This window comes from Salmo salar, chromosome ssa19 (genome assembly GCF_905237065.1).
Source record: "Salmo salar chromosome ssa19, Ssal_v3.1, whole genome shotgun sequence".
NCBI lineage: Eukaryota > Metazoa > Chordata > Actinopteri > Salmoniformes > Salmonidae > Salmo > Salmo salar.
Genome location: NC_059460.1, coordinates 65,379,780 through 65,523,958, shown reverse-complemented (window position 1 = coordinate 65,523,958; position 144,179 = coordinate 65,379,780). Strand labels below are relative to the sequence as shown.

Below are 144,179 nucleotides of genomic sequence, written 5' to 3'. Positions count from 1 at the left end.
CCAGGACCAAGCTTGACAGCCCCCAGCCTGGACAACCTGAAGGCACTACAGACTCTGGGCTCCTTTAAAACAGGCCTAAAAACATTTATCTTTACGAAGGCTTTCTGTTGATAACTGTGCTCATTGGTGTCTTTGTCTGTTGTAGCATCACCTGTGTTATTTGTGTCAGATGCACTTTGATATTATTCTGTATAATGAAAAGCACTTTATTATTATTATTATTATTATATAGAAACCACTTCAATGGATACCAAATCTGATGCAAAGTGTAAGTAATGACACAGGTATGATGTGTGAGCGATAGAATGAGAGGAGAGAAGAAGCAGCGGATAAATATATTTTCACTGTGGAAGAGAGAGCGAGAGAGAGAGAGAGAGAGAGAATGAGGAGGTGTGTGAGTTTGGAGGGGTTGAGGGGGCTTGGGGATGGGGAGGGTGCCAGCTTATTTTAACTCCGGTTGACAAGACTTTGTGCTCCCTCTCTCTCTCATACTCACCTATTTTTTCTTTACCTCCCTCTTCCTTGCTCCTGTTCCCTCTCTCTCCATGTTTGTTACTTTTCTTCAAGACTGGCCTAAGAGAATGAAAATGTGACAAAGGACAGAGACCAAGTGGAAAAGGAGTGATGAGGAAGATGGTGAAGGGAGGAAAAGTAAAAAAAAGAGTGAAGGTGTAACGACTCCCACTGAAGGTGGCGCCCCCTCCTGCTCGGGTAGCGCTCGGCGGTCTTCGTCACCGGCCTACTAGCTGCCACTGATTCCTTTTGTTTTCCCCCCCTTTCCATTATTGTTTGCACCTGTCCTTAGTTGGGTTGATTAGCGGGGCTATATTAGCTAGTTGGCCCGCCTGCTCTTCGTGCGGGATTGTTTCTCTGTGTGTTGCTTGTTTACGCGCTGGATGTATTTGGCGCTTGTGCGTTGTTTTGCGATCTCTGTGTTTTGTCCCCTGTGTTTGGGGCACTTTGATTTTTGTGTGCGCTCAGTTCGCTATTTGGGGTGGCTGGTGTTTTACTGTGTCGAGCATTAAAGCTATCACCCTTATCGCTGTTTCCTGTGTCTGATTCCTCCTCAACTACGCACAAGCCTTACAGAAGGAAAAAAGAAACAGGAAGAAAACATTGTTTAAATGTTATAAGTTGAAATTCCATTAGCTTACATGTATTGCAGTGTTTCAAAATTTTAGCTGAGGTCAGCCTTGATCTAATCTTTTATTTGATGTTGTCGTTGATGTATATCATTGTGTTTTAACCTGTGTGATGCGTAAAATGTGTGTGTGTGTGCGCGCACGCATGTATTAGGGTTAAATATTTTCCAGGTATTTTACAAATGTTCCATCTCGATAATAAATCACTTTTGTCCCGGGTAGCCCGGTATTTCCTGCCAAAACCAGAGGTGCCATTCAAAAACATTATAAAGCACATAAATACCATATGTCTGGATTTGATTAGAGATTTGATCAGCATGAAAATTCAAACCTGATGCTACCTAAGCCTGATGAGCCATATATTAAATACATTTTATGAGCCCTACATTAAAGACATTTAATGAGCCCAAGCCCAAATGATTGTGGCGTTATCCAATACATATATGATATAGGCTACTGCACATTACACATGACAGAAAAGCATAAATGCCCATAGATGTAGCTAGCTATATGCTCTCTTTGGTAAATAAATTAAATTAGCTCAAGTAGGCTAGTCTTTTTGAGTGTGAACTGTATTACTGTACTGTATGGTATAATGTCGTATTATATGGACTGGAATTACAAAAATCGTTCAAACCATGATAAACTAGAAGAGAACATGCGATTCTGGTGCAGCATGTAGTCTGTAAAGTTACAAGTATAGGCTAGCGAATTTGATAAAAATGTTTGAAATATAATAGTGCCTATTTGTATAATTAGTAGGCTGACGCATATATAACTTTCATAAAATGTCCGCTAATGTTATGAGCCTACCTCCTCTTTCTCTCTCTATTGTTGATTAATTCCTACCTTGCTTTCAACAGCTATATGAAATAAGTTTCATTGCCCTTATCTTATGACATCCTCCCGGATACCCTAGACCCACTCCAATTCACATACCGCCCCAACAGATCCACAGATGACGCAATCTCAATCCCACTCCACACTGCCCTTTTCCACCTGTACAAAAGGAACACCTATGTGAGAACGCTGTTCATTGACTACAGGTCAGCATTCAACACCATAGTGCCCATGAAGCTAATCACTAAGCTAAGGACCCTGGGACTAAACACCTCCCTCTGCAACTGGATCCTGGACTTCCTGACCGACCCATCCCCTGGTGGTAAGGGTAGACAACAACACGTCTGCCACGCTGATCCTCAACACTGGGGCCTGTGTACTTAGTTCCCTCCTGTACTCCCTGTTCACCCACGACTGCATGGCCAAACACGACTCCAACACCATCATTACGTTTGCTGACAACACAACAGTGGTAGGCCTGATCACCGACAAAGATGAGACAGCCTATAGGGAGGAGGTCAGAGAACTGGCAGTGTGGTGCCAGGACAACAACCTCTCCATCAATGTGAGCAAGACAATGGAGCTGATCGTGGACTACAGGAAAAGGCGGGCCGAACAGGCTCCCATTAACATCGACAGGGCTGTAGTGGAGCGGGTCGAGAGTTTCAAGTTCCTTGGTGTCCACATCACCAACGAACTATCATGGTCCAAACACACCAAGACAGTCGTTAAGAGGGCATGACCAAACCTTTTCCACCTCATGGGGACTGAAAAGATTTGGCATGGGTTCCCAGATCCTCAAAAAGTTCTACAGCTGCACCATCGAGAGCATCCTGACCGGTTGCACCACCGCCTGGTATGGCAACTGCTCGGCATCTGACCGTAAGGCGCTACAGAGGGTAGTGTGTACTGCCCAGTACATCACTGGGGCCAAGCTTCCTGACATCCAAGACCTTGAACTGCACTGTGAAGGGCTTGTAAGTAAGCATTTCACGGTAAGGTCTACACTTGCTGTATTCAGCAAATGTGACAAATAAAGTCTGATTTGATTTGACATCCTTGAATAATATAGCACTAAAATTAGATGCAGAAGGCTTTCACTTCTCTTCACGAAGACTGAATGGTTATGGGTCTGAATAAATAACTGCTATAGCATAGCACCACTGCGCGTGTGCTCTTCTTTCAAACCAATTGTGAGTTATATTGGCTGCTGTATTTAACATTCAGCAAAATAGAGCTTCCGTCCCTGTTCAAATAGTCTATTGGTATTCTATTCTAGCTATTCCTGCATGGGAATCCAAGAGCTAAGGAGTATTTTTTAAGGTGAGGCCAGTGGAGCAGAGGTGCTTGCGTATTGCGCAAGAGATAGAGGATATAATTTAGAAGCTTATTATGCATAACCCATCACTAATTAACTAAATATAAGGCTAATACTGCATTTAATGCATTACCTGAAAGAGGTAGCCTAAGAAATCTATATATAGGGCTATATATCAATCTAGAACAGGATTGTCTATTTTGGATGCAATTTGAATGGAGTTGATAGGCTGTTTTAAAACAGCAGCTGCAATTTAAAAAATTATAATCTTTACAATTAAAAACAAGGTGAACCCGAAAGCCAGATGGAGATGGGTAAATTAGACACACATTCAGTCTTTATATTACTGTAGCATAGGCTATGCTGCAGCAAATGTATGCCTACCTGTCACAAGAAACTGAGATGGGCTGTCTGTCGCCACCCCGATCGTTGATTCGTTGATTCATCATGCAGAGGCCATAGAGAAGCCAGATTTAGAAACCACATATAATTTAACAGCTCCATTATACGCCATACTGTTCATATACATAATGTACACTGCTCAAAAAAATAAAGGGAACACTTAAACAACACAATGTAACTCCAAGTCAATCACACTTCTGTGAAATCAAACTGTCCACTTAGGAAGCAACACTGATTGACAATACATTTCACATGCTGTTGTGCAAATGGAATAGACAACAGGTGGAAATTATAGGCAATTAGCAAGACACCCCCAATAAAGGAGTGGTTCTGCAGGTGGAGACCACAGACCACTTCTCAGTTCCTATGCTTCCTGGCTGATGTTTTGGTCACTTTTGAATGCTGGCAGTGCTTTCACTCTAGTGGTAGCATGAGACGGAGTCTACAACCCACACAAGTGGCTCAGGTAGTGCAGCTCATCCAGGATGGCAGATCAATGCGAGCTGTGGCAAGAAGGTTTGCTGTGTCTGTCAGCGTAGTGTCCAGAGCATGGAGGCGCTACCAGGAGACAGGCCAGTACATCAGGAGACGTGGAGAAGGCCGTAGGAGGGCAACAACCCAGCAGCAGGACCGCTATCTCCGCCTTTGTGCAAGGAAGAACAGGAGGAGCACTGCCAGAGCCCTGCAAAATGACCTCCAGCAGGCCACAAATGTGCATGTGTCTGCTCAAACGGTCAGAAACAGACTCCATGAGGGTGGTATGAGGGCCCGACAGCCCAACACCGTGCAGGATGTTTGGCATTTGCCAGAGAACACCAAGATTGGCAAATTCGCCACTGGCGCCCTGTGCTCTTCACAGATGAAAGCAGGTTCACACTGAGCACATGTGACAGACGTGACAGAGACGCCGTGGAGAACGTTCTGCTGCCTGCAACATCCTCCAGCATGACCGGTTTGGCGGTGGGTCAGTCATGGTGTGGGGTGGCATTTCTTTGGGGGGCCGCACAGCCCTCCATGTGCTCGCCAGAGGTAGCCTGACTGCCATTAGGTACCGAGATGAGATCCTCAGAACACTTGTGAGACCATATGCTGGTGCGGTTGGCCCTGGGTTCCTCCTAATGCAAGACAATGCTAGACCTCATGTGGCTGGAGTGTGCAGGCAGCAGAACGTTCTCCACGTTCCACGTTCAGAACGTTCTCCAACGTTTTCTCCTTTATCTAACCACACTGTCCGATTTCAAAAAGGCTTTACAGCGAAAGCAAAACATTAGATTATGTCAGCAGAGTACCCAGCCAGAAATAATCAGACACCCATTTTTCAAGCTAGCATATAATGTCACAAAAAACAAAACCACAGCTAAATGCAGCACTAACCTTTGATGATATTCATCAGATGACACACCTAGGACATTATGTTATACAATACATGCATGTTTTGTTCAATCAAGTTCATATTTATATCAAAAACCAGCTTTTTACATTAGCATGTGACGTTCAGGACTAGCATACCCCCCGCAAATCTCCGGTGAATTTACTAAATTACTCACGATAAACGTTCACAAAAAACATAACAATTATTTTAAGAATTATAGATACAGAACTCCTTTGTGCAATCGAGGTGTCCGATTTTAAAATAGCTTTTCGGTGAAAGCACATTTTATAATATTCTGAGTAGATAGCCCAGCCATCACGGCTAGCTATTTAGACACCCACCAAGTTTAGCCCTGACCAAACTCCGATTTACTATTACAAAAGTTTGATTATCTTTGGTGTTCTTCGTCAGAATGCACTCCCAGGACTGCTACTTCAATAACAAATGTTGGTTTGGTTCAAAATAATCCATTGTTATATCCAAATAACGGCGTTTTGTTCGTGCGTTCAAGACACTATCCGAAGTGTAAATAAGGGTCACGAGCATGGCGCATTTCGTGACAAAAGATTTCTAAATATTCCATTACCTTACTGCGAAGCATGTCAACCGCTGTTTAAAATCAATTTTTATGCAATTTTTCTCGTAAAAAAGCGATAATATTCCGACTGGGAATCTGCGTTTAGGTAAACAGACGAAAGAAAATAAAACATGGGGTCGACTCGGGCACAAGCCTGAGTCTCACAGTACTGTAACCAGCCACTATCCAAACGCGCAACTTTTTTTCAGCCAGAGCCTGCAAAGCCACGATTCAGCTTTTTGCCGCCTTCTGAGAGCCCATGGGAGCCGTAGGAAGTGTCACGTAACAGCAGAGATCCCCTGTAATGGATAGAGATAATCAAGAAGGGCAAGAAATTGTCAGACAGGGCACTTCCTGCATGGAATCTTCTCAGGTTTTTGCCTGCCAAATGAGTTCTGTTATACTCACAGACACCATTCAAACAGTTTTAGAAACTTTGGAGTGTTTTCTATCCAAAGCTAATAATTATATGCATATTCTAGTTTCTGGGCAGGAGTAATAATCAGATTAAATCGGGTACGTTTTTTATCCGGCCGTGAAAATACTGCCCCCTAGCCATAACAGGTTAAAAGCAAAAAGAAGAGAATAAATCCATCACAAGAACAGACACAAGCCGACAGCAACCCCGGAGTGTTCTGTTATAGATGTGGAGAAGATGGCCATTTCAAGAGAAACTGTGAAGGTGAAGAGAACTTGAGGAAAGTCAACACACGCCTAATCAAACAAAAGCGGTCTATGGGAAACTACAGAGGGACCCAGTAAAGGAGCGGCCTGACGTCCCGGTGAAGATACGTTCCACCAAGTGCCAGAAGTATGAAGACATGAAAGACATGCTACCTACAGGTTTAGTTGGTCCAAGTTCTGTCGTTCCTGTACAGATTGAAGGTATCTATACTAAAGCTTTACTAGATAGTGGTTCTCAGATTACTCTATTTTACAGATCCTTTTATGACAAGTACTTGACGCATTTGCATTGATTCCTATAGGAAACTTAGAGATATGGGGCCTTAGCTCTGATCAGTATCCATATGATGGCTATTTGTCACTCAAGCTTGAGTTCTCAGGATCGGTTGTGGGTGTAGCAGAGACCATGGAAGCACTTGTGTTGGTATGTCCAGATCCGGCCATGAAAGGTGAGGTTTCTATTCTGGTCGGCACCAATACATCTGTAGTGAAGAGACTTATGACTGCTTGCAAAGAAAAGGAAGGTGAAGGTTTCCTTAGCACACTACAAGTTCATCCTGCTATCAAAGAGGCATATGAGAGGCTGATAGAAAGCTCAACTGATGATGAAGAGAAGAGAGGAACGGTCTGGTTCGCACAGACAAAACCTGTCACCCTGCCACCTGGTGGGCAGATGAGAGTTACTGGAATTCCAAAGTTTCCTGGGGTACCTTCTACTCAAGCCATTCTGGTAGAGAGGCCTGAAGAACCCCAGTTCCCCGACGAACTTCTAGTGAGGCCTGAAATCCAGACGGTTGCAGTTGTGTCATCTAGAAGAATCACTCTTACTGTCAGGAATGTCTCGACAAAGGAGATCACCCTGAAACGAGGTACGCCTATTGCTCATCTGTTTCCTGTAGATGTTGCTCCGGGTGTCCCATTGAAAAGTAAGCAGGATTCATCTGAGAGACTGACGTCTTCTTCATTCAACTTTGGAGATTCTTCAGTGCCTGAAGGATGGAAGAAGAGGTTATGTGAAAAGATGATGGAACGGAAAGAAGTGTTCTCAACACATGAGTTTGATGTGGGTTGTTCAAAGAGTACTCACCACACCATCAGAGTTACTGAAGACAAACCATTTAGGGAGAGATCTCGCCGCTTGGCCCCAGCTGATGTTGAAGATGTGAGGAAGCATCTTAATAACTTGAAAACTCGAGAAGCCCCTATGCGTCTCCTATTGTAGTGGTGAGGGAAAAAAAGACGCTCTGACATGTTTGAGTGGGAGCAAATGGTTCAGTGTGTTAGATCTCAGAAGTGGATAATATCAGATTCCGATGGGCGATACAGATAAAGAGAAGACTGCATTTATCTGTCCAGTTGGATTTTACCAATTTGAGAGGATGCCACAGGGTGTGTCCGGAGCACCTGCAACATTTCAACGTGTCATGGAAAAGACAGTTGGAGACATGAACCTACTCGAAGTCCTTGTTTACCTCGATGACTTAATCATGTTTGGAAGGACGCTGGGAGAACACAAGCAGTGGTTACTCAAGGTGTTAGACCGCTTGAAAAGTGAAGGTCTAAAACTGTCCCTTGACAAGTGTCAGTTTTGCCACACATTTGTCAACTATGTTGGACATATCATATCCCAGAATGGAGTGGCTACAGACCCCTCAAAGATTGGAGCTGTCACCACGTGGCCAAGGCCTGAAACTGTGACTGCTCTGTGTTCTTTCCTAGGATTCTGTGGATATTACAGAATATTTGTGAAAGTCTATTCTAAAGTCAGTTACCCCCTGAATCAGCTCTTATGCGGATATCTTCCCTCTGCCAAGAAAGGAAGAAAGTCCAAGGAAGAGAGAGCCTACCTTAACCCCTCAGAACCATTTGGATCAAGGTGGGATGCGAAGTGTGAATTAGCATTCGAGACACTGAAGGAAAGCCTCACAAGAGCTCCTGTGTTGGGTTTTGCTGATCCTCAGTTGCCATACGTTCTCCATGTAGATGCTAGCCGCGAAGGGTTAGGTGGAGTACTGTACCAAGATCAAGGTGAGGGTCTGCGTCCCGTGGCATTTGTGAGTCGAAGCCTGACCGCTTCTGAACGCATACCTTCTAAGACATAAAGGGAAATACATGTTTTATTTTATAAAAGAGTTGTTATAATTTAGTTAAAACTTAGTAAAGGAGGTATTTGCCAGCCTTGAGGTTAGCCTAGCATCGTGTGACACCGGGAGATAATTGCTTGGGAAGCTTAACGAGTTCGTGTTCCCATGGGATATCGGTTACGGCTAAGGAGTACTGTCTGCATGGGTAGCTGTGCTTGCCTTGGACTTTGTGAGGAAACCTGCATGGAACTGCCATACTTCGCTGAGGGAATATCTGCCAAGTAGTGAGTAACCACAACGTGAGGTGCTTCTGGATATTTTTGGGTGTCGTCATTTTTTTTTTTAGCTCCAACGTGCACCAACGGTTTATTTAAGCAAATTTGAAATAATTTGGACACAGGTTGTGCACGACTCATTGGGGTTTATTATTATTTTATTTCTTTTGATGTTGTGTCTGAAAATGTATTTGTGTTTGAAAATGTTTTAATACACATATGGAACGTTATGTATGTTGCCTTGGTGGAGTCATTGATTGTTTCAATTTAATTTAATGCATGGGATGGTTTATCCTGATTCAATAACAGAAACCTATAATCATTTAATCTGAAGTTAATACCCTATTGTCATAACCCTAGATAGTTTACAATAGGAATTATTATTGGAGATGTCCTTCTCACCTAACATCCCATGCTGTTGAGGCACTCTACATAAGTTAATATTGTGAGAGTCATATTCGAGCCTGGTGAGAGGGTTACAGTTGTATGGCATTGAAGCTTGTTTGGAGGTTAGTTAACATGCATATATTATAACTGAGAGAGCTGAAAGAGAGGGGACTCAGGCACAAGAGGACACATCAGGGTCAATGTGAATAAAAGTATTTTGTTGGCCAAGTTTTTATTGTACTATAATAATTGAAAATTGTCCCTCCATTTTCTCTCTCTTGTATCCTCGGGCGACACTTTGATGCGTTCGCCCTCCATTCCTCCTTTTCCTTCTCCCTGTCATCTTCTATTGCTATGTGAAACTAGACACACCGCCTGGGGCTGAGAGAGAGAGAGAGAGAGAGAGAAAATCAGACACACGGAAATAGTACAGTAAACTTTCATATTTATATTTTATTGTGCACGTACTGAAACAGAGGCAAATACTCTCTCTCTCACACTCACACACACACACACACTCTCTCACACACACACACACACACACACACACACACACACACACACACACACACACACACACACACACACACACACACACACACACACACACACACACACACACACACACACACACACAAACACACGCAATAGTGATTTTTTTATGAATACCTCATCTCTTTACCCCACAAATACAATTATCTCTAAGATCCGTCAGTCGAGAAGTGAATTTCAAACAAATTCAACCAGAAAGACCAGGGAGGTTTTCCAATGCCTCGCAAAAAAGGCACCTATTGGTAGATTGGTAAAAAAAAAAGACATTGAATATCCCTTGGAGCATGGTGAAATTATTATTTACACTTGGGATGGTGTTTCAATACACCCAGTCACTGAAAAGATACAGGCGTCCTTCCTAACTCGATTGCCGGAGAGGAAAGAAACTGCTCAGGGATTTCACCAATGGTGACTTAAGACAGTTACAGAGTTTAATGGCTGTGATAAGGGAGAACTGAGGATGGATCAACAATATTGTAGTTACTCCACAATACTAACCTAATTGACAACGTGAAAATATTGCAAAAATACATCCTGTTTGGGGCAAATCCAATTCAATACATTACTGAGATTTTCAAGCAAAATCCTAGAGAAAAACCTGGTTCAGTCTGATTTCCACCAGATGTTGGGAGATGAATTCACCTTTCACAGGACAACAACATAAAACACAAGGCCAAATCTACACTGGAGTTACTTACCAAGAAGACATTGAAAGTGGCCGAATTACAGTTTTGACTTTAATCAACCAGAAAATCTATGTCAAGGCCTGAAAATGGTTGTGTAGCAATGATCAACAACCAATTTCAAAGAGCTTGAAGAATTTTGAAAAGAATAACGGGCAAATGTTGCACAATCCAGGTCTAGAAAGCTTTTAGAGACTGACCAAGAAAGACTCACAGCTGTATTTGCTGTGACTCAGGCATATTAATACTTACAGTACGTACATGTGATATTTCTGTACTTAATTTTCAATAAATGTGCTAAAGTCTAAAAACATGTTTTCACTTTGTCATTATGGGGTATTGTGTGTCGATGGGTGAGAAGATATATATACAGGACCAGTCAAAAGATTGGCCACACCTACTAATTCAAGGGTTTTTCTTTATTTTTACTGTAGAATAATAGTGAACACATCAAAACTATGAAATAACACATATGAAATCATGTAGTAACCAAAAAAGTGTTAAACAAATCAAAATATATTTTGTATTTGAGATTCATCAAAGTAGCCATCTGTAACGACGATGCAGGGAGACAGGAAGCAAGTGCAGATAGCGTACGGACATGGAACAACATCAATACTGCCGGGAGTAGATGTGACACCACCCTTTACCTTGATGACAGCGTTGCACACTCTTGGCATTCTCTCAACCAACTTCATGAGGTCACTAGGAATGGAATTAATTTCAATGTACACGTGTACCCTGTTAAATGTTCATTTGTGGATATTTTTCCTTCTTAAGCGTTTGAGCCAATCAATTGTGTTGTGACAAGATAGGGGTGGTACAGAAGATAGCCCTATTTGGTAAAAAACCAAGTCCATATTATGGCAAGAACAGCACAAATAAGCAAAGAGAAACGACAGTCCATCAGGTCAGTCTATCCGGGAAAATGTCTAGAACTTTTAAAGTTTCTTCAAGTGCAGTCACAAAAACCATCAATCGCTTTGATGAAACTGGCTCTCATGAAGACCACCACAGGAAAGGAAGACACAGACTCACCTCTGCTGCAGAGGATGAGATCATTAGAGTTAACTGCACCTCAGATTGCGGCCCAAATACATGCTTCACAGAATTCAAGTAACAGACACATCTCAACATCAACTGTTCAGAGGAGACTGCATGACTCCGGCCTTCATGGTCAAATTGCTGCAAAGAAACCACTACAAAAAGGACACTAATATGAAAAAGAGACTTGCTTGGGCCAAGAAACATGAACAATGGACATTACACCGGTGGAAATCTGTCCTTTGGTCTGATGTGTCCAAATTTGAGATATTTGGTTCCAACTAGCGTGTCTTTGTGAGACGCAGAGTAGGTGAACGGATGATCTCTGCATGTGTGGTTCACACCGTGAAGCATGGAAGAGGAGGTGTGATGGTGTGGGGGTGCTTTGCTGGTGACACTGTCTGTGATTTATTTAAAATTCAAGGCTCACTTAACCAGCATGGCTACCACAGCATTCTGCAGCGATACACCATCCCATCTGTTTTCAGCTTAGTGGGACTATCGTTTGTTTTTCAACAAGACAATGACCCAACACACCTCCAGGCTGTGTAAGGGCTATTTGACCAAGAAGGAAAGTGACGGAGTGCTGCATCAGATGACCTGGCCTCCACATTTTGATTTACTTATTTATTTTACATAACTAGGCAAGTCAGTTAAGTGGGTTAACTGCCTTGTTCAGGGGCAGAACGACAGATTTTTACATTGTTGGCTCAGAGATTAAATCTTACAACCTTTCGGTTACTAGTCCAACTTTCTAACCACTAGGCTACCTGCTGTCACGCAATCACCCGAGCTCAACCTAATTGAGATGGTTTGGGATGAGTTGGACTGCAGAGTGAAGGAAAAGCGGCCAACATGTGCTCAGCATATGTGGGGACTCCTTCAAGACTGTTGGAAAAGCATTCTAGGTGAAGCTGGTTTAGAGAATGCCAAGAGTATGCAAAGCAGTCATCAAGGCAAATGGTGGCTGCTTTAAAAAATCTAAAATACACTTTTTTTGGTTACAACATGATTCCATGTGTTATTTTATAGTGATGATGTCTTCAATATTATTCTACAATGTATAAAATAGTCAAAATAAAGAAAAACCCTTAAAACCTCACTAGGGTATCCGGATGAAAAGTGTGCCCAAAGTAAACTGCCTGCTACTCAGGCCCAGAAGCTAGGATATGCATATATTATGCATATATATGCATATATTATATTAGAAGATTTGGATAGAAAACACTCCAAAGTTTCTAAAACTGTTAAAATAATGTCTGTGAGTATAACGGAACTGAAATGGCAGGCAAAAACCTGAGGAAAATCCATCCAGGAAGTTTTGTTTTTCTAATAAAAGCCTATCCACAATTTAAAGGGATAGGACACAGATTCCGTTCCCTATGGCTTCCATTAGTTGTGAACAGTCTTTCGACATTGTTTCAGGCTTTTATTCCTTTCTTTTTTCCTTTTATATTGACGAACCTTTTGTCCGGTTGAAAAATTATAGATTATTTAGGCTAAAAACAACCTGAGGATTGATTATAAACATCGTTTGACATGTTTCTACGAACTTTACAGATACTATTTGGAATTTTGTGCCTCTTGTGATCGCATTTACCGAACAAAACAAATTTTTTTGTGTAACATGGAGTCTTGTGAGTGCAGCCATACAAAGATCATCAAAGGTAAGTGATTAATTGTATTGCTATTTCTCACTTTTGTGACTAATCTACTTGGCTGGTAACTGTACGTAATGTTTTGTGTGCTGAGCGCTGTCCTCAGATAATCGCATGGTTTACTTTTGCCGTAAAGTCTTTTTGAAATCTGACATGGCAGCTGGATTAACAAGTTAAGCTTTATTTTGATGTATAACACATTTTCAAGAATGTTAAATATTTGAATTGAGTATTTTTGAATTTTGCGCTCTGCAATTTCACTGAATGTTGGCCAGGTGGGACAGTAGCGTCCCACACCCCCTAGAGAGGTTAAATGAGTAGGTGTGTCCAAACCTTTGACCGGTACTGTATACAGTTGAAGTCGGAAGTTTACATACACCTATGTTGGAGTCATTAAAACTTGTTTTTCAACCACTCCACACATTTCTTGTTAACAAACTACAGTTTTGGCAAGTCAGTTAGGACATCTACTTTGTGCATGACACAAGTAATTTTTCCAACAATTATTTACAGACAGATTATTTCACTTATAATCACTGTATCACAATTCCAGTGGGCCAGAAGTTTACATACACTAAGTTAACTGTGCCTTTAAAAAGCTTGGAAAATTACAGAAAATGATGTCATAGCTCTAGAAGCTTCTGATAGTCTAATTGACATCATTTGAGTCAATTGGAGGTGTACTTGTGGATGTATTTCAAGCCCTACCTTCAAACTCAGTGTCTCTTTGCTTGACATCATGGGAAATCAAAAGAAATCAGCCAGTACCTCAGAAAAACAATTGTAGACCACAAGTCTGGTTCATCCTTGGGAGCAATTTCCAAATGCCTGAAGGTACCACGTTCATCTGTACAAACAACAGTACACAAGTATATACACCATGGGACCACGCAGCCATCGTACCACTCAGGAAGGAGCCATGTTCTGTCTCCTAGAAATGAGCATACTTTGGTGCGAAAAGTGCAAATCAAAGCGTTTTCTGTAGTTGCGGATCAGATCTGCACAATGGTCAGGAGGAATTCTGGACCCATTCCTCTTTACAAAACTGTTTCAGTTCAGCAATATTCTTGGGATGTCTGGTGTGAACTTCTCTCTTAAGGTCATGCCACAGCATCTCAATCAGGTTAGGTCAGTACTCAAGGCATATTTTCAAGCCATTCTATTGTTGATTTCCTTCTGTGTTTTGGGTCATTGTCCTATTGCATCACCCTGTAACAGCTGTCGTCGGATTTAGACAAAAATGCAGCGGGGAAATGTGCACTCATCTTCTTTTTATTATGGGCAAGAAGGAGAACCAAAATAAACACGTACACAAAGAACCCACAACGACTATTCACATGCTGGTAAGCCACAAGGCTATACACAGAACAATCTCCCTCAAAGCACTCAACAAACACATTACCTATATATAGGACTCTCAATCAGAGGCAACTAGAAAACACCTGCCTCCAATTGAGATTCCAACCACAATTAACAAAACATAGAAATACACTAACATAGAACAGTGCCCAAAAACCCCCGGAATACATAAATCAAATACCCTAATAAACAAACCACCACCTCGAACCACATAAAACAAATACCCTCTGCCACATCCTGACCAAACCACAATAACAAATAACCCCTATACTGGTCAGGACATGACACACCCAACTTCTGTTGAGCTTCAATTGGCAGACAGATTTGTACTTTTTTAAACTTTATTTAACTAGGAAAGTCAGTTAAGAACTAATTCTAATTTTCAATGATGGCCTAGGAACAGTGGGCCTTGTTCAGAACAACAGATTTGTACCTTGTCAGCTCGGGGATTTGATCTTGCAACCTTTCGGTTACTAGTCCAACACTCTAACAACTAGGCTACACTGCCACCCCAGATAGTCAAACATTCTCCTGCAAAATGTCTTGATAAACTTGGGAATTCATTTTACGTCGTTGATAGAAAGCTTTCCAGGCCCTGAGGCAGCAAAGCAGCTCCTAACCATGATGCTTCCTTCTCCATACTTTACAGTTGGGATGAGGTTTTGATGTTGGTGTCCTGTGCATTTTTTTCTACACACATAATGTTGTGTGTTCCTTCCAAACAACTCAACTGTAGTTTCATCTGCTAACATCTGAGATGTTAGCATGTTCCAGAGATTTCTTTAAGTCTTTAGCTGACAAGATTCTTCTTAACCTCATTGAGAATTCTGTGCTGTGGTTTTGCAATCATCTTTGCAGGATGGCCACTCCTAGGGAGAGTAGCAACAGGGCTGAACTTTCTCCGTTTATAGACTATTTGGACTGATTCGACGGATGAACATTGTTTTTTTTTGTTTGGGGGGGGGATCAGCCTTCAATCCGGTGGAGGACAAGATGTGCCCATGAAAGCAGACCTCTGGCACTTTAAACTGAAGCTTTTTTAGGCTTAGCCTTAGCTTGACCTGTCTGCATCTGACCATCAGGGCCAGCAGCTTGGCGTCATGGTCACATTCTGCCTCCTCATCACTGTCCCCACAGCCCACTACGAGGATGTCATCTGCTATGGGTTCCACGCCACTGAGTCCCATCAACAGCTCGTGCTGTTTCCGCTGTTACACCTCTGGAGCCACGGAGACACCAAACGGGAGCTTCAACCACCTCTTCCTGCCCCAGGGTGTCCAAAAGGTGGTCATGTAGCTGCTGGGCTCGTCAAGCTTGCACTGTAGGAAGGCATCTCTGGCGTCCATGAGCGTGAAGACTCTGCCCTCCAGGAGCTTGTAAAGAACACCCTCCAACGTGGGCATAATGTAATGTGAACATCGCAGAGCCCGGTTGAGGTGTTTAGAATCAATGCATATCCGTAGCTTGTCTGTTTTCTTTATGATAACCATATTACTTATCTAGTCTGTAGGCTTGGTGACGGATATGATGTGGCCATCTGCTTCATATTTGTCAAGCTGAGCCTTCATAGCTGCTTTCATGGCCACTGGTACATTGCGGGGTGCACACTGGACTGGATTGCTGCGTCCAACTCAAAGTGGACTTCGCTGGGAACTGACTCGACCGGTGCGTTGACATCATGATACTTGCTTAGGAGTGTCTCCTTGCTCAGGGGCCCAGCCTGGACTTTGTCTATGATGTTAAGATCAGCTGGGATGGCGCTCGCATGAAGAACCTGACAGTAATGGCTGTTGACTAGCCTCAACTATTTCAAACTCAAGGGTGTGTTTCTGGCCAAGTAAAACACTCTGTCACAAACAGGCCTAAAGAGGTCATGAACTGGCCTGAATACAGTTTCAGCTTGGTGCTACTCTGTGTGAGTTTGTCTCTGGGCGCGAGACTCCTTTTGTCTTTAAGGCTCATAACATAACATGTGGCCCCTGAATCTAGCTGGCATTGCTGTGGTTTATTATTAAGTAGCAGAGTGACAAACCACTTTTTTCCTTTTGCTCTCACTGCCCCTATGCACTCGCTAGCATATACCTTCCTCTGTGCTGTTGTTCCCTTCATCTGTGTTTGTTTCAATGGAGTGCAGGAGGGGGAATATTCGCTGCCATGTCTAACCAGTGCTAACAACAGTGAAGCTAACTAGCAAAATCACTCTAGCTAAGGTCAATTCCGGCAAAGCTTTACTCAAATAAGCATTTTTTTTGCTAAGCCAGAACAGGTGACTCTAATTTTCGGAAAGCATGGTTAGTTATCCGACTATGACGCCATGTTTGAATGTTAAATGACGAGACGGAGGCATTGATGCGAGTCTTGTTCAGTACATTGCCATACATCCGGGTATCTCAAGCACACCGGTAAAAACACTGGAGTGGCAGTAATGAACATTTACCAACAGATGGCATCACTGTGCCATCTTACACCCATAACAAACATCAAGGCTTTAGAAATACTTTTGTAATCCTTTCCAGCTTCATGCAAGTCAACAATTCTTCATCTTGGGTCTTCTGAGATCTCTTTTGTTCGAGGCATGGTTCACATCAGGCAATGCTTCTTGTAAATAGCAAACTCGAATTTTGTGAGTTTTCTTCTTTTTTTTATAGGGCAGGACAGCTCTAACCAACATCTCCAATCTCGTCTCAATGATTGTACTCCAGGTTAGTTGACTTCTGTCTCCAATTAGTTTTTGGCGAAGTCATTAGCCTAGGAGTTCACATACTTTTTCCAGCCTACACTGTGAATGTTTAAATGATGTATTCAATATAGACAAAAATACAATAATTTGGGTGTTTTCTCTTGCTGTGAAGAGCAGATCAAATTGTATGACCAATTCATACAGAAATCCAGATAATTCCAAAGGGTTCACATACTTTTTCTTGCCACTGTAGTTGTCATCACTAGATAGACCATCATATTTTTCTCCCCAAATAATAACCTAAACCTTTCTAATCATTCCATCATCATTCAACTAAAATAAACCTTAAATCACATTTAACGTTTACATTATGCATCTATTTATCTGAACCCCAAAGCATGATTGATTCAGAACTGCTTTTCTTTCTTAAGTTTTGTCCACATGATCGTGCTTTTAATTTCCATCTTCTGACAGATCATTTTGTCCTATGTCTTGATTTTAGTTTTCTGACGCAACAACTGTAGTTTAAACATTTTTGTGATCTAACTGCACCACAATCCAAATAAATGTGGTTGATATAGTGTCTATCAAAGTAATCAGACAAATTTATTTTATTACATTTAACTTTGACTATATATAACTGCTTTGCTTTAACCTTTTCACAAGTACCATCACACGGGTGTGATCATTCTACAGTGGTCCCTGTAGCATATGATCAAACCGGTGTGATTAGAACGCTTATTTAGAACAGCCAGTTTCGAATGACGCAACAATCAGCATTTGAGGTGGCATTTTTCACAAACACAGTCCTTACAAAGTTATGTCCAGAATGTCAGCAGTTTATTTTTGGATTCAATGTTCAGACATTCACAGAAGTATCTACAGCATAACACAATCATCCAAACCGGAAAAATGTAGGTTACATTTGTCATAGCGCTAACTGAGGAAAGATTGACTCGGTCCCTCTCCTTGTTCGGGCGGCGTTCGGTGGTCGACATCACCGGCCTTCTAGCCATCACCAATCCACTTTTCATTTTCCATTTGTTTTGTCTTTGTTTTACACACCTGGTTTCAATTCCCCAATTTACATGTTCATTATTTAACCCTCTGTTTTCCCCATGGTTTTTGTGCGTGTTTGTTTTATGCATTTCGGTCCTTTTGTGTGGGCTTGGTATTACTGCATGTATTTGGTAATTTTGAGTAAAGTTACTTTATTTACTCATCTCTGCTATCCTGCGCCTGACTCCTCTGCACCAGTTACACCCAGATCATTACACACAAGCGGTCATATTTGTATAACTCTCAGGTGACTTAAACTTCAAAATGAATTAGCTAATAGAAATTACTATTTATAATTAATCACATCACGGGTGAGCTCACCATTGATCTAAATAATTGAGTAAAACACTTTCTAGAAATCCAAAGTAATCCGACGATGGGTCGTTTCTGTACGCTGTTATTCTTTTTTTCTCTCACAGAAACCAAAGATAATAAGAGAAGACAAGATGAGTTTGGTCAGTTTATAGTATGCATGTTGAAGGGGGTGTGTCGTCTACCATCGTTCACATCCCACCATTCAATTCCGTAAGTTCTCAAAAAATGAGTGAACCTTTACTCACCTTATTTTGTAATAACATCTTTGGTCCGAAAGACAATTACGTGAACCCCAGAATGCATTGTATGTCAACAAACATGGCTCCACATACAGCTGGAATTAGCTTAGCTCATCATAATCAGTACAACCTTCAAAAAAGTATTTTACACACATATGTGCCCATTACAATCTATGCAAAAATCAGAATGCATGTTTTGTCACCGGTAATTGAAAACATGTGAATCAAACAGTAAATATATAAATAATTACCACAAAAACATTTTCTGATAGTGATTTATTTATACAAGTGGCACGTGCTGGCTGTCTATCACGTAACCTCTCACTCCCACTCTGAGCCATTCAGTGTTGTTGTTTATGTATGTAGCTAGTGAGCTAAGCTGTAGCATTAGCAATGTCTTTCAAAAGGAGACAACTCACAAATGCGGAAATTCTGGAGATTTTTTTAAATTCTATGTATGAAAGTCAGGAATCAGATTCTGACAGTGAGGAGCTGCCTCCCAACCTTGTAGCCATTGAGAACCCTGAATCTGAGGGCCCCTTGTCCACTGACAAAGTCCTAGTTCCATTTGAAGATGCTGGTGGTGATGGAGGCAGACTGACAGTGGATGAAGTACAGGAGTTCTGTGGTAGCTGGAAGGCTGCCAGCCCTCCTGGCCCTGCTGTTTGCTTTGATGACTCCCAGTCTGGAGTGCAACGCCCCTTGCCATTTCCATCTGAGGCAGAGTGCTTCAAGTTGTTTCTGACAGAGGAGCTGGTGGGAGACATAGCAGAGACCAATCGCTATGCCTGGGAGCTACAGGAGAAGAGAGAGCCAGGAGTAGGGGGGACAACCACAATTAGTGAAATGTATACCTTCCTGGTGACAGTCCTTCTCATGGGGATAGTAAAGAAGAACTCCCTAAAAGACTAATGGAGCACAGATCCTAGGTTTGCTACTCCCTCCTTTGCCACCCTCTTTTCCCAAGACTGCTTCCTAGTTCTGCTGCGATGACTGCATTTCATCAACAATGCTACTGCCATTCTAAATGACCCGTTATACAAAGTAAGAAATGTCAACAGCTGCTAGTAAAGTGGCATGACAAACGAGACATCCATGTCCTCTCCACTGTCCATACAGCAACCATAACGGCCACAGGGAAGGAGGACCACCTGATGGGAGAGAAAAAAATCAAACCAGACTGCGTGCTTGACAATAACCTCAAAATGGGGGCAGTGGATAAGGCGGACATGATAAACAGCTTTGTGGAATGCACTCACGACCAAGTGGTACAAGAATATGTTTTCAGGGTAGCTTCAAATTACAAGTCAATACTTCTGACGCAATTAGCATTGTTTTACAGAGCTAATAGAAGAATGTAGCTAGCTACATAAGCACGATTGAATATAACACCCTAAAGGTTATGAAATGAGTAACGTTACCTCGCGTGTCCGCGATTATAAGGAATATACACAAATATATTATGCTCCATACACAGTGAGCTACAGTAGAAATGGTATAACACGACATACAGAAACTATAATAACGTAATAAGGCACTTACTTTGATAGAAACGCAGTCTGGATTTGAGCCTGGGTGTCTGTAGTGATGCCTCTAGCACTAAGACGCTGTGCCTTAGACAGCTGTGCCACTTGGGAGTCATAAGGCCAAGGTATCTTCAAAATACAACACATACTAATACTTCTCTGACGCAATTAGCATTGTTTTCCAGAGCTAATAGAATAATGTAGCTAGCTACCTAAGTATTGAGTATAACACCATAAAGGTTATGAAATGAGTAACGTTACCTCGCATGTCCACGGTTATAAGGAATATACACAAAAATATTATGCTACAGTAGAAACGACATAACATGACATGCAGAAACTATTATAATGTAATAAGGCACTTACTTTGATAGAAACGCACACATTTCCAAAGTTATTATTGATAACGAAAACAACTATGACTGCGATGCAGGCAACAGACAGAAAATGTGAACACGTGTGTGTGCAGGACGGGAGATGAGCAAAAGTCTGCAGACTTGAACTGTACAAACAATTGGGAAGTGTTTGGGGAATTTTGTCTGAGTCAGAAATACCCCCAAAAATGTATTGGTCCTCAAAAGTAAAAATTATTGCTTTTATGTGAATGAATGAGGTGGAACACACCTCAATTCAAACTGTTCTTAGAAAATAAAAAACTAATTTTAAATTGACAAATTGAAAATAGTCTATAAATAAAAACAGGCTGCGTGCCTTGGTTTGAGGGCAGCGCGGATTAAATGTACTGTTGCGTAACAATCACATTCTGGAATGGAGAGAACATTCTAATATCACCTGCATAAAAAAACCCACGCTGGGGGGACCGTTAGAGTTATTTGGAACTCACGCATAAAAGGGTTAAAAGCTTAAATTCTTGATAATCTAACTGCACTGTCCGATTTACAGTAGGCATTACAGCGAAAGCATGCCATGCGATTGTTTGAGGACAGTGCCCCATATCAAAATGTTTTTTCACCGGCACAGGTTTCATAAATTCACAAATAGCGATTAAATATTCACTTACTTTTTGAAAATCTTCCTCTGATTTGTCATCCAAAGGGTCCCAGCTATAACATGTAGTGTTGTTTTGTTAGATAAAATCCTTCTTTATATCCCAAAAAGTCTGTTTAGTTGGCGCCATCGATTTGAGTAATCCACTTGTTCAACATGGCAAGATAGGAATTCGAAAATGAACCCCAAAACTTTGTTTCAACAAGTCAAAATGTTTCTATTTAATCCTCAGATAGCCTAAATTGTAATTAAACTATAATATTTCATACGGAAAGAAGTATGTTCAATAGGAAAGCGATATTAACAGGTGCACGTCCTCTTCATCGTGCGCACATACACGAATTTCCAGGTCTGTGTCCCTGTAGTAAAAATCATATTTCTTACTCGTTTTGGAAGAAACAAGCCTGAAACCTTGAACAAAGACTACTGACACCCAGTGGAAGCCATAGGAATTGCATACTGGGAGCTAGATTTCATTATTTCCATATATGTTCCATTAGAAGAGCATGGGCTCTCAAAATAAAAAAAATTCCAGTTGGTTTTTCTTTGGATTCTCTCCTACCATATCAATTGTGTTATAGTTTCCTACATTATTTTAACATTTCTACAAACTTCAGAGTGTTTTCTTTCCAATGACACCAATTATATGCATACTAACAATCCACTGAGCAACCAATGCACATAATAATTTGTTTTGAACCATTTGATTTTTCCAAAACCACACCCATAACTTTCACAAATCAAAAGAGCAGTGCACAAAATAGTGCAGTTTCCACAATTAAAAACGTTTGTTGTTTTTCTGGAAATGTAGCAATTATGCAATGCTGGACTTCAGTGGTAACACACTAATGTGTGTAGCACTCCTAAAAATGCATATCAAAACAGATCAAAGTCATACTCCTTAGCCCAATGTTGCATATATGAAACATTCAGAAATCTTGTTTGTAGTGCAAAAACCCTTGGTTTTTTTCCCAACAGGTTTTAGTGCAAACATTCTGTAAATGTAACTGAAAACCATTAAAATGTGTTCAACTAGCTAGTAAAAACATGCCAAACAAGTAGACCCAAAGTCTTTTAGCAGAAGAACAGGGAGATCTCAACTGTACAAATGTTTTTCTTGAGTTTCAAATACCGCTCCTTTGATCACAAATCACCCGCTTAGTCACAGGAAGAACTTGGTTTGGAGGGACCTAACCCTTTCAGAGCCCTGAATGTCCAGGTCCATGAGAACCTTCTCAATTACCTCAAAAGTGTACTTAAGTTATTTTGGGTACTCTATCTCCAAGGCGAAGAGGAGGCCAAACAGGTAAACAAATGCAGTTGGCAGGTCTGGAAGATCTTTTTAAGACAACAGCCTCTTCCAGCGCAACAACATTTGCCCCAGCCCCTGCTAAGACACCTGACTTCAATGATCAACTAATCATGGTATTCAGTTTAATATGCAGTTGAATCATGTGTGTTATGCTGCGTTTAGACGAGGGACAAGAAAGCAAGAAAGAAGGCAAAAGCAAGATGTATTCGATGCTGTGGTGATTTTAGTAAACACTTCGTGCTCCATGTTGTCTGGATAAAAAAAAAATCTACATCAGGTTGATCTTCAACGCTACAACAAATGGCAAAAGTTTAAACTCTGGCAGCAAGTCCCGTCTACCATGGCGGCTGACAGAATTCACCGCCAGTCTCAATGGCATTTACCGTCATGCTTTCATTGAAAACAATGACACCCATTTTGCCATCTACTGTTTACCTCGTACTATCTTAACGCATCATTAGCTACAGGGCTGGGGGAAAAGTGTGACACCAATCAGGCCCTGGAGCACTGGAGTTGCCCATCCCTGGTTTAGGGGAAGCTTTGCCTTAGAAATGGGTGTCACTGTTGTTGCACTCTGTGAATGACAAAGACTACAAAAACAGTGTCATACAGTTTAACTTATGTTGGGCTTAAATAAATAACAATGCATATCTAAAGATTTCTACTTACTGCTAACAAAAATGACGTTGCCATTAACTTCCGGGTTTGGAGCGGGTAGTCGCACTTCGCTTCGCTCCACAGGTAATATTTCATTTCATTACATTACAAAGGTTTGATTTGTTTGATCTGAGCAATTTTTTCTTAGCTAGCTACATAGCCGTCTTTGTATCAAAGATAATTGTGTAGTTTAGAGTAATTATCGAGGTTAGCTAGCCAGCCAGCTGTTTTCGTCCTCCTAACTTAGTCAACACTGCTAGCTAGCCAACTAGCCAACTTCTACCGACTAGCAGCACTGTAGAAACTATTACATTACAATGGAACGACTTGATTAGTGTAGGGCTAGCTAGCTACATAGCTGTCTTTGCTGTCTTTGTATCGAAGATAATTGTGTAGTTTAGAGTAATTATCGAGGTTAGCTAGCCAGCCGCGACGCGACGCCGTTGTCCTGACTCCAGACTTAGTCAACACACCTAGTCATCATCAAAAGCACTGCTAGCTAGACAACCTTTACTGACTAGCAGCACTGTAGAAACTATTACATTACAACGGAACGACTTGATTAGTGTAGTGCTAGCTAGCTACATAGCTGTCTTTGTATCTAAGATAATTGTGTAGTTTAGAGTAATTATCGAGGTTAGCTAGCCAGCCGCGCCGCGACGCGACGCCGTTGTCCAGACTCCAGACTTAGTCAACACACCTAGTCATCATCAAACCCACTGCTAGCTAGCCAAACTTTACTGACTAGCAGCTCTGTAGAAACTAATACATTACAACGGAACGATTTGACTAGTGCAGTGTTAGTTGACTGTCATAGTTTGATAATTGTGTAGTTTGGAGTAATTATCGAGGTTAGCTAGCCAGCTATTTTCGTCCCCCGCGACGAAAATAGGTTACCTAGCCAGCTACACGTTCAAACAAAGTCAACAACGCAGCCACTGCTAGCTAGCCTACTTCACCAGCCAGCAGTACTGTATCATCTTCGTCATTTTATATTTGCAACGTAAGCTTAACTTTCTGAACATTCGAGAAGTGTAGCCCACTTGTCATTCCAATCTCCTTTGCATTAGCGTAGCCTCTTCTGTAGCCTGTCAACTATGTGTCTGTCTATCCCTGTTCTCTCCCCTCTGCACAGGCCACACAAACGCTTCACACCGCGTGGCCGCTGCCACTCTAACCTGGTGGTCCCAGCGCGCACGACCCACGTGGATTTCCAGGTCTCCGGCAGCCTCTGGAACTGCCGGTCTGCGGCCAACAAGGCAGAGTTCATCTCAGCCTATGCTACCCTCCAGCACCTCGACTTCTTGGCACTGACGGAAACATGGATTACCACAGATAACACTGCTACTCCTACTGCTCTCTCCTCGTCTGCCCACGTGTTCTCGCATACCCCAAGAGCATCTGGCCAGCGGGGTGGTTGCACTGGAATCCTCATCTCTCCCAAGTGGACATTCTCTCTTTCTCCCCTGACCCATCTGTCTATCTCCTCATTTGAATTCCATGCTGTCACAGTTACTAGCCCTTTCAAGCTTAACATCCTTATCATTTATCGCCCTCCAGGTTCCCTTGGAGAGTTCATCAATGAGCTTGACGTCTTGATATGTTCCTTTCCTGAGGATGGCTCACCTCTCACAGTTCTGGGTGACTTTAACCTCCCCATGTCTACCTTTGACTCATTCCTCTCTGCCTCCTTCTTTCCACTCCTCTCCTCTTTTGACCTCACCCTCTCACCTTCCCCCCTACTCACAAGGCAGGCAATACGCTTGACCTCATCTTTACTAGACGCTGTTCGTCCACTAATCTCATTGCAACTCCCCTCCAAGTCTCCGACCACTACCTTGTATCCTTTACCCTCTCGATCTCATCCAACACTTCTCAATCTGCCACTACTCGGATGGTATTGCGCCGTCCCAACCTTCGCTCTCTCTCTCCCGCTACTCTCTCCTCTTCCATCCTATCATCTCTTCCCTCTGCTCAAACCTTCTCCAACCTATCCCCTGATTCTGCCTCCTCAACCCTCCTCTCCTCCCTTTCTGCATCCTTTGATTCTCTATGTCCCCTATCCTCCAGGCCGGCTCGGTCCTCCCCTCCTGCTCCGTGGCTCGACGACTCATTGTGAGCTCACAGAACAGGGCTCCGGGCAGCCGAGCGGAAATGGAGGAAAACTTGCCTCCCTGCGGACCTGGCGTCCTTTCACTCCCTCCTCTCTACATTTTCCTCTTCTGTCTCTGCTGCTAAAGCCACTTTCTACCACTCTAAATTCCAAGCATCTGCCTCTAACCCTAGGAAGCTCTTTGCCACCTTCTCCTCCCTCCTGAATCCTCCTCCCCCTCCCCCCTCCTCCCTCTCTGCGGATGACTTCATCAACCATTTTGAAAAGAAGGTTGACGACATCCGATCCTCGTTTGCTAAGTCAAACGACACCGCTGGTCCTGCTCACACTGCCATACCCTGTGCTTTGACCTCTTTCTCCCCTCTCTCTCCAGGTGAAATCTCGCGTCTTGTGACGGCCGGCCGCCCAACAACCTGCCCGCTTGACCCTATCCCCTCCTCTCTTCTCCAGACCATTTCCGGAGACCTTCTCCCTTAACTCACCTCGCTCATCAACTCATCCTTGACCGCTGGCTACGTCCCTTCCGTCTTCAAGAGAGCGAGAGTTGCACCCCTTCTGAAAAAACCTACACTCGATCCCTCCGAAGTCAACAACTACAGACCAGTATCCCTTCTTTCTTTTCTCTCCAAAACTCTTGAACGTGCCGTCCTTGGCCAGCTCTCCTGCTATCTCTCTCAGAATGACCTTCTTGATCCAAATCAGTCAGGTTTCAAGACTGGTCATTCAACTGAGACTGCTCTTCTCTGTGTCACGGAGGCTCTTCGCACTGCTAAAGCTAACTCTCTCTCCTCTGCTCTCATCCTCCTAGACCTATCTGCTGCCTTTGATACGGTGAACCATCAGATCCTCCTCTCCACCCTCTCCGAGTTGGGCATCTCCGGCGCGGCCCACGCTTGGATTGCGTCCTACCTGACAGGTCGCTCCTACCAGGTGGCATGGCGAGAATCTGTCTCCGCACCACGTTTTCTCACCACTGGTGTCCCCCAGGGCTCTGTTCTAGGCCCTCTCCTATTCTCGCTATACACCAAGTCACTTGGCTCTGTCATATCCTCACATGGTCTCTCCTATCATTGCTATGCAGACGACACACAATTAATCTTCTCCTTTCCCCCTTCTGATAACCAGGTGGCGAATCGCATCTCTGCATGTCTGGCAGACATATCAGTGTGGATGACAGATCACCACCTCAAGCTGAACCCCGGCAAGACGGAGCTGCTCTTCCTCCCGGGGAAGGACTGTCCGTTCCATGATCTCGCCATCACGGTTGACAACTCCATTGTGTCCTCCTCCGAGAGTGCTAAGAACCTTGGCGTGACCCTGGACAACACCCTGTCGTTCTCTACTAACATCAAGGCGGTGACCAGATCCTGTAGGTTCATGCTCTACAACATTCGCAGAGTACGACCCTGCCTCACACAGGAAGCGGCGCAGGTCCTAATCCAGGCACTTGTCATCTCCCGTCTGGATTACTGCAACTCGCTGTTGGCTGGGCTCCCTGCCTGTGCCATTAAACCCCTACAACTCATCCAGAACGCCGCAGCCCGTCTGGTGTTCAACCTTCCCAAGTTCTCTCACGTCACCCCGCTCCTCCGCTCTCTCCACTGGCTTCCTGTTGAAGCTCGCATCCGCTACAAGATCATGGTGCTTGCCTACGGAGCTGTGAGGGGAACGGCACCTCCATACCTTCAGGCTCTGATCAGGCCCTACACCCAAACAAGGGCACTGTGCTCATCCACCTCTGGCCTGCTCGCCTCCCTACCTCTGAGGAAGCACAGTTCCCGCTCAGCCCAGTCAAAACTGTTCGCTGCTCTGGCACCCCAATGGTGGAACAAGCTCCCTCACGACGCCAGGACAGCGGAGTCAATCACCACCTTCCGGAGACACCTGAAACCCCACCTCTTTAGAATACCTCTCTAGGCTAGGCGGGACGAATTCGTCCCACCTACGTAACAGCCACTGCTATCCTGTGGCGCGATTTTCAAAACCTTAAAAATCCTATTACTTCAATTTCTCTAACATATGACTATTTTACAGCCATTTAAAGACAAGACTCTCGTTAATCTAACCACACTGTCCGATTTCAAAAAGGCTTTACAACGAAAGCAAAACATTAGATTATGTCAGCAGAGTACCAAGCCAGAAATAATCAGACACCCATTTTTCAAGCCAGCATATAATGTCACCAAAACCCAGAAGACAGCTAAATGCAGCACTCACCTTTGATGATCTTCATCAGATGACAACCCTAGGACATTATGTTATACAATACTGCATGTTTTGTTCAATCAAGTTCATATTTATATCAAAAACCAGCTTTTTACATTAGCATGTGACGTTCAGAACTAGCATACCCCCCGCAAACTTCCGGGGAATTCGCTAACATTTTACTAAATTACTCACGATAAACGTTCACAAAAAGCATAACAATTATTTTAAGAATTATAGATACAGACCTCCTCTATGCACTCGATATGTCCGATTTTAAAATAGCTTTTTGGTGAAAGCACATTTTGCAATATTCTAAGTACATAGCCCAGGCATCACGGGCTCGCTTATTTAGACACCCGGCAAGTTTAGCACTCACCATAATCATATTTACTATTATAAAAGTTTCATTACCTTTTGTTGTCTTCGTCAGAATACACACCCAGGACTGCTACTTCAATAACAAATGTTGGTTTGGTCCAAAATAATCCATCGTTATATCCGAATAGCGGCGTTTTGTTCGATGCGTTCCAGACACTATCCGAAATAGTAAAGAAGTGTCACGCGCATGGCGCAATTCGTGACAATAAAATTCTAAGTATTCCATTACCGTACTTCGAAGCATGTCAACCGCTGTTTAAAATCAATTTTTCCGACATTTTTCTCGTAGAAAAGCGATAATATTCCGACAGGGAATCTCCTTTTCGGCAAACAGAGGAAAAAATCCCAAAGGCGGGGGCGGTCGGGGTCACGCGCATAAGCCAGTGTCTCTTGATCGGCCACTTGAGAAAGGCGATAATGTGTTTCAGCCTGGGGCTGGAATGACGACATTCTGTTTTTTCCCGGGCTCTGAGAGCCTATGGAAGACGTGGGAAGTGTCACGTTAGAGCAGAGATCCTTAGTAAATGATAGAGATGGAAAAGAAGTTCAACAAATGGTCAGACAGGCCCCTTCCTGTAAAGGAATCTCTCAGGTTTTGACCTGCCATTTGAGTTCTGTTATACTCACAGACACCATTCAAACAGTTTTAGAAAATTTAGGGTGTTTTCTATCCATATGTAATAAGTATATGCATATTCTAGTTACTGGGTAGGAGTGGTAACCAGATTAAATCGGGTATGTTTTTTATCCAGCCGTGTCAATGCTGCCCCCTAGCCCTAACAGGTTAAGGAATACCTAGGATAGGATAAAGTAATCCTTCTAACCATAGACAGGGCTGTCATCACCTTTCCTGGTTACCACTACGTGTATTTGGTCCTCCCAGTATGATCTTAGCTTTTCCGTCCCCCCACGTTCTGACATGTTCCTCACCAGTATACGATCCCCAGAGACCAGAACCAATCTCATTTTCTTCCGATCGTAGTAGGCTTTTCCCTTTTCCATTAGAAACATGGAGAAATCAACAGCAATGTCATAGGCTTCCGCCATCTGTTGCGGCCACTTCTTAGCATAATCCTGGTATGATTTATCCTGGTCCTTTATCTGTAACCCAAAGACAAGGTCAACAGGTAGCAGTGGTGCCCTTCCAAATAGCAGGAAATACAGTGAGAACCCAGTAGCATTACTGGTGGTATAATTATATTCATGAATGACCTTGTTCAGATAATCACCCCAGTTGGCCTTTTTCTCTTCATCTAGTGTGCACAACTTTGACAACAGTGTATGGTTAAATCTCTCCACCGGATTCCCCTGTGGATGATATGGAGAGGTTCTGGAATTGGCTATTCCCGTACAGTTCTGCAAGGCTCTGAATAACTGATTTTCAAACTCTCTTCCCTGATCATGATGGATATTTGTACATAACCCCTATAGTACCCTAGAAACCCCAGTAGTTTCCTCAGCTCTCTCACGTTTGTTGGTGGCCTGTTTACCAGTTCTTGCACTGCCACAAAACCACTAAATGTCATAGAGACATTTAGCATGTTGTGAGAAGTTCTGTACATAACCCCTATAGTACCCTAGAAACCCCAGTAGTTTCCTCAGCTCTCTCACGTTTGTTGGTGGCCTGTTTACCAGTTCTTGCACTGCCACAATTTCTTTAACATCCATTCTGTAACCCTCAGCAGAAATTACTTTTCCTAAATAATGGACCTCATTCTTAAATAGGTCACACTTATCAGCCCTGAATTTAATACCCCATTTATTTTACTGCCTGAGTACCTGACGGACATCTTCCACATGTTGTTCAAATGACTGACTAAAAATAAGAACATCATCCAAATATGGTATACAGATTCTATCTCTTATACCCTCAACTTTCCTCCATGCTTCGTTGGAAGGCAGAGGAACTGTTTGATAAGCCAAAGGGAATTCTATTCCATTCATATAAGGCCCAAAGGGTGCTGAAGGCAGTGTATTTTCTGGATTCCTCTCCCACAATGCCTTGGTGGTATGCCTTTTCTTGATCTTAAACTATAAAGCATGAGTTTCCTCCCAAACCATCAAGTATTTCCTGTATACGGGATATGGGATGCATGTCCAGAACAGTCATCTTGCTCAATCCCCTGTAATCAACACAAAGTCTTAAACTCCCATCCCTTTTCTGTACACAGACCAGAGGTGAGGCGTATGATGATGTTGACTTCCTGATGAAGTTTTTGTTCAGAAGCCCCTGAAGGTGGCTTTTCACCTCAGCATAAAAGGGGCGTGGCACACCGTTGTATCTCTTTGCCACTGGTATGTTATCAGTCAATGTTATATCCATTCTGAGATTTTCAATACACCCTATGTCCATGTCGTCTTTGGCGAAAACAGCTGATTCCTCTCTGTTTGACTAATTCTTGTTGTTCTTGGCTGAAGTGCTGAACATCTACAGGTGGGTCCCACCACTCTATGTGACCGTTGTCAGGGCCAGGCTCCGGTGGGGATCTGTCTTGAACCTGTGCTACAGTAACCTTTTCTGAACTGGGCACAGGGACCAGGTGACACGCTACTACTCTCTTTAATGTCCCTATCACTGTTTGTCTTGGTAAGGTAATGTCATGTTTGGTAGTATTCACTACTGCAATGTCAACTTTTCGAGATAGCAGTTTTGATGTTTTCACGACCTGACTTTGTAGGTCCAGGCCACAGATCACTCTCACGTCCGATTCAAATAACACAATTTCATCATTGAAGGGTCTCTCTTGGGATAAATCCATTTTGTTTGTCTACCTGGAATGACAACATCACCTCTGCCTGCTGTAAGCAAGCATTCCTCCGTGTACTCTGAGTGCTGAAGCAGATTGAGTAGAGTATTTGCCTTCCCTTGTCCTAGCTTAAGTGCATTTCTAAGCATCTTTACAGCTCTGAGGGCTCCTTGTTACTTTTTGATTTAACTATTTCTTCAATTACATTAAACCGAATGATAAACCCAATGGTTTCTCCAGTCTTTCGTTTGTGACTAATATTGGAACCCTCAACTGTTTTCCTGCAATGACCTCAGGTTTGGGATCAAGCAAACTAAAACAAATGTCAATCTAACCCAGAAAGGGAATTTCAGTGCCATTGGCTGCCCTCAGATCCAGTTTCTCTGTATTGCCTATGATTTCTGCCAGTGGTCTAATTTCTGTGCGTGGCAAATTACGTTTTCTCTATTCCTCACTTATGATGGATACCTGTGCCCTTGTTTCCCAAAGTGCTAGGGTCTTTACCTCATCCATATAACACCGCACTTGACATTTTTTACCAATGAGCTGAGCTATATTACAAAGTCCTGGGGTAGTTGGCCCCCACTCTCTGTGTCATGGGACAAGGCGAGTTGTGGTCAGTCTTGCGGGCAGTCTTACATGTAGGTTGGTGGTGTTTCCAATGATCCTGTTGGCACACTTTGGAACAATGGGCAGCTTTATGACACAATGAACACAACTTAAACTCTGAGATTCTCTCTACCTTTGCATTGCAGCCACTGCAACACTGGATGGAACTAGATGTATCTGAGGTCACTCCCCGTTCCATGGTTGTGACCCCCAGGCGTTTCCTGATGGATGTGCGTTGCTCCTGATCCTACATCCTACTGCCACATTTGTAGCAATGATGGCAAGTCTGTTGACCAGTCTCATAACAACTTTTGCATTTTCTTTTCTCTCTGTTGGTTGGACTTGGTTTTCTGTTGGAGTGATTCCTAACTGAACTGTCACCTTGGCCCTGCACTGACTGTACTAATGAGGCTACCTGACAGGTCAGTTCGTTGATTGCTTCATTGCTCGCATCAATTTTACTCAGGAGGGGATTGTATTTCTTTTGTTTTTGGACTGTGGTCTGTGAGGGCTCTGCCTGTGCACATTCCTCTCCACTATCCCCGTTATCCTCACTCTGTACTGCGTTCACTCGTGTGGGTGTGAACTTACGTGAAATCCTGGCCTTTTGCATGCGTTCGCTTTCATTGCCCTGGGCAATTAGCACTTTCTCAAGCAACAGTTCATCACTGGTGTTAATATTCTGGAGATGCAGTCTCATCTCTGCCCTGACATTATCATTTGTTAATTATGTAACAATGGCCTGCAGGCATTGGCTCTTGACTAACACTCTGCCATATTTTAGTCCTGATTGGGCACGAGTTGAGGCTGATAACACTTTCTGTCTCAGGTCAAAGACTCGCACTAGGAAGTCCAAGGCAGACTCTCCCGGCTCTTGTGTTGCTTTAGTCAACATGTGATACAGTTCTGTAGCATCCTTCTATGCATAATGTGTCCTCAAGATTTAGCTTAGTGTGTAAAGTGTCATGTCTGTTTTTCCCTCCAGATAACTAATCTTAAGCCCTGGGCTCACAGCTCTGATTACTGTTTCTATGATTTCTAATTCATGGTACCCTTTTCTCCGTCTATTTTCAATCTGATGTTCTAGGCTGCTGAATCTGAGCTTATCATTCTGATTCTGATCTCCTATCTGTCCATGGATTTTAAAGTCTTTATAACTGGACATAGTCACTCCATTTGTTCTCTGTGGCGGGTGCCTTTCACCACTTCTTTGCTGGGCTGAGGAGCCCCTCCCTCTTCTTTTCGTTCTGCCGCAGTTCCCGTCTCTCCGCTGGGTTCGCTGTCCACTAGAGTCCGACATTCCTTCGATTTCGTCTTTCAGTTGAAGCAGCCAAGACATTCCCTCATCCTCTGATTCCATCGTCCTCACAGTAATCTTCAATTTGCGCCGCAAAGCACGATGGCTCTTTCCTTTTACTTCAGAGTCATCTACACCTCCTATACTACAATGTACACACAAGTGCCGTAAATTGTCCTCAGTTGAAGTCCATAAACTCTGTTCAATTTCATCCAACAACGTTTCCCTCTCTTGACTCATATTGTCCTACTCATGTGGCAACAATGACAATGGAGACAATGGCAAGATAGCAACAATCCGTTAGATGGTTAGCCCGCTAACGTTATCTAGCTAGCTACTCTCCCAATCAAATCAAATCAAAATCAAATCAAATGTATTTATATAGCCCTTCGTACATCAGCTGATATCTCAAAGTGCTGTACAGAAACCCAGCCTAAAACCCCAAACAGCAAGCAATGCATGTGAAAGAAGCACGGTGGCTAGGAAAAACTCCTAGGAAAAACTCCCTAGAAAGGCCAAAAACCTAGGAAGAAACCTAGAGAGGAACCAGGCTATGAGGGGTGGCCAGTCCTCTTCTGGCTGTGCAGGGTGGATATTATAACAGAACATGGTCAAGATGTTAAAATGTTCATAAATGACCAGCATGGTCAAATAATAATAATCATAGTAGTTGTCGAGGGTGCAACAAGCACATCCGGTGAACAGGTCAGGGTTCCATAGCCGCAGGCAGAACAGTTGAAACTGGAGCAGCAGCATGGCCAGGTGGACTGGGGACAGCAAGGAGTCATCATACCAGGTAGTCCTGAGGCATGGTCCTAGGGCTCAGGTCCTCCGAGAGAAAGACAGAAAGAGAGAAAGAGAGAATTAGAGAGAGCATATTTAAATTCACACAGGACACCGGATAAGACAAGAGAAATACTCCAGATGTAACAGACTGACCCTAGCCCCCCGACACATAAACTACTGCAGCATAAATACTGGAGGCTGAGACAGGAGGGATCAGAAGACACTGTGGCCCCATCCGATGATACCCCCGGAGAGGGCCAAACAGGCAGGATATAACCCCACCCACTTTGCCAAAGCACAGCCCCCACACCACTAGAGGGATGTCTCCAACCACCAACTTACCATCCTAAGACAAGGCCGAGTATAGCCCACAACGATCTCCGCCATGGCACAACCCAAGGGGGGCGCCAACCCAGACAGGAAGACCACGTCAGTGACTCAACCCACTCAAGTGACGCACCCCTCCCATGGACGGCATGGAAGAACACCAGTAAGCCAGTGACTCAGCCCCTGTAAAAGGGTTAGAGGCAGAGAATCCCAGTGGAAAGAGGGGAACCGGCAAGGCAGAGACAGCAAGGGCGGTTCGTTGCTCCAGCCTTTCCGTTCACCTTCACACTCCTGGGCCAGACTATACTTAATCATAGGACCTACTGAAGAGATAAGTCTTCAGTAAAGACTTAAAGGTTGAGACTGAGTCTGCGTCTCTCACATTGGTAGGCAGACCATTCCATTGACCCAGCACTCCGCTCCATATCCTGTTGTTCTGTCCCACCCTAGCGTTAGTCACCCAGTAGAAAGATCTTGTCATTCCTGGGGATGCGGTGAAGGGCCTCATCTAGCGACTGGTAGAAGCCTTTTCAGATGGTAACGTTGGTGTGTATGCACTGAGAAGAGTAACATAACGCATCTTGGCTAGGGGGGATATGGAGAGATATGAGTCTTTCATTTATGCCGACGTGTTTCGGTGAGGTTGGGTAGAAGGCTGTTCATAATTGCCAGTCCCACACTGTGCTGATGTTGTCCACCCAGAGGGTAACCTTTCCAGAAGAAGGTGTAACCTTTCTCTCCTCTTTCAGGGAAACTTCATCCAGGAACCTGGTCTCACTCAATGTTCTGCAGCAATCAAAGCTGTCCTCCGATGGGGTCTATCGCTATTATCATCGGTGTTCAAGAGAGTTCTGATGTTCCATGTCATCAGTTTCAGGGGAATTCTTTTCTTTAGCACTTTTCGATCGCTGAGTGGAACTCCCGATAGGTGCGGTTGCAATTATTAGGCCACCTTTTCTAGGCTTCTCTTCAGCTGAGGTGAGCAGTGTGGCTCCTAAATAGGGCTGCTCAGTCACATAGGGGTCTGCCGAGAGCAGCTGCCACTCAAGTCCCAGCTGCTGGTGACCATAATAGCTCTTTGCCGCTGGCATGCAGGGGTCTGATTAAGTGCTCCCGGTGCATTCACTCCTGCCCCATCACCAAACACCCCAACGCCACCAAACTTTAGTCCGGTTTCCGGTTGATGGCTTCACCAAGGTCAGAAGTGGATACCTGCGCAAAGGAAGTTATTTAAAATGCCGCTGAGAGTGCGTAATCCCCAAAAGCACTACCTCACCGTAGGAAGGTGAAATTCCAGTGGCAAGGGGGGAAACCCAGGACGACCAGTATCTTCCACAGCTGCAGGAGGCTGCCGGAAGCCATCTATCAGCGTCCGCCTACCATATGCCGCCAGTACACTGCTTTTCTCTCAGGGTGTGCTCCCCTAGCCATTGTTGTATCAGACTAAGGCGGCGGGACAGTGGTTGATGGCTGCCAGGACATGTCCAGACAGAGGAGGGCCTATACAGACGCATCTCTGGGGCCCACTGCTAATCTGAGATCCCATGCCAGTGAGCCTGGAGTTTCAAGACAACTACTTAACATGTGCCGTCGCGAGGAGACTTGACAGGAGTCATGGTCATGGAGAGGCTTTGTACCAGCAAGGGGAGACTTGTGCATGAAGCTGCTCCCCAATTCGCCACAAGGGCTAGCCAGCGGCAGCGAGCTGTAAGTGAGAGAATGCAAGCACGTGGTAAGTGGTCCTGCAACTAACCCTTACCTAGGCACTACTGCACTAGACGCATCACATGCACCCCTGCGGTTGCCCGCCGACACACTGAATCTCCATTAGGCAGCAGCTACTCTTCCAGGGGTCCGGCAAAATTAAGGCAGTTATACCATTTTTAAAACATTACAATACATTCATAACAGATTTCACAACATACTAAGTGTGTGCCCTCAGGCCCATACTCCTCTACCACATATCTACAACACAAAATCCATGTGTACGTGTGTGTGTATAGTGCGTATGTTATTGTGTGTGTATGCATGTATCTGTGCCTATGTTTGTTGCTTCACAGTCCCCGCTTTTCCATAAGGTGTTGTCATGACCTTGGCCTGTGGGTAAGGTTTATGACCCCCCCATAAATACCTTTCTCCCTTCTCTCTCTCTGACTCTACTGAAGGAATCTTGAATAGCCTTTGTTAAACATAGAGAGTCTGGGAACATCAAACAAGTGGGGGGAAAGGAACCATATTTCGGTAATAGAACCAGTTGAAAATATGCGTTGGTACTTAATGAATATGATGTCAGTTCGGTTGTCATCTGAGACATTATGACTGATGACAGGATGACATAAACTGTATCTGAGAAAGTCTACACATTCTAGTTATCAGATTCACATGGAATTGTTGTGCAATTTAAATGTTTGAATATGAAACTATTTGTGAAAAGATTCAATGTAATTTTAGCTTCCAAATTAGATAATTGGGTTTTCATAAGGTTAGAGCCCTGCTCAATCAGTGGCCCAACCCTGTGAAGAGACATGGGTTATAAAACTATGAAACCCACCCTTCTCTCCCTCCACTATATATGCCCTTGACGAAAATGTAACCTTCTGTTCCGAGGACAAAAGGACGACGGTCCATACGTTAAAAAGGACTAACATGTCAACTACAGAACTAAGCCAGCCTCAGCGTGAGCTTTGGTTGTGAATGGTATGAAGTTTGAACTCTTATTCACTAAAGAAGTGAGACATCCTAGCCATTGAGTTAGCAACAGCAGCTGTAAACGTGAGCTAGGAAAGGACGGACGACGTATCCAGTCTAACACACAACGAAGATACAACGTATCCAATTTACCACCAGAGACATTCTTCCGAGGACAGCATGATCTCTGTTGGGCAACACGACCAGCATCTACGACCAACCTACCGAAGCGCAGCTCAGAGTAAATATTTATTGTATTTCCCTTTTCCAAATGGCCGGTAATTTAGAATGCATAAGATACTGTATTTACGAAAGTTTAGCTTCTCCCTTTGTTCCTCAGTCTTCCCACTCTTTCATTCAAGCCCAATCCCCTCTCTTTGTGTAACAAGCCGTCATACAGGTTCCGTCCAACAGGGACGTTTTCTGTATGACATAATTTGCATTCTGTGTATATGTAATTCTGTGTGATTAGTTAGGTATTTAGTAAATAAATAATTAATCCCCATTTTGTATTGCTGATTCAACTTGTTAGCCAGGGTTCGTGAAGATAACCAAGAATTTACAACTTTCAGATGAGACTGAAATAAGGTGACGATTAATATTGACTGCTATTGATGTAAAATATTACTAGGTCTTTAAGAGTTTATTCGGAAGATAACAGCTAACATTCTTTCGTGGTGCACCTACTTTCTAGTTAATTACATTTACATGATTAGCTTAATCAGGTAATATTAATTACAGAGAAAGGATTTTATAGAATAGCATGTCATATCACTTAATCCGGCATAGCCAAGACACGACAGTGTATTAGTTATCTTTTTTTTATCGGATTCTACTGCTTGCATCAGTTACCTGATGTGGAATAGAGTTCCATGTAGTCATGGCTCTATGTAGTAGTATGCACCTCCCATAGTCTGTTCTGGACTTGGGGACTGTGAAGAGACCTCTGGTGGCATGTCTTGTGGGGTATGCATGGGGTGTCTGATCTGTGTGCTAGTTGTTTAAACAGACAGCTTGGTGCTTTCAACATGCCAATACCTCTCACAAATACAAGTAGTGATGAAGTCAATCTCTCCTCCACGTTGAGCCAGGAGAGATTGACATGCATATTATTAATGTTTGCTCTCTGTGTACATCCAAGGGCCAGCTGTACTGCCCTGTTCTGAGCAAATTGCAATATTCCTAAGTCCGTCTTTGTGGCACCTGACCACACGACTGAACTGTAGTCCAGGTGCGACAAAACTAGAACCTCTAGGACCTGACTTGTTGATAGTGCTGTTAAGAAGGTAGAGCAGCGCTTTATTAAGGACAGACTTCTTCCCATCTTAGCTACTGTTGTATCAACATGTTTTGACCATGACAGTTTACAATCCAGGGTTACTACAAGCTGTTTAGTCACCTCAACTTGCTCAATTTCCACATCATTTATTATAAGATTTAGTTGAGGCTTAGGGTTTAGTGAATGATTTGTCCCAAACACAATGCTTTTATTAAAAAAAATTATATTTATAATATTTATAATCTATAATATTTATAGATTTAGGACTAATTTATTCCTTGCAACCCATTCTGAAACTAACTGCAGTTCATTGATAATAAGTGTTGAAGTCATTTCAGTCGCTGTAGTAGCTGACATGTATAGTGTTGAGTAATTTGCGTATATAGACCTAATCCCCAAAAACTCTATAGATTGCATGGAACATCTTTACTGTAGATGGTAACTAGCTAGCTAGCCTAGTTGGTAGGCCAAACAAGAATCCCTGCTAGCTACAGTCAGCTAGATAGTCAACAGCAAATGCTAGCTAGCTAACTCCCTATGCTAAATCATCCAGCAGAATTCATGTATCCAAAAAAGCAAAACAAAATGCATGGAAAACTTACTTTCTCTCTTCTGTGTTGACGTTTTTTATATACATTAATGTTTCTTTCAGGACAATCTTTCATGTCTGGATTTTGCACACTGACCATCTTCTTAACCCTTTTCTTTGTGTACTGTCACATGACGTCAGTGTCAACACGTGGGCACGTTCGAGGTCATCCTTATTTTGAGCGTGTTGTGCAGATGAGCAGTCATGATGCCTTCATTCCTGGGATAAATAAATGATTGCACCATTCAAAAGTGAAAATGTTGCAATGTTACATGATGGAATAAGAGTTTGTCTTATGATAATTTGAAATCCATTTATAAACCATAATTCAACCAACCTTAATAGGCTTTTAAGATCTCTCACATCAGCAGCTACTCTTCCTTTGGTCCAAACACATTAAGGCACATTACAAATAAAACATTACATCATATAACAGTATTACACCACTACATACATATCTACAATACAAAATGTATAATACCACCATACAACAATATTACCATGTGCGTGTGTGTAGAGTGTGTGTGCTAGCGCTTGCCTTTGTGTCTCTTCACAGTCCCGCTGTTCCATAAGGTGTACTTTTACCTTTACCTTTTTTTAAAAATCTGATTCTACTGCTTGTGAGTCCGCCAGATCAGAGGCAGTAGGGATGTTCTCTTGATAAGTGTGTGAATTGGACCATTTTCCTGTTCTGTTAAACATTTAAAATGTAACGAGTACTTTTGGGTATCAGGTAAAATGTATGAAGTAAAAAGTACATTATTTTCTTTTCGAATGTAGTGGAGTAAAAGTTGTCAAAAATATAAATGGTAAAGTACAGATATCCCTAAAAACCACTTAAGTAAAAAGACTTAAGTAATATTTTAAGTACTTTACACCACTGTGGAATGGTATCGAATTTATTAGTAGCGATTTGGACACTTAGTAAGTATTAAACATAGAAAACTTTTATGACCATCCTCCATTAGATGCATTTAACTTGCCAACTGAAAATGCATTTTGGTTTCAAACCAGCTTTGTTGGTGTTTTCTGAAGCACAGACTTCATCTGCTAGACCAGCACAGACTGGTCTAGCAAGGACGAAGAGTCTGTCTCTCAGTTAAATTCCGGTGCCTAGCGCCATGGACATGAAAGGCAATTTGTATCAAAATGGGTTGTTTTTCCATGATCAGTGGGAGAATTATGAAATCGCTACGGGCTTAGATAAAAAAAGAGCTGCATGTGAGATTGGCAACACTGCTCAGTGTTATTGGAAGAGAGTGCCATATGCTTCTGCGGCACCTAGATCTGGGGGAAAAGGATAGAAAAAATCCTTGATGTTTTACAAAGACATTTTGAACCCACCCGTAATGTGATTTATGAAAGATTCATTTTTAACACGTGAACAAACTCAAGCAGAGACGTCTGGTCAATATGTTGTAAGGTTGCGTCAATTGCCAGATTCATGTGATTTCGGGTCAATGAGAGACAAAATGATCAGAGACAGACTTGTGATGGGTTGTAAAGAGTAAGAGCAAGTATGCTGCGCAAACCACAACTTACTCTGACTAAAGCGATAGATATATGCAGAGCAATCAAACAGACAATTCTAAGTAAATCCAATAAAAAAAGATGAACACTGTCCCTGAACAGGCAGAATGTGTCAATTATGCCAATCAGAACAAATACACAGACCATGTCTATAGAAAATGGAAACATAACATAAACATAAAGAAGGGTGCATGTCATGTGGATCAACACATGCAAGAGCCAAATGCTCAGCATATGGGGGTTATATACAAATTCTGTGGAAAAAAATGTTTGGGGCTGAAGTGTGCAGACAAAGACAAAGTAGCCTGTCAATCTGCTAGAACAGGATACATGCTGTGGTCAAAATTATGATGAAGAAGCGGACATGCTGTACATGACAGAAGTTAATTCTGTTCAAAGTGGCAAAGATAATTATTTACAAATTTAACGCTTACCCCACTGACATGATAACTGTGATTATGATTGAAATTTGGATAATAAATTGTTGAAATTATTACTATTAAGATTGGAATTTGGATAATAAGATTGAAATCTGTATAATAGGAGGTAGAGGATAACATGTCTCAGAAATCTAATTCGTAACATGCCTCAGAGGATAACATGTCTCGTTAGTAACGAGGACAACATGTCTCGCTAGTAACGAGGATAACGTCTCTGAGGTTAACATTACTTTAGATTACATGAGGTTAACATGTCTCATCAGTGGAGTTTGATGTATAACATTATGTATGGAGATATGAACGAAGAGAGAACTGTTTCTGAATATGCTGTTAAATAGAGGTAGTGTAAATATCTAAACCCCTGTATGAATAGAACACTAGTCTAGATGAGGAATTTGTGATGTAACACAAATGTATATTGGGTTACTAGAGATAAAGTAATATAATACTGAGTATAATTGGTTATTATGATGATCTGATGACTTAAGAATAGAAAAATAATAATATAAAACCTACACACCCACACGTAGACGTACGTATGTGGTGAAAAAAATATTCTGAGGAATGTTCAGAGTGGTCCTTTTATGGATCATTTGAGTTATAAGGTTAAAGCATTGTACGGGACTTGACACTTACAATTGTAATAAGGGTCGTCTAAAGGAGACCAAAATGTGCTCATAATTACTTTTAATGAAAACACTTAGCAAAATAACAAAAATGACCAACAACAGTCCCATCAGGTACAAACAACAAAATGGAAAACAACCACCCACCAAAACCCCATGAAAAACAGGCTGCCTAAGTATGACTTCCAATCAGAGACAACGAAAAACACCTGCCTCTGATTGGAAACCATACCCGGCACCAACATAGAAAATACAACATAGAACGACAATCTAGACAACCCAAATAGAAAACAGAAAACCCAAAATACATAGACAAAAACACACCCGTCACGCCCTGACCAATCTACTATGGAAAAATGACCTCATACTAAGGTCAGAACGTGACAAGAATATTTCCTCCACCCTGGTAATACATTTTTAAATAAGCCCATACCCTGTTAAATAGAACCAATGATTTTCTGTATTCACCTACTCAACTGTTTAAAGTGTTAGGTAGAGACTTAATTGTGGACAGAGCATGACATCTACTGGGGACTGAGACAGTGCCAACCCAGATAATACATATTGATCCCTACAAAGCATTACAGATGAATCTTAAAATAATATACATTTAATAAATATTGGAACTAAGTGAATATCCAACAGAGATTGGTAATACAAATATAGAGTAACGTTTTGAAGGTATACTAAAATGAAAACAATGCCTTCCAATATGGAGACAGTTATCATGTTGGTTTTGTTTGGTTTTAAACCTTGCAATAGGGGGAAAAGCTAAATGTTGTTTGAGAGTGATCTGTGAGTTTTAAGCAGTAGTGATTGAGGTATTCATTTTTGCTACGTGTTGGATTGTGGAGCTGTTCTCATAGTTTATCTTTTGTGCACCCTGCCTTGTATTTTGGATTTTTCCCCTTGGCAGTATTAAATACGTTTTTGTTCAACGGACCTCAGTCTCCTGTGCCTGACTCATCCCTCCTGTTATTTAACTGCCCGTGACAGAATCCCGCACCAATATGGAGTCAGCGGGAGCCGAAGCACCATCGATGGCGGAGCAAGTCTCCCAACATGCCAGCCTCCTCCACCGGCTGGACACGGCCATGGACCAGGTGCTGGCCCATTTGGAGAGCTGGGAGAGAGTCACTCCCTCACCCCCACCAGCGCCAAGTCATCACCCTGCGCCCCTACCGGCACCCACCGAACACAGTACGAGTGGGATCCGGATCATGGCTCCCAGGGAGTTCGATGGGGCGGCTGCCGGGTGCAAGGGGTTTTTGCTGCAGTTGGACCTGTACCTGGCGACCGTCTGGCCCTCTCCCTCCGATGAAGAGAGGTTGAGCGTCCTCGTCTCTTGCCTCACGGGTAAAGCCCTAGAATGGGCCAACGCCGTCTGGGAGGGCCCAGACTCGGCTTAGGACGACTACCCAGAGTTCCCCCGCCGCTTCTGGACGGTATTCGATCATCCCCCGGAGGGCAAGGCGGCGGGTGAGCGATTATTTCACCTGAGGCAGGAGACGAGGAGCGCTCAGGACTCTAGCCGCCGGATCGGGGTGGAATGAGCGGGCCCTGATTGACCACTACAGGTGTAGTCTTCGTGAGGACGTCCGCTGGGAGCTGGCTTGCCGGGATCATACAACTACCCTGGACCAGCTGATCGATTTGTCCATCAGGCTGGACAACCTGCTGGCTGCCCGGGGACGTTCCAGTCGGGGCCTGTTTGTTCCACCTCCCAGCCCGCCTGCTCCAACGCCCATGGAGATAGGAGGGGCTGCTGCTAGGAGGACTGGGGGGGGCCTCTCCTGCACCCACTGTGGTTGTAGAGGACACACTGTGGACCGGTGCTGGAGAGGTTCTCCCGGGAATTCAGATGGCAGGCAGAGCACCACATCGACCCCCCAGGATAGTCAGCACCAGCCACACCCAGAAACCCCCGGTCGACCACATGTACGCCTCTGTTTGTTTTCCTGAGTTTTCCCCTCACTTCCAGTATAAGGCACTAGTCGATTCAGGCGCAGCTGGGAGTTTTATGGACCGTAGGGTCGCTGATAAGTTAGGGATTCCCCTGGTTAAACTGGACCAACCCTTCCCCGTGCACGCTCTAGATAGTCGACCACAAGGGTCTGGCCAAGTGAGGGAGGTAACAGTGCCATTGGTCATGGTGACGCGGGGGGGGGTCATGAGGAACCTATCAGTCTGTTCCTTATTGATTCCCCGGCGTTTCCAGTGGTACTGGGAATTCCCTGGCTAGCCACTCACAACCCGAAGATTTCGTGGAGACAGAGGGCTCTTAAGGGGTGGTCGAGGGAGTGCTCAGGCAGGTGTCTAGGAGTTTCCATCGGTGGCGACCACGGTGGAAAGTCCAGATCCAGTCTCCACCGTGCTCATTCCCTCTGAATATGCCGATTTGGCTATCGCCTTCAGTAAAACGAAGGTGACTCAATTACCCCCTCATCGAAGAGGGGATTGTGTGATAAACCTCCAGGCTGGCGCGGCCTTTCCTAGGAGTCACGTGTATCCTCTGTCTCAGGAGGAGACAGCGGCTATGAAGACATATGTCGCTGAATCCTTGAGACAGGGATACATTCGGCCATCTAAGTCACCCGTCTCCTCGAGCTTCTTTTTTTGTGAAGAAGAAGGAGGGAGGTCTGCGCCCGTTCATTGATTATAGAGGTCTAAATTCCATCACGGTGGGTTTCAGTTACCCGCTACCTCTCATCGCTACGGCAGTGGAGTCTTTTCGCGGGCGCGCTTCTTCACAAAACTAGATCTCAGGAGTGCGTATAACCTGGTGCGTATCCGAGATGGAGACGAGTGGAAAACCGCATTTAGAACCACATCTGGCCATTATGATTACCTCGTCATGCCGTACGAGTTAAAGAATTGTCCCACCGTCTTCCAATCCTTTGTAGACGAGGTTCTCAGAGACCTGCTCGGTCAGGGTGTGGTGGTCTACATCGATGACATTCTGTTCTACTACGCCACACTCGCCGTGCATGTGTTTCTGGTGCGTAAAGTGCTTGGGCGGCTGCTGGAGCATGACCTGTACGTCAAGGCTGAGAAATGTGAGTTTTCCAAACGAGCCGTCTCTTTTCTGGGATATCGCATTTCCACCAACGGGGTGGTGATGGAATGTGATCGCGTTACAGCCGTGCGTAATTGGCCGACTTCAAGAACGGTGAAGGAGGTGCAGCGGTTCTTGGGGTTTGCTAATTACTACCGGAGGTTTATCCGGGGCTTTGGTCAGGTGGCGGCTCCCATTACCTCACTGATGAAGGGGGGGCCGGTGCGGCTGTGGTGGTCGGCCGAGTCCGGTGCTGGCGCATCCGGACCCCTCTTTGCCATTCATAGTGGAGGTGCACGCGTCCGAGGCTGGAATAGGAGCGGTGCTGTCGCAGCGCTCAGGCGCGCCGCCGAAGCTTCGCCTCTGTGCTTTTTTTCTAAGAAGCTGAGTCCGGCGGAGCGCAACTATGATGTGGGGGACCGGGAGCTGTTAGCCGTGGTCAAGGCCCTGAAAGTGTGGAGACATTGGCTTAAGTGGCACGACACCGTTTCCTCATCTGGACAGATCACCGTAACCTGGAGTACATCCGGGCAGCGAGGAGACTTAATCCTCGACAGGCCAGGTGGGCCATGTTCTATACAAGGTTTCAATTCACCTTATCATACATTCCAGGTTCCCGGAACCTGAAGGCCGACGCACTGTCGCGTCTCCACGACACCGAGGAGCGGACCATCGATCCTACTCCCATTCTCCCTGCTTCCTGTCTGGTGGCACCAGTGGTTTGGGAGGTGGATGCGGACATCGAGCGAGCGGGGCAGTCAGAACCCACTCCACCTCAGTGTCCCACGAGCCGGAAGTACGTCCCGCTCGAGGTTCGCAATCGTCTGATCCGGTGGTCGCAAACTCTACCCTCCTCGGGTCATCCTGGGGTGGAATGAACAGTGCGGGGCCTGAAGGGGAAGTACTGGTGGCCCACTCTGGTTAAGGATGTCAGGCGCTATGTCTCTTCCTGTTCGGTGTGCGCCCAGTGTAAGGCTCCTAGGCACCTGCCGCGAGGGAAACTACAGCCCCTCCCAGTTCCACAGCGACCGTGGTCCCACCTGTCGGTGGATTTCCTTACGGATCTCCTGCCTTCTCAGGGGAACACCACGATCCTAGTCGTTGTGAATCGGTTCTCTAAGTCCTGTCGTCTGATCCCTTTGCCCGGTCTTCCTACGGCCCTACAGACCACGGAGGCCCTGTTTACGCATGTCTTCCGGCACTATGGGGTACCCGAGGACATCGTCTCTGATCGGGGTCCCCAATTCACATCTAGGGTGTGGAAGGTGTTTATGGAGAGGCTGGGGGTCTCGGTCAGTTTGACTTCGTGTTTCCACCCCGAGAGTAATGGGCAGGTGGAACTCATCAATCAGGATGTGGGCAGGTTCCTGCGGTCCTATTGCCAGGACCGGCAGGGGGAGTGGGCGAGGTTTGTGCCATGGGCCGAGATGGAACTCTCTGCGCCACTCCTCTACTAACCTGTCGCCCTTCCAGGTGGTGTTAGGGTACCAGCCGGTCCTGTTGCCATGGCATCAGAGCCAGACGGAGGCTCCTGCGGTGGAGGAATGGGTCCAGTGCTCGAGGGAGACCTGGAGTGCCATCCAGGAGTGCCTGAAACGAGCTATAGGACGGCACAAGGAGAGCGCTGACCGCCGCCGCAGTGAGGCCCCCGTATTCAAACCTGGGGATAGAGTCTGGCTCTCGACCCGGAACCTGTCCCTCCGCCTGCCCTGCCGGAAGCTGGGTCCGCGATTTGTGGGGCCGTTCAAAGTCCTGAGGAGAATAAACGAGGTGTGTTATAGGTTACAACTTCCTTTATATTACCGTATTAACCCCTCGTTTCATGTGTCTCTCCTCAGGCCGGTGGTAGCTGGTCCACTGCAGGACGTTGAGGTACGGGAGGTCCCTCCTTCTCCCCTGGACATCGGGGGGGGGGGCCCGGCGTACACAGTCCAGTCCATCTTGGACTCCCGACGTCGGGTAGGGGGCCTTCAGTACCTCGTGGACTCGGAGGGGTACGGTCTGGAGGAGAGGTGCTGGGTCCCGGTGAGGGATATTCTGGATCCAGCCATGTTGCGGAGATTCCACAGCCTCCGCCCGGATCGCCCAGCACCTCGCCCTCCGGGTCGTTCCCGAGCCCGGCGTCGGCACACTGCGGGAGCCGCGCGTCGGGGGGGGTACTGTCACAACGTCCACAGAAGGTGGCGCCTCTCCCCGGTCGGGCGGTGCTCGGCGGTCGTCGTCGCCGGCCTACTAGCTGCCACCGATCTATGATTCAGTGTCTGTTAGTTATGTCTGTTTTAGGTTGCACCTGTTTCTTGTTTGTCATTAGTGGGGGGGTATTTTGTTTGTCTGTGTTTGGTTAGGATTCGTGCGGGATTGTTTTATGTTACGTGTGGTAGGGGTTAGAATTTATGTACGTAGTTGATTTTTGCTACATGTTCGATAGGCATTAGGATTGCCGGGCTGCGCAACGTTTGGCTTTGAGAGTGGAGCTGTTCTCATAGTTTATCTTTTGTGCACCCTGCCTTGTATTTTGGATTTTGACCCTTGGCAGTATTAAATACGTTTTTATTCAACGCACCCCAGTCTCCTGCGCCTGACTCATCCCTCCTGTTATTTAACCTGTTGGGGATAGGGGGCAGTATTGACACGGCTGGATAAAAAACGTACCCGATTTAATCTGGTTACTACTCCTGCCCAGTAACTAGAATATGCATATAATTATTGGCTTTGGATAGAAAACACCCTAAAGTTTCTAAAACTGTTTGAATGGTGTCTGTGAGTATAACAGAACTCATATGGCAGGCAAAAACCTAAGAGATTCCTTTACAGGAAGTGGCCTGTCTGACCATTTATTGGCTTTCTTTGACATCTCTTTCCAAAACAAAGGATCTCTGCGGTAACGTGACACTTCCCACGGCTCCCATAGGCTCTCAGAGCCCGGGAAAAAGCTGAATGTCGTCATTCCAGCCCCAGGCTGAAACACATTATCGCCTTTGTCAAGTGGCCGACCAGGGGACAGTGGGCTTAGGCGCGTGCACTGGTCGCCCCCGTCTTTCTTTTTTTCCCTCTATTTACCGAAACGCAGATTCCCGGTCGGAATATTATCGCTTTTTTATGGGATAAATTGCATAAAAATTGATTTTAAACAGCGGTTGACATGCTTCGAAGTACACGAATGGAATATTTAGAATTTTTTTGTCACGAAATGCGCCATGCTCGTAACCCTGATTTACCATTTCGGATAGTGTCTAGAACGCACGAACAAAACGCCGCTGTTTGGATATAACGATGGATTACTTGGGACCAAACCAACATTTGTTATTGAAGTAGAAGTCCTGGGAGTGCATTCTGACGAAGAACAGCAAAGGTAATAACATTTTTGTTATAGTAAATCTGATTTTGGTGAAGGCTAAACTGCTGGGTGTCTAAATAGCTAGCCCGTGATGGCTGGGCTATGTACTTAGAATATTGCAAAATGTGCTTTCACCAAAAAGCTATTTTAAAATCGGACATATCGAGTGCATAGAGGAGTTCTGTATCTATAATTCTTAAAATAATTGTTATGCTTTTTGTGAACGTTTATCGTGAGTCATTTAGTAAATTGTTAGTAAATTCCCCGGAAGTTTGCGGGGGGTATGCTAGTTCTGAACGTCACATGCTAATGTAAAAAGCTGTTTTTTTATATAAATATGAACTTGATTGAACAAAACATGCATGTATTGTATAACATAATGTCCTAGGGTTGTCATCTGATGAAGATCATCAAAGGTTAGTGCTGCATTTAGCTGTCTTCTGGGTTTTTGTGACATTATATGCTAGCTTGAAAAATGGGTGTCTGATTATTTCTGGCTGGGTACTCTGCTGACATAATCTAATGTTTTGCTTTCGTTGTAAAGCCTTTTTGAAATCGGACAGTGTGGTTAGATTAACGAGAGTCTTGTCTTTAAATAGCTGTAAAATAGTCATATGTTTGAGAAATTTAAGTAATAGGATTTCTAAGGTATTTGAAAATCGCGCCACAGGATTCAACTGGCTGTTACGTAGGTGGGACGATTTGGTGCCACCTAGCCCAGAGAGGTTAAAATGGTGTAAAATAGTCGTATGTTTGAGAAATTGAAGTTATAGCATTTTTTAGGTATTTGTATTTCGCGCCACGCGATTCCACTGGCTGTTGACTAGGTGGGACGCAAGCGTCCACCTAGCCCAGGGAAGTTAATTTAGACAAGTGTGTCTGGGTAAGCATCATCTAATATTTATCTAATATTTTTTTCTGTACACTTTCTGTTTCCCTGGAATTTTTCCTTATTGTATGCCAATACCTTTACCACTTATAGACTTAATCTTTACTACACTATTCACTGTTTAGCACATTACCTCACATGTGAATCCTTAAAGAGATGGGTGGAGCTGGCTTAAGAGTGTGTGAACAATGATGAATGGGTATAGACAAAGAAGATTTCTCCAGTAGGTGAACCAAAACATTCAAGGGACATTTTCATGTGGGGTTACAAGTATCAAATTTCAAAGCAGAATTACTTTCCCATTGTTCCTCAAATACAGTTTATGATATACCATTTTGTAGCTCTGTGTGTCTGCTTTTATCCAATGTAAAAAAAAACACAATTTCAAATGTTGCTATATAAGACCGAATTAAGGCGGTCGATCACAGAGTGTAAAAAAACACTGAAAAAAGTCTGTGCAAGATAATCAGACCATTTCTCCTTTTTCTTTCACTTCCCCTATACTGTAGATCCATTTCATTATTTTTCTGCCTAATAGTCCTTCTTTTTTTAAAGTATGTCTGAGAAAGCACAAGTATTAGTTTATAATGTCTTTGTTTTTATTAGTTGATCATGTATTTGTCACGTCCTGACCAGTAACAGGGGTTATTGGTTATTGTAGTTTGGTCAGGACATGGCAGGGGGTATTTGTTTTATATGGTTTGGGGGTCATGTGTATGTAGAGGGGTATTGTATTTATGTGTTCCGGGATTTTTGGTATATGTTCTGGTATTGGTGTTCTAGGTTTTTCTAGTTTGTGTATTTCTTTGTTGGCCTGGTGTGGCTCTCAATCAGGAACAGCTGTACATCGTTGTTCCTGATTGAGAGTCATATTTAAGGAGCTTGTTGTCACCTGTCTGATTGTGGGTAGTTGTTTTTGCATTGCTTATAGTCTAGCCTGCAAAACTGTTTACTGTCGTGTTTCTCTGTTTTCTTGTTTTTCCGTGTTCACGTTTATAATAAATAAAATGATGAGCACGCAACCCGCTGCGCCTTGGTCTAATCACTACGACAGCCGTGACAGTATTTTGATTAGTGCTTTCAGAAAGTATTCACTCCCCTTGACTTTTTAAACATTTTGTTGTGTTACAGCCAGAATTGAAAATGGATTAAATTTAGATTTTGTGTCACTCAGCTACACACAATACCCAATAATGTCAAAGTGGAACTTTGTCTTTAGAAATGTTTACAAATTAATTAACAATGAAAATCTAAAATTTCTTGAGACAATAAGTATTCAACTGTTTTGTTATTTTTTATTTAACTAGGCAAGTCAATTAAGAACAAATTCTTATTTACAAGGACGGCCTACATGGCAAGCCTAAATAAGTTCCGGAGTAAAAATGTGCTTACCCATACCTCATATCTGTACCCCACACAGTCTGTACCATTATCTGTAAGGTCCCTCAGTCGAGGAGTGAATTTCAAGCACAGATTCAACCACAAAGACCAGGGAGGTTTCCAATGGTTCGCAAAGAAGGGCACTTATTGGTAAATGGGTAAAAAAAGAGTAGACATTGAATATTCCCTTTAGCATGGTACAGTTATTAATTACACTTTGGATGGTGTATTCATACACCCAGGCACTACAAAGATGCAGGCACCCTTCCTAACTCAGTTGCCGATTTCAGGGATTTCACCATGAAGCCAATGGTGATTTGAAAACAGTTAGTTTAATTGCTTTTATAGAAGATAACTGAGGATGGATCAACAACATTATAGTTACTCCACAATACTAACATGAATGAAGAATGAAAAGAAGGAAGCCTGTATAGAATAATATTATTCCAAAACATGCGTCATGTTTGCAATAAGGCACAAAAGTAATACTGCAAAAAATGTGGCAAAGAAATTGACTTTTTTGTCCTGAGTATAACGCGTTATGTTTGGGGCAAATCCAACACATCATTAAGTACCACTCTTCATATTTTCAAGCATGGTGTTGGCTGCATCATGTTATGGGTATGCTTGTCATTTGTAAGGACTAGGAAAGATTGTAGGATATAAAGAAACGGAATAGAGCTAAGCACAGGCAAAATCCTAGAGGACAACTTGGTTCAGTGTGCTTTCCAACAGACACTGGGAGACAAATTGACATTTCAGCAGAACCATTTCCATAAATAAAAGGCCAACTATATACTGGAGTTGCTTAGCAAGGTGACATTGAATATTCCTGAGTGGCCTAGTTACAGTTTTGACTTAAATCAGCTTGAAAATCTATGGAAATACTTGAAAATGGCTGTCTAGCGATGATCAACAACCAACTTGACAGATCTTGAATAATTCTTTAAGAATAATGGGCAAATATTGTACAATCAAGGTGTGCAAAGTTCTAAGAGACTTACCCATAAAGACTCACAGCTGTAATTGCTGTCAAAGGTGATTCTAACATGTATTTACTCAGGGATTTGAAGATATATTATTGTTTTATTTTCCAATATAAATTTTTTTAATTTTAGAAGTTTTCTTCCACTTTGACATTACAGACTATTTGTGTTGATAGTTGACAAAAAAATTACAATTAAATCAAATTGAATCCCACTTTGCAAGACAACAAAATGGTATCTACATGGTCTATATGCGTAGATACATGGGCTTCGATACAGGAGCGATACATTTTAGTTTGAAACCATTTGGTGAGATTCAGGTCGATCAGGGGATCAAATCGATGCGATTTTGTTCAATGCAATACGATTCGATGCACTAACATTTGTTTCACTAACATTATTCATTTTCAATTCTAAATTAAACTCTATTAATTGAGATCATGAACTAGATCTGTCTAATCTGAAATATCACATTTACGTAAGTATCCAGACCCTTTACTCAGTACTTTGTTGAAGCACCGTTGGCAGCTATTACAGCATCAAATCTTCTTGGGTATGACGCTACAAGTTCGGCACATTCTTCTCTGCAGATACTCTCAAGCTCTGTGAGGTTGGATGGGGAGTGTTGCTGGACAGCTATTTTCAGGTCTCTCCAGAGATGTTCGATCGGGTTCTGGCTGGGCCACTCAAGGACTTATCCCGAAGCCATTCCTGCATTGTCTTAGCTGTGTGCTTAGGGTCATTGTCCTGTTGAAAGGTGAACCTTCGCCCCAGTCTGAGGTCCTGAGTGCTCTGGAGAAGGTTTTCATCAAGAATCTCTGTAATTTTCTTTGTTCATCTTTGCCACGATCCTGACTAGCGTCCCAGTCCCTGCCGCTGAAAAACATCCCCACAGCATGATGCTGTCACCACCATGCTTAACCATAGGGATGATGCCAGATTTCCTCCAGGCGTGACGCTTGGCATTCAGGCCAAAGAGTTCAATGTTGGTTTCATCAGACCAGAGAATCTTGTTTCTCATGGTCTGAGAGTCTTTAGGTGCCTTTTGGAAAACTCCAAGCGGGCTATCATGTGCCTTTTACTAAGGAGTGGCTTCCATCTGGCCACTCTACCATAAAGGCCTGATTGGTGGATTGCTGCAGAGATGGTTGTCCTTCTGAAAGGTTCTCTCATCTCCACAGAGGAACTCTAGAGCTCTGTCAGAGTGACCATTGGGTTCTTTGTCACCCCCTTCTCCCCCAATTGCTCAGTTTGGCTGGGTGGCCAGTTCTAGGAAGAGTCTTGAGGGTTATAAACATCTTCCGTTTAAGAATGATGGAGGCCACTTTGTTCTTGGGGACCTTTAATGCTGCAGAATTTTATATAGATGGGTGTGTGCCTTTCCAAATCATGTCCAATCAATTGAATTTACCACAGGTGGACTCCAGTGAAGTTGTAGAAACATCTCAAGTATGATGTGGCTCCCGAGTGGAGCAGCAGTCTAAGGCATTACATCTCAGTGTAAGAGGCGTCAATACATTCCCTGGTTCAAATCCAGGCTGTATCACATCCGGCCATCATGGGGAGTCCCATAGGGCGGGCACATTTGGTCTTGTGTCGTCCAGGTTTGGCTGTGGTAGGCTGTCATTGTAAATAAGAAATTGTTCTTAGCTGACTTGCCTAATTAAATTAAATAAAAAATCAATGGTAACAGGATGCACCTGAGCTCAATATCGAGTCTCATAGCAAAGGGGCTGAATACTCTATTTTACATTTTTTATAAATTAGCAAAAATGTCTAAAAACCTGTTTTCATTTTGTCATTATGGGGTATTGTTTGTAGATTGCTGAGGGAAAACAAATATTTAACCCAGTTTAGAATACGGCTGTAACGTAACAAATGTGGAAAAAGTCAAGGGGTCTGAATACCTTCCGAAGGCACTGTATATGTCTATGTATATGTCTATGGTGTATGTAGAACCCTGATCTGAGCCATAAGGGAAACTGGGTATCTGCCACCCCCCATTTTTGCAGATAAAAGTGTTAGAGCTAGTAAGGTATCAATATTTATTTTAAAAGAATTGCTAATGAGTATATAGCAAAACTTTGGATATCACCCCTTTCTCATAATCGAGTGGTTTAGACCATTTGGATATTTTCATAGACAGGAACTAGAAAAACCTTGAGGGGTCCATGATACAACATCACAAGAGCATCCTAAAAATATTCCCAAGATGTCTCTGGAACAAACCGGAACTAGACAAAACCTCCAGGGAACCAGACAAAACGTCCTGACTTCTTTAGCTGACCATTTTGTGACGTTCTGGGGATGTCCTAACGACACATTTCTGTTGGCAAGGATGTTCCCTTTGGACCGTCAAGCAACATCCTACTGACTATTAAAATGAAAGTCCTGAAAACGTCCCAAAAAAGTCCTGACATAGTCCTCAGTGACATCCTGATAACTTACACAGAATTAGATAAAGGTCTCATAGAGAATGTTCCTTTGGGACCATTACGCGACGACCCATAGACTAGTAAAATGAAAGTCCTGAGAACGTCTTAAAAAGGTCCTGACATGGTCCTTAGTGTTGTCCTAGTAATTTACAGGGAACTATACAAACATCCCCAAAGAACGTTCATTTGGGACCATCATGTTACGTTCTCTTGACCATCATGAGATGTCCCCCTGTGGTCATTGAATGTCCCATGGATACCGTCCTATCAGAACCAGATAAGAATATTTTCGTAACGTTCCCTAATGGACATCAAAATACCTTATAATGTTATGCTGCAACCAAACCAGGACCTGTACTTGAACATCCTGTTATGGTCCCAAGGTTAAAGTCATATTTTAATATTCCTTAGGACGTCCCCTGTTTGCTGGGTATAAACTTAATGCTCACCAACAAAAATATTCTTTTTTTTTTATTATTATTTTTTGGATCATTATATGTATTGTTGGCTAATATTGTGTATATTTGGATCACTTTGCTGAAACAGCTCTATATGTACCTTTAAATATGTCAAATACAATAAGCTAATTTATTCATTCATAATATAATATCCCATGTGAGTGCACATCATTTCCATGTTGAGTATGCAGTCATTGCCATTAATATGGTAGTGTCTGCAAGCTATAAGTAACTAATAAAACTGTCCAAGGCTATGCTCGTGATACATAAGCAAAGGGAAGTGGTAGCAGTAGAAATAGAATGGATGGCAATGACATCATGATACGTGCATGCAGAGTTGTTGTCCCATACCTTTTCAGAGAAATTAATGTGCTGTAAGGGAAATTGTGCCACATGTAATGTGAAGTATTATTAGGGCTTAACATAAATTAGAGAATATTCTGCCATTTTGGCCCACAGTGATTTGAGGGCCCTTCACTCTCGCTGGCTCTAGGGTTCTCTACTCCCGTTCATTCGGGCCACATGGTCCAATTTAAGCCAGACCCATAGGGGTGTTGTAACAGCTGTCGTAGAAAGGGGACCAAAGCGCAGCGTGTTGAGTGCTCATAATGAATTTATTATTTTTACCACAGAACACTACAGAAAATAACAAAAGCGAAAACGATCAGCTCACAGTACTGTCAGGTACATAGACTAAACAGAAACAACTACCCATAAAAACAGTTGGAAAAAAACCCTACTTAAATATGATCTCCAATTAGAGACAACGAGAACCAGCTGCCTCTAATTGGAGATCATCCCAAAAAACAACCACATAGAAATAGAAAAACTAGAACTAAACATAGAAATAGAAAACATAGAAAAACCCAAGCCACCCCCTGTCACGCCCTGACCTACTCTACCATAGAAAATAACATCTTACTATGGTCAGGATGTGACAGTACCCCCCCCCAACGGTGCAGACTCCGAATGCTCCTACTAAACAAAAACAAAAAAGGGAGGGTAGGGTGGGTAACTACTGTTTATGGCGGCTCTATTGCAGTCCACATAACCTTCTCCTCCAGCAGCGGAGGCGGCTCCGGGGCGTAACCCACGCTCCACCCGCTGATTCCTCTGCTTTAGTACCACCGGACTGTGGATGGTCGTCGAAGGAACCGGACTGTAGATCATCGCAGGAGACTCTAGGCTGCAGGCCGCCTGCTGGAGACTCTGGGCTGCAGGCCGCCGCTGGAGGTTCCGTACTGGGCTGCAGGCCGCTGCTGGAGGTTCCGTACTGGGCTGCAGGCCGCCGCTGGAGGTTTCGTACTGGGCTGCAGGCTGCCGCTGGAGGTTCGATACTGGGCTGCGGAGCGTTGCCGGAGGCTCCGGACTGGGCTGCGGAGCATCGCCGGAGGCTCCGGACTGGGGAGCGTCGCCGGAGGCTCCGGATTGGGGGCGTCGCCGGAGGCTCCGGACTGGGGGGCGTCGCCGGAGTCTCCGGACTGGGGGGCGTCGCCGGAGGTTCCGGACTGGGGGGCGTCGCCGGAGGCTCCAGACTGGGGGCGTCGCCGGAGGCTCCGGACAGGGGGGCGTCGCTGCAGGCTCCGTGCCATGGATCATCACTGGAGGCTTTGTGCCATGGATCATCCCTACAGGCTCCGGGCCATGGATCATCCCTACAGGCTCCGGGCCATGGATCATCCCTACAGGCTTCGGACCATAGATCATCACTGGAGGCTTCTTTCGTGGAGCTGGAATAGGTCTCACCGGACTAGGGAACATCGCTGGGAGTCCTGGACTAGGGAACGTCGCTGGAGGCCGGGTGCGCAGAGCAGGCACAGGGTATTCTGGGCCGTGGAGGCGCACTGGAGGTCTGGAGCTTATGGCTGGCACAACCCGTCCTGGCTGGATAACCCCTGTAGCCCGGCAAGTGCGAGGTGTTGTGACAGGTCGCACAGGTTTGTGTTGGCGAACTGGGGGTACCGTGCGTAGAGCTGGCGCAGGATAACCTGGGCCAAAGAGACACACCGGAGACTTGGAACGCTGAGCAGGCACACTCCTTCCTGGCTGAATGCCAACTCTAGCACGGCAACTGTGGGGAGCTTGCACCGAGCGCACCGGGCTGTAGCTGCATAACATGGTGCTTGTTCGATCACTCGCCCCCCACGGTAAGCACGGGGAGTTGGCTCAGGTCTCCAACCTGACTCTGCCAATCTCCCCGTGTGCCCCCCCAAAAAATGTTTTGGGGGCTGTCTCAGCTTGCCTCCAGGGTCCTTTTCCGTCCAGAATTTCTTCCCAGGTCCATTCCTCTCCACGCTGCTTGGTCCTTTCGTGGTAGGTAGTTCTGTCATGACTGTCGTAGAGAGGGGACCAAAGCGCAGCGTGTTGAGTGCTCATAATGAATTTATTATTTTTACCACAGAACACTACAGAAAATAACAAAAGTGAACACGATCAGCTCACAGTACTGTCAGGTACATAGACTAAACAGAAACAACTACCCACAAAAACAGTTGGAAAAAACCCCTACTTAAATATGATCTCCAATTAGAGACAACGAGAACCAGCTGCCTCTAATTGGAGATCATCCCAAAAAACAACAACATAGAAATAGAAAAACTAGAACTAAACATAGAAATAGAAAACCCAAACCACCCCCTGTCACGCCCTGACCTCCTCTACCATAGAAAATAACATCTTACTATGGTCAGGACGTGACAGGTGTATAGTGAAGTTTCCTCTAGACACTGATCTTACGTTAGTATTTTAATTTCCCTGCTATTGTTTAAGGTTCGGGGAGGGGAAGCTGATCCTAGATCTGTACCTAGAAGACACTACATCCCGGAGTGGCATGGATAAAGGGGAACTTTTCTTTCATAGGGTGTTTTCCCTCATTATGATAATTATTGTGACCACATCATGTATTCCATATGCACTTACTGTGAAAAGAAACAGAAAAAAGCCTGCCCAAGATAATCAGACCATTTCTCCTTTTTCTTTCACTTCCCTTATACTGTAGGTTCATCAGATAATTTCTGCCTACAGTATAGTCCTTCCTTTTTTTAAGTATGTCTGAGAAAACGCAAGTATTTGTTTATAATGTCTATTCTTTTCTATTAGTTGATCATGTATTTTGATTAGTGCTTTCTGAAAATATTCACTCCCCTTTTTCCACATTTTGTTGTGTTCCAGACAGAATTGAAAATTGATTAAATTGCGATTTTGTGTCACTGAGCTACACACAATACCCCATAATGTCAAAGTGGAAATATGTTTTTCGAAATGTTTTAATAATGAATTAACAATGAAAAGACAAAATACACAGTGTTATGGTCAGGACAAATCCAATACAACACATTACTGAGTACCACTCTCCATATTTTCAAGCGTGGTGGTGGTTACATTATGTCATGGGTATGCTTATAATCGGCAAGGACTAGAGAGGATTGTAGGATAAAAAGAAACAGAATAGGGCTAAGCTCAGGCAAAGTCCTAGAGGAAAACTTGGTTCAGCTATCTACTGTAGATACATGGGCTCCGATACAATACAGGAGTGATACGTTTTAGTTTGAAACGATTTGGTGAGATTCGGTTCGATCAGAGGATTGAATAGATGCGATTCTGCCCGATGCGATACGATTTGGTGCATTAACATTATTCCTTTTCCATTCCAAATTAAATTATGCTGCTGATCATGAGATCATGAGCTGGGCCTCTCTGAGCAGGATCTCTCTGAGCTGACTTCTCTGTGTGTGTGTGTGTGTGTGTGTGTGTGTGTGTGTGTGTGTGTGTGTGTGTGTGTGTGTGTGTGTGTGTGTGTGTGTGTGTGTGTGTGTGTTCAATGTTTGCTTTTTTTACCATCACCCAATAAATAATTTGTCGTTTTTGCAGATTGAAAGGGTTAGAGACAGTAATGTATAATATTTACCTTTAAAAAATTGCTAATGAATATATAGCACAACTTTGGATTTCACCCCTGTCTCATAATCAAGTGGTTTAGACCCCATTGGAAGTTTTGATGGACTCGGAGTGAGCTTCTCTTCTTCTCCTGCTTCTACCATGCAGTGCTGGTAGCAAAAGTTATTGCTGTCCTCGTTATGAAATGATCAACTTTACCCTGCATATCTAAAAATGACCTCATATACTGATTGTTTCAACCAAAACTACCAAAACTATTGTTGATGGTGAATCTGAACAATCAAAATAACATCTAATGTAAGCCCCAATCACCATGTAGCCTACCTATAGCCAGATGAGAGTTATGTCTCCGGTGGTAGCTTAGACTACTTTTATTTTCAACAGGCATTTGATAAAAATAACCAAGAAAATTACATTGGTTGTCACTCAACTACTAAAGCTTTATATTGTGCAAGCCATTTTACAAACATTTGAATGCTAAAGGTGACACGCAGATGTGACAGACCAGGAATATGCCTTCCTCTCATTGGTCAGCATGTGAAGCAGCGCACAGCGCGCAATTTGTCAATGCTACTGATTTTGCCTGGGGTTGTTCGGCATTCAAAATTACTTGTAGATCAATGACTGCCAACAAAGTTAAGATATCATTTATAAGTCCACGCAAGATAGACATTTGTCTTCTGCTTTTATCCAACCCACAAATTAGGTTAGAGCGGATGGAGCAGAGCGCAGCACCCAATGAGCAGTTTAGGGGGTTAACTTCCTTGCTCAAGGGAACATCGGCAGTAACTGGCACCTGATTTATTGACAGATGTTTTTCCCCTGCCAGCACTGGATTCGATCCGGCAAAGCTCTGATTATTGACCACTTTTCTAACCTCGACGGTACCGCTGTCCCCCTGCTTAGTTCGACTTAGTTTGCTTAGTTTGACACTGAACGAGAGGACACAGTCATCCGAAAAGATTAGATAATAATTTGAGCAAAAAAAATGGTGTACAAGCAATTCAAATTGATTTTCTGACGATTTTTGGTTTTTCTGGTGCATGCTGCATTTTGATTGGTTTGGGGTCCTTTGCCGGGGACCAATGGATATTGGTTAATCGTTACATCCCTATCATAAACACATGAGAAATGTCTCACCCAGTTTTGACATAATAACTATACTTTGCCCTCATGTTGCATTGAAGTTACATGCTCTTACTTACTGTGTTTAATTGATATGGTTTTGATATGACTAATCATGCAAGCTAAAATGCATAAATAACTGATTAACTTGTCCTAAATACCACATTGTGAAGCACATGTTGAAATTGCATGAGATATAAAAGGACAAAAATGTAATCAAAGAGAGAGCGATACTATTTTCTTCACTATTGGTTATTCCATGCTCTTGATATATTTCGTAATTTGAGACTACACTAAAGGCGAGAAAGCTCATGCTGCAATCAGTATAACTTTGAGTGGGGCTGATTCTCAACTTTGTGTTACTTTATTTCAGGAAGTTAACAGTTTATTTCAGTGCCTCAGTCTCCGGCACATTGGCCATGTGTCATTGTTGGTAATTCCTCAGCTATCGTACTGCAGGTTTCCATGGTAAAACTGAGGTTGCCTCGAATACTATTTCAGACACGACAAACAGCTTCTCACAACCCTAAAGATGTGACATGAGCTGTCTCATATCACATTATGACTTGCCCCAGCATTTGGCCAACATTTGGCAGCTGCAGCCCACTTTTACTCTCACAGTGAACACACAAGGCCTTCAGAGTTCTTTCATACACCACACAACATTTAAAGGAGATGAGATGTGTCAAAAACAAACAGTGAGTAAACTTCACAAACAAACAAATATATATAGAGTCAGAAAGTGAAACAAACTCGAGGTCAGACAAGTCCAATGTTTTCATGCATGTACAACCTTTGCCAAGACACCCACCTGACCCCGTCCTGCCAAGCAAAGGCCATAGAAGGTCAAGAAAAGGTCAAGGATCATCACACAGTGTTGCCATGTCTGGATTGGATTTCTATGAGCAGGTTAGCCATGTTGCTCTTTCAAAACATTCTAACTGGTGAAACTCTGTGAACTCACAGCTGGTTAGCTAGTTACACTTTATAATAACTTAACTAGTTACAGTTTATAATAACTTTCATTATTTAGCCATTGTAAATGTTCATGAATATTTATACATGTTTAAAATGCTTCTTCATTCATTATAAATGTTATAAATGCTTATGAATTGTAATGCTGATAAACGTTTACAAATAATGAAATACTTATTTACTCATAGTGTATAAATTCTTATTCATGAAATGTATTATTAACATGCAAAATAAAGCAGGCTTATTGTGAGAGTTGAGCGTTTTATTGAGTATTTCAGATGGAGGAAAAGGAATCTCATTTGAATAGACATTACCAGAGTAGAATCACTCCTGATTCAAACTGGTAGGAGAACGCCTACATGCAGTTTCCACCTTTTGAAACGATGTGGTTTTTAATACCTTATACGACTTGTCATAAGCATCTCCATTGAAAACTTTCTACATAGACAGACAGAAAATATTTTCACTCAAGGCCCTTGATTCTCTATCGTTGATAGTTTTATTCCAACCTGAATATTTGTCTACATTTATTCCCCAACCCTCTCATCCCATGGCCTCTCAGATATTTTCCCCTCTCTTCCATTGATTTTGCTTCATATTACCCTCTTTTTACTCCTATATGGTCCAGTTGGTAGAGCATGGTTTTTGCAACGTAATGATGATCACCATATGGAAAGTCGCTTTAGATAAAACTGTTTGCTAAATGGCATGTATCATATTGTTTAATGTGCACCCACTCTTATCTGTTCTCCTCACCATCCTTCTCTCCCTCTCACCATCTCCTGCTCATCGCCCATTGATTCCCTCTTTGCCCTTTCCCAGATAGCATGGGACGCCTAGCTGCGTTACACTAACCCGTTTTTTTTTTAATGCCACCGCCCTTCTCCGGTTGCTTGCCATTCTTTTTTTAGCCGGCGGCTGAAATGTGAGGGGTCACAATAGGAGGATAAAAAGTGTCCCAGGCAGGCCAGGAGGTTGTCACGAACTTTAGTCGGATCTTCTCCCCTCTCTTCTCCCAGCTCTCCACCAACCCTCCAAGGTAAATTCATCGAATCATATCTTAATAAGAGGGAAATTCATTCGTTTTTTCCCAGTACTTATATCTTACTAAGATATTTATCATATCTTAATAAGAATAAAAGTATGTATTTATTTATTTTAATCTAGGATAGCTCTGGCTGCTTGCACTTTATATTGTGTGTGATATAGAATTGAAAGAGCACTGCAAACATTGTTTGCTGGCATGATAAAACGTATATGAAACTGCAAGAGCAAATGCATGAGTAGAATTTTCAGAAGCATCGTTGTTATTATACGATCAATGGTGCATCAATGCTAATCAACATTTTATGCATGCATTAGACACATCTCTATGCTAAAAACATTCATACAAGAGGAATCTCTTAAATGCTCACTCAAGCTAGCATACCACAATGTTGCTTTGCTACATTAGGTATCATTATTTCTTTGCTTTACGCTAGCCTGCTTAGACCAAAAAGTGGAAATGACTCACTAATTGCTTTTACTCACGCTGCACACTTTTAACTTAGCCTATACTGTACTTAACTGTACTGTACTACAGCTACAGCACATAATGTTATCTATATAGATCTGAGTTAGCAACTGAAGGAGGCTGCACACATGCACACACAGTACCCTTCTACATAACCACTCTGAGAGAAACACGAGGTGCTTTGGTAACAGCTGCCGTGTTCCAATGTTTATATTTAGTTTGACCTATTGGATTGAGTGGTACTGTGACAAGAGGGTTGGATAAAGGAGGTGTAGTGTGAGTAGTGGAGGGGAGAGGAGGGGGGAGCAGCCAATGGAAAGGTCAGGGTTAAGAGAGACTAGAAAATGGAAAAAGTCATTCACATGCCTATCATGGCTGTGGGGGTGGCTGCTGCAACAGATACCAGAGCTTAACATGCAGTAGGCAGGCGTGCAAATTATAGACAGAAAGACAGACAACAACAGTCACACAGCAATCTCAAATGGACAGACAAACAGACAGGCAACCACAGCTCTACAGCACTCTCAAACAGACAGACAACAGTCACACAGCACTCTCAAGCAGACCTATTGTAAGACAACAACAGTCATATAACTCTATCAGACTGACAGACAGAGAAACAGAAACAGATTATGGGGCATGTTAAGCCTATATATTACAAAAGAGGAAGACAGACACAAATAGTAAATTTGAATGATGTACAGACAATCACCCAAACCGACAGAGCAAATACTTGCCAATTTCTTCATCCATAGCTTACTTCCCTTTTCTTTGAACCTTTACACATACTGTCATTTTACGGTGAAAGTAGTATACACTCTTTTCACGTCACTGACTGCTTTTCATGAAATATACCTTTGTTTATTTGCTACTTATCTATTTCTGTTTATTTGCTACTTATCTATTTCTGTATGCGCTTCTGTGTATCTCAAGCCCTCTCTCTCCCCTCAGAATTTGAAACATTATCACCCCACTCTTTCTCTTCCTTCTGATAAGAGTCAAAATGCCTCACGCATTCCCCTTCCTCACTCCTGATCAGAAGAAGGAGCTCAGTGACATCGCTCTCAAGATCGTCGCCAAGGGCAAGGGAATCCTCGCCGCTGACGAGTCTACCGGTACGCAAAGCTGGCCAACAGAAACTGGTTGCACACAAAATATTAAACACACACACACACCAATGGAAAGAAAAGGCACCCATATTTTATGACATGCAAAGACATACTCATAATCAGATCAACTACATTGTCACAATGTACACAATGAGTGTTTTTTCACCTTATATTACCTACTTCAAAACATTTCATGAGAACCAACAAGTAATACCACACTTCAGCTTAAAATGCTACATTCAAAATCCTACAACCGTTTCATAGTTCAGTTCAAGTTCATTTTATTTAATTCACATGGCTAAGGACAATTGAACTACTGAATTGTGCAAATTCGGAATTCAGTTTAACCATAGAGATATAACATAATATCTGTTTTATTTCATTCTGTGAGTCTAACCCTCATTCCCTATCTCTCTTTCCCCCCAACAGGCAGCGTTGCCAAGCGCTTCCAGAGCATCAATACTGAGAACACTGAGGAGAACAGGAGGCTGTACCGTCAGCTCCTCTTCACCGCCGACGATCGCGCCGGTCCTTGCATTGGTGGCGTCATCTTCTTTCACGAGACCCTGTACCAGAAGACCGATGCCGGCAAGACCTTCCCCGAGCACGTCAAGTCCAGAGGCTGGGTTGTAGGCATCAAGGTTGACAAAGGTGTTGTCCCCCTCGCTGGAACCAATGGAGAGACCACCACCCAGGGTAAGGAGGAAGAATAGGATGAATCGATGGCATTCCCCACTAATGGGAATACATACATACATACAGTACAACAACATACAATCATTTGTTTATAAGATCAAAAATGATTTTATATTATTCCAACCTAGCTACAATACTCAGTGGCCTAGTGGCCTAATGGTTAGAGTGTCCTCCCTGAGATTGGAAGGTTGTGAGTTCAATCCCTAGTTGAGTCATACCAAAATGGGACCAATGCATCTTCACTTGGCAATAAGGAGATAGATTGGGGGTAAGGCTCTGCAATAGACTACTGTCCTGGTCATGTACTTGTACATCAAGCTGCCTTGAGATAGGTTCTGGTTTGTGCAAGGCTACTTACAAGATACCTTACTCATCTCTATTTTCAATCCATTTCTCCGTCAGGTCTGGATGGCCTGTATGAGCGTTGCGCCCAGTACAAGAAGGACGGTTGTGACTTCGCCAAGTGGCGTTGTGTGCTGAAGATCACCTCCACCACCCCTTCCCGCCTGGCCATCATGGAGAATTGCAATGTTTTGGCTCGTTATGCCAGTATCTGCCAGATGGTAAGAATCACACAGCCCTTTCTTAAGGCCTCAGGGGTCTTGTTAGTTCATTAGCTCGGGTAGTTAAAGCACATTGCCACCAATGGCAAAGCTGTGGATTCAATTCTCCTATGGCCCACAAGTTACCTTAGAATCATTGACTCTATTGAGACATGCGGGTTAAACTTTCATGAAATAAGCAATTATAAATGTATTAAATTCTAATAAATTCCTCAGAAATGATTACACTTTTATAAAATCATAGTATCAGAAAACACAGGTAAGTGTAGAGCAGGGATGGGCAACTGGCGGCCCCCGGCAGTCAGAGTTTCAACTTAGTTAGAATAGTAAGATACACAAAGTGCAATTTTTTTATTTTGTTGTTCATCAGCAGTTTTTGTTATGTCAGTCACTGATAGTCAATTAGTCCATGTCAGCTACATTTATTTAGATTGATGAGTTAATTTAGCAGCCAGCTGTTTAAACGTGTTATCGTGGTTGAATTACCGGCCGAGGGGCCCCCACTGATTTTGTTAGTCAGTCTCACTCAGATATCCTATTAAAAATGACTAAATCTTCTCCCTGCCCCAAAATTTGTAGAATTGCATTTAATTAGTTCTAAAATTACAGAATCTTCTCTCCGCCCCATGACAAAATGTGTAGAACTAAAACACTGTCTGTCCACTGTTAAGAGGGGGGCGATTAACTGCAGCCCCTCATGATGAGTTCAGATTTTTTGTGGCCCCCACCCACATCAAAGTTGCTAATCCATGCTGTAGAGGGATAGAGAGGAAAGATAGGAGGAGAGCCACTCACCTTTAAGGCTTTACTGATTGGACTGTTAACTGTCATGGTCAACAATATGCTCCGTTGGCTAAAAGTATATTTAGGTACTCATGACCTCTTCCCTCTTCTAGCATGGCATTGTCCCCATTGTTGAGCCCGAGATCCTCCCCGACGGTGACCACGACCTGAAGCGCACCCAGTACGTGACTGAGAAGGTCCTGGCCGCAATGTACAAGGCTCTGTCCGACCACCACGTCTACCTGGAGGGTACCCTCCTGAAGCCCAACATGGTCACTGCCGGACACTCCTGCTCACACAAGTACACCCACCAGGAGATCGCCATGGCCACCGTCACGGCCCTGCGCCGCACCGTGCCCCCAGCAGTTCCTGGTGAGCGGCCGACAACACACTGAATACAGCATAATATACAGCACGATACACATATACATTTCTAAACATCCACCTTCCCCCTCACTCACTCACCATGAATATGGCACTTTCACATACAGTATGTAGTTACAATATTATATATTTTATTATTGTGTATATTTCACATACAATTGTGTTGTATGTGAAATATACAATGTGTTGTTGTATCTTCTTTAGATAGGTTTTTACAAAAAATAACCTTTCTTCTTCCCCTCTTCACCCACAGGCGTCACCTTCCTGTCCGGTGGCCAGTCTGAGGAGGAGGCATCCATCAACCTGAACGTCATGAACCAGTGTCCCCTGCACAGGCCATGGGCATTGACGTTTTCCTATGGCCGTGCCCTCCAGGCATCCGCCCTGAAGGCATGGGGTGGCAAACCTGGGAACGGCAAGGCTGCCCAGGAGGAGTTCATCAAGAGAGCTCTGGTATGAATAACCAAATATATTTTTCAAATTTTGAAAAAAAATTGTGCATATATTCCAAGTGTGATTGTCATATATTTGGCATTATATATAAAAAATATTGTAATATATTTTGCTCATATTTCAAATGCGATTATTTATGTCTGTAGAGAGGCTACATGTTTATATTATGGACGTATAGGAAGCCACAATGTAAATTCCACATTTAGAAAATATCAGCAGAAAACAAGTTTATGTTGTTCTTATGTTGTTATTCTTTCCTTCCAAAGGCCAACAGCCTGGCCTGCCAAGGCAAGTATGTCGCTTCCGGAGACAGCGCCGCCGCTGGAGATTCACTGTTCGTGGCCAACCACGCTTATTAGGCATGGACACTCACCAGTATCCCTCTCCTAACCCTCCCACCATCTCCCTGTCCCCGCCACCCTCCCCGACATGGGGAGTGCCATGTCTTATTCGGCACCTCCTAAGAAGCCGTCTCTACTCGACCCTCTGCAACATTACTCGTTTGATACCTCAGTACGGAGAAAGAGAGAGGAACGGAAACCTTTCTTTGGGCTCTTGCTTCAGAGAGAAGATTACAAAAAAAATGTGTTCTGCCTCCATTCCCTCTCCCTACCATTTCACACCTTTTTTAAGGTGAAGAGATTCCCATCGTTGTGTTTTTACACAACATGTAATATTATTCCTGGGTCTGTAACACCTAACTCAGTATAATGTTTGTACTGGAGCCATGGAATAAAGTATGTATCCATAATATGTTGCTTTGCTTCCTTCCTTATTGTATTTCAAAGTAACTGACAATTTACACAACATTATTGAGCATCCTGCTCGGCGCAAATGACTACTTCCTTTTTATTTAGAATGTACTGTTGGATGTCGATGTCGATAAATATTACCATAGGAAAAAAAAGCAAGACGAGGAGAGACTGTTTAATGTTGACATTCCAACAAAAAGGCTTTTCTCAAGACCAGTATCACTGAACAATGCACTATAGCAAACAAGAAGGCAAATTCTTACAAATAAGGCATTTGTAAGAATTTATAATAGTAATAACAGAAATTACTGAAAATATTATCAAGAATATCCACCGGGTGGTACCAGCAGTTAACAGCAAATAGAGAGCAAAGCAGTTGACCTCAACATGGGGCTGTTATGAAAGTACAAATGACTATGTAAAAAAATGGTTGTATATTCTGTTGACTGCATACATTAATTGGGGGAGAATGTGCATACAAAAGTATCCAAATAAAAGTGCTTCATCATAGTCATCTTCATAATAATAATAATCATTATCTACATAAGCATCATCGTCATCATCATGATCCTCAAACTTGTAAACCTTTATCACACCAGATAAAGAGGAGCAAAACAGATAAATATGGACAAAGCAAGAAGGCCAATTGAGCTACAGCAGACAAAGACAGACAGAAAGTGAAAGAAAGAGAGGAATATTATAATTACATTCAGCTATGGCCCAAATTTTACTTGAGCGGGTGGTTAAACAGTGCAAATTGACTCAGAAATATATATCTTATTTGACAAAAACAGAATAATTTCAAACCTTAACTACAATGAGATACGATCACATATGCCTCTCTATTTATGCGTGGGAATAGTTAGGAAAATATTCCTTAAATTGAAATAACTTTGAGCTGATTTCCTGGTGATTTTACAGTATTTTATGTCAAACAATGAAAAATAATAAATAAATAAAACATTTGTTATTGTTTTTTCCATAAATAAAATCACCTGGGAGCCAAATTTGGCCTGCGTGCTGCCTATTGGGGAATCCTGTTATACAGCAAGAGAAAGGGGGAAAGCTAAATAGAGAGAGAGTGGAAAAGATTGGATAAAATATTGTTAGCGTTTCACCCCATCAGTTCAGCTGCTACTTGGAACTATCCCCAAATTTTTTTAGTTGAAGCCATTTCCTCTATATCAAGTTCCTCTTTTCAAACTGACACAACCTTAAGACCTCAGAACTCAGACCTCTCCTTCTATTTGCATGTCCATGGGAGAATGACAATGGATTGGATAATACCTCTTTCATTCTACTTATCAGGTAGGCAAAATATATTTACTGTAACATTGCGGGATATAATAATGTTCCGTTTTAATAATGTTCAGTCCATAGTCTGCCAATATTTGACTTCTTTTAGTCATTTTTGGTATCATCCAATGACATAAAACATGTACATTTGGAAAGAGGTTGGAATATAAGTCAGGGAAGCTTCTTTAAATGCGTAGCAATTGGATACTAATCCCAGATGATTGATTGTCTTCCCATACATAAATGCTTGATAGAGACTATTATACTTTTACACATAAAACTTACTGTAATATATTTACAGTCTTGGTTTTGCATCTCCACAGGCTACATTTGTGCCAGTTTTTGCAGTTTCATTGATACATTTTAGACATCCTCAGTTCTCACTTGTCATCTTTCCTTCTCGTACAAAACTCCTACAACTACTATTACTGCTACTACTACTAGTACTACTACTACTACTACTACTACTACTACTACTACTACTACTGCTACTACTACTACAGTCGCAACTTTTTGGCTTGCTACACTACTACTAAAGCCCTGTTTCCATAGAAATCTATCTCCATATAATGTGTGGGTGTAAGTAAATGCAAGCGTACATTTTATGTTGAAACCTTGTGGTAGGAAACTCGATGAAGTCACAGGTTATTGCCTCCCTCAGACCATGTTGGGTTCTCTAGTTCCTTAATAGAGGGCTATACCAGTATTATTGAAAGTGTTGCATGCTTACAGCTATGAAAATGTTTCTATGCTTTTACACATGAAACTTACATAGTGTAATTATGAACCTGTCCATGATGCACAAACATCAGCCCCTTTATCACATAATGTATTGTAAGACTTGCTACAATATAAGCATTAATTACACTATATGTTCTTGTTATACGACACCATTCTGTATACTTCTGGTCCTTCTTTGGACACTGTGTTAACAACCCTCCAGACGAGCTTCAATGCCATACAACTCTCCTTCCGTGGCCTCCAACTGCTCCTAAATACAAGTAAAACTAAATGCATGCTCTTCAACCGATCACTGCCTGCACCTGCCCGCCTGTCCAGCATCACTACTCTGGACGGTTCTGACTTAGAATATGTGGACAACTACAAATACCTAGGTGTCTGGTTAGACTGTAAACTCTCCTTCCAGACTCACATCAAACATCTCCAATCCAAAGTTAAATCTAGAATTGGCTTCCTATTTCGCAACAAAGCATCCTTCACTCATGCTGCCAAACATACCCTCGTAAAACTGACCATCCAACCGATCCTCAACTTCGGCGATGTCATTTACAAAATAGCCTCCAATACCCTACTCAACAAACTGGATGCAGTCTATCACAGTGCCATCCGTTTGTCACCAAAGCCCCATATACTACCCACCACTGCGACCTGTACACTCTCGTTGGCTGGCCTTCGCTTCATAATCGTCGCCAAACCCACTGGCTCCAGGTCATCAACAAGACCCTGCTAGGTAAAGTCCCCCCTTATCTCCACTCACTGGTCACCATAGCAGCACCCACCTGTAGCACGCGCTTCAGCAGGTATATCTCTCTGGTCACCCCCAAAGCCAATTCCTCCTTTGGCTGTCTCTCCTTCCAGTTCTCTGCTGCCAATGACTGGAACGAACTACAAAAATCTCTGAAACTGGAAACACTTATCTCCCTCACTAGCTTTAAGCACCAGCTGTCAGAGCAGCTCACAGATCACTGCACCAGTACTTAGCCCATCTATAATTTAGCCCAAACAACTACCTTCCCCTACTGTATTTATTTATTTGATTTATTTTGCTCCTTTGCACCCCATTATTTATTTCTACTTTGCACTTTCTTCTACTACAAATCTACCATTCCAGTGTTTTACTTGCTATATTGTATTTACTTTGCCACCATGGCCTTTTTTGCCTTTGCCTCCCTTATCTCACCTCATTTGCTCACATTGTATATAGACTTATTTTTCTACTGTGTTATTGACTGTATGTTTGTTTTACTCCATGTGTAACTGTGTTGTTGTGTGTTGTCGAACTGCTTTGCTTTATCTTGGCCAGGTCGCAATTGTAAATGAGAACTTGTTCTCAACTTGCCTACCTGGTTAAATAAAGGTGAAATAAAAATAAAAAATAAAATAAAATAAAATACACAGTACACCGTATAACAATATAAACACAACATGTAAAGTATTGGTCCCATGTTTCATGAAATTAAATAAAAGATCCCTGAAATGTTCCATACGCACAAAAAACATATTTGTCTCAAATTTGTTTACATCCCTGTTAGTGAGCATTTATCCTTTGCCAAGATAATCCATCCACCTGACAGGTGTGGCAAATCAAGAAGCTGATTAAACAGCATGATCATTACACAGGTGCACATTGTGCTAGGGACAATAAAAGGCCACTCTAAAATGTTTTATCACACAACACAATGCCAAAGATGTCTCAAGTTTTGAGAGAACGTGCAGTTGGCATGCTGACTGCAGGAATGTCCACCAGAGCTGTTGCCAGAGAATTACAGTAAATGTTCATTTATATACCATAAGCTGCCTCCAACATCGTTTTCGAGAATTTAGCAGTACGCCCAACTGGCCTCACAACCGCAGACAATGTTGTATGGCGTCGTGTGGGCGAGCAGTTTTCTCATGTCAACATTGTAAACAGAGTGCCCCGTGGTGGATGTGTGGTAATGGTGTGGGCAGGCATAAGCTATGTGTATGTTGTGGGCAGGCATAAGCTATCACCTCATGTTTCAGCATGATAATACACAGCCCCATGTTGCAAGGACCTGTACACAACTCCTGGAAGCAAATATCCCAGTTCTTCCATGGCCTGCATACTCACCAGACACGTCACCCATTGAGCATGTTTGGGATGCTCTGGATCGACATGTACAACAGCATGTTCCAGTTCTCACTTATATTCAGCAACTTCGCACAGCCCTTTAAGAGGAGTGGGACAACATTCCACAGGCCACAATCAACAGCCTGATCAACATTATGCGAAGGAGATGTGTCACGCTGCATGAGGCAAATGGTGGTCACACCAGATACTGACTGTTTTTCTGATCCACGCCCTAAACTTTTTTTAAGGTATCTGTAACCAACAGATGCATATCTGTATTCCCAGTCATGTGAAATCCATAGTTTAGGGCCTAATGAATTTATTTCAATTGACTGATTTCCTTATATAAACTATAACTCAGTAAAATCTTTGAAATTGTTGCATGTTGCGATAATAGTTTTGTTCAGTATATATTGCCAAATGGTTTAGTGTGTGGGTGTACTGTGTTGCAACTTGTCACCAAGAGGTCATCAATTCATGCATGTAAATGCTTATTAGACATCAGTGTTATGTTCAAGACCACCTAAAGCGAGACCGATTCAACACCGGAGGGATTCGAGTCTGAGTCAAGACCACGACCGGAGGGGGGCGAGACCAATTCAAGACCGAGACCAGGAGGGGGACAAGAGGTCCGAGACCAAGTCAAGAATGAGACCAGAAAAATGAGTCCAATTCAAGAACATGTTTGGAATTTTATCGCCAACATAATAAGAGTTCAAAAAGTCCAGTATTTCTGTGATCATATTTCAGAAGAACGTTCAGATTCTTTAGACAATAAGAATGGTGAAAAAATGCATGCTCAGGGCAAATGGAGCCACTCCACAAATTATTACGAACCCAAAAACAGTGGGGAACAATGTGGGCCTTCTACGCTTTCAGAGAAAGACAAAGGATTTATAAAATAATAAACATTTTAATAATTAGATTATTCTTTTCAAAGACGTTCTAATTTAATCTATTCAGTTTTCGTTAGAAAGGAAAGAGAATAGAAAAAAAGATCCAATCAGGATTTTATATGGTGGTCTATGGTCATTGGCTAGTTGTTCAGAAGCTTGATAAAAGGCATCTGCCATTCAACTGTATTAGGGAAAAATGTTGGAGTGATAGTGGAGTCAACCAATCACATTGACTTCACATTAATAAAAGCTAGCTAGCTAGACCATGGGAAAACGTATGGAAACTTTTGTCTTCTCGGCCAACAGGTCACTGTGCAATAGCGAGCAGTAGTTTTCCCACGGTCTAGCTAGCTAGCTTTTGTTGTAGGCTAGTTTCCAGCGGCTGCAGCAGGTATTATCAAAGAGGATGATGTTGCTAATTTGTTAGCTTTTCCCTTTTCAAGATTAACTTTCAACAAGAAGTTAAGTTTCAAATTATCATCATCTGTTGAGTGGAACTGTGATTTTCATTGCAGCTGTAATGCTGTTGATAGCCATCTCTTTGAAAACAACTTGTGTGTGAAACATTGCTGCATTTAAACTTTAGATCACCTGTTACTTTGTGTGCTAAACGTTAAAAGTTTTTTGCAATGGGAAGTAATAGTTGTACATTTTGATTGGGAAATGCTTAGCCTAATGGTTGTGTTTTTGTATTCTTAAGATTTTGACCTAATGGCTTATTATGTTCGAGTGAATGGACTGCTTATCATCATGCTGTGTGTGACTGCCGTCTTTCCATCTGCCATATGCAGTGGTGTTGTGGTGCCTGGAGAAATGCGCCCTGTGTGAAAAATCCTTTGTCTTCCTATAGATTTGTCAGATTTTCACTCTCAAATCATAAACAAATAACAAATGTATGTTCTAAGTCCACAACAATGCTTAAACCATATCAGGAGACTGTTTTTGAAGTCGGGGATTTTTTTTTAAATAAATATTTTTGCAGGGTGTAGTTGCCCTTTAATTCGAATGAGCAAAACAAATGCTCTCCCCATTGATACAAATCAGCATTATATAATTCTGTCAGGTTGGCCTACATTGTAGTCAACATTTTATTGGGAAGGGATTTTGGGAAAGCCTTTAGAAATGTTCATGACGAATGAATTGTGCATCGCAAATAGCCTACTAACCAAGACTATGGACCAAACCTTTTCAAGTTAGCATTTACTGGTCGATACCAGAAGTTGAAACGACTTTCCTACCTACCAGCTACCGATGTCATTCTTTTGTGAGCTGCTCCATGCAACAACCAGTTGAGAGCTGCACGCTCTTTCTGCCTGCAAATGATATTCCGTTGAAATTAGGTGTGAAATTAATGTGTGCTGCACACGTGGATATATTTCATGTGCTTTGCGATTGTGTAGGCTACTTTGTGCATGTTTTTCTGTTGTCCTACATAATTAATAAGTTGTATACCTCCACTACACTACTTCGATATGCAACAGTAGGGATTAAGAAATGAGTATAGGCAATGCCCACTGAAAAAAAAGTTGGTATAGGGCGTATACCTGTGTATATCCTCCAATCAGTGGCGGTTGGTGCCATTTAACATGAGGGAGGACCAACCTCCACTAGCTGTCCCAGTCAAGTTTTTGAGATCGATTTTTGAGATCGGTTTCAATATCTTACACTCTTAAATAGATTCTCATACATGTTTTGAAAGAAAATGTGGAATGTTTGGGTTGCGGTAATGCTGTTTCTGATATATTTTCTCCTTTGCTTAGTGCCTCAAGGTGCTTTGGCTTTTAACATTGACCCTGTGGCTTGGAAGTATGTCAGCGAACCTGCTGCTGCTGGGTTTGGATACAAGGTGGAACAGAGGAACCCAACAAGGTAAGAGAAAGCATATAGCTCATGGAGATAAGTCTAGTGACTTGGTTTGACTTTTTCTTTCTTTTTCGAAAATGTGATTTTCCTCAGCGGCCAGTGTATTAGGTACACAAAAATTGTTCGTAGTGGCTTGCTATATAAAGCAGGCAGACAAGCATCAAGGTATTCAGTTACTGTTCGATTGAATGTTAGAATGGGAGAAAGAAGTGACCTAAGCGACTTTGAGCATGGTATGATCATTGGTGCCAGGTGTGCCGGTCCAAGTATCTCAGAAATGTCCGGCCTCCTGGGCTTTTCACGCACAAGAATGGTGCTATAAACAAAAAAACATCCAGTCAGTGGCAGTCCTGTGGGTGAAAACAGCTCATTGATGAGAGGTCGAAGGAGAATGGCAAGAATCATGCAAGCTAACAGGCGCGACACAAACAGGCAAATAACGCAGTACAACAGTGTTGTGCAGAACGGCATCTCAGAACTCACAACTCGTCGGTCCTTGTCATGGATGGGCTATTGCAGCAGATGACTACACAGCTAAAAACAAGAAGTGGCTCCAGTGGGCACGCAATCACCAACACTGGACAATTGAGGAGTGGATGAAACATTGCCTGGTCCGACAAATCCCGGTTCCTGTTGCGTCAGGATTTGCCGTAAGCAGCATGAGTCTATCGCCACATCCTGTCTGGTGTCCATGGTACAGGCTGGTGGCAGGGGTGTAATGGTGTGGGGATTTTTTTTCCTGGCACACGTTAGGTCCCTTGATACCAATTGAACAACGTTTCCATGCCTGAAGAACTCAGGCTGTTCTGAAGGCAAATGGGAGTCCAACCCAGAACTAGATGGATGTACCTAATAAACTGCATATTTCCACACTATGATGTTGGAATAATACTGTGAAACTGATGATAATGTCCTTTCAGTGTAAGAGCTGTGTGAAAAGGCTGTCTGAAATTTCAGCCTGTTTTGGTGGGATGGAGTTTTGGTCTGCCTGGTGCCATCACCAGGCGGTAAATTAGGTAATAGACCAAAAAGAAAGAGAGCTCCAAACCTCTCTGCTAATAACAGATATTTTTAAGTTTTCCCCTCCTGACTCAGACCACTCCCAGAACGTTCTAGCAAAATTTTGGCTTGAGAAATCGCTTTATATATAGTCACGTCCTGACCATGGTAAGCTGTTATTTTCTATGGTAGAGTAGGTCAGGGCGTGACAGGGGGGTTTTCTAGTTTAGTTTTTCTATGTTGTTATGTTCTAGTTTTGTATTTCTATGTTGGGTTGTTCTAGTTTTTGTATTTCTATGTTGGGCTTTGTTTGAGATGATCTCCAATTAGAGGCAGCTGGTCATCGTTGTCTCTAATTGGAGGTCATATTTAAGTTGGTGTTTGTCCCACCTGGGTTTGTGGGAGATTATTTTTTGAGTAGTGTTTGTTTCACCTCTGCGTCACGGTTTGTTGTTTTGTTTATTACGTTTATATTGCATAGTTTCACAGGTTAAATAAAAATGTGGAACGACACACACGCTGCACCTTGGTCCTCTCATTCCTACGACTACCGTGACATATATTTATATTTTTTTAACAATCAAAGTAAGATAATTTAATGTTTCCCAGAAATGATTTGATATTTAGAAAAATAAATGGCTGTATTTGACCTTTAACATGTTTGCTTGGGGTTTTTAGTACAAGGGTATTTTAATACTTTTTTAATAGTTAGCCTTTTTGTCTTCATTTCAAATGTACATAAAAAAGAATCCTTTGATGAACCAAACTAGTATAATATCAAAGCAATGCTATGCTTTTGCCTTAATTTGTCTTAATTTCAAATAAGAACTTCTGATAAACCAAACTACCAAGCCAAGTTCAGATACAACAGCCAGCATAAGACGAGATAAGACAAAACTAGCCATTTTTACAGATGCAGTAAAGAGATCAATTTAACGCAGACTGTGGGGATAGAAAAAGGATGCCGGATTGGCGCACCTTCAACAAATCTGATCTAACAAAGTGGATATTCTTCAAATCCGCCATGATTAATATATTGTAACAGGCCAACAATGTAGTTACTTAAGTCTGATTTTGATATTTGGCTGTTTTAACGGCATAACATTTAGAAGTTGTCCCTTTTCAGGTTTAGAAGAGGTGACTGCTAAATGCTAAGTCCCGTTCGTATAAGCTATTAGCATGGCTAGCATACAGAAATCGGTGGTGATAGTCAAAGCCGTTTTTAACTGTAATGCAGTTGATTGGTGAAGATGACATGAATATGTATTGGGGTTGACATCCATACAAGCATTAAAACACGATTTTTACCTCAACATAGTGTGAAATACACATAAGTAATAGCCTAAATGTAGACACATTTTTCTGGATGGCAATAAGGAGATTCGGGATCTTTCCCCCATGTGTTTCCATGGCATTTCCATTGTTTTGGTCGAGTTCCATTGACTTCTTTACTGTATCGGGCATTCAGATCAAACAGATGAGACTTTGTGACTTGTCAGAGAAATATTAGCAAGGCTAGCTATATCTGCAACAAAATAGCTAGCTAGCCATCTGCTTGGCTAAAACAAAATGTTAGCGCATTGTTCTCTGATTGGCTAAATGGATCAGTCTCGTCGCAAAACTTTAGCTCAAGATTTGACATGTTGAATCTTGGAAACTCCAGCAGCCGACTTGAGACGTTCTAAAACTAGACCGTTCAGATCAAGTAAACTTTGTTCTAAATCTGCATAACAATGTCTTGTCGCATCTTATGTATCTGAACTTGGCTTTATAATTTTGGGTGTTTTATTTTTGTCATTTAATATAACATAAACATACCTTTGACCTCTATCACAAGCCTGCTTATAAGTGCCCCCATGGTGCAGTATGAGCAAAATAGGAGGGGACAAGTTTACCGATGCCTGGTCAGAGATTCATCTTGCACACCATTGTCAATACAAGGTATGTATGGTAGAATATACTAATGAAATATGTCTGTTCATTAGCAATGGGACATTTCTTGATTACTGTTGAGCCTACCTGTGTTGTCGGATGAAAACCTTGTAATTCTATTTTTGCCAATTTAACATCTTCTTTTTTACATGTAATAAAGGAGTTACTTCCCTAAATGTACTATAAACATTATATGACTCTAGGACCAACAAAATGTATTCAAAATAGCTTTGGGAGTTTGATAATCATATGTTCGTTAACAGTAAAATATGGCAGTTTTTTCCTTTTCCTAAAAAGTTGATATTTTGGAGACATGAGGTTTTCATCTGACAGTGACAATAGACTTCTGTAGAATAAGAGATGAGTTGAGAGATGGTACTTGACTAATCTCTAACAAGAAAATCTAATAATATATTTTTTTTGGGGGGGGGGGGGGTGTCTAATAATGCAAATACAAATCTAGATGTTTATACCGCAATTCTCCCCTGTTGTGTTTTAAAGTGCCCAGTCATGGGATCAATATGTCTCTTGGTTTGTCAATGACAAAGGATCCAGATTCACTAAAGATCATGGTGAGTGGAATGTGTGTTCACGTCTTAGCCGTATTGATGAAAAACCACAAGGACATAATCAAATTGGTGCATTGCTTTTCATGATTATTATCATTTTGTTCATCATCTCCCCACCTTCTGTTCCTTATAGGTGTGCGGACCAACCATCCCAAGAGAGTGCAAAACCATCACCACCTACAACGGGATGTGCTTTGAAATTGACCAAAATCTTAATGTGAGACAACCTGTCCCTTCATCTCTGGAAGGTAATCCAAGGTTGTATTAAGGTGGTGGGGTTGGTTGAGTCAACATAGGTTTCATAAACAGGCTTTCAAATCTTAAATATATTAAAAGAAAATAGACCTATTGTGGTACAGATGCTGTCTTTTTTGTGTGTGTCACGCCACATAATTATAGAGGGTTATCAGTGCCAATTCATAAATGCAATGTTTAAATGCTAAATTGCAATGTGACAATGACAAACGCAATGCCTAAATATTACATTGCATTTATGCATTTACATGAAGCACTAATGGTTTGGGTCTCTACCATTTGACTTCACATTATTTTTGCTCTGTTTTGCTCTTTTTCTGTACATTTTGACCAGAATGTCCTGGACAAACAGACATAGCCTTTCTATTGGATGGGTCAGGAAGTGTTGGCAGAAGTGATTTTGAAAAAATGAAAACCTTCGTGAAAGATCTGATCAAGGAATTTCTGGAAAGGGATACTAAGGTAAGAGCTACTTTTACATGTTATTATAGAAAGAAAGCTAAAAGCTGCACTGTTTTAATTACATTCATTGGTAATTACTCAAAATATCATTGGTGAGGTCGGGGGGAAAAAATCATATTTTCAATGATTTCTCAATAAGCTGAAAAGGAGAAGCTATTTATCATCCTTTTGTTTTATTCAAATCACTCTGAATTGAGTGACTTCAATTATAATTGACCACAACCCTGATATTTCTCAACATAACAATATTTAGTCAAATATGCAACATGTAGTTATTAGTTTATGTAGACTGGCAATTGTATTTGTTATGGCGAGATCAACAATAAAAATATCACTGAAGTATTCATATGACTAAGCTTCTTGTTGGTATTTTGAGTGTCTCCATTATACTGATAGATACAGTCACTGCCAAATCAATGGCACCCTTGATAAAGATCAGCAGAAAATACTATAAAATAAATAATACAAATAGTGAGCTTTATTGTATGCCAAAACAAAAAGGTAAGTTATATTATTTTATACTAATACAATTTACTTTACCCAGTACCAGGATATTGTAGCCAAAAACCCGGTGGCCTCTGCCAGGAGGCTGTAACTTGGCCATAAAGGGATCTTCCAGCAAGACCATAACCCCAAGCATACATCAAAATCCACAAAGAAATGGTTAATTGACCACGAAATCTAAATTTTACAATGGCCATCTCAGTCTCCAGACTTTAACCACATTGAAACCTGTGGCTTGAATTGAAGAGGGCAGTTCATAGGCGCAGACAAAGGATTTCAAGGATCTGGAATTATTCTGTATGAAGGAATGATTTAAGATCCATTCCAATGTGTTCTAAAATCTCATAAAATATTTTAGGAAATGCTCAGTACTGTTATCCTCACAAGGGGAGGGAGGGTGCTGGAGTATTGAAAACAGGGGTGCCAATCATTTTTACCTCAATCTTTTTGAGAAAAGAAAGATTAGTTGATTAACAAAATATTTTTCTTAGAGCAATTGTATAAGTATAAAATACATATATGTTTTTTTAAATTATGAGCATACAATATAGCTCAGTATTTGTATTATTTATTTTATACAGTATTTTTTTGCTCATCCTTATCAAGGGTGTCAATAATTTTGGACACAACTGTTCTCTTTCTTTTTACAGTTTGCAGTTGCCCAGTATTCAGGCTATTGCACTATACATTTTGACTTAAACACTTTTAATGTCATGTATTGGGATAATCAAGTGAGTAGTATTAAACAACAAGGTGGAGGGACTTACACGGCAGCAGCCATCCAAAAAGTTGTGTAAGTGCATAATATTTATATAGACATATTACAGTATATTTCCCCATAGAGTCAACATACAGAATATTACCATACATGTTAAAAAGTGAATCTACAACCTTTTCTGATCAAAAAGCCAAGATGTCTTTTCAACGAGTAGAGGATCGAGACCAAAGGCAAAGAAGATCTTGATCGTCATTACAGATGGACAATCAAATGACAGCGGGATGCTGGGGGATGCAGCCTCTAAGGCTGACGCCAAAAACATTATTCGATTTGCCATTGGGGTAAGTTGTTTGCTTCACTGTGTTTCTTTGTACACCATACTACACAAAATAATCTTCTTTTTCATTACGTGTTATTATATTCTTTAAAAAAAGAAATTATCAATTGATCAATGCCTCTTTTGTATTCGAGTTTTTGTGTCACAGGTCACGATAACAAAGTTTTACACGACAGTCACCTTTGTATTACATTTAAATAGACTTTATAGACTTAAAATCACAATATTTGTATTTTTTGTTCATTCATATACAGTTGAAGTCGGAAGTTTACATACACTTAGGTTGGAATTATCAAAACTCGTTTTTCAACCACTCCACAAATTTCTTGTTAACAAACGAAAGTTTTGGCAAGTCAGTTAGGACATCTACTTTGTGCATGACACAAGTCATTTTTCCAACAATTGTTTACAGACAGATTATTTCACTTATAACTCACTGTGTCACAATTCCAGTGGGTCAGAAGTTTACGTACAATAAGTTGACTGTGCCTTTAAACAGTTTGGAAAAATCCAGAAAATGATGTCATGGCTTTAGAAGCTTCTGATAGGCTAATTGACATCATTTGAGTCAATTGGAGGTGTACCTGTGGATGTATTTCAAGGCATACCTTCAAACTCAGTGCCTCTCTGCTTGACATCATGGGAAAATCAAAAGAAATCAGCAAAGACCTCAGAAAGAAATTGTAGACCTCCACAAGTCTGGTTCATCCCTGGGAGCAATTTCCAAACGTCTGATGGTACCATGTTCATCTGTACAAACAATAGTACGCATGTGTAAACACCATGGGACCACGCAGCTGTCATACCAATCAGGAATGAGATTTGTTCTGTCTCCTAGAGATGAACGTACTTTGGTGCAAATGAATCCCAGAACAACAGCAAAGGACCTTGTGAAGATGCTGGAGGAAACAAAAGTATCTATATCCACAGTAAAACAAGTCCTATATCAACATAACCTGAAAGGCCGCTCAGCAAGGAAGAAGCCACTGCTCCAAAACCGCCATGGCAGCATCATGTTGTGGGGGTGCTTTGCTGCAGGAGGGAATGGTGCACTTCACAAAATAGATGGCATCATGAGGTAGGAAAATTATGTGGATATATTGAAGCAACATCTCAAGACATCCGTCCGGAAGTTAAAGTTTGATCGCAAATGGATCTTCCAAATGGACAATGACCCCAAGCATACTTCCAAAGTTAAGCAAACTGGCTTAAGGACAAGAATGTCTAGGTATTGGAGTGTCCATCACAAAGCCCTGACCTCAATCCTATAGAAAATGTGTGGGCAGAACTGAAAAAGCGTGTGCGAGCAAGGAGGCCTACAAACCTACAAAGCAATGCTACCAAATACTAATTGAGTGTATGTAAACTTCTGACCCACTGGGAATGTGATGAAATAAATAAAATCGAAAATAAATCATTCTCTCTACTATTATTCTGGCATTTCACATTCTTAAAATAAAGTGGTGATCCTAACTGACCTAAGACAGGGAATTTTTACTAGGATTAAATGTCAGGAATTGTGAAAAACTGAGTTTAAATGTATTTGGCTAAGGTGTATGTAAACTTCAACTGTATAATGCCACTACTAAGAAATTATGATTTTGAATGAACAGCGACTTTAAGTACCAATGTCTATTTCTGGATTTCCTCAGGTGGGCCAAGCCTTTTCTTTGCCCTATGCAAAAAGGGAGTTAGAAACAATTGCCTCCTCTCCATCGAAGAACTACGTGTTTCAAGTGGACAACTTCCAAGCACTTGGCCAAATCAAGGATACATTACAGAACAGCATTTTTCCTATTGAAGGTATGGTTACTTTTCTTGATTTGTCTGTCAAGCCACTATAGTTCTCATCAGTCCACCACAACATTGCAATCCAACTTTTAATGAAGTGTGAATGAGGTGTTTACCCCTCTTGAAAATCTGTCCTACTAAAGCTTGTATGAGTCTACCTCTACCTTATTTGATTGTTAACAATAACATAATATGTAACCTACAGGACATACTGTATAATACTAACTCATGTGAATGTTGATAGGAATCAGACCATCTCACACTGTTAAACCACTTACGTGAATGTGATATCTCAGACTGCCATGTTTGTTGACTAGTTTTTCTGTCTTTTTTTGGTATTGCAGGATCTCAGACTACTGGGGAATCTATTAAGATGGAAATGGCCCAGGAGGGATTCAGTGCAGCATACATGCCTGAGGTAGCAAATACTCCCTTGTCCATAAATGGCTCAAGTCCTGCATGCTTTCTCATTGGCTGGCTTGACTTTCACGCCAAGCACTAATACTGTTTTCTTGTCACTAATTAAAATACAATTGCATGTAATATAAGTCAAATAAAATGTATAGTCTTCAATTAGTACATTTGCCCATTCTTGCCAGGGAGGATTCCAGATGGGAGCTGTTGGAGCCTTCCAATGGAGGGGGGCTTACCAGGAATACACAGGGAGCACTTTAAACCCTACACCACAACAGAGTCAGAACATGGAACCAGATAGCTATATGGGTGAGAAAATCTACTGAAAAAAACACCCAAACGTACACTGTTATTATTGGCTCTGACCCTGTGAATTTCCCACCTCAGGGTACTCCATGGCAGTTGCTAGGACACACACTCGCCAGTTTACCATTTTAGGTGCTCCAAGATTTAAACACACTGGACGAGTGGTGTTTCTTTCATCCAGAGACACAGACAAGCCGATAGAATTTTCTGGACAGGTTTGTACACAACTGAAACGATGAGATTGTTGTTGACTGAAAATAATGTTGAATATCATAACTTGCCTTCTCCAAAAAAGTATGTGGGTAGCAGCAAACCTACAGGTAAATCCTGAACCAGTAGCAAATTGAAAAAGAAAATTATGACACAGTGATGCTCCATGATTATTATAGGTGATGGATTCAACCTGAGAATTTTTGTCCAATGAATGAATGAAAGTTGAACAACATTTTAGTTTGTTTGAGATTTGATCATGTGAAAGCTAAGTGGGTGTTCCCCAATTTGGCAAAAGAATTGCCCAAATGTCCCGCCCGGTGAATGAAAGGTGCCCTGTGTAAAAATGCTATGTTTTCCTATAGTTTTATCAGGTTTTCACTCTCAAAATCACAACGTTTTATAGAAAAATTACAAAGATATGTTTGAAGTCCACAACAATACTTAAACCATATCAGGAGACAGTTCAGTGAGACAGCGTATAGGTCTGCTGATTAAGTACCTCTACGTGCGGTCATAGGCTCCGAAAGCTTTGGTAGTGTCATATTTCTTTTGCCTTTAGTGTGGCTGATGTTACGAGCCAATCCTGGTGACTGACCAATAGGAACATGGCCGGCACTGAATATGCAGTCATGTTTACATGACACATCTGAAATCAGGCTGCCTGATGGAATTTTGTTGAATGCGCAAAATTGTCATTCAAAATAAAGATGTGATAAAACCAAGATTGAACTCTTTGGCCTGAATGCCAAGCGTCACGCCTAGAGGAAACCTGGCACCATCCCTACGGTGAAGTATGGTGGTGGCAGCATCATGCTGTGGAGATGTTTTTCAGCTCAGGGATTGGGATCGAGGGAAAGATGAACGAAGCAAATATAGAGAGATCCTTGATGAAAACCTGCTCCAGAGTGCTCAGGACCTCAGACTGGGGAAGGTTCACCTTCTAACAGGACAATGACCCTAAGCACACAGGCAAGACAACGCAGGAGTGGCTACAAGAAGTCTCTGAATGTTCTTGAGTGGCCCAGCCAGATCCTGGTCTTGAACCCAATTGAACATCTCTGGAGAGTACTGAAAATAGCTGTGCAGCAATGCTCCCCATCCAACATAAACAGAGTTTGAGAGGATTTGTAGAGAAGAATGGGAGAAACTCCCCAAATACAGGTGTGCCAAGCTTGTAGCGTCATACCCAAGAAGACTCAAGGTTGTAATCGCTGCCAAAGTTGCTTCAACAAAGTACTGAGTAAAGGGTCTGAATACTTATTTTTTTAAATGTTAATCATTTTGCAAGTATTTCTGAAAAACAGTTTTTTCTTTGTCATTATGAGGTATTGTGTGTAGATAGATGAGGGAAAAAAACTGTTGAATCCATTTTAGAATAAGGCTGTAACATAACATAATGTGGAAAAAGTAAATGGGTCTGAATACTTTTCAAATGTACTGTATAAAGTTTGTATGTGCAAAATATTTCTAAGATGCATACTTTCAGTTTTTTCGAACTCAGCCTAATCATTACAACAATTATAGCTGCTCTTAGCAACGCAGGTGTATTTACATACACTAGTGTTGATCCCTATTGGGTTGCACATAAACAGTCCGCGGGAAGCCAAAAGTTAGATTCAATTTCATTTCAACTTACTGTGCTGGTGGCCAAAACGGTTGGACAGGGAGTTGAGATGAAATATCTAAAGGAATGTATTATTAAACAAACTTTACAAACATGGGTCTGTTGTAGACCCTTTTCCTCTATGCTTAGGGATGGATCAAAATGTACAGAATTGGTAATTGGAGAAAAATGGGGGAGGGTCATGCTTGTTCAATTTCAGTCAAGGGGAAGGTTTAGTAATTTTTAAATCTAGTCCAGGGGATGGTCATGTAATTTGTAATGAATGAAATGTCAATTTTCTCAGTGTTTTAGAATTAGTTGCTAGTAGATATCAATGTGTGACGATACCACTCCTCATCTCTGATTCTCCACCTGGCGCGCAATATCTAGTGCGCCTATTGGCTATTTAATGTGGTCTCAATCAAATGATCCATAGCCTGTAGACTATAGGCTATGAAGTGCATGCTCGGAGAAGCACATAGCAAAGTTACATTTCTAAGATAAATAAATAAAACTAGGCTCCATTACACACTGCAATTCTCTGCTCTTACTGATCAAAACCTTTTTTGTGTGCTGCCTGATCAATTCTCTGCTCTGCTCTTACTGATCAAAACCTTTTTTGTGTGCTGCCTGATCAATTCTCTGCTCTGCTCTTACTGATCAAAACCTTTTTGTGTGCTGCCTGATCAATTCTCTGCTGTGTAGGCCTACAGTGACAGTTCAGGAGGCGAGTCAAATGCTTCTTCCGAAAATATATTTTTATTTGGCCTAGTCCCCAAAAATGCAATATCTTGCAGGCAGACTAGCCCATATAGCCTATATTCTGTTCATTTTGAGAAGGAGAGCGAGAAGATGAGGAGAATGACCGGAGGTCAACTTTGGTAGCTTGCTACTACTATAATTTGTTTTTTTAAAACATGATGTTTCTTGCTCATTATGCATTTATCAGAGTTATTGACCTCACAATAAGCCAGATTCGAGTAACTTACACTGTGGTGCTGAAACCTAAAACAGCAGGCGTGGCACAATCAATCGGAAATGGACAACTCATGGTGCTGAAAGTAGGCACATTTGAGTAGGCATTTAATGATTTCAACCGTCTTCATTTTAGGCTACTAACATCAACAGGGCATTGTGTTTCAGCCTATTTCTTGCTATTTCAGTAATAGGCTAAGAGGTAGGCCTGTTTGAAATGCAAAATTAGGCTATAGGCTACTACAGTGCCTTCAGAAAATAATCATACCCCTTGACTTATTCCACATTTTGAGTTTCAGACTGAATTCAAAATGGATTAAATAGATTTCTCTTCTCACCGATTTACACACGATACCCCATAATGACAAAGTAAAAACAAATTGAGAAATTTGAGCAAATGTATTGAAAATGAAATACAAATATTCAAATTGACAGTATTCACACCCCTGAGTCAATACTTTGTAGAAGCAGCTTTGGCTGCGATTACAGCTGTCAGTACTTCTGGGTAAGTCTCTAAGAGCTTTTGATACCTGGATTGTTCAACATTTGCTCAATATTCTTTTCAAAATTCTTCAAGCTCTGTTTTTGGTTGTTGATCATTGATAGACAACAATTTTCAGGTCTTGCCATTGAGTTTAAAGTAGAATTCAATCAAAATTGTAACTCAGCCACTCAGTAAGATTCACTGTCTTCTTGCTAAGAAACTCTAGTGTATATTTGGCCTTGTGTTTTAGGTTATTGTTCTGCTGAAAGGTGAATTCATCTCCCAGTGTCTGGTGGATAGCAGACTGAAGCAGGTTTTTCACTAGGATTTTGTGTTTAACCCAATTCCATTTATTTTTTATCCTGAAAAACTCCCCAGTCCTTAATGATTACAAGCATATCCATAACATGATGCAGCCACCACTATGCTTGAAAATATGGACAGTGATGCTCATTAAAGTGTTGTATTGGATTTGCCCCAAACATTACATTTTGTATTCAGGACAAAAAGATAATTGCTTTGCCATATTGTTTTGCAGTATTACTTTAGTGCCTTATTGCAAACATGATGCATGTTTTGGAATATTTGTATTCTGTACAGGCTTCCTTCTTTTCACTCTTTCAATTAGATTAGTATTGTGTAGTAACTACAATGTTGTTGATCCAGCCTTAGTTTTCTCCTATCATAGCCATTCAATTCAGTAACTGTTTTAAATTCACCATAGGCCTGATGGTGAAATTCCTGAGCATTTTCCTTCCTCTCCGGCAACTGAGTTAGGAAGGGCACCTGTGTCTTTGTAGTGACTTGATGTATTAATACACCATCCAAAGTGTAATTAATAACTTCACCATGCTCAAAAGGATATTCAATGTCTGCTTTTTTATTTTTTACGCTCCGACCCAACTTTGCTATTTTGTGATTATTTAGACGTTTATTTTTGCTGTTATTTCTTACAACCGACAAGAACTCTTGAACATCAGATCGGCAGTTACTTACCCCAATTCTGGCTTCGACTTCGACTCATCTGCCCTGGGCTCTCTCTGTAATTCCAACCCAATTTTTTGGGCTACCCAAGAGGAAACATCGACATTACAGAGGCAAGAGAGGGGAGATCCTGGTGAGATTAAGGTGAAGGGAAAACCGGACACCTCTTCCCTCCATCCTACAGGCAAATATTACAGTCATTTGATGATAAGATGGATGGATTTTCTACCAATTGGACTCTCGGGACTTCAATATTCTTTGCTTTTCAGAAACATGGCTATCGGACAAGATACCCCCCATGGCTTTCCAACTCGATGGATTCTCCATTCACCGGGCGGACAGGACAGTGGAGTCGGGGAAATCGAGGTGGAGACGGGTTTGTCAACTGGTGTAATAATTCCAACTGGTGTGATAATTCCAGCGTGGTGGAAGTGTTGACCCACTGTTCACCCATCTTGGAATACCTGGCGGTCAAATGCTGACCCTTCTACCTCCTGAGGGAGTTTTCAGGTGTTATCACGACTGCTGTATGCACTCCACCTCAGGAAAATAAATTAACAAGCTGGCGCTTAACGAACTGTACATGGCTATAAACAAGCAGGAAATCCTACACCCAGAGGCTGACTTTCTGGTTGTTAGAGATTTTATTTTGGCGTCACTAAGATACGTGATACCCAACATCCATCAACATGTATCCAACGCCACTAGAGGCGATAAAGTCCCAGACCACTGCTATTCTACCCACAAGCAAGCATACAAGGCCCTCCCTCGTCCCCCATTCAACAAATCAGATCATGACTCCATAGTCCTGCTTCCTGTTTACAAACAGAAGCTGAAACAGGAAGTACCTGCGATTCTCTCCATTGAGAAATGGTCACCAGAGTCTGAGGTTATGCTACAGGACTGTGAGACTCCGACAGGGGCTACAGTCCATTGCGGATTACAAAGGAAGATTCAACCATGATCTGCCCAACGATGCCTCTCTACCAGACGAACTCAATGCATTTTATGTACACTTTGACAACAACATCAAGCCGGCTGTGAGGGCTGTCACCGACCCAGAGGATTGGGTGATCTCGCTCTCTGAGGCCGATGTGAGAAGGGTCTTTAATCAGGTCAACACTTGCAAGGCTGGGAGCCCCAACGATATTCCAGGGTGCGTTCTCAGAGCATGCGCAGAACAGCTGGCAGGCATATTCACGGTCATCTTCAACCTCTCCTTGTCACAGTCTGTAATCTCCACATGTTTTAATATGACTACAATCATTCCTGTTCCTAAGAACTCTAAGACTTAATACCACAATGACTACCGCCCTATAGCACTCATTTCTGTAATCATGAAGTGTTGCCTAGTCCCCTTACCCCTATACATATCTACCTCCATCATTCCAGTATCCCTGCACATGTAAATATGGTATTGGATCTGACTTTTTAAATATTTTGTGTATATAGTATGCTTACTTAGTTACTTTATTGTGTATTTCATATTTCCAATTCTTATTTTTCGTGTTTTTTTCTAGGAAATCATTGTTATTTATTATTGCATTGTTGGGTTTTGAGTTTGCAAGAAAGGCATTTCACTTTAATGTGACATTAAAACTTGAAATGAGAAGTGTCAACAAACTTTGCATAATCAAAACAGTTGCTTTGTGAGGTGTTAACCATGGAAGGTCTTAAAAAATACATTTGCATTCCACACTTGTGTGTAACAGGACAAATATAAGCAGCCCCAAAGCATTATTATTAAACTGAACAAAAATATAAACTCAACATGCAAAGTGTTGGTCACATGTTTCATGAGCTGAAATAAAAGATCCCAGAAATGTTCCATACCCACAAAAAGCTTATTTCTCTCAAATTCTGTGTACAAATTTGTTAACATCCCTGTTAGTGAGCATTTTTCCTTTGCCAAGATAACCCATCCACCTGACAGTTGTGGCATATCAAGAAGCTGATTAAACAGCATGAACATTACACAGGTGAACCTTGTGCTGGGGACAATAAAAGGCCACTCTAAAATGTTCACTTTTGTCACACAACACAATGCCACAGATGTCTCAAGTTTTGAGGGAGCATGAAATTGGCATGTTAACTGCAGGAATGTACACCAGAGCTATTGCCAAGGAATAGAATGTTCATTTCTCTACCATAAGCCACCTCCAATGTCATTTTAGATAATTTGGCAGTACGTCCAACCGGCCTCACAACCGCAGACCAGGACCTCCACATCCGGCTTCTTCACCTGCGGGATTGTCTGAGGGGGAGGGTGGGGGTGCTGAGGAGTATTTATGTCTGTATTAAAGCCCTCTTGTGGGGAAAAACAAATTCTGATTGGCTGGGCCTGGCTCTCTAGTGGTTGGGCCTGGGTCCCAGTCATGTGAAATCCATAGATTAGGGCCTAATGAATTTATTTCAATTTAATGATATGAACTGTAACTCAGTAAAATTGTTTACCATTGTTTTGTTAATAATGTATCTTCCACTATCCCCCAGTCTGGCCCCAAGTCTGGGTAGGTTCATGGCCCAGGATGTTTTGACTTTTTGACCAAACTCTGATACAAAGCCTGACAGTGGAAATAATATGGGCATGTATGTCAGTGCATGATTTAATTAATTGAGAGAATAAAAAAATGAAGTGTTAGTGTGATCTGTCAGAAAGGTTATTTGTTATCTGGTGGGGAAATAATCATAATTGTGATTCTCTCATTCTTTCAGATTGGCGCTTATTTTGGGGCAGAGGTCTGTGCGATGGATGTGAATAAAGACTCATATAGCGACCTAGTCCTCATATCAGCTCCGATGTTCACAGATGGAGACAGAGAGGGCAGGGTATATGTCTGTACCATCAATGACAGGGTAATTGGTAGATCTTTTTTGATTCACCTCATAATTGACCAAATCTGACAAAACAATTGATAAAAACATGTTTCAGCCTGATCACTTTTACTGATTGCCTGTTTTTCTCCCAGTTTGGAGTGGCCTGTCAATTAGTTGCCGAGATGACACTGGTGGGGGATGCAGGACAGATGGGCAGGTTTGGAACTTCTCTTGCCCCACTGCCTGACCTGAATATGGATGGATTTAATGATTTAGCTGTCGGAGCACCTCTAGAGAACGATGGTCAAGGAAGTGTCTACATATTCCATGGGACGAGTAGTGGAATCAGCAAAATCAAATCTCAGGTATGTGGGAGAAAGATAGAAATTGAATGAGGGTGGAGGATATGAGCATAAAGAGAGACAGACAGATATTGTCTCCATTCTTTAAACTAAAGTGTAAATCCACTAGAGAAACATGGCAGAGATAATTGAAGGTGTAATAGAAAATGTGATTATATAAAATGTGATTATATGTGACTTTTCCTCTTCCTTTCCATCTCTTGATAGAGAATTTCAGCCTCAGATGTACAGTCTGGATTAAAGTATTTTGGACAGTCCATCAGTCAGACTTCCCTGGACATGAGTTTGGACTCACTCCCAGACTTGGCCGTGGGATCAAAGGGGGCTGTTCTCTTACTCAGGTATCTCCAAATAATATTTCAAGCCTTGTTTCCATTGGCAATTAAATTCAAGCCAAGTTGGGCTGGCCTTGATGGGCACAGCTTGAATTGTTTATCCATTGCCTCTATAATTTAGAAACTATGTCATGTTGTTGCTTATGAATTTGCCAATAACATTAACGGACTAATGTTGCTAGCTAACTAGAATTTGTAGAATGTTCTTGCTGATAGCTACATGATCATAACTAGATAACTAGCTAACAAAATGTTGATGAACAATTTTAATTTACTTTCCATTACCCCATAGTGCTAGTGTTAGTACCAGCTTGCCAAGTGTTTAGTTGTTTGTTAGTTAAACGGTTACCATTGTCATTTGTTAACTCAATGAATAGGCAAGCTAGCTAGCTAAATTCTTACATTGCTTACCATGGCATATATATATTTAAATAAGATTTATCTAGCTTGCTTTCAATGTATCAGTATGACCTGGCTAGCTAAAATATAGCTCCCCAGCAAACGGGGGACATCCTAAGGATCCTTCCTTTTACTAGTCATTACGATGTCGCATGATGGTCCTCTGGGAACATTCTCTCAGGGACCTTTGTCTAGTTCCCTGTCAGTTTCCAGAACGGTGTTGAGGACTATGTCAGGACGTTTTCAAGACGTTAACAGGACATTTGTTTACCAGTCGTCAGGACGTTGCGTTATGGTCCCAGGTGTCCCAAAACATTACAAGTAAAATGTGATGAAAATTTTACGATAAGTGGGACCCTGTTCTGCTAAAGTAAAAAAAAGTTACTTTTATCAACGGCAACATTTGACACAATCACTTATATAGTACTGACTTTTCAATACGACCCCACCTGGGATTTAAACTCACAACCTCTGATTTGGATTACACTGATCTTTCTGCAGTGCCACAATTTCACCATATCAGTTAAACGGACTATTCTCTCATCATTGATTTGATTTACTTAATTCAGCACTGAGGGTTTTCTGTATAGTTGTCTAATGTTGATGGGGGCATATTACTCTGTTTTAATGTTACTCGTGAATCACAATGATTAAATACAATAGTTTTTCTTGAGTGAATATTTTGCAGAACTGATCTTTACATTGAAGTCCAAAGTGTAGTGATACAGGTGAATTGAGTCATTGACACAGACATGGTGACTTAGCAGGATGATTGGAATGCTGTGAACTAAGAGGTTGTGAGTTCAAATCCCAGGATATAATGTTTTTCTTGAGGACATAATGTAAATATGAATGTGGGTTTTCCCTCACGTTGTCAACAGACAAAGACCTTTGACTGGATCAGTGGTTCGCCAATCACGGCCATAATGGGCTCTTCAATAATAAAAAGGTGTGATGTGTAATGAAACTGATTATTTTAGAATGTTTCTGTCCTGATGATTGATACACTGAGGTTCAAATGCAACCAACAGGCTAAATTTAACATGCAGCTGCAGGTTAGCGCTGCACTTCTTAAAATGCCAATAACCGGAGATTACATGCACCAGAGTGTTAAAACAAACTTGCTTGCAACCAAAAACCCACAAGGATAAACTAGCAGATCAGTTGTTACTGTGTCAAAGAATTAGATACCAGACAGATTTGTCTAGGTTCTCTACCCCTGGCCCCAATGAAATATCTGTAACGGCCGTCGGGAGAGAGAGTAGACCAAGGCGCAGCGGAGTTAGTGTTCATCATTGACGTAATTTAATGGATGAAAGAACACTATACAAAACAAGAAAACCGACAGCCAAACAGTACTGTCAGGTGCAATACAAAACAGAAACAATTACCCACAAAACCCCAACGGAAAAACAGGCACTTATGTGTGACTCCCAATCAGCAACAACACTCTACAGCTGTGCCTGATTAGAAGCCACACGGCCAAAATCAATGAAACAAACCAACATAGAAAAATGCACATAGAACGCCCAGCCAATGTAACACCCTGGCCTAACCAAAATAAAAAGCAAAAACCCCTCTCTATGGCCAGGGCATTACAGTACCCCCCCCAAGGTGCGGACTCCGACCGCAAAACCTGACTCTGAAGGGGAGGGTCCGGGTGGGCCTTCTTACGGTGGCGGCTCAGGTGCGGGACGTGGCCTCTGCTCCACCCTCGGCGTCGCCCTCTTAGGTGGCGCACCTGGCCGCGCCGAAGGTCTGGTAGGTGACCCTGACTGCGCCCGGCTGGCGGGCGGTGATAGCTGCGCCCGGCTGGCGGGCGGCGATGGCTGCGCCCGGCTGGCGGGCGACTCTGGTTGCGCCCGGCTGGCGGGCGTCCCTGGCTGCGCCCGGCTGGCGGGCGTCCCTGGCGGCTCCGGCGGCACTGACCCAGGATTCACCAGGCTGAGGAGACATGTAAGAGGCCTAGCCCTAGGCGCAGGCACAGGACTCACAGGACACACTCTGACTGCTCCGGACAGGTGGGCGGCTCTGGCGGCTCCGGACAGGCGGGCGGCTCTGGCGGCTCCGGACAGGCGAGCGGCTCTGGCGGCTCCGGACAGGCGAGCGGCTCTGGCGGCTCCGGACAGGCGGGCGGCTCTGGCGGCTCCGGACAGGCGGGCGGCTCTGGCGGCTCCGGACAGGCGGGCGGCTCTGGCGGCTCCGGACAGGCGGGCGGCTCTGGCGGCTCCTGACTGGCGGGCGGCTCTGGCGGCTCCGGACTGGCGCGCGGCTCTGGCGGCTCCGGACTATGACAAGTGTGGCATATCAAGATGATTAAACAGCATGATCATTACACAGCTGCACCTTGTGCTGGGGACAATAAAAGGTCACTCTAAAATGTGCAGTTTTGTCACACAACACAATGCCACAGATGTCTCAAGTTTTGAGGGAGCGTGCAATTGGCACACTGACTGCAGGTATGTCCAGCAGAGCTGTTGCCAGATAATTTATAGTTAATTTCTCTACCATAAGCCACCTCCAATGTCGTTTTAGAGAGTTTGGCAGTACGTCCAACCGGTCTCACAACTGCAGATCGCGTGTAACCATGCCAGCCCAGGACCTCTACATCCGGCTTTTTCACATGCGGGATTGTTTGAGTCCAACAACCCGGGCAGCTGATGAAACTGTGGGTTCGCACAACCGAAGAATATTTGCTGTCAGAAACCGTCTCAAGGAAGCTCATCTGTGTGCTCGTCATCCTCACCAGGGTCTTGACCTGACTGCAGTTTGGCGTCGTTAACTGACTTCAGTGGGCAAATGCTCACCTTCGATGGAAACTGGCATGCTGGAGAAGTGTGCTCTTCAGGGATGAATCCCGGTTTCAACTGTATCGGGCAGATGGCAGACAGCGTTGTGTGGGCGAGCGGTTTGCTGATGTCAACGTTGTGAACAAAGTGCCCCATGGTGGTGCTGGGGTTACGTTATGGGCAGGCATAAGTTACGGACAATGAACACAATTGCATTTTATCAATGGCAATTTCAATGCACAGAGATACTGTGACGAGATCCTGACGAGATCATTGTCGTGCTATTCATCTGCCCAACATAACCTCATGTTTCAGCATGATAATGCATGGCCCCATGTCACAAGGATCTGTACACAGTTTGTGGAAGCCGAAAATATCCCAGTTCTTCCATGGCCTGCATACTCACCAGACATGTCACCCCTTGAGCTGTTTGGGATGCTCTGGATCGAAGTGTACGACAGCGTGCTCCAGTTCCCGCCAATATCCAGAAACTTCGCACATTGAAAAGGTGTGGGACAACATTCCACAGGCCACAATCAACAGCCTGATCAACTCTAAGTGAAGGAGATGTGTCACGCTGCATGAGGCAAATGGTGGTCACACCAGATACTGTTTTTCTGATCCACAACCCTACCGTTTTTTAAGGTATCTGTGACCAACAGATGCATATCTGTATTCCCAGTCATGTGAAATCCATAGATTAGGGCCTAATGAATTTATTTCAATTGACTAATTTCCTTATATGAGCTGTAACTCAAATACAAATTGTGACATTTTTGCATGTTGCATTTATATTTGTGTTCAATGTAAAACCATCCCCCCTTAATGATGACATATGAAACTGTTTCAAATGTAATATTCCCTTCCAGAAACGAGCCCAATAAAAAAATCAGGAAAAGTATTATCTTTAGGTCCTGTACATGGTCCATTTTGCAGGCAGGTGTGCTTTTTTAGCAATAAGCATTATCACCTATAGCCTGAAGCATGGCTGAAGCATGGGGTTGCTCATCTGCATTGTTTACCCCAATGGGCTAGTCAATACCTAGATAATACTCAAAAAAAAACTCCCAATGGCACTAGAGCCTAAAAAAATTCTGTGGTTTTTACAGTGAATATAGGCCTACCATTTATGCACTCGAATGGCCGTGACGCACTTCCTTCAGTTACTTTTTTTATTGTCATGCCAGACACACTTTATTGTCATGCCAGATTGTAAAACCCTGCCAATTGCGTTGAGTTGAGAAATAAATCAAACAGTATTGGAAATCTGTGATCCTGCTCTTTTCAATAATTGCCATCAAAACTGTTGTCTTTTCCGAGATTGCATTTAGGAATGTTGCACAGTGACTGGATTATTAGAACACATTTATTAGAACACATTTATTAGAACACATTTATTAGAACACATTTCCTGATGCAGCAATCAGCTGTATGAGTAGTTGTGTGTTCTTGCCACCGGACATTCCGCTGATGAATAAATGACACAGCTTCGGGAATTAATCTGGTTTTTAAACAATTATGTAGAACACAAAATTGCATTTTTACAATATATATATATATATATATATATATATATATATACATTTTTCTTGAGACGGAGCTGGAGCGAGTATCCATGATGTACTGAGGTGGTGCTCACTCGAGATGGAGAGGGAAGGTTGACTTGGAAACCGAATGCTGGTTGATAACAAGTTTGAAGCATCAGACGTTGGGAAGATTATGAAGGATTAAATACAAATATAAACTATTATTGTCTGTTTTGGAGTGTTTAAATGTACTGGCCTAAGCAGACCATATGAAAGATTGATTAACTGGCCTTGTAAGCTTGGCAGATGTGGCCAGGACAGCAGGCAGCCCTGAATGTTGAGCCCTGCCCATACATACCCCACAAGACATACCACCAAGGGTCTCTTCACAGTCAACAAGCCCAAAACGAATTCACGTCAATGCACAGTATTATACAGAGACATGATCGCATGGAATTCTCTTCCATCTCCAATTACTCAAGCAAACAGCAAAATTACCTTTAGAAAATTGATTAAACAACATCTCATGGAACGGCGGGGACTGTGAGGACACACACACACAAACACTCTGACACACAATATTTTTGTTGTTGTATTGTTTGGATTATTTTTTTGTTGCATTCTAAATTTGTGTGACTGTCCTTGTATATCATTGTTTTGTTACTTGTCATGTTTTTTGTGGACTCCAGAAAGAGTAGCTGCTGCTTCTGGAAAAGCTAATGGGGATCCCAAAAAAACAAACAATAAACAGCTTTAGGGAGTGGTAATATGTTGGCCAATAGTGGTTGCAATTGAGATCAGCTGTGTGGGTGATCTTAGCACATATTGATGGTTTACCGAGAGATCACCTCGTGTTGGGACGGTGCTCAATGTTGGTTGCAATTGACCTAAAAACATTTGTTCTAAATTCATCCTGACCTGGTTCTCAATGATGTCCCAGGAACATAGAAGGAACTAGACAAAAGTCTCCCAGAAAACGTTCCTTGTGAACATTGCATTACATCCAGAAGAAAGGAAAAATTATATATTGGGAATGTCCTAAAAATTTCTCTAAGGACGACCCCAGAACAAGCTGGGAACTAGACAAAAACCTCCAGGGGACCATGACAGAAAGTTCTAAGAAGGCCCTATAAACGTCCTTGGGGACATCCCCTGAACAAAACAGGTACTAGACAAAAACTTCCAGAGAACCATGACAGAACGTTCTAAGAGGGTCTTAAAAACATCCTTCGGGATGTACCCCGAACAAACTGGGAACTAGACAAAAACCTACTTGAGGCCATGACACAACGTCCTCAAATCATCAATGGGGATGTCCCCGGAACAAGCTGGGAACTAGTCAAAACCTCTACAGGACCACGACAAAGTCCTAATGACTCATTTTTGTTTGCAGGGTCGTTTCAAGCTAACATTAGCTAGCTGCTAACCAAAAACAACACTGTTCTAACAAAAGGTTATTGTTCAGCAGCCTGGTCTCATAGTGAATGTAAATCCAGGACATTCAAATTAGCATGATATCTTACATTTGGAATCGTTGCATAAAACGCAAGGAGGTTGGGCTTATTACGCAAATGTGTAGCAGACCAAAGGTAGCTACAGTGAGGGAAAAAAGTATTTTATCCCCTGCTGATTTTGTACGTTTGCCCACTGACAAAGAAATTATCAGTCTATAATTTTAATGGTAGGTTTATTTGAACAGTGAGAGACAGAATAACAACAAAAAAATCCAGAAAAACACGTCAAAAATTTTATAAAATGATTTGCATTTTAATGAGGGAAATAAGTATTTGACCCCTCTGCAAAACATGACTTAGTACTTGGTGGCAAAACCCTTGTTGGCAATCACAGAGGTCAGACGTTTCTTGTAGTTGGCCACCAGGTTTGCACAAATCTCAGGAGGGATTTTGTCCCACTAATCTTTGCAGATCTTCTCCAAGTCATTAAGGTTTCGAGGCTGACGTTTGACAACTCGAACCTTCAGCTCCCTCCACAGATTTTCTATGGGATTAAGATCTGGAGACTGGCTAGGCCACTCCAGGACCTTAATGTGCTTCTTCTTGAGCCACTCCTTTGTTGCCTTGGCTGTGTGTTTTGGGTCATTGTCATGATGGAATACCCATCCACGACCCATTTTCAATGCCCTGGCTGAGGGAAGGAGGTTCTCACCCAAGATTTGACGGTACATGGCCCCTTCCATCGTCCCTTTGATGCGGTGAAGTTGTCCTGTCCCCTTAGCAGAAAAACACCCCCAAAGCATAATGTTTCAACCTCTGTGTTTGAGGGTGGGGATGGTGTTCTTGGGGTCATAGGCAGCATTCCTCCTCCTCCAAACACGGCGAGTTGAGTTGATGCCAAAGAGCTCCATTTTGGTCTCATCTGACCACAACACTTTCACCCAGTTGTCCTCTGAATCATTCAGATGTTCATTGGCAAACTTCAGATGGGCATGTATATGTGCTTTCTTGAGCAGGGGGACCTTGTGGGCGCTGCTGGATTTCAGTCCTTCACAGCGTAGTGTGTTACCAATTGTTTTCTTGGTGACTATGGTCCCAGCTGCCTTGAGATCATTGACAAGATCCTCCCGTGTAGTTCTGGGCTGATTCCTCACCGTTCTCATGATCATTGCAACTCCACGAGGTGAGATCTTGCATGGAGCCCCAGGCCGAGGGAGATTGACAGTTCTTTTGTGTTTCTTCCATTTGTGAATAATCGCACCAACTGTTGTCACCTTCTCACCAAGCTGCTTGGTGATGGTCTTGTAGCCCATTCCAGCCTTGTGTAAGTCTACAATCTTGTCCCTGACATCCTTGGAGAGCTCTTTGGTCTTGGCCATGGTGGAGAGTTTGGAATCTGATTGATTGATTGCTTCTGTGGACAGGTGTCTTTCATACAGGTAACAAACTGAGATTAGGAGCACTCCCTTTAAGAGTGTGCTCCTAATCTCAGCTCGTTACCTGTATAAAAGACACGTGGGAGCCAGAAATCTTTATGATTGAGAGGGGGTCAAATACTTATTTCCCTCATTAAAATGCAAATCATTTTATAACATTTTTGACATGCGTTTTTCTGGATTTTTTGTTGTTATTCTGTCTCTCACTGTTCAAATAAACCTACCATTAAAATTATAGACTGATCATTTCTTTGACAGTGGGCAAACGTACAAAATCAGCAGGGGATCAAATACTTTTTTCCGTCACTGTACTTTGCAACTACTTAGCATGTTAGCTAACCCTAACCTTAACCCTTTTACCTAACCCTAACCCTTTTAGCTAACCCTAACCTTAACCCTTTAACCTAACTCCTAACCTTCACCCCGAACCCAGCTAATATTTGCCAACTAATTAACATTATCAACAAAAAATTGGAATTGGTAACATTTCATACATTTTGCAAATTCGTAACATATTGAACGTTTGGCAAACTTGTAACACTTTGTACGTAACATATCACATGAATTGTAATTTGTAAAATCCAATACGAAATGGATGATGGGAATCCACAAATTAACATATACCATAAGAACGTAACATATCATACTAAGTGGAGTGTCATGTCTGACTATTGCAGTAGCTCAGCTAGCTAGCAGCAACAAATCCAAAGCCAAATGTATCAGCATTGAGCGAGTGATCAGCTAGCTGGTGGTTGCATTGTAATGGCGTCACCAGCCTGAACCTAATCCAGCCAGCACCAGTTGTGAATCTGGGCTGTGTTGGCCTGGACTCCCTGAACCAGCTCAAATTTGAAAATTGAGCCAGCTCGAATTTGGCCCTAATTTAAGTGTCAATGGAAATTAGGCTTTAGAGGCCAATAACTCACCCTTCATTGTTGAATGTACGTATACTTGGAGCATCAAGCTGATACTTTATGTTTTTTTTCTTCCAGGTCCAGGCCTATAGTAACATTGATGGCACGAGTTTCCTTCAACCCAGACAAAATCCCCACGAACCAGTCGGACTGCAGTACACCCCTGAGAAACATTGCTGAAGTCTGTTTCACCATGACCAGACAAACAACAGACACAAAAGGTTTCTGACCTCAACATTGTTCTCATCTACAGTGCATTCGGAATACTTGACTTTTTCAACATTTTGTAACGTTGTAGCCTTATTCTAAAATTGATTAATAAATTGTTTTTTTTCTTCATCAATCTATACACAATGCCCCATAATGACAAAGCAAAAAATGGTTTTAGAAATGCTTGCAAATGTATTAAAATTAAAAACTGAAACATCACATTTACATAAGTATTCAGACCCTTCAGTCAGTCCTTTGTTGAAGCACTTTTGGCAACGATTACAGCCTCGAGTCTTCTTGGGTATGACACAACAAGCTTGGCACACCTGTATTTGGAGAGTTTCTCCCATTCTTCTCTGCAGATCATAAGCTCTGTCAGGTTCAATGGGGAGCGTTGCTGCACAGCTATTTTCAGGTTTCTCCAGTGATGTTCGATCTGGTTCAAGTCCAGGCTCTGGCTGGGCCATTCAAGGACATTCAGAGACTTGTCCCGAAGCCACTCCTGCGTTGTCTTGGCTGTGTGCTTAGGGTCGTTTTCTTGTTGGAAGGTGAACCTTTGTCTCAGTCTGAGGTCCTGAGCGCTCTGGAGCAGGTTTTCATCAAGCATCTCGCTGTACTTTGCTCTGTTCATCTTTCTGTCGATCCTGTTTAGTCTCTCAGTCCCTGCCACTGAAAAACATCCGCACAGCATGATGCTGCCACCACCATGCTTCACCGTAGGGACAGTGCTAGGTTTCTCCAGACATGACATTTGGCATTTAGGCCAAAGAGTTCAATCTTGGTTTAGTCAAACCAGAGAATCTTGTTTCTCATGGTCTGAAAGTCTTTAGGTTCCTTTTGGCAAACTCCAAGCCGGCTGTCATGTGGCTTTTACTGAGGAGTGGCTTCCGTCTGGCCACTCTACCTTAAAGGCCTGATGGGAAGAGTGCTGCAAAGATGGTTATCCTTCTGGAAGGTTCTCCCATCTCCACAGAGGAACTCCAGAGCTCTGTCAGAGTGACCATCGGGTTCTTTGTCACCCCCTTCTCCCCCAATTGCTCAGTTTGGCTGGGCGGCCAGTTCTAGGAAGAGTCTTGGTGGTTCCAAACTTCTTCCATTTAAGAATGATGGAGGCCACTGTTTTCTTGGGGACCTTCAATGCTGCAGACATTCTTTTGTACCCTTTCCCCAGATCTGTGCCTCAACACAATCCTGTCTCTGCGCTCTACGGACAATTCCTTCAACCTCAGGGCTTGGTTTTTGCTCTGACATGCACAGTAAACTATGGGACCTTATATAGACAGGTGTGTTTCTTTCTAAATCATGTCCAATCAATTTTATTTACCACAGGTGGACTCCAATCAAGTTGTACAAATATCTCAAGGATGATCAATGGAAGCAGAATGCACCTGAGCTCAATTTCGCGTCTCATAGCAAAGGGTCTGAATACTTATGTAAATATGGTATTTCTGTTTTTTATTTTTAATACATTTGCTAAACATTATAAAAAACGTTTTTTTCTTTGTCATTATAGGGTATTGTTTGTAGATTGCTGAGGAACATGTTTTATTTAATCCATTTTAGAATAAGGCTGTAACGTAAAAAAATGTGGAAAAAGTCAAGTGGCCTGAATACTTTCCGAAGGCACTGTACATATGCATGCGAGTAGCTTATCCTTTTCATTAAATGCAATCTCTTTTCCTCCAGATCTTCAAGCAAAGATTAACTATACTTTAACTCTGGATGTGACCCGCCAAGCTCCAAACTATCGTGCTTATATCAGTCCAAAGATACGGAAGGAAACGAAAACTATTACATTAAGACTTCAAAAGCGATGCTTCTCTCATAACTTCTTTACTGAGGTAGGTTTGAAACTTGGCCCTCCATTTGGGTTTGCCAAAAAGTTATCAATGATGAAAATGGCCAGTATTAGTATAACCTCATGCCCAACGACACAGCGCTCATAAACATGGTATACCAACAACTTGAATCTGGCATTCAGGTGAGTAAACTTAGTCAGTAAAGTATTTTAATTTGTCATTATTTGAGCTTGGCTCCGAATCAGAAATAAATGCATAGGCAAGAAAATCTACAGATTATCTATTTTATCTCATTCTGATGATATCTAGTGGGCGAGAGGAGAGTAACTACAATGTTGTTGACTCATCCTTAGTTTTCTCCTATCACAGTCATTAAACTCCGTAACTGTTTTAAAGTCACCATTGGCCTCATGGTGAAATCCCTGAGTGGTTTCCTTCCTCTACGGCAACTAAGTTAGGAAGGACGCCTGAATCTTTTTAGTGACTAGGTGGATTGATACACCATCCAGAATGTAATGAATAACTTCACAATTTTCAAAGGGATATTCAATGTCTGCTTTTTTTTATTCATCTACCAATAGGAGCCCTTCTTTGCGAAGCATTGGAAAAGCTCCCTGGTCTTTGTGGTTGAATCTGTGCTTGAAATTCACTGCTCGACTGAGGGACCTTACAGATCATTTTATGTGTGGGGTACAGAGAGTGCGTCCATGCAACTTATTATGTGACTTGTTAAGCACATTTTACTCCTGAACTTATTTAGGCTTGACATAACAAGTTTTATTTTTTTACTTATTGACTCAAGACATTTCAGCTTTTCATTTTTTAGGAATTTGTAAAAAAAATAAAATTGAAAAACATATCTCCACTTTTATATTTTGGCCATTGACAAAACAAATCTAAATTTAATTCATTTAAAATTCAGGTTGTAACAACAAAAAGTCAAATGGTGTGAATACTTTCTGAAGGCACTTGGTGACTACCACGACTCAGGATATGACCCAGATGCAGACACAGGAGGCGGATAGTACAGTTCTCAGATTATTTATTGTAAACACGGGGCAGGCAAAGGACAGGTCGAGGACAGACAGGGGTTCGTGATCAGGTCAGAGTCAGACAGGTACAGGACGGCAGGCAGGTTCGGGGTCAGGGCAGGCAGAGGTTCGTAATCAGGTCAGAGTCAGGCAGGTACAGGACGGCAGGCAGGCTTGGGGTCAGAGCAGGCAGAATAGTCAGAACCGGGAAAACTAGGAAACAGAATTTTTCCTTTTCTGACGGTTATGGTTTCATACTCGCAAAGTAGCCTATAGGCCTACAACGTCCCATCTCTCAATGAATTGGACCCACTTTACAGTAGTAACGAGAAACTATCCAGAGCACAGTTTAATGGCAGAACAGACGGTTCACCTTTTAAATTTACATTTTTTTTAGGCTACTGTGTATATGTCTGAATAGTCTACTGTAATTTCAAATGTCTCAAGTAAACAATATTTAATTTATAAACATAAAACATGATATATAGTTTCAAAACCATTGCAGAATAAATTCCTGGCCACCTTTTCTGTCCATGATAGGTTCATATGCCGAAGAAGCTTTAGCCTACAACAAATTACCAAGCACATCTCTAATTTAATTGGGCCTATTAGATAGCCTATTATTTCAAGTATTTTGTTCTATGCATCTGAAAAGGGAGCATGGTTTATAAAATACAGTAGAATTTTGATTTTAATTGTGTAGTCTACCACTGTTGTTAAAAAAATTTTTGAGTAGACTAGACAATGTTTCAAAATTCACGGGCAGTGCAGCATATTTAGGTTGGGGAAAAAGTTAATGCAAAACATTATTGAATTCAAATGATATGCTTGCAATTGTTTTTTTCTTTCAGAAACTGTCAGATACAGCAAAAGTCACTGTAAACGTTTAAAACATTCTGCCAACACCTCCAGAGATATTTAATGAAGTTCACCAACTGCCTTGTCCTAATTCCAATTCTTCCAAAGTATACAGCAAACAAGGGCGTTATTGTCACCATAAAAGTTGAATGATGTGCGTTTTTCAGGCGGAGTTTTAGTGCTCTAAGCAGTCAAATGTATTTTTCGGGATCCAACGAGAGACTAGCAGCTGAAACTTTGGAATGACTTACTGCACCTATTATGTGGAGTACACATCAAATTGTATCAGCTTTAAGTCTGGGCTTTATGGCTGTCACATGTCGACAACATCAAAAGTGTATGCTCATTGGTTTCTCCCCTCTGTCATTACTATACACTCTAAAGGATACAGCTATAGAGCCTTTACATGTCAATGTTAACAATATCACAGTAAACCTCTTTTTAGAGGAGTTTGAATGATGAAAAATGTCTCTGAAGATTCTATTTTTTATAGGCTTGCCCAGAGGACTCCCTCAATGAACTGTCCAATGAGCTTGACTTCACATTTGAAGGGTTGCCAACATCTCCTGGTGGCCTCAGCTCTAGCCTTTCCCCGCAGTCTCCGACTACCACATATCATCCTGTATGTTTCTTCTCTTAACTTTTGACAATAAAAGCTGTGTCAAAGTTGATTTGAAATCCCTTAAAAAAGGCCTTTGTGTGTGTGTGTGTGTGTGTGTGTGTGTGTGTGTGTGTGTGTGTGTGTGTGTGTGTGTGTGTGTGTGTGTGTGTGTGTGTGTGTGTGTGTGTGTGTGTGTGTGGAGGGGGGGTAAAGATAAATCTATATCCTAGTCATTGTGAAGAAGGTAACGTGTTAAGTGAACTTAGTGAACATCTTTCTTCATCCCACAGTTAGGTTTTGAGATCAACTGTGGCGCTGATAACAACTGCATTGACAACCTGAAAGTGGATTTTAATTTCACTAGGTAAGATCACTAGCATTGACTCAGAGCCTTTCTGTTTTTCTACTAGGTAACATTAAACATTTTTTTTAAGAAGGATGATGATTAGAATGTCGATTAGAGCCTTACAGCGGCTGACGAGTAAAATGGATGAAGATGAAAATGATGATGAAGATGGATAGGATGATGATGTCAATGATAGTCAAAGGTTGAGGAAAACAAGCATGATGTAATGACAATGAGAATCATTTCTTTATTACTTTTGCTCTCTCTTTCTCACTTCTCTCAGGTCTTCAGAGGTGAGGGTTGGCATAGATGAGGTGATAAATGTGACAGTGTCAGTCGAGAGCAGGGAAGAGAACTCTTACAACAGCCACATTATTCTCACATACCCTGCAGGACTTTCATTCAGGAAGTTCACCATACTCCAGGTAAGAGTACATACAAGGAGGGAGAGGGAGTGAGTAGCTATAGACTCAGTGTTTGAGGGGCAGGAAGGATTTATAATGTTTAAGTGATAGTTTAGTCATTTCTGTAGGTCCGGTATGTACATTTCCAGTGTTTCATTGGTAATTTCAGTGAACTATTGCCTGAAGTTGACATAAATTGTCATTGTCCTATCATTGCTCTCCAGGGAAGAGTGGAGTGTAACTCATCAGACAGTGTGGGAAATGTAATGGGGGGACAAAGTGACTGCACCATTGACAAGCCAATCTTCAAGAGCAATTCTAAGGTCTGTCTCACTTACAACATATGTTCATCATTACAATAACAGTAATACGAGACTGTATTGTAATAACATCCCTATTACTTACTAAATAAAACATCCTATTGAACTGTAGAAGCTATCTGTATTCCCTGCAACAACAAAAAAAAAGTAAATAGGACATCCACAGAAAGTCAGGAAATGGTTACCGAAAGATGTCAGGAAATTGTGTCATGGTCCTGTGGAGATTTTGTCTAGTTTGTTCCGGTGCCGTCCCCAAGGACAATTTTAGGATGTTCTGTAGACATTGTGTCATGGTCCTGTGTAGGTTTTGTCTAGTTCCCGGCTTGTTCTGGGGATGTCCCTAAATACGTTTTCAGGACATTCTCAAGTGTTCATTTTTTCCTGTCATCGGGACATTGTGTGATGGTCACAAAGGAATGTTCTCTAGGAGACTTTTGTCTAGTTCCCTCCATGTTCCTGGGATGTCATTGAAGGTCAGGTCAGGATGATTTTAGGACGTTCAGGACATTCAGTCATCAGGACATCGCCTGATAGACCCCCCCAAAAAACGTTATACCCACCTACCTGGGGATTCACACACTCGTTTCATTACACATCACCCCTAGTTACTGTTGCCGAGCCCATCAAGGCCCTGATTGGTGAACTACTGATCTATTCACAGCTCTTTGTCTGTTGGTAAGTTTAGGGACACCTACACACAAACAGTGCTTTTGACATACAGTGTTTTCAACATATTTGACACACTTTGACATACATGAATACATTGTACATGTTCATTTATACAGTAAGTATTACTCAACATGTCCTCACCTGGGATTTTAACTCACAACCTCTTGGTTCACCGCATTCCGATTGTTCTGCTATGCCACCATGTCTGTGTCAATGCCTGACTCCACCTGTATCGCTACAGTTTGCACTTCTAAGTAAATTAAGCTTTGTTAAAAATACACTCAAGAAAAACTATTTTATTTATCATAGTGATTCAGGAGTTACATTAAAACAGAGTAATATGCCCCACTAACATTAGACAACTATACAGAAAAGCCACAAATTGCAGAAATAGGTAAATCAAATCGATAAGAGAATAGTCAGATTAACCTCTTGGGGCTAGGTGGGACGCTAGCGTGCCACCTGTGGTGCACTCCATCAACAGCAGGTGCATTTCAAGAGCGGCAAATTTGAATCCAAATAAATGTCAAAATTCAAATTTTTCAAAAATACAACTATGTTACACCATTTGAAAGATAAACATCTCCTTAATCTAACCACGTTTTACGATTTCAAAAAGGTTTTACGGCGAAAGCATAAATTTAGAGTATGTTAGGACAGTACATTTACAAGAGTTGTGTGTAATGTTTTGTCAAGTCAAAGACAGGGTCACCAAAACCATAAAACCAGCTAAAATGATACACTAACCTTTTACAATCTCCATCAGATGACACTCCTAGGACATTATGTTAGACAATGCATGCATTTTTAGTTCTATCAAGTTCATATTTATATACAAAAACAGCGTTTTACTATGGCATTGATGTTGAGGGAATCGTTCCCTCCAATAACCGGCAGTCAAGTCGTGACGACAAATTAAATAATTAAAATTAGAAAACATTGGTAAAATATTATATTGTCATTTAAAGAATTATAGATTTACATCTTTTGAACGCAATCAACTTGCCAGATTTAAAAATAACCTTACTGGGAAATCACACTTTGCAATAATCTGAGCACTGTGCCCAGAAAAATACGGCGTTGCGATACAGACTAGACGTCATGTTGGGGAGATCTAAAATCGAAAATACTATGTAAATAATCCATTACCTTTGATTCTCTTCATCAGATGTCACTTCCAGGTATCACAGGTCCATAACGAATGTAGTTTTGTTCAAAAAAGCTCATCATTTATGTCCAAAAATCTCCGTCTCGTTAGCACATGATGTAAGCCAGCCGGACTTCTCGTCGTGAACGAGGGGAAAAAATATATTTCCGTTCGTTCAAACATGTCAAACGTTGTATAGCATAAATCATTAGGGCCTTTTTTAACCAGAACATGAATAATATTCAAGGTGGACGAATGCATAGCCTTTTATAACGTATTGGAACGAGGGTACCCAACATGAAGTAGCGCGCCAGGTGTCTAATGGGACATCACCGTTCCATGGCTCTTGTTCGGTCAGATCTCCCTCCAGAAGACTCAAAACACTTTGTAAAGGCTGGTGACATCTAGTGGAAGCAATAGGAAGTGCCAAAATATTCCTAAACCCCTGTGTTTTTCAATGGGATAGGTTTAAAGTCAATACAACACATCAGGTATCCACTTCCTGTCAGAAAATGTCTCAGGGTTTTGCCTGCCAAATGAGTTCTGTTATACTCACAGACACCATTCAAACAGTTTTGGAAACTTTAGAGTGTTTTCTATCCATATATAATAAGTATATGCATATTCTAGTTACTGGGTAGGATTAGTAACCAGATTAAATCGGGTACATTTTTTTTATCCAGACGTGCAAATGCTGCCCCCTAGACCCAACAGGTTAACTGATAACTGAAATACCAGTGCCAATGGCACTCTGTTGCTAAGTGCAGAGATGTGTTATAGACAATAAATGTATAGGGGACTTCTGAGAATGCTACAGACCTTGTGGTGCAGCAGAAAGATCAGTATATTCCAAATATATTCCAAAGTTGTGAGTTCAAATCTCAAATAGGGTCATGTTGAAATGTAAGTACTGTAAAAGTGATCATGTTATATGTAATCTTATTGTCATTTACATTATCTTAGCTGAACAGTGTCCCACTTAGCTCAAACCCCCTCTCCCATTTCATTACTTTACTTATAAAACAAATGTCCTGAGGATGTCTTGAAGATGTCCTTATATTGTCCTCAACAATGTCCTGGTAACTCAGAGGGAACTAGACAAAGGTCCCCCAGAGAACGTTCCCTTGGGACCATCACACAAAGTCATAATGATTAGTAAAATGTATGTCCTGAGAATGTAAAAAAACTAAGTCCTGACATAGTCCTCAGCGACGTACTGGTACTGTACCCTACAGGGATCTAGACAAAGGTCCCCCAGAGAACATTCCTTTGGGACCATCAAACAACGTCCTAATGACAGGAAAAAATGCATGTCTTGGGAACATACTAAAAACATCTTTAGGCTTGTTCTAGTCCCCAGAACAAGCCGTGAACTTGACAAAAACCTCCAGGGAACCATGACAGTACATTCTAAGAGTATCATTTAACCATCGTTGGGGACGTCTCCGGAACAAACCAGGTATTAGACAAAAAAAAACAGGGGACCATGACAGAACGTTTTAAGAATGTCCTAAAATCGTCCTTGGGGACATCCCCAGAACAAACTGGGAAATAGACAACACATCCACAGGACCATGCCACAACATCCTTTTCTCCATTTTGTGACATTCTGGGAAATTCCTAAGGACTAATGATTGTTTGAGGGCCAGGACCTGCCTGAAACGTCTCCTTTTGATCATTGACATTGAATGCCCCAAGGATAACGTCCTTTCAGAAACAAATAGGAACCTATTTGTAAAGTAGTCATCACCAAAATACCTTTTTATAACGTTATACTGTGACCAAACATCTGTACTGAACATCCCTTTATGGTCCCAATGATAATGTAATGTTTTAAAGTCCATAGAACGTTCTCAGAACCTCAGTGGGATAACGTCTCACTGAAACCCTAAAAGGGAATTTATGGGAATGTCGCCTAATGTCCGTATGACATACTTTTTTTGCTGGGCTTCTACAGGAGTCTAAAGTAATATTTTAAATAAACATTGTATTCTCCTTCCCTTCATCTCAGGCTCTCTTAGTAATTTCCTATGGGATTGATTCAAAGACTCAATTTGGCCAAATGATGGTATTCACTGCAAATGCCTCAAGGTATGTGCGGTACACACTCAGATAAAGTTATCATGTCTTATGATGTTTTGTCTAGCAATATTTGTAGTAACTGCATTACCCTGTCTCATCCTGTTTAGTGGAAATACACACTCAAGAGAGAGTGAACTTTTCAAAGTAAAAGAGATTGGTGTGAAATACAGCATTTTTGTTGTGATTAAAAGGTATGTGCTATTTATTTTTCATACCATATTTTCCTATCTGTGGGTCTAGCTCGTTCTACAAATATAGGGCCTTTTATGTCCCTCAGACATTATTTGTGTACATTTTTTAAAAACACAACATTTTGCAGTTGGATCACGTACATCAATGCTCTAACCCAGGTGTGTAAAACTCAGTTTGCCCTGGGGGCTGCACATGGTCCAGAGGGTCGCACTGAAAATGTGTTATGTCCTCACTGTCAAAATTTGCAAAAGATAGTCCTCTATCCATCGTTTTTGGAATTTCCAATATTGCCTGACTGTCTAGCTTTAATTTTGGGAATTATAAACGAGATGGATAGTCAATAAACTGTATAAATCAAAGAAGATTGGTGGCAACTTAATTGGTGAGGACAGGCTCGTTGTAATGGCTGGAGCAGAATGAGTGGAATGGTATCAAACACATGGTTTCTATGTGTTTAATGCTATTCCAATCGCTCCATTCCAGCCATTATTATGAGCCGTCTTCCATTCAGCAGCCTCCACTGGTATAAATATAGGTTGAAGTCTGGGCTCTGGCTGGGCCACTCAAGGACATTCAGAGACTTGTCCCGAAGCCACTCCTGCATTATCTTGGCTGTGTGCTTAGGGTCGTTGTCCTGTTGGAAGGTGAACCTTCGCCCCAGTCTGAGGTCCTGAGCGCAGGTTTTCATCAAGGATCTCTGTACTTTGCTCTGTTAATCTTTCCCTCGATCCTGACTAGTCTCCCAGTCCCTGCTGCTGAAAAACATCCCAATAGCATGATGCTGCTGCTACCACCATGCTTCATTGTAGGGATGTTGCCAGGTTTCCTCCAGACGTGACGCTTGGCATTCAAGCCAAAGAGTTCGATCTTGGTTTCATCAGACTTAGGGCTGTGGCGGTCACGATTTTTGGCCGCCTGTGATTGTCAAGCAAATAACTGTCAGTTTCACAGTAATTGACAGTTAAATAACATAAACACATTTAGCATCTCCTTGACTTTCAGACATAGCCTACAAGCCGCTGACGCAGACCTTTGGAACATCTACGTTTGAAAAAGTCTAATTAATCCATGTAATATAGCCTACACCTTCACAATAAATCCATTATTTACTTTAGAAAGGTCTAAAGAAACATAATATGAAGAAAATGTAGTCTACTTCAGATGAACAAATCCGTGCAGGATTTCGCTACAAGCGTACTCTGAGTTGTCCTGATGTTAGGTCCTGATCTGGTTATGCCAAATGGCTGTGGGCTTCACTACATCATTCAGCGGACAGGATTTGCTTAGAATTCCATGGCATTATTTTACATTATTTTATAGTATGAAGAATACAATTGAGAATAGCTGAATAAAATAGGATATTTTCTCCAAACAATTTGAGACACATGCCGCTATCCTGTGTTGAGCAGTAGCAAAGAAATAGGTAATACTATATCCTTAATTAGAGTTCTTAATGTATCTTCAGTTGTTCTACAAACGTTGAGCTATATGTTTTGATTTTTAATACATTGTAAGGCTGCATGATGCGACTCCAATGATGATTTGAAAAAGTTGCTTGAAAGGCATGAGATCCTTCTTTGTTTTTTGTGCGGACTCTACACTTCATCAGTCTCTCATTCACAATTTGACAAGCACTTGATAACGCCTCAAATTCCCCAGTGGCATCCCCTTTGTGGGGCCGTAATGCACCCTAAAAAAAACCTTGCCTTTTGAGGCCAGTGGCCGTTGTGCCCTTGGCCCGGTGTGCTGCATTGTGCCCTTCTCCCTGAGTGCTGCGTACTACGAAGCACCTCTCACTCACATGGCTCTCCGTCATGTGATCGGGTCTTTCTCACAGGCTGCAAGTGAAGACAGACTCATCGGGGACGCAACTGTGTGCGTCCTTATCCAATTCCGAGGTGCAAATTGAAGATATTGAAAGAACTGTCCACATTTGCATTTCGTCAGCCAACAAGATGAGTAGGCCTAACGAACAGTAAAAGCACTAGCCTATGTCAATCTACTATTCTGCATAGAACAAAAGTTGACATTCTATTCTGTGAGAGAAATAAATATGTGACTCACCACCTGGATTCGGTCTTATGTAGCAACATTTTACATAGTTTTTTACAAAAGTGTTTTACACTGGATAAAAGCAGAGACTCCGAGCTACAAAATGGTATATCATACACTGCATTTTTGAGGAACAATGGGAAAGTAATTCTGCTTTGAAAGTTGATAAACTTGTAAACTCACTTTTGAGAAACTGGCCTTTGAATGTTTTGGTATCTGGTGAAGAGATCTTCTTTGTCTACACCCATTCAGCATCGTTCACACCCTCTTAAGCTTTAGCCCCACCCATCTCGCTTCTCTGTCTGAGCGTTCAGAGTGCACACTTTGTTTACCTCTGGATAACATAAAAACAGCCTAACCAGCTCTGCTGGCAACATTTTCATTACGCCTTTTTGTCTACGTTTACTGACAATGGCCATATTCAACGGGTGTTGTACACTTCAGCTTAAGACATGTAGCTAGCTAGCTAGGTAAACAATGAACCTAGTTAGGTAAACAAAGTGGAAGATCACACATGTCACATAACGTTAGCTAACGAGCCAGCCAGCTAACGTTAGCTAGTTAAACAACAATGAACACAGTGACAAATCATGTCATGACTATATGTTGGGAATATGCTGGGGTCTAACCAACCAGGTTCAATTTTAGCTAGCTAACATTAGGCTCTAACTAGAAAAGCAAACGGCTCTAACATACGAATAATAACGTCAGCTAGGGAGCCAGCCAGCTAACATTAGCTTGAAAATAACCACTTTCTGTCAAAATTAGAAACATTTAATATCTGAAAATGTAGCTAGCTAACGCTAGACTATCTTACCTGTATACATCATCATGCATGATGAACGCGTCTCCCTGTCGCTAATTCCATGACATGGTTGCCCTTAGTTTGAAGATGTAATCGGGACACAGGTGTTTTCTCCATCTCTTTAGCTATCATACTCTAATTCCACTGATTTCAAAACTTGATCCTCCAGAAAGTGGAGAGCAACACTTATGCAGCTCCACTACACAATACATTAAAAAAAGTTGCATTCGACAGGATTACCAACACAGACTGACCAGCTCAAATAGACAGAAGCCTTCTATATAGCAGACCAACCCGAACTCCTCTATCAGCATGTTTAGCCCACTCATTATCTCAGCCAATCATGGCTAGTAGGAAGGTTGCTGACTTTTTCTGTGGCTTAACCAACAAGGCTCGTAATTTAACAATTGTATTCGTATTTACAGATGGCATACAATATTGTTATTAAGGCACATGCAAGTTCATATGTTCGAGAAGGCAATTCTGCCAAAAAACGCATTTTGATAAATAAAATATTTTTTACGTTCAAATGGCTCTCCTGGGAAGTCGTAACTTGCGACATACGCCTACTTTCCTGAATCGGGTCACATATTCCAAACATTGTCTGAGACAGTCTTGGGATGCAATAGATCACAAATTAATACAACCACTAGCATAACAACAAAAAAAAAACGTTTTTACGCAATGTGGCTGACGCAAAAGATCAGACCCCTTTAGCTTAAAATGTTGAGAAACTATTAGGCTACTTCTTCACATTATAAGCGGAGCGATGCGCACATGGCAGTAGGCTATGTGCTCCCAAGTGGCGCAGCAGTCTAAGGCACTGCATCTCAGTGCTTGAGGTGTCATTACAGACACCCTGGTTTGAATCCAGGCTCTATCACAAACGGCCGTGATTGGGAGTCCCATAGGGAGGCGCACAATTGGCCCAGCATCGTCTGGGTTTGGCCGTTGTATGCCGTCATTGTAAATAAGAATTTGTTCTTAAATTACTTGCCAAGTTAAACTTTTTTATATATAACTAAATGAGCGAATGTTCCATTATCAGGAAAATACCATTACGGTGGGAAAGACATCAAGCTGTCATCAAGGCAAAGGGTGGCCATTTGAAGAATCTGAAATATAAATTATATTTTGATTCGTTTAACACTTTTTTGGTTACTACATGATTCCATATGTGTTATTTCATAGTTTTGATGTCTTCACTATTATTCGACAATGTAGAAAATAGTAAAAATAAAGTAAAGTCCTTGAATGAGTAGGTGTTCTAAAACATTTGACCGGTAGTGTATGACTCAGGCTTAATCTAGCCTAGCTGTTTGAAATATTTGTCTCCACTAAATCTTCCCCCCATTTATTTAGAAATGAGGATTCAACCAGTTATGTTAATTTCACTGCTGGGAAAAATGATTTGCAGAAACATGTGAAACAATCCTTTGAGGTAAGGATAATATACTAATATACAGTATTTATGTGTCATTTACTTAATATGTCTGAAATGTATAGCATAAGTTAAAATATCCCCTTCTTTCTCAGGTTGAAAATTATGGAAGAGGCTTCAATGTTACTGTGATAATCAAGGTGCCAATGAAGCTTGGTGACAAAGACATCTGGGCTGATCCAAATGGTATACAGGTGAGAAGAGTGGAAAATATTTTTTGAATCACAACACCCCCTTCCTTATGCTACTGATAAAAAATAGGAGAATTTAAGCTTTCTGGTATTGTAAACTTGGTCTAATCTCCCAATATTGAGCGAATTACACCCTGTTAAAATGGGAGTAAGTGGTGAACTGTCAAGTTCTCCAAGATAGCAGGAAAGGGGTAAGTCAGGCGTAGGAGACTGAGGTCCGTTGAACAAATGTTTAATACCGCCAAGAGCAAATACAGCGACAAGGCAGGGTGCACAGCCAACAAAAGGAAGGAGAATAGCTCCAAACTCCAAATAGACGGGGTGCAGCCTGGCAACCCTAATGCCTATCCAAATACGTTGTGTAATCTAATACATAAATAAATCCTGCCCACTACAATAAACGTAACACGAAACAATCCCGCACGAATCCCAAACGAAGAGGCGACTCCGGGATGCTGGCCTTCTAGGCGGAGTTGCAAAGAAAAAGCCATATCTCAGACTGGCCAATAAAACAATAAGATTGAGATGGGCAAAAGAACACAGACACTGGACAGAGGAACTCTGCCTAGAAGGCCAGCATCCCGGAGTCGCCTCTACACTGTTGATGTTGAGACTGATGTTTTGCAGGTACTACTTAATGAAGCTGCTCTAATGTACTTGTCCTCTTACGCAGTTGTGCACCGGCGTCTCCCACTCCTCTTTCTATTCTGGTTAGGCCTGCTTGTGCTGTTCTGTGAAGGGAGTAGTACACAGCATTGTACGAGGTGTTCGGTTTATTGGCAATTTCTCGTATGGAATAGCCTTAATTTCTCAAAACAAGAATAGACTGACAAGTTTCAGAAGAAATGTTTTTGTTTCTAGCCATTTTGAGCCTGTAATCGAACCCACAAATGCTGATGCTCCAGATAATCAACTAGTCTAAATAAGGCCAGTTTTATTGCTTCTTTAATCAGGACAAAGGTTTTCAGCTGTGCTAATATAATTGCAAAAGGGTTTTCTAATGATCAGTTAGCCTTTAAAAATGATAAACTTGAATTAGCTAACACAACGTGCCATTGGAACACAGGATTGATGGTTGCTGATAACGGGCCTCGTACGCCTATGTAGATAGTCCATAAAAAATCTGCCATTTCCAGCTACAAACTATAGTTAACAAACTATAGTTTTGGCAAGTCGGTTAGGACATCTACTTTGTGCATGACACAAGTCATTTTTCCAACAATTGTTTACAGACAGATTATTTCACTTATATTTCACTGTATCACAATTCCAGTTGGTCAGAAGTTTACATACACTAAGTTGACTGTGCCTTCAAACAGCTTAGAAAATTCCAGAAAATGATGTCATGGCTTTAGAAGCTTCTGATAGGCTAATTGACATAATTTGAGTTAATTGGAGGTGTACCTGTGGATGTATTTCAAGGCCTACCTTCAAACTCAGTGCCTCTTTGCTTGACATCTTGGAAAAATAAAAATAAATCAGTCAGAAAAAAAATTGTGGACCTCCACAAGTCTGGTTCATCGTTGGGAGCAATTTCCAAACGCCTGAAGGCCCCACGTTCATCTGTACAAACAATAGTACGCAAGTATAAACACCATGGGACCACGCGGCTGTCATACTGCTCAGGAAGGAGACACGTTCTGTCTCCTAGAGATGAACGTACTTTGGTGCGAAAAGTGCAAATCAATCCCAGAACAACAGCAAAGGACCTTTGAAGATGCTGGAGGAAACAGGTACAAAAGTATCTATATCCACAGTAAAACAAGTCCTATATCGACATAACCTGAAAGGCCGATCAGCAAGGAAGAAGCCACTGCTCCAAAACCACCATAAAAAAGCCAGACTACGGTTTGCAACTGCACATAGGGACAAAGGTCGTACTTTTTGGGGAAATGTCCTCTGGTCTGATGAAACAAAAATAGAACTGTTTGGCAATAATGACCATTGTTATGTTTGGTGGAAAAAGGGGGATGCTTGCAAGCCGAAGAACACCATCCCAACTGTGAAGCATGGGGGGGCAGCATCATGTTGTGGGGGTGCTTTGCTGCACGAGAGACTGGTGCACTTCACAAAATAGATGGAATCATGAGGTAAGGAAAATTACGTGGATATATTGAAGCAACAGCTCAAGACATCAGTCAGGAATTTAAAGCTTGGTCGCAAATGGGTCTTCCAAATGGAGAATGACCCTAAGCATACTTCCAAAGTTGTGGCAAAATGGCTTAAGGACAACAAAGTCAAGGTATTGGAGTGGCCATCACAAAGCCCTGACCTCAATCCCACAGAAAATTTGTGGGCAGAACTGAAAAGGCGTGTGCGAGCAAGGAGGCCTTCATACTTGACACAGTTACACTAGCTCTGTCAGGAGGAATGAGCCAAAATTCACCCAACTTATTGTGGGAAGCTTGAGGACGTCTACCAGAAACGTTTGACCCAAGTTAACTTCTCTAGGGCCAGTGGGACGATTTCGTCCCACCTACGTAACAGCCAGTGGAATCCCGTGGCACGTTATTCAAATACCTTAGAAATGCTATTACTTCAATTTCTCAAACATATGACTATTTTACACCATTTTAAAGACAAGACTCTCGTTAATCTAACCACAATGTCCGATTTCAAAAAGGCTTTACAACGAAAGCAAAACATTAGATTATGTCAGCAGAGTACCCAGCCAGAAATAATCAGACACCCATTTTTCAAGCTAGCATATAATGTCACATAAACCCAAACCACAGCTAAATGCAGCACTAACCTTTGATGATCTTCATCAGATGACACACCTAGGACATTATGTTAGACAATACATGCATGTTTTGTTCAATCAAGTTCATATTTATATCAAAATCCAGCATTTTACATTAGCATGTGACGTTCAGAACTAGCATACCCCCCGCAAACTTCCGGTGTATTTACTAAATTACTCACGATAAACGTTCACAAAAAGCATAACAATTATTTTAAGAATTATAGATACAGAACTCCTCTATGCACTCGATATGTCCGATTTTAAAATAGCTTTTTGGTGAAAGCACATTTTGCAATATTCTAAGTAGATAGCCCGGCATCACAGGGCTAGCTATTTAGACACCCACCAAGTTTAGCCCTCACCAAAGTCAGATTTACTATAAGAAAAATGCTATTACCTTTGCTGTTCTTCGTCAGAATGCACTCCCAGGACTTCTACTTCAATAACAAATGTTGGTTTTGTTCACAATAATCCATAGTTATGTTCAAATATCCTATGTTTTTTTCGTGCGTTCAAGACACTATCCGAAGTGTAACGAAGGGTGACGCGCACGACGCGTTTCGTGACAAAAAAATTCTAAATATTCCATTACCGTACTTCGAAGCATGTCAACCGCTGTTTAAAATCAATTTTTATTCCATTTTTCTCGTAAAAAAGCGATAATATTCCGACCGGGAATCTGTGTTTTAGTACAAAGAGAGAGAAAATAAAAACATGGGGTCGCCTCGTGCACGCGCCTCAGTCTCATAGTACTCTGACCGACCACTATCCAAACGCGCTAATGTTTTTCAGCCAGGGGCTGCCTCGACATCATTCAGCTTTTTCCCGGGTTCTGAGAGCCTATGGGAGCCGTAGGAAGTGTCACGTTACAGCAAAGATCCTAAGTTTTCAATAAAAAGAGTCAAGAAGCTCAAGGAATGGTCAGAGAGGGCACTTCCCGTACAGAATCTTCTCAGGTTTTTGCCTGCCATATGAGTTCTGTTATACTCACAGACACCATTCAAACAGTTTTAGAAACTTTAGGGTGTTTTCTATCCAAAGCCAATAATTATATGCATATTCTAGTTTCTGGGCAGTAGTAATAACCAGATTAAATCGGGTACGTTTTTTATCCGGCCGTGTAAATACTGCCCCCTAGCCCTAACAGGTTAAACAATTTAAAGGCAATGCTACCAAATACTAATTGAGTGTATGTAAACTTCTGACCCACTGGGAATGTGATGAAAGAAATAAAAGCTGAAATAAATCATTCTCTCTACTATTATTCTGAGATTTCACATTCTTAAAATAAAGTGGTGATCCTAACTGATCTAAGACAGGGAATTTTTACTATGATTACATGTCAGGAATTGTGAAAAACTGAGTTTAAATGTATTTGGCTAAGGTGTATGTAAACTTCCGACTTCAACTGTATATTAACAGTACCAGTCAAAAGTTTGGACACACCTACTCATTGCAGGGTTTTTCTTTATTTGTTGTATTTTCTACATTGTAGAATAATAGTGAAGATATCAAAACTATGAAATAACACGTGGAATCATGTAGTAACCTAAAAAGTGTTAAACAAATCAAAATGTATTTTATAATTGCCTTGATGACAGCTTTGCACACTATTTACATTCTCTCAACCAGCTTCATGAGGTAGTCACCTAGAATGCATTTCAATTAACAGTTGTGCTTTGTTTCCTTCTTCATGCATTTGAGCCAATTAGTTGTGTTGTGACAAGGTAGGGGTGGTATACAGAAGCTAGCCCTATTTGGCAAAAGACCAAGTCCATATTATGGCAAGAACAACTCAAATAAGCAAAGAGAAATGACAGTCCATCATTACTTAAAGTAATGAAGGTCAGTCAATGCGGAAAATTTCAAGTACTTTTAAAGTTTCTTCTAGTGCAGTCGCAAAAACCATCAAGCGCTAAGATGAAACTTGCTCTCATGAGGACTGCCACAGGAAACAGATTTACCTCTGTTGCAGAGAATAAGTTCATTAAAGTTAACTGCAACTGCAACTCAGGTTGCAGCCCAAATACATGCTTCACAGAGTTCAAGTAACAGACACATCCCAACATGAACTGTTCAGAGGAGACTGCGTGAATCAGGCCTTCACGGTCAAATTTCTGCAAAGGAAACACTGCTAAAGGACACCAATAATAAGAAGAGACTTGCTTGGGCTAAGAAACACAAGCAATGGAGCAATGGAATGGAAATTTGTCCTTTGGTCTGATGTGTCCAAATCTGAGATGTTCGGTTCCAACCGCCGTGTCTTTGTAAAACGCAGAGTAGGTGAATGGATGACCTCCACATGTGTGGTTCCCACCGTGAAGTATAGAGTAGGAGGTGTGATAGTGTGGGGGTGCTTTTCTGGTGACACTGTCTGTGATTTACTTAGAATTCAAGGCAGACTTGACCAGCGTGGCTACCACAGCAATCTGGTTTGGGCTTAGTGGGACTATCATACATTTTTCAATAGGACAATGACCCAAAAAACACCTCCAGGTTGTGTAAGGGCTATTTGACCAAGGAGAGTGATGGAGTGCTGCATCAGATGATTTGGCCTCCACAATCACTTGACCGCAACCCAATTGAGATGGTTTGAGATGAGTTGGACCACAGAGTGAAGGAAAAGCAGCCAACAAGTGCTCAGCATATGTGGGAACTCCTTCAAGACCGTTGGAAAATGTAATCTTGAAGCTGGTTGAGATTCCAAGTGTGTGCAAAGCTGTCATCAAGGCAAAGGGTGGTTACTTTGAAGAATCTTAAATAGGAAATATATTTTGATTCGTTCATCACTTTTTTTGTTACTACATGATTCCATATGTGTTATTTGAAAGTGCTGATGTCTTCATTATTATTCTACAATGTTGAAAAAGTAAAAATAAAGAAAAACCCTATAATGAGTTGGTGTCCAAACTTTTGACTGGTACCGTATATACATTAAAAATGAATCAATACATTAATATAATATTTGCATGTAATGTATACAGGATACGAACATTCAATTTCAGCTAAACAATGAATATACAGTGTTTTGCAACAAAACCCATTTTAATACATATCAAATATCTATGAATAAAAAATCTGAGAACAGTAATATTTTACACATACATAAAAGGTACCAATAAGCAATAATTTATGATGAAAAATGCAAATGTGAAATTTGGTGGATATAGCATTTTGGAACTAAACTCTTCAAGGACAGGATATCAAGTTTCAAGTTCTGTCACAGGTACAGTGAAATGCCTTTCTTGCAAGCTCTAAACCCAATGATGCAGTAATCTATATCAATGTAGTACTAAAAATAACATTAGTTAAAACAAAAACACTTGCGAAATAAGATTAAGAAATAAGAAGTACACAAGAAAGTAAGAAACTACGGTATATAAAGGGTCAGTTCCAATACCATATTTACAATATACAGGGAAACTAGAGTGATAGAGGTAGATATGTATTCACCTAATTTTCAACCGAAATATGGGCAGGTCTGTTTAGTTTTTCGGGGGAGGGGACTTCCGGGTAAGTACTTCCGGCCAATAGTTTGCAGCTAGCTAGCTAGCTAACTAACTCAGTATCGCTTCTCACAACTTTCCAAACATGGATTCACACAAAATGGGCATTTTATGTTCAGTAAAGGGATGCCACAATAACTGGCAGAAACGGAAGTTGTTCTTGGACGCTACCGTCCCACCTGACCAACATCCAGTGAAAGTGCAGGGCGCCAAATTCAAACTACAGAATTGTAAATATTTAACATTCTTGAAAATACACATGCAATATGTCAAAATAAAGCTTAACTTCTTGTTAATCCAGCCAATGTCTCAGATTTCAAAAAGGCTTTACGGCGAAAGCATACCATGCGATTATCTGAGGACAGCACCCCATCAAACAAACACATGACAATCATATTTCAACCCACCAGGCGCGACACAAAACTCAGAAATAACGATATAATTCATGCCTTACCTTTGAAGATCTTCTTCTGTTGGCACTCCAAAATGTCCCATAAACATCACAAATGGTCCTTTTGTTCAATAATGTCAGTTTTTATATCCATAAAAACTCAGTTTAGCTGGCGCACATCAGTCAATAATCCACTCAGTTTCCCTCCGTCAAAATGCATACAAAATGAATCCCAAACGTTACTAATAAACTTTTCCAAACAAGTCAAACAACGTTTATAATCAATCCTTAGGTATCCTAATATGCAAATAAACTATAAAATTTAAGACGGAGAATCGTTATTGTCTTTACCGGAGATAAACAACAAAGAACGCGCTTTCCACCACGCGCTTGGAATCACTAAAGCCAAAATGGGAGCCACCTGGAAAAACCACAATTTCCGTGTCATTTTTCTAAAAACCAGCCTGAAACTCTTTCTAAAGACTGTTGACATCTAGTGGAAGCCCTGGGAACTGCAATTTGGGAGGACTTGGGCTTATAATTAAAGTTCAAGCCATTGAAAACAGTGGTAAGCTGAAATGTTTGGGGAGGGATGGTTTGTCCTCGGGGTTTCACCTGCCATGTCAGTTCTGTTATACTCACAGACATCATTTTAACAGTTTTAGAAACTTTAGAGTGTTTTCTATCTTGATCTACAAATTATACCAACTGCCCACTATCCCAAAGAAGTTATCATGCCTTCTTCAATCTATTTAAAATACATTTTCTTCAACACCAAAATGTCTAACAGACCAAGAGAGACAACTGTTTACGAAGTGCCACACTGTTTTCTTAATTTGTGCCCTTGAAAACCAAACCCAGAATCAAACTGAAAACACATTTTAAACCTTTAGGCATGCCTCCTTGTCCTTCATTTCAAAATGTTAAGTATCAAAGAAAATGTCAACAAAGTTGAATTTCAAAGGGTTTTTATTAACACCATAATTTGCCAAGTGCAAGATGAATTACGACATGCTTACTGTAGATAAGTTCACGAAGTACAATAAAAATATTCATAACTCATGAGGAGTTATCCGTAGGCATTAGATAAACATGTATGAAGAGAGCAGTACAAGGCAAGATATAAAACAACACCAAGAATTATGCAAATATAATCAGGTAAATGTGCATATGAAGGGGAACTGTGCAAGACCAAAAAAAAACACCAATCAAGAATTATGCTTAGATAATAAGGTAGAGCTGACAGAGAGCTTTATAAGGCACAAAATATATGAACTATTTAAAAACACAGAAGTATTAGGCCCCTAGATACCACATAGATTAACATATTTGGAGCACAGAGTTTGCCTGACTGGAACTCATCTACTATCCTTGGCAGCATATGTGTGAAATAGAATGCCTTCAGTTTAGGGATAACATCAGCACAGAACTTCACATCAAAAGGCACAATAACAACCTGCTCAGATGGAGCCCAGGCAAGCAGTTTACATCTCTCCAGTCCTGTGCAGAACATGACCATTTGGACCTGCATGTAGTACAGACAGGCTCCATTAGGTTGCAGCTGAGGAACCCCATCCACCAGCTTCACAATGTTGAGTTTGCCAGAGAACAGTTCAGTCAGAGACTCACACGTCTCACACGTCGATTCCACCTTTTTCCTATATCATAATTTTGCTAGTTTGATGACTCTGCAGAGGTCGTAGCATGACATCTTGTACTTGTTCCTGTCCTCAGGCATAGCCTCAGGGTTGTCTGCGATAGCCCTGTGTGTGGTAGCTCTGTCCTTTCTTTTAGCAAAAACCTCAGTGTTAATTCAGGGCTTTTGATTGGGGAAGCAGCGAACCTTCACTGTGGGGACAACTTTGCCGATGCATTTCCCAATGAAGCCAGTGATGGAGGTGGTTAGCTCATCGAAGTTATCGGCGGACTCTCGGAACATATTCCAATCAGTGCTAACAAAGCCGTCCTGGAGCATAATCCCTGATTCTGATGTCCATTTCTCAACAGAGCGAGTCACAGTGTCACGTCCTGGCCAGTATATAAGGTTAATTGTTTTGTAGTTTGGTCAGGGCGTGGCAGAGGGTATTTGTTTTATGTGGTTCGGGGTGGTGGGTTTGTTAAAAGGGTGTTTGGTTTAGTATTTCCGGGTTTTGGTTTATGTCTAGGTAGTTCTATGTGGAGTCTAGTGTGTGTATGTCTATGTTTGGTTAATTGGGGTTGGGACTCTCAGTTGAAGGCAGGTGTTGTCTATCTGCCTTTGATTGAGAGTCCCATATATTAGGGTGTGTTTGTGTTTGAGTTTTGTGGGTGATTATTCTGTGTATAGCCTTGTGCCTTACCAGACTGTTTATTTGTCGAGTGTTCGTTTTTTCGTTATTTGGTATGTTCATTTTTGAGAGTAATTAAAAATCAAGATGAGCATTCACGTACCTGCTGCGTTTTGGTCCTCATTCACCGACAACAACCGTGACAGAATCACCCACCACCAAAGGACCAAGCAGCAGAGGAAGGAGCAGACGGAGTTCGAGTTGGACTGGCGGGAGAAGCGGACTTGGGAGGAAGTTCTGGACGGGGCCGGACCCTGGCATCAGGCTGGGGATTATCGCCGCCCGCAGTGGGAAATTGAGGCAGCCAAGGCAGAGAGGCGGTGGTACGAGGCCAGAGTGGACGCGCTGAAGGAGATGCACGAGAGGCACCCCCAAGAAAATTTTGGGGGGGGGCACACGGGTAGTTTGGCTAGGCGTAAGAAGAGCCGGAAGCCAGCTACCAGTGGTTATATGGAGGAGCGTATGGGGTGGAGAGCGCTATGTTTCGCTGAGGAGCGCACTATCTTACCCATACGCACGCACAGTCCGGTGCGCGTTATTCCAGCCCCTCGCAGGTGCCGTGCTAGAGCGGGCATCCAGCCTGGTAGGAGGATGCCTGCGCAGCGCATCTGGTCGCCGGTACGCCTCCGAGGACCAGGCTACCCAACTCCCGCTCTACGCACGGCTACCATCAGGCCCCTGCACAGCCCAGTCTGCCCTGTACGGGCACCCCGCTCGTACAGGGCTACTAGTTCCATCCAGCCAAGACGGGTTGTGCAGGAGGTAAGATCGAGACCGACTGTGCGCCTCCATAGCCCTGGGTTTCCAGCTCCTGTCTCTCGTGCGGACCCGGAAGTGCGTCAACCCAGTCCGACTCGTCCTGTTCCCGCTCCCCGCACTAGCCTGGAGGTGCGTGTACATAATCTGGTAAGCCCAGTACCAGCACCACGCACCAGGCTACAAGTGCGTCAACCCAGCCTCGCCAGTCAACAGTCTTCATCAGAGCTGCCCGCCAGTCAACAGTCATCATCAGAGCTGCCCGCCAGTCAACAGTCATCATCAGAGCTGCCCGCCAGTCAACAGTCATCGTCAGATCTGCCCGCCAGTCAACAGTCATCGTCAGAGCTGCCCGCCAGTCAACAGTCATCGTCAGAGCTGCCCGCCAGTCAACAGTCATCGTCAGAGCTGCCCGCCAGTCAACAGTCATCGTCAGAGCTGCCCGCCAGTCAACAGTCATCGTCAGAGCTGCCCGCCAGTCAACAGTCGTCAGAGCTGCCCGCCAGTCAACAGTCGTCAGAGCTGCCCGCCAGTCAACAGTCGCCAGAGTGGTCAGACTGCCCTGAACTGCCGGAGTGGCCAGACTGCCCTGAACTGCCGGAGTGGCCAGACTGCCCTGAACTGCCGGAGTGGCCAGACTGCCCTGAACTGCCGGAGTGGCCAGACTGCCCTGAACTGCCGGAGTGGCCAGACTGCCCTGAACTGCCGGAGTGGCCAGACTGCCCTGAACTGCCGGAGTGGCCAGACTGTCCCGAATTGCCAGACTGCCCAGACTGTCCCGAATTGCCAGACTGCCCAGACTGTCCCGAATTGCCAGACTGTCCCGAATTGCCAGACTGCCCAGACTGTCCCGAACTGCCAGACTGCCCAGACTGTCCCCCGGCGATGCCAGACTGGCCCGACTGCCCCTCGGCGATGCCAGAGTGGCCCGACAGCCTGGAACGGCCGGAACCAGAGCCACCTCCAGAAATAGGTGGGTTGGAGAGGGGGGGTGTCGCACAGTGCCGTCGTTGACGGCAGCCACCCTCCCTTCCCTCCCTTTAGAAAAGGGGACTTTTTGTTGGTGTTGCTTGGGGTTATTTTTTGTTAAGGTGCTTCTGGGGTAGCACCTTTAAGGGGGGGGTACTGTCACGTCCTGGCCAGTATATAAGGTTAATTGTTTTGTAGTTTGGTCAGGGCGTGGCAGAGGGTATTTGTTTTATGTGGTTCGGGGTGGTGTGTTTGTTAAAAGGGTGTTTGGTTTAGTATTTCCGGGTTTTGGTTTATGTCTAGGTAGTTCTATGTGGAGTCTAGTGTGTGTATGTCTATGTTTGGTTAATTGGGGTTGGGACTCTCAGTTGAAGGCAGGTGTTGTCTATCTGCCTTTGATTGAGAGTCCCATATATTAGGGTGTGTTTGTGTTTGAGTTTTGTGGGTGATTATTCTGTGTATAGCCTTGTGCCTTACCAGACTGTTTATTTGTCGAGTGTTCGTTTTTTCGTTATTTGGTATGTTCATTTTTGAGAGTAATTAAAAATCAAGATGAGCATTCACGTACCTGCTGCGTTTTGGTCCTCATTCACCGACAACAACCGTGACACACAGGTACTTCTTGTTTGAGCTTCTGCTTGTAAACAAGAAGCAGGAGTACAGAGTCATGAGCTGATTTGCCAAATGGGGAATGAGTTAATGCCTTGTATGCTTGCTTGTGGGTAGAGGAACAGTTGGGCATCCTGTGTCTTAATGACGAGGAATTAAAATATACTTTCATCAAAAATATAAACGCAATATGCAACAATAACTACGATTTTACGGATTTACAGCTCATATAAGGAAATTGGTCAATTAAAATCAATTCATTAGGCCCTAATCGATGTATTTCACATGACTGGGAATACAGATATGCATCTCTTGGTCACAAATACCTTTTAAAAAATGTAGGGGCGTGGTGCTCACACCAGTCAGTATCTGGTGTGACCACCATTAGTCTCATGCAAGAGTGACAAATCTCCTTCATATAGAGGTGATCAGGCTGTTGGTTGTGGCCTGTGGAATGTTGTCCCAATCCTCTTCAATGGCTGTGTGAAGTTGCAGGATATTGGCGGGAATTGGAACACGCTGTCATACACGTCAATCCAGAGCATCCCTAACATGCTCAATGGGTGACATGTCTGGTGAGTATGCAGGCCATGGAAGAACTGGGAAATGTTGAGCTTCCAGGAATTGCGTACAGACTCTTGCAACATGGGGCCGTGCATTATCATGCTGAAACATGAGGTAATGGCAGCGGATGAAAAGCACGAAAATGGGCCTCAGGATCTCGTCACAGTATCTCGGCATTCAAAATGACATTGATAAAATGCAATTGTGTTCGTTGTCTGTAGCTTATGGCTGCCCATACCATAACCCCACTGTTCACAACATTGACATCAGCAAACGGCTCGCCCACATGACGCAATACACTCTGTCTGCCATCTGCCCGGTACAGTTGAAACCAGAAATCATCCGTGAAGAGCACACTTTTTGCTTTTTGTAACATTTCTGGGATCTTTTATTTCAGCTCATGAAACATGGGACCAACACTTGACATATTGTGTTTATATTTTTGTTCAGTGTATAAATACATTAATAATGATAAATGCACAAATAGCACACATATAAAGTAAACACTATGTTCAATCCCAAGAAATGGGACCAAGAAGGTGGATATTGCAGGTTTTATTTAAGTTTTGTGATGATTGGAATTGACAGGAAACTTTTGTGTTTCAGATTCAAGGTTGTCAAAGACACAAGGATGAGGAACCTACTGCCACAGAGTTTGTGGACAAGCTGCAGAAAAATCATGCTGTGGTGAATAGTGCTAGCCCATTTCTGTTTTATAATGCCATTCACTTCTATTTGAAATAATATTTCTCAACAACTTCCTGGTATTGCAATTTTAAGAGGCCACCTAAAAGTCACACCTAACACCAACTTGCCTTGAGTGTCACGAACAGTAGTAACGACAGGTTTTCTGCAAATAGATTGTTTATTTAATTACATGTCTCGACACATAATCTAATGGCAAAACATATATTCTAGAGTTTTTAGATGTTGAAGCCAAGTGTTGTTACAGGTGTTGTTACAGATTTGCTGTGTCTAGAAATGCTGTTAAATGTAAACAGAATAACATTTAGGTAGTTGCCTGATTCTGTATGAAGGCAAACTTAATTAAGAAAAGGTATTCACAACCTCTTAAAATGTGACTTTTAAAATGTTTAATTTGTGTTACACTTTATAACTTTCATGAATAACCCATTATAAATTGTTCAAAAGGAGTATGAATGCTTTATAAATGATAATGAATGTTATAAATGCTTAACAACTATAATGCATATATAAATAGTTGTAATGCTTATTCATGGGTTAATAGTAAATAATGTATTCTATTATATTAATGTGTTAGATTGTCATTAGTTCAAAAGTGATCACAATCATTTGATCTTCCCCCTATCCTACAGGACTGCTCTGTCGCAAATTGCGGGGTGTTCATATGCAAAAGCGTCATTAGAAATCAGGATCGTAACTCTTACAACATCACTGGTAACCTCAGCTCTGGATGGATAGAACAGGTAATAAATGAAAGGATGGAGGTATGGATAATTGTATACAGTATTTTCCCTCAATGCTAGCTGTGCTAATTGTGCTAATTTACAGTAAATATCTCCTTACATACATTCCTCGCTCTTTCTCTCTGCTCTCAGATTGGTCTTGAGTCTGCCCAGTTCAACTTGGTCAGCAGTGCCACTGTGGATTATGACAGAAACCAATACATCTATTATTCTTCGGACTCCAAAAACAACCCACCTATACAAAAGGTAGCCTTTTAGATGTTATCTCCTCAAATCAGGGTTGGGGTCGATTCGAATTGAAATCAGTCAATTCAGGGAGTGAATTTAATTTAATATCCAAATATGTAAAAACTTTTGGCATGAACAGCTTCTCCTTTTCAGCTTATTGCAAAGTTGTAAAAAAATCATATTAAAATGTTTTACTTATTGAATTGGAATTTCAGTTTACTTCCTGAATTGACTGCCTTCAATTTCAAATTGACTTCAACCCTGCCGCCCAGTAAGATTGATAACTTAAATTAGCTTCAGTTGAAAATACATGCATTTGTCATCCTCAGATTGAAACTCAGGTGGAGGTGTATCCTGAGGTTGACTTCACAAAGGGGGTCATTGGGGGTGTTGTGGGAGGTCTGCTGCTGTTAGCTTTGATCACAGCTGGGCTTTATAAGGTAATATTCATTACATATTTGGTATAATCAATTTCACTCACATATGTTGAATATCTACAGTATACTCAAAGGTTTTAATGTACATCACCATTTTATATTAAGTAGTTCTAAAACAAGGGGCGTTTTCATATCCATGTAATGTGCCATGTACAGCATACAATGCCTTAAAGAGTTCATACTCCTCGACTTATTCCACATTTTGTTGTGTTACAGCCTGAATTCAAAATTGATAAAATAAAAAAATATCTCACCCATCTACACACAATACCCCCTAAGTGCAAATACATTTTTAGATTTTTTTTTTCAAATGTATTGAAAATGAAATACAGAAATATAGAATTTAGTTAAGTATTCACACCCCTGAGTCAATACTTTCTAGAAGCAGCGATTACAGCTGTGAATCGTTCTGGGTTTGTGTAATGAACATGACGGGAGACAGAGAGCTGGTTTCAAGCGCAGGGCGCAGCAGGTGTTGATTTGTAAAGGACCACAGGAGGCAGGTAGCTGGGTCCAGGGGCAGGCAGATGGTCATGCACAGGGAGTACAAAAAGGCAACAGTACAGGCAGGGAAAAGGCTAGTAATGTCGTCCGGGAGATCAGACAATAGGTTGATAACAGGAAATCCGAAAGTACAGGCAGGGAATAGGCAAAAGGCGTCGTTAGTGAGGCAGGCAAAAACTATCATACACGGGAGGATTTCAATTAAGGGAAAAACAGAGCTCCAAATAGAAGTGTGTCACAAAACAAACAATACCTCACAATGATGGGGTGCGAAGAACTGAACTTAATAGTGTGTGATAATGACATACAGGTGAGTGAACAGGTGATCAGAATTGGGTTCAGTGATTGGGATCTGGAGAGTGAGCTGCGTTCAGGGGATCTATGTGTTTGAGAGTGTGAGCTGGAAAGTATTTTTTATTTTTTTATTTCACCTATATTTAACCAGGTAGGCCAGTTGAGAACAAGTTCTCATTTACAACTGCGACCTGGCCAAGATAAAGCAAAGCAGTGCGACAAAAACAACAACACAGAGTTACAAATAAACAAACGTACAGTCAATAACACAAAAGAAAAGAAAAATAGAAAAATCTGTGTACAGCGTGTGCAAATGTAGGGAGGAAGGCAATAAATAGGCCCTAGAGGCGAAAATAACTACAATTTAACATTAATACTGGAGTGATAGATGTGCAGAGATGAATGTGCAAGTAGAGATACTGGGGTGCAAAAGAGCAAGAGGGAAGGTAATAACATGGGGATGAGGTAGACGGGTGTGCTATTTACAGATTGGCTGTGTACAGGTATGGTGATCGGTAAGCTGCCCAGACAGCTGATGCTTAAAGTTAGGGAGGGAGATATAAGACTCCAGCTTCAGAGATTTTTACAATTCGTTCTGGTCATTGGCAGCAGAGAACTGGAAGGAAAGCCGGCCAAAGGAAGTGTTGGCTTTGGGGATGACCAGTGCAAAATACCTGCTGGAACACGTGCTACGGGTGGATGTTGCTATGGTGACCAGTAAGCTGAGATAAGGCGGGGCTTTACCTAGCAAAGACTAATAGATGACCTGGAGCCAGTGGGTTTTTGTAAATGAAATCGCCAAAGTCAAGGATCGGTAGGATAGTCAGTTTTACGAGGGTATGTTTGGTGGCATGAGTGAAGGAGGCTTTGTTGCGAAATAGCAAGCCGATTCTAGATTTAATTTTGGATTGGAGATGCTTAATGTGAGTCTGGAAGGAGAGTTTACAGTCTAACCAGACACCTAGGTATTTGTAGTTGTCCACATATTCTAGGTCAGAACCATCCAGAGTAGTGATGGTAGTCGGGCGGGAGGGTGCGGGCAGCAATCAGTTGAAGAGCATGCACTTAGTTTTACTAGCATTTAAAAGCAGTTTGAGGCCACGGAAGGAGTGTTGTATGGCATTGAAGCTCGTTTGGAGGTTTGTTAGCACAGTGTCCAAAGAAGGGCCAGATGTACACAGAATGGTGTTGTCAGCGTAGATGTGGATCAGAGAATCACCAGCAGCAAGAGCGACATCATTGATATATACAGAGAAAAGACTTGGCCCGAGAATTTAACCCTGTTAGAGACTGCCAGAGGTCCGGACAACAGGCCCTCCGATTTGACACACTGAACTCTCAAGTTGCTGCAGGGGTTGCTGAGTTGTTGGCCAGGGTAGGGGTAGCCAGGTGGAAAGCATGGCCAGCCGTGGAAAAATGCTTATTAAAAATATTATGTGTAGGCCAGTGACAATTTAATACATTTTAGGCTGTAACACAACAAAATGTGGAAAAAGTAAATGGGTGTGAATACTTTCTGAAGGCACTGTATATAGTAGAGTTCTGCATGGGTCAGTTGTTTGGAGCCACACCCGCCCCACGCCTGCCACAATTCCGATACACACCTGACACCAGGACAGATTGTTCTCCACGAATCGACCCACCTGCAAATAATTGTTCCGAGAGATTATCTGTGAACCTGCCAAATTGCATCCATTTTTTTGTATCATTTTTTTTACTCCAGACAGTATGCCTATTGATTTTCCTAATTTGTCTGCATGTCTATTTAACCGTTGGTTAAAGGAAACCATACAAATTATTTATTTTTATTTTCACAATGTGGCACATTGATAACTCAAATCGCTTTGAAAAATAGCCTGCTTATATAGTGAAAGGCTAATCTGCTCCATCCAGCATATCTCCTCCTCATCAAATATCAGACACAGGCAAGCCAGCAACATGTTTTTGTTTTTATGTTGGGTTATCGTCGTCCTGTCCTCTGTTAGTTGTGTAACCAAGTTCAGCCTAGTAGCTAGGTCTACTAATCTACTATGTTTATGTTATTTATTTAGTTGAAAAAGACCATCACTTGCTGGAAAAATACTTTTTTTATTTTATTTATAACAACTCAAAACCTTTGCAGGCAAAATTGTTTTGGTTATCAAATTGTTTGATTGAAACTTAAATAAAGCATTGCCAGAATTGAATATAGCCTGCAAAAATCTTCTAACCTTTGCCAGCCACACCAGTCAAACGCGAAGTATAAGCCAGCGTATGGTGAATGAAAGTTTCAGTTGCGAATGCCTCTGCACGTGTACAAATTAGAATGTTTCAGCACCAATAATGGACAGTTCCCTACTCCAAGGGAACAGTGGGTACCTGACCCGATGCAGGAATCTAATATGTAGTACATATTCTTATACTCTTGCTATGCAATAAATTTGCCAAAAAACTGTTAAATAACATAATTTGATATTGGTTTTGTCTACATCTCTCTCTACACGTCTCTTTCTCTCAGGCTGGGTTTTTCAAAAGCCAGTTGAAGCAGATGATGCAGAATACATCAGAAGATGGACCAGGGAATGATGGAGAAGCTGCCTCGCCTGAATAACAGCAAACAATTGGACTTGCTCACTGAATGTGTACAAATATTAAAGGGGAAGTTCAGGATTTTACAACTTGTAAAATGTCCAATGTCATACCCAGAGACCTGGTCGCGTAGCAGGTAATTCAGGTCGCTGGCAACCTAGAGGTTGCAGTAAAAATACAGTAAATATCATCATTTACAAGTGTTTACTGGAATTAGAATACAGCAGCATACCATAGTAATTTTAGGGCAGTAACACCCTACTTTAACTGTAAACTTACAGAAAATTGTATATTTACTGTATTTTTACTGCTACTCAGTAGCCAGTGTTTACTGTAATATATAATAATTATAGATAATATATAACAGTCTGAGAAACCTTTAGCAAAGTGCAGAAATGTGTTCTTCCCAATAAATCTGTGGCCAATCGCTGCCATGCCCAAAAAGCAGAACATTTCAGGTCACTGGCAACCAGAAGGTTGTAAGTTCAAATCCCAGGAGAGGTTGAATCCCAAATGTCCTTTTACAGCAATAACATCTTAATTCAGCTGTAAAAAACATATTCAAAAATATTGTAATTTCAGATGTTTGAAGCTTGTGTACAAAACTGGAAGTAAAAGATGCATAAACGACGCTTAAGAACGGGACGAATAGAAATAGCACACATAGAACAGAGCTACCTCTGTTTAGACTTGCTTTCAATGATAATGACAGATCTATAACTCACATTTCTATGTGAATTTGGTCAGGTCGCCCAAAAAGTTACATATTGCAGCTTTAAATTAGGAATCTTGCAGCTTTAATTGAATTTTAACATTTCTTATGAAACCTTCTCGTATTTGTATGGCACAGACATTGTGCTACATAGTAAATGTTTGTTCTATTGTTCTTCACATTTAATAGACATAGTAACTAGATAGCTTGCTTAAATTCAACCCCTATCCTTGTGCTACTGGGAAACCAATGATCATGTTCATAATTCCTTCCAAAGATGATTTAATCCAATCTTCCAACTGGCAAGATATCTATCAGTTGGCAGATTGGATTCATTTTTGGAGGGAATTATGGACATGATCTTTGGTTTCCAATTTGCACAAGGATAGGATATGAATTTGCAATAGCTTAGAGCTTACAGAACATGTCATGAGTTAGTTTAGTTTATTGAAACATACCAAACATGAAAATAAATGTAAATATTTCTACAAAATAAACTAACTTCCAAAAAAATCTCAACATTTCTTGCATTTAAAGAATAGAATGTATGGTAGCTTATGTTCGTTGTGTACTTTACAGCTGTACAACTGATGTTAAACATGGCTTCATTAATTCAAAGTATACAGTGCATTTGGAAAGCATTCAGAGCCTTTGACTTTTTTCATAGTTTGTTACGTTACAGCTTTGTTCTAAAATGTATTACATATTTTTTTCCCCTCATAACTCTACACACAATACCCCCTCATGATGAAACAAAAACAGGTTTTTGGAAATTTTATCAAATGTATAAAATAAAAAAAACAGAAATATCACATTTACATACAGTACCAGTCAAAAGTTTGGACACACCTACTCGTATAAGGGTTTTTCTTTATTTTTACTATTTTCTACATTGTAGAATAATAGTGAAGACATCAAATAACACATATGGAATCATGTAGTAACAAAAAGTGTTAAACGAATCAAAATATAATTTATATTTGAGATTCTTCAAATGGCCACCCTTTTCCTTGATGACAGCTTTGCACACTCTTGGCATTATTTCAACCAGCTTCATGAAATAGTCACCTGGAATGCATTTCAATTAACAGGTGTGCCTTCTTAAAAATGAATTTGTGGAATTTCTTTCCTTCTTAATGCGTTTGAGCCCATCAATTGTGTTGTGACAAGGTATGGGGGTATACAGGAAGATTGCCCTATTTGGTAAAAGACCATATTATGGCAAGAACAGATCAAATAAGCAAGGTGAAACGACAGTCCATCATTACTTTAAGACATGAAGGTCAGTCAATACAGAACATTTCAAGAAAGTGCAGTCACAAAAACATTGAGCCCTACGATGAAACTGGCTCCCATGAGGACCGCCACAGGAATGGAAGAAACAGAGTTACCTCTGCTGCAGAGGATAAGTTCATTAGAGTTATCAGCTTCAGAAATTGTAGCCCAAATAAATGCTTCACAGAGTTCAAATAACAGACACATCTCAACATCAACTGTTCAGAGGAGACTGCATGAATCAGGCATTCATGGTCGAATTGCTGCAAAGAAACCACTACTAACGGACACCAATAAGAAGAAGGGACTTGCTTGGGCCAAGAAACCCGAACATTAGACTGATGGAAATTTGTAGAATCATGATAGAATCATGTAGTAACCAAAACATTATTAAACAAATCAAAATATATTTTACATTTTTGATTCTTTAAAGGAGCCACCCTTTGCCTTGATGACAGCTTTGCACACTCTTGGCATTTTCTCAACCACCTTCACCTGGAATGCTTTTCCAACAGTCTTGAAGGAGTTCCCGCACTTGTTGGCTGCTTTTCCTTCACTCTGTGGTCCAACTCATCTCAATTTGATTGAGTTCGGGTGATTGTGGATGCCAGGTCATCTGATGCTGCACTCCATCACTCTCCTTCTTAGTCAAATAGCCCTTACGCAGCCTGGAGGTGTGTTTGGTCATTGGCCGCTAATAAAAAGACGAGGATCCTATCAGCTCTCTATAGGCTAGGCCTACTATATTTTTTTCTCATCTTTCCTAATATTAAGCACATAGCTTATATTTACAACAAGAGTATAGCCTACCTGGCTGGCATTAAAATAAACCACAGGGAAAAGCGTCCTCCATCGCTATTTAAGTGCATAGTGTAGCCCATTGTTAGATTACTTGTTAGATATTACTGCACTGTCGGAACTAGAAGCACAAGCATTTCGCTACACTCGCATTAACGTCTGCTAACTATGTGTATGTGACCAACGCCGCAGCCCGTCTGGTGTTCAACCTTCCCAAGTTCTCTCACGTCACCCCGCTCCTCCGCTCTCTCCACTGGCTTCCAGTCGAAGCTCGCATCCGCTACAAGACCATGGTGCTTGCCTACGGAGCTGTGAGGGGAACGGCACCTCCGTACCTTCAGGCTCTGATCAGGCCCTACACCCAAACAAGGGCACTGCGTTCATCCACCTCTGGCCTGCTCGCCTCCCTACCTCTGAGGAAGCACAGTTCCCGCTCAGCCCAGTCAAAACTGTTCGCTGCTCTGGCACCCCAATGGTGGAACAAGCTCCCTCACGACGCCAGGACAGCGGAGTCAATCACCACCTTCCGGAGACATCTGAAACCCCACCTCTTTAAGGAATACCTGGGATAGGATAAAGTAATACTTCTAACCCCCCCTTAAAAATGTAGATGCACTATTGTAAAGTGGTTGTTCCACTGGATATTATAAGGTGAATGCACCAATTTGTAAGTCGCTCTGGATAAGAGCGTCTGCTTAATGACTTAAATGTAAATGTAAATGCAATAAAATTTGATTTGATTTGATTTGAGATGACATGTATTTCTTCCGGCTGCCCCTGTTTCGATACAGGTGCATGATAATGGTTCATTCTAAATCAGAACAAGCATAAGAAGAAAAAAATAATAATTTGCGACTTTTTCTAATCACAGTTGCACACAATCATGTAGCCTAGCCCACAGGCCTATATGTTTTAATAAGGTTTGTATTCCAACTAAAAAGTGGCCAAATAACCTCTTGAAATAAAGCACATTAATCCGCTTTACAAGAGGTGTAGAGCCTAGCTGGCATATTAATTATAAGCAGCGTGTGAGTTTCAAGTTTGGGGAAGATCATTTTCTCCATAAAAATGCACCGTTATAATAAAAGTATTACATGCATAATTGCATTTGCTGTCACTTCTGATAATGGTGTTTTCTGCTAATGTAACATTCGCGCTTAAAGCCTACTACCATGTGCACATTGGTGTGCTTATTATGTGAAGAAATAGCCTAATAGTTTATCAACATTTTAAGCTAAATGTTCTGATCTGTTGTGTCAGCCACATTGCATAAACATGTTTTTTGATGCTAATAATTGTTTAAATTTGGGATATATCGCATCCCACAACTGTCCCAGACTATGTTCGGAATATTTATTTCTCGCACAGAATAGAATAGGCTGACTTTTGTACTATGGGGGATAGTAGATTGACATAGGCTAGTGCTTTTCCTGTTCGTTTGGCATACTCATCTTGATGGCTGACGAAAAGTAAATGTGGACAGTTCTTCCAATATCTTCAATATGCACCTTGTAATTGGATAAGGAAAAACGCAGTTACATCCCCGATTTGTCTGTCTTCACTTGTAGCCTGTGAAAAAGACCCAATCACGTGACCGAAAGCCATGTGAGTGAGAGGCGCTTCTGATTGTGAAGCACACTCAGGGAGAAGGGCACAACGCAGCACTCCTGGCCGCAAAAGGCATGGATCTTTTTAGGGTGCATTATGGCCACAAAGGGGATGCCTCCGTGAAATTCTAGGCATTATCAAGTGCTTGTCAAATTGTGAATGAGAGACTATTGGAGTGTGTACAGCCTGTGGAAAAAACAAAGCAGAGTTCAAGCAACTTTTTCCAAATCATTATTGGAGTCTCATCATATCATCATCAATGTTTGTAGAACAAATAAAGTTACATGAATAACTCTAAAGTAAGCATATAGGAGTACCCATTTCTTTGATAACCGCTCAACACAGAATGTGCGCACTCCCTCAAATCGTCTGGAGAAAATATGTATATTTTATGTTAAATTGTATTCTTCATACTATAAAATAATATGAAATAATGTCACGGAATTATAAGCAAATATTGTCTGCTAAATGAACTAGTGTAGCCCATAGCCATTTGGCATAGCCACATCAGGACCTAACATAAGGACAGCTTCTGCTGAAATAGACTACATTTTCTTCAAATCATGCTTCTTTAGACCTGTCTAAAACAAATCATGGATTTATTGTGAAGGAGTAGGCTATATTACATGGATTTATTCGACTTTTGAAAATGACACACATAGCTTGTAGGTGTGTCACCTATGTGTGTAAACCAGGAGATGCTAAATGTGTTTATGTTAATTAACGGTCAATTACCGTGAGACCGATAGTTATTTGCTTGACAATCCCTGGCTGATGAAATTTAGTGACCGCCACAACCCTAGTTATAACAATGTATTACTGATTCATAAAATGTTTTCTTCATTAGTTTCATAGAAGGATTATTCCTCTCCTGAGTGGCGCAGCGCTCTAAGGCACTGCATCGCAGTGCTTGAGGCGTCACTACAGCCCCTGGTTCAATCCCAAGCTGGAAGACCCATGCGGCGGCGCACAATTGTCCAGCGTCGTCCGGGTTAGGGGAGGGTTTGGCCAGCCGCGATTTCCTTGTCCAATCGCTCTCTAGCGACACATTGTGGTGAGCCAGGCCTCTGCAAGCTGAATTCGGTCGCCAGCTGGACGGCGTTTCCTCCGATGCATTGGTGTGGCTGGCTTCTGGGTTAAACGAGCAGTATGTCAAGAAGCAGTGCGGCTTGGCAGGTTTGTATTTTGAAGGACGCATGGCTCCCGACATCCCGAGTCTGTATGGGAGTTGCAGCGATGGGACAAGACAGTCACTACCAATTGGCTATCATAAAATTGGGGGGGGAAAGTACAAAAAAAAAAAGGATTATTCCTGACATTCACACTTTTGTCAAATTGCTAGTTTGTTTCTTTGGTACCACAAATGTAAACATTAAGTTTCATTACCCTGGTTGTGGAGCGGAAAGTTATATTTTCACGGTTCACGCTACATAGTGATGTTATATACTGTATATATCATAGAAGATTGTAATTGTCTTTAGGATAGCTGTTTTTTAGTCAAGACTTTCGTGTTTTGTAACGTAATATGTAATTGTTGTACTGTATGTGTGTTTATAGTTTTGTTTAATGTTGTGTTAGTGTATGTAAGTTGTTTGTCTGAAACGTTGTTCCCCCTGCTGCTATTGGACCAGGTCTCTCTTGGAAAAGAGATGTTATCTCAATGAGAAAAAACCTGTATAAATAAAGGTTAAATAAGATAAAAAAATAATAACCTTGTTCACTATAAGTGCATTGATAAAGTTTCTTGACACTGCCGAACAGAGAGATTGTAGGAACTACCAGCCTGACAGCAAGAACATGGAGAAAAATGGGGAGAAAAAGAGAAAAGAAGAGCAAAAGAGAGAGGGAGCTGGGGGAGACATTACCTGTGTTGATGTTAGGGGCAGTGGTTGTTGCCGGGGAGAGGAGGTCAATGACCATCTCGATCGCTCAAGAATTGGTGCCATTTACATACTCATTCATTGTTATCACTCCAGTCTTGAACCATGCTTGGCTGGACTGACACAACAGGGGGCCACCTACATCTTCCTGTTGAGCAAACAACATTAAATGAGAATCACTTAAACAGGGAGAGAATATTCCTGACCTGCACCCACATTCACAGCCTACTACACCACACAGCAATGACTAGCGCTCAGAAACAAAAATAAGGACGTATGGGTAACACCTTACTTAAAGCATTTTGGTAATCATGGGTTGCATGTTTAGTCACAATACTGTTTTGAACATTTGTTTTAGGATTGATGCCCGACTGAGCATTCTACTCAATGCATTGTCAATGAGCGCTGATGAAGATTTGCATTACAGTGCCTTGGAAAATAATTTATACGGAAAACCTTTTGTCATCATTTTTAAGTTGCCAAATTTAGTTTAGATGCAGTATAAATCAAATCAAAATGTTTTGGTCACATACACATGGTTAGCAGATGTTATTGCGAGTGTAGTGAAATGCTTGTGCTTGTAGTTCCAACAGTTTAGCAATATCAAGCAAGTAATATCTAACAATTCTACAACAAATATCCAATACACACAAATCTAAGTAAAGGAATGGATTAAGAATATATAAATATTATTATTATACCTTTATTTCAACAAGGAACACAGACTGAGACCAATGTCTCTTTTACAGCTGGGTCCTGCATATACATGTTTATACATACAGTTTAGGTATAATGATTAAGAAATTACACAACACAAACAAAACAATCAAAACAATCAAAAAATACAACAGCAGATTGTTACATTTACACACAGGTTATTCCCCTAATAGCACAAGAACTTGCATTACCCGAGGCAGTTACAAGCAATACTAAAATAAAAATCCTCCAATAAATGTTTAAAATGGGCAAGGGGAACAAGAGTCTCAAATTAATGTTTGGTCTGCAGGCTATTCCATAAGCAAGGAGCAAAACAGGAAAAGGCAGCCATACCTAACTCCGTGGAGATCGCAGGGGCCTCAAGTGCAATCCAGAATTATAATTATAATGTTGATAAGTGATGATAAATAACAAGGTAGTTTAGAGACAAACACGAAAGCATGTTGTTCTCGTCTCATGGACAGGAAGTCCAACTCACATTTTGATATAAAACACAGTGGTGAGTTCTGTAGCTTGCACCCGTAAAAACTTAAGTGCGCAATGATAAGTAGAATCCAGCGGTTTTTGTGTGGATGCCGTAGCATGCATGTAAATAATATCCCCATAATCTATAACAGACATAAAAGTAGCTTGCACAATTTGTCTTCTATTTGTGGAGGACAAACATGTCCTGTTTATATATGGGCTTGATTTTTAGCCATTTACAAAGTTCGTAAACATGCATTTTAAAAGACAGATTATCATCCAGCCATAACCCTAAGAATTTATATGCAGAGACCTGATTAATTTGAGAGTCATCTAAGCTCGTAAGTGCAAGTGTATTTTTAACCAACTTTTTGGACCTATTAAAAATCATAAAATGTGTTTTGTTTGCACTTAAAACAAGTTTCAACTGTAAAAAAGACCATTGTAATATCTTAAAATATGTATCCCGCTACGATAAAGCTTGGTCATCCGTGGAAGCAATAGAGTAATGTATAGTTGAAGTCGGAAGTTTACATACACCTTAGCCAAAAACATTTACACTTAGTTTTTCACAATTCCTGACATTTAATCAGAGTAAAGATTACCCGTCTTAGGTCAGTTAGGAACACCACTTTATTTTAAGAATGTGAAATGTCAGAATAATAGTAGAGAGAATGACTTATTTCAGCTTTTATTTCTTTCATCACATTCCCAGTGGGTCAGAAGTTTACAAACACTCAATTAGTATTTGGTTGCATTGCTTTTAAATTGTTTAACTTGGGTCGCACACGCTTTTTCAGTTCTGTCCACAAATTATCTATAGGATTGAGGTCAGGGCTTTGTGATGGCCACTCCAATACCTTGACTTTGTTGTCCTTAAGCCATTTTGCCACAACTTTGGAAGTATGCTTGGGGTCATTGTTCATTTGGAAGACCCATTTGTGACCAAGCTTTAACTTTCTGACTGATGTCTTGAGATCTTGCTTCAATATATGCACATAATTTTCCTGCCTCATGATGCCATCTATTTTGTGAAATGCACCAGACCCTCCTGCAGCAAAGCACCCCCACAACATGACGCTGCCACCCCTGTTCTTCACGGTTGGGATGGTGTTCTTCAGCTTGCAAGCCTCCCTCTTTTTCCTCCAAACATAACGATGGTCATTATGGCCAAACAGTTCTATTTTTGTTTCATCAGACCAGAGGATATTTCTCCAAAAAGTTGCAAACCATAGTCTGGCTTTTTTATGGTAGTTTTGAAACAGTGGCTTCTTCCTTGCTGAGCGGCCTTTCAGGTTATGTCGATATAGGACTCGTTTTATTGTGGATATAGATACTTTTGTACCTGTTTCCTCCAGCATCTTCACAAGGTCATTTGCTGTTGTTCTGGGATTGATTTGCACTTTTCGCACCAAAGTATGTTCATCTCTAGAAGACAAAATGCGTCTCTTTCCTGAGCTGTATGATGGCTGCGTGATCCCATGGTGTTTATACTTGCGTACTATTGTTTGTACAGATGAACGTGGTTCCTTCAAGCATTTGGAAATTGCTCCCAAGGATGAACCAGACTTGTGGAGGTCTACAATTTTTTTTTTGTGGTCTTGGCTGATTTCTTTTGATTTTCCCATGATGTCAAGCAAAGAGGCCTTGAAATACATCCACAGGTACACCTCCAATTGACTCAAAGGATGTCAATTAGCCTATCAGAAGCTTCTAAAGCCATGACATCATTTTCTGGGATTTTCCAAGCTGTTTAAAGGCACAGTTGTCACGTCCTGACCAGTAAAAGGGGTTGTTTGTTATTGTAGTTTGGTCAGGGCGTGGCAGGGGGAGTTTGTTTAGTGTGTTTCGGGGTTTTTGGTTTATGTTCTATGTTTTCTATTTCTATATGGTTTTTCTAGTTTTTCTATGTCTATGTTAGTTTTGTCAATGACCTCCAATCAGAGTCAGCTGTTTGTTGTTATCTATGATTGGAGGCCATATTTAGTTGTGTGTGTTTTCACTTGTGTTTGTGGGTGGTTGTTCCTAGTATAGTCTGTGCACCTTACTGGGCTGTTTTCGTCGTTTGTTTTGTTCAAGTGTTTTTTTCTTCAATAAAGTAAAGAAGATGATAAATATACCCGCTGCATTTTGGTCTACCTACAATGACACGTGTCACAACAGTCAACTTAGTGTATGTAAACTTCTGAACCACAGGAATTGTGATACAGTGAATTATAAGTGAAATAAACTGTCTGTAAACAATTGTTAGAAAAATTAATTGTGTCATGCACACAGTAGATGTCCTAACCGACTTGCCAACACTATAGTTTGTTAACAAAAGATTTGTGGAGTGGTGTACATAACCTAAGTGTATGTAAACTTCCGACTTCAACTGTACATGACAGTGTCATCAGCATATAGATGAATTTATACTTTCTTACCTCATCACCGATATTGTTTTTGTTGAGAGTGAACAGTAATGAACCACGTATAGAAACTTGTGGAACCCCTTTAACCAACTCCAATGGCTCTGACTAGATGCCGTAGACTCTAACAGCCTGACTTCTATCCTTTAGATAGTCATGAAACCAATGACAAGCATCCGATCCCAGTCCTATTGATGACAGCTTACGCAAAAGTATTGCATAGTCTACAGTGTCAAAAGCTTTAGACAAATCTATGAACAAAGGGGGCACAGTACTTTCAATTATCTATGGCATTAGCAATATCATTTACAACACGTATAATGGCCGTAGTGGTACTGTGTTTAGGTCTGAAGCCAGATTGATTGCTAGAAAGAGTATTGTTAACAGTTAAAAATTATTGTAGTTGCTTATTCACCAATGACTCTAGAATTTTAGCCAAACAGTAGAGCTTAGAGATGGGCCAATAATTATCCAATTCACTACCATCACCTACTTTGAGGAGTGGTAAAACAAAATATGTTTTCCAAGCTTTAGGAATCTTTCCTACGACTAATGTTTGATTGAAGATGTGCATCACTGCACTTGCAATGATAGGTGCCACACACTTGAATAAATATGGATCCAGATTGTCAGCGCCTAACAATTTATTTGAATCTATAGCAGATAGTGCAGATAAGACCTCATCTTCTGTGACTTTTTGGAAATTAAAAACCGTCTTACTGTTTTCCACATCAGCTGGGGGCCGAGGGACTGAAACAATAGACCGGTCAGGATCATATTGGCCATTTTTTCGTTCAAAAAGAAAACCAGCAGAAATAAAGTGCTTATTAAAAACATCACAAATTTCAGTTCGGTCACTGATGATCCCAGATTCCGATGTAATTTGCTTTGACACGGACGTCGAGGAGTTTCCTCGTTTAAGTGAGTTAACGGTTTTCCAGAATTTAGAGGGATCACCAGCAGACTCTGTCATAGCACTAAGAAAATACCTTGATTTTGCCTTTTTTATTCCTCCGGTCCATTTATTTCTCAATTGCCTAAAAAGGATTCCACTGCGGTAGCAATGAGAGGTAGTGGGTAACTGAACCCCACTGTGATAGAATTGAGACCTCTATAATCAATGCACGGACGCAAACCTCCCCCCTTTTTTTCACGAAAATGAAACTCGAGGAGACAGGTGAAATGGAAGGCTGAATGTACCCTTGCCCCAGAGCTTCCGTGACATATGTCTCCATAGCCAACGTCTCCTCCTGGGACAATGGGTACACGTGACTCTTAGGAAGCGCAGCGTTATCCTGGAGGTCTATCGCACAATCCCTCGGTCGATGAGGTGGTAATTTAGACGCCTTCTTTTTACAGAAGGCGAGAGCCAAATCGGCATACTCAGGGGGAATGCGCACAGTGGAAACCTGGTCTGAACTCTCCACCGACGTGGCACCGATGGAAACACCTAGACATCTACCTGAACACTCCTCTGACCATCCCTGGAGAATCCCCTGTTTCCACAAAATCTTAGGATTGTGACTAGCTAACCAGGGCACCCCCAGCACCACTGGAAACGCGGGTGAGTCGATAATAAAGAAACAAATTAGTTCCTTATGATTCCCCTGCGTTACCATGTAGAGTGGCACCGTGGTCTCCCTGATCAGCCCTGACCCTAATGGTCGGCTATCTATGGAGTGCACGGGGAAAGGGGAATCTAACGGTACCAGCGGAATTCCCAACTTAAGGGCTAGTCCACTATCCATAAAGTTCCCAGCTGCGCCTGAAATCGATTAGCGCCTTATGCTGGGAAAAGGGAGCAAAATCAAGGAAAAAAAATTAAGACAAACACGTGACCAACAGAGGATTCTGGGTGAGTGTGGTGCTGACTCACCTGGGATGAACGCGGAGTGTTCTGCCTACCCTCTCGACTCCCAGAGGGACCCCCCCAGCACCGGTCGGCCGTGTGTCCTCGTCGACCACAATTGGTGCAGGAGGGGCGCCCTACTCCAGTTCCCCTTGATGCAGTTCCCCCGAGCTCCATAGGAATGGGTGCAGGCAGGCTAGGAGCCGGAACTGACAGGACCCGCTCTGAACGCCCGCGGGCAGCCAGCAGGTTGTCCAGTCGTATAGACATGTCAATCAGTTCATCTAGGGAGAGTGTAGTGTCCCGACATGCTAGCTCCCTGCGGACGTCCTCCCTGAGGCTACACCGGTAGTGATCTATTAGGGCCCTGTCGTTCCACCCAGCTCTAGCTGCCAAAGTCCGGAAATCTAGGGCAAAATCTTGCGCGCTCCTCATCTCCTGCCTAAGGTGAAACAGTCGTTCACCCGCCGCTCTTCCTTCCAGGGGATGATCGAAGACGGCCCTGAAACGGCGGGTAAACTCAGGGTAGTTGTTTCTAGCGGAATCGGGTCCATTCCACACAGCGTTGGCCCACTCCAATGCTCGGCCCGTCAAGCAGGAGATGAGGAGGCTCACGCTCTCCTCCCCCGAGGGAGTCGGCCTCACGGTCGCCAGGTATAATTCAAGTTGTAATAGGAATCCCTGGCACCTTGCCGCTGCTCCATCATACTCCCTCGGAGGCGTAAGACGTAGTGCCCCAGATCCAGATGGGGAAGGGAGTGGAGGAGGTGAGCTCGTCGGGTGAACCGGAGGTGAAGGGAGACCACTCCTCTCCCATCGATCCATTCTCTCCATCATCTGGTCCATGGCTGACCCAATCCGATGGAGAATGGTGGTGTGATGGAGGACCCGTTCCTCCATTGATGGTAGAGGGGTGGTGGCTGCTTCTGCTGACTCCATTTCTATGGTGCGGGCTTCTGTAACACTTTGGGCTTCGTGGGTGTGGAGTAATTTAACCTCTATGGGCTAGGTGGGATGTCACAAAAACCAAAACCACAGCTAAATGCAGCACTAACCTTTGATGATCTTCATCAGATGACACTCCTAGGACATTATGTTATACAATACATGCATGTTTTGTTCAATCAAGTTCATATTTATGTCAAAAAACAGCTTTTTTACATTAGCATGTTTTGTTCAGAACTAGCATACCCACCGAAAACTTACGGAAATTTACTAAATTACTCACGATAAACGTTCACAAAAAACATAACAATTATTTAAAGAATTATAGATACAGAACTACTTTATGCAATCGCGGTGTCCGATTTTAAAATAGCTTTTCGGTGAAAGCACATTTTGCAATATTCTGAGTAGATAGCCCGGCCATCATGGCTAGCTATTTTGACACCCACCAAGTTTGGCACTCACCAAACTCAGATTTACTATAAGAAAAATTGGATTACCTTTGCTGTTCTTCGTCAGAATGCACTCCCAGGACCTCTACTTCAACACCCAATGTTGTTTTGGTTCCAAATAATCCATAGTTATAGCCAAATAGCTCCGTTTTGTTCGTGCGTTCAAATCACCATCCGAAGGGTAACGCGCCGGCTCGTTTCGTGACAAAAGAAAAACAAAATATTCCATTACCGTACTTCGAAGCATGTCAAACGCTGTTTAAAATCAATTTTTATGCGATTTTTCTCATAAAATAGTGATAATATTCCAACCGGGAAACGTTGTATCCGTTCAAACACTGAAAGAAGAAAATGGAATTGTCACATGCACGCGCGCACCAGTGCCATTGTTCTCAGAAGTACCATTCTCCAAAACCCCTGCTGTTTTTCGCCCAGAGACTGCAGAGTTATCATTCAACATTCTGGCGCCTTCTGAGAGCCATTGAAAGCCTTAGAAAATGTCACGTTACAGCAGAGATCCTGTATTTTCGATAAAGCGGCTACAGAAGGCCAAGAAATGGTCAGACAGGACACTTCCCATATAGAATCTTCTCAGGTTTTGGCCTGCCATATGAGTTCTGTTATACTCACAGACACCATTCAAACAGTTTTAGAAACTTTAGGGTGTTTTCCATCCAAATCTACTAATTATATGCATATTCTAGTTTCTGGGCAGGAGTAATAACCAGATTAAATCGGGTACATTTTTTATCTGGCCGGGAAAATACTGCCCCCTATCCCAAACAGGTTAACTAGTGTCTGTGTTGATTAATCACATATCACAATCATGCAAAAAAAGAGGGGAAGGGGGGGTTCTCTCTTTAATGTGTCTGTGTTTCTGTGTTCTGTGTTGCATCACTGGCCTTATGGAGAACTGTCATCTGAAGCGGAGAAATAATAGCTATTCTCACACATTGTTTACATGTTGAGCTATTTGTTCTCAATTTAGAATGATGTCATAAATGGTGTGGTGGGGGGATTTTTTCCTCTTCAAATGGGTATAGAATAGGGTACAACCTTTTAGTGTCAATTAAGGACCTCTTACATTATAAGAATGTGCTCAGTCTGTCATTATTTTGTGCTGGGACACTATGTACAGTCCCTTGAGAAAGTATTCACAGCCAATGACTTTTTCCACATTGTATTGTGTTACAGCCTGAATTTAAAATTGATTAAATTGAGACGTTTTTGTCACTGGCCTACACACAATACCCCATAATGTCAAAGTGGAATTATGTCTTTTGAATTTTTTTTTTACAAATTAATAAAAAATGAAGAGCTGAAATGTCTTGAGTCAATAAGTATTCAACCCCTTTGTTATGGCAAGCCTAAATAAGTTCAGGAGTACAACTGTGCTTGCCAAGTCACATAATATGTTGCATAGACTCATTCTGTGTGCAATAATAGTGTTTAACATGATTTTTGAATGACTCATCTATGTACACCACACATACAAATTATCTGTAGGTCCCTCAGTTGAGCAGTGAATTTCAAACACAGATTCAAACACAAAGACAAGGGAGGTTTTGCAATGCGTTTGAAAGAAGAGCACCTATTTGCAGAAATGTAAAAAATAAAAATAAACAGACATTGAATATCCATTTGAGCATGGTGAAGTCATTAATTACACTTTGGATGGTGTATCAATACTCGCAGTCACTACAAAGAGATGAACGTACTTTGGTGCGAAAAGCGCAAATCAATCCCAGAACAACAGCAAAGGACCTTGTGAAGATGCTGGAGGTAACAGGTACAAAGGTATCTATATCCACAGTAAAACGAGTCCTACATTGACATAACCTGAAAGGTCGCTCAGCAAAGAAGAAGCCACTGCTCCAAAACCGCCATAAAAAAAGACAGACTTTGGTTTGCAACGCACATGGGGACAAAGACCGTACTTTTTGGAGAAATGTCCTCTGGTCTGATGAAACAAAAATAGAACTGTTTGGCCATAATGACCATCGTTATGTTTGGAGGAAAAAGGGGGAGGCTTGCAAGCACCATCCCAACCGTGAAGCACGTGGCAGCATCATGTTGTGGGGGTGCTTTGCTGCAGGAGGGACTGGTGCAATTCACAAAATAGATGGCATCATGAGGTAGGAAAATTATATGGATATATTGAAGCAACATCTCAAGACATCAGTCAGGAAGTTAAAGCTTGGTTGCAAATGGGTCTTCCAAATGGACAATGACCCCAAGCGTACTTCCAAAGTTGTGGCAAAATGGCTTAAGGACAACAAAGTCAAGGTATTGGAGTGGCCATCACAAAGCCCTGACCTTAATCCCATAGAAAATGTGTGGGCAGAACTGAAAAGGCATATGCAAGCAAGGATCCTACAAACCTGACTCAGTTACACCAGCTCTATCAGGAGGAATGGGCCAAAATTCACCCAACTTATTGTTGGAGCTTGTGGAATGCTAACCAAAATGTTTGACCCAATCCTCTTAGGGATCGCTAGCGGGATCAAATTTGATAAAATCTGGTGAAAT

The 144,179-nt window shown here is 41.9% G+C and overlaps 2 protein-coding genes across 4 annotated transcripts; both read left to right on the top strand.

Moving 5' to 3' along the window:
- Positions 1 to 57,943: 57,943 nt before the first annotated feature.
- Positions 57,944 to 65,579, top strand: LOC100194624 (aldolase a, fructose-bisphosphate 1). 3 transcript variants are annotated; one of them, XM_014159239.2, is made up of 8 exons: positions 57,944 to 58,012; positions 60,239 to 60,366; positions 61,837 to 61,955; positions 62,379 to 62,645; positions 63,048 to 63,208; positions 64,105 to 64,363; positions 64,629 to 64,828; positions 65,095 to 65,579. In XM_014159239.2, exons 3-8 carry the CDS (start codon positions 61,844 to 61,846, stop codon positions 65,185 to 65,187), a joined length of 1,092 nt encoding a protein of 363 aa, XP_014014714.1. In that variant the 5' UTR covers positions 57,944 to 58,012; positions 60,239 to 60,366; positions 61,837 to 61,843; the 3' UTR covers positions 65,188 to 65,579.
- Positions 65,580 to 66,726: 1,147 nt separating this feature from the next.
- Positions 66,727 to 129,865, top strand: LOC106579408 (integrin alpha-X). The gene is made up of 30 exons (XM_014159297.2): positions 66,727 to 66,888; positions 72,366 to 72,474; positions 75,305 to 75,408; positions 75,901 to 75,971; positions 76,102 to 76,216; positions 76,558 to 76,685; positions 77,840 to 77,982; positions 78,098 to 78,248; positions 79,897 to 80,047; positions 80,380 to 80,453; positions 80,635 to 80,758; positions 80,837 to 80,970; positions 87,730 to 87,870; positions 87,984 to 88,196; positions 88,401 to 88,534; positions 97,125 to 97,267; positions 98,943 to 99,097; positions 101,438 to 101,566; positions 101,836 to 101,909; positions 102,175 to 102,316; positions 102,520 to 102,618; positions 106,443 to 106,522; positions 106,621 to 106,704; positions 110,925 to 111,003; positions 111,099 to 111,197; positions 123,669 to 123,749; positions 124,400 to 124,510; positions 124,643 to 124,756; positions 125,068 to 125,178; positions 128,471 to 129,865. Exons 1-30 carry the CDS (start codon positions 66,846 to 66,848, stop codon positions 128,561 to 128,563), a joined length of 3,429 nt encoding a protein of 1,142 aa, XP_014014772.1. The 5' UTR covers positions 66,727 to 66,845; the 3' UTR covers positions 128,564 to 129,865.
- The last annotated feature ends 14,314 nt before the right edge of the window (positions 129,866 to 144,179 follow it).

Coding starts and splice junctions, on each gene's coding strand:
- LOC100194624 (XM_014159239.2), top strand. CDS start 61,844: ATGCCTCACGCATTCCCCTTCCTCACTCCTGATCAGAAGAAGGAGCTC. Junction 62,646..63,047: donor TGGAGAGACCACCACCCAGG/GTAAGGAGGAAG, acceptor TTTCTCCGTCAG/GTCTGGATGGCCTGTATGAG. Junction 64,829..65,094: donor AGTTCATCAAGAGAGCTCTG/GTATGAATAACC, acceptor TTCCTTCCAAAG/GCCAACAGCCTGGCCTGCCA.
- LOC106579408 (XM_014159297.2), top strand. CDS start 66,846: ATGACAATGGATTGGATAATACCTCTTTCATTCTACTTATCAG. Junction 87,871..87,983: donor TCTGTACCATCAATGACAGG/GTAATTGGTAGA, acceptor TTTTTCTCCCAG/TTTGGAGTGGCCTGTCAATT. Junction 124,511..124,642: donor GCTCTGGATGGATAGAACAG/GTAATAAATGAA, acceptor CTCTGCTCTCAG/ATTGGTCTTGAGTCTGCCCA.